Raw genomic sequence first — 114566 nt, forward strand, 5'->3', positions numbered from 1 at the left:
AGGCGACTTTTCCGTCTCTGATGGTCCCTGCTGATGCTATTTGATTAAATGAAGAGCAGAAGGTGATTAAAACCAGAGAGCTGGTCTCTTAAACAGACATGGCTATGACTAGATGCTAACATGTTTGTTAGCTGTCAGAATTCAGAGAAAAAAGTCAGAATTCTGACGTTTTTCCCATATTAAACTGAAATAATATTTAAAAATCAGTTCACTTTTTTTTTTATTGGCCCTAATCCTCTACTGTACAACTACATGAAAGGTTAAAAGAAGTAATAAAAAGAGAGCTGCAGTTCTGTGTTTTGGCCACAGGTGGCAGTATCATTAGAAAACTCTGTCATACCTCTTTAATGTAAATTCTCATAGATGCATACAAATTCAGATTAAAAACCTGTGGAAGTTTAATTCAGATTACATATTCAGTGTTCACATGAACAAACAAAATAATCTCATTCAATAAAATATATGCATGAAAAAAACAGAAAAAATAAAAATCAGTAAATGAAACCATCATCATGACTAAGGACAACTTTCATGTTACTGTTGATTCCCCATCTGTGGATCATCATGGCAAAGCAAATAGACCTCTTTCTACAGATTATAACCTCCATCTGCAGAGAGAACAGAAGAATATTTGGGTGTCAGGAAGGGATGCATGATGCAGCGGTGAATTCAGTCCTGTTCAGAATACAGAAAACTGATGGCGAGATGGAGCGGGGACTATGGAATCAGAAAGGGGTCAAAATGTTTGTAAACTTAAATCTTAGTTGAAACTGAGAAAAAAAACTGAAACTGAAAAAATAGAACTATCATGTTTACTGTCAAATATTTTAACTTAAAATGTGAGACACTAAAAAAGCAAACATAGAATAATAAGAATGCTGCAAGCTGTCAATCAAGTTTCCCCGCCCACAACCGTCTGATTGGGGTGAAAATCTGAATGTGAAAAAAAAACAGATTTGAAAGTGTAAAAATAAAATCCTGAAACAGAAAAGAGAATTTGAAACTATAAAGGAAAAAAAAAGAAACTGAAAGGGTTTTGAATGTGAAAATCTAAAATGTAAAACTACAATAAAGAAAATAAAAAGGGGAATTAAAATACTAGGAATTATGAGTTCTTTCAACCTGAGGGGAAGAATTTAGATTGTATTCTTATTAGTTTTTTTTTTTTTTTTTTAGTTTCTCAGATTATAAGGTAAAAATTTGACATTCAATATCAATTTATATTTTCTCTTTTTCAACTTTGATTTTTTTCAGTTTCAACTAAGATTTATAAGTTTACAGACATTTTGACCCCTTTCTGACTCCATAGGGACATAATATCCTTATTATATATATTGTGTGAAATAGTGTTCTATCAAACTGGTCCTATAGTCACTCTATTACAGATGGAGTAATGTAACTAAAGTAATTTCCCTCTGGGATTATTGAAGTATTTCTGATTCCTGGTTGATGGGACAGGTGTTGTGAATGAAACGGTGCCCAGCTTGAAAGAGCTCCTGTGTGTCGCTGAATGTGAGCATTGATGACTGAAAGACATCTTCTGCCTCCATTTATTTGTTTGCTACAGTGTGTTAAATTCATGTTAATGTGGATTTAAAGACATTTCAATTAGTGAAAAAAATTGCACGAGGGAATAAAAAAAAAAAAAAAGTCTGATCAAACAAGAATTTTGCGACCCCCACATGCAGTACCGCCGTGGACCCTCTAGGGGTTGTGGACACCCTGTTGAAGACTTCCGGTCTAGGGCAACATGAAAGCCTCTAAATCTCTCATTTAGCAACTCAAATTAAGGTAAATAGACTTATTTTAAGACATTTTTACTTATTTCTAGAGAATTTTTCCAGTGCAGTCTTAGATCAAATTAGATTCTGCACTGAAAAAATGAGTAAAAATGAAAATGAGTAAAAGCTGTCTTAAATTAAGTGTATTTCCCCTAAATTGAGTAGAAACATAAGATGATTTGCCAGTGGAATGAGCATTTTACCCTTAAAACAAGATAATTAGATAATATGCTCCATTCAAGAACAAATACACTTATTTTAAGAAAAAAAGGTTTAGATTTACATTTTTTGCAGTGTCTCACTTCCTCTTCAATTCAAGAACAAATGCACTTATTTTCAGAAAAAAATTACTTAAGATGAATTTTTTTTTTTTGCAGTGTGACTGTGGAACACTGTTTCTTTATATCTTTAAACTTTGATCCAGATTAATCAAGATGAGATAAGCACAACAACAACAGCAGCAACCATCTGCAAAACTAAAAAACTTCCAACTGATGGGACTGGAATATTTCTTAGTACAGCTCTGCTTAGACCTACTGGACGTAGTGAAACCATCTACTGACCTCAGAGTCTCCAGTTTGGATCCTGAACTCTTCACAAGCTTCAACAGCGGCTTCACATCTGGATCTTTTAACAAGTTCTCACTTATGTCCAATTCTGTCAGATGGGAGGGGTTGGACTTCAGAGCCGAGGCCAAAGAAGCACAGCTGACCTCGGTCAGCCCGCAGTCCTTAATGCTATTTAACCAACGGAAAATTTGTCAATGCATTTTGTTTTCAAAGTAAACCATTAGAAAAAGCTTTATTATTACTGATTATAAAACTAAAAACATTGAAACACTGCAGAAATGATCTACAAATATGTAAAAAACATCTTAAATGAAGTGTATTTATCCTTAATTTGAGTGGGTATAAAAGATGATTTGCCAACGGAATGAGTATTTTTACTATAAGATAATTAGATAAAATACACTTGAAATAAGTGCATGCAATTGTGTTTTCTTATTTTAATTGTCAAGAACAAATGAACTTATTTTAAGAAATAATTACTAGCGAAGATTTCCATTTTTTGCAGTGTAGCAATTTAGTCATAATCTAATGTTTAGATGACATTAAAAATCTAGATGAAACTGTGGCCTCTGACCTCAGAGACTCCATTTTGCAGCAGGGACTCTCTAGAAGCCCACAGAGCGCCTTCACACCGGTGTCCTTCAGTATGTAGTTCCAGCTCAGGTTCAGTTCTTTCAGGTGGGAGGGGTTGGACTTCAGCGCTGAGGCCAGAGAAGCACAGCTGACCTCTGTCAAACTGCAGCCCCATAATCTGAATAAAGAATACAGCATGTGAGCCGAAACAGGATGCTGCTTTAAAAAAGCACAGCTTATAGCACTTGAATTAACATTAATGGCAACATCTTGGTTCAATCAAGACCAGGCATGCTTTCATAATCACAAAGTAAAGAGAATAATTAGGGGGAGTATAAACTTCAGCAAAATAATCAGCATGAATCAAATGTTAAACTTTATACAGCCGTAAAAACAGGATATATTACTACACTGGAAAAACGATCTAGAAATAAGTAAAAAATTTTTGAAATTAAGTGTATTTACCCTTAATTTCAGTAGGTAAATGATATAGTTTGCCAATGGAATGAGTGTCTTTACTCTAAAAATAAGATAATTAGATAAAATGTACTTGAAATGAGACAATGCAATTGTGTTTTCTTATTTTAAATGTAAATTCTCTTGTTCCATTGGCAAAGTGTCTAATTATCTGCTCGATTTGGTTACAATGTACTTATTTTAAGCAAAAAAAGGCTTAGATTTACATTTTTTGCAGTGACTGCGCTGCAAAAACTGTCTAATAAGTAAAAATGTGTTAAATTAAGTGTATTTACCCTTAATCTGAGCAGGTAAATAAGACAATCTGCCAATAGAATTAGTATTTTTACCTTAAAATAAGATAATTAGATGAAATACACTTGAAATAAGACAATGCAATTGCTTTTTCTTATTTTAAGTGTACATTGTCTTGTTCCATTGTCAAAGTGTCTGTTTTACCTCCGCAAACCAAGAACAAATGCACTTATTTTAAGAAAAAATGACTTATCCAGATTTTGATTTTTTTCACAGTGTGATATCTTGTGTTTGAGAATATTTGTACTTTAAATCATTGCAGAGCCCTATATCACTGTTTTAGCATTAAGTGGATACACTGGAAAAATTTAAATCTAGATAAGTCATTTTTCCTTAAAATAAGTGCATTTCTTCTTGGATTGAGGAGATAAAAGAGACATTTTGCCAATGGAACAAGACAATTTACATTTAACATAAGAAAACACAAATGGATTGTCTTATTTCAAGTGCATTTTATCTAATTATCTTATTTTAAGAGTAAAAATACTAATTCCATTGGCAAACTATCCCACTTATGATTTTTCCAGTGAGAGGCTCATATTCCATTTTTTTAACTATGTTCACCCTAAACCTAATTCCCAGTCATCCTAATGCTGTCATGCACTGCGAAAAATAGATAAATAAGTAAAAATCTCATAAATTAAAAGTATTTACCCTTAATTTTAGCAGATAAATGAGATGATTTGCCAATGGAATGAGTATTTTTTGCTCTTAAAACAAGATTATTAGATAATATGAAATCAAAACAAGACAATGCATTTTTTTCCTTAAATGTCTTGCTCCATTGGCAAAATGTCTGACTTACCTCCTCAATTTAAGAAAAAAATGCACTAATTTTGAGAATTTTTTGCAGTGTGTTTTTACCTCCCATTAGGTAAAAATTAATTCACCTAGAAAACCAAAGATTGAAATAATAGCTCTAAATGTCAATCAGTATATTATACCGTATATGTAGTCTATAGTCAAATCAACCTTTCTTTTAATCTCAGCACAAACTAAAACATGGTGTCTGACCTCAGAGTCTTTATTCTGCAGCAGGGACTCTCCAGAAAACTGCAGAGCTCCTTCACTCCAGCATCTTTCAGGCTGTTCTCCCCCAGGTTCAGGTGGGTGAGGTGGGAGGGGTTGGACCTCAGGGCTGAGACCAGATATGTGCAGCTGGTCTCTGTCAAACTGCAGAGCTCCAACCTGAATGAAACATAAAGCATAAGAGACTGGAAGCGGACACCTTTCAGACTAAAACTATAATTAAAACAATGCATTGTTTAAAAAGGGTATAGACCAGCTCTATACCCTCCATTTGTGGGAGTTCTGCCAACCAGTCCACATGTGTTTTGTGGATCTGGAGAAGGCTTTCATCCATGTCCCTCATGGTGCCCTGTGGGGGGTGCTCCAGGAGTCTGGGGTCCCCTGTTAAGGCCCGTCCATTTTCTGTATGACCGCAGTACACTGCAAAAAATAGAAATCTCAATAAGTTATTTTTTCTTAAAATAAGTGTGTTTTTCCTTGATTTGAGGAGGTAAGTAAGACACTTTGCCAATGGAACAAGACAATTTCCTTTTAAAATAAGAAAAAACTATTTTATCCTCTTATTTCAAGTAAATATTATCTAACTATCTTATTTTAAGAGTAAAAATACTCATTCCATTGGCAAATCATCTTATTTATCTACTCAAATTAAGGCTAAATATACTTAATTTAAGCCATTTTTTACTTATTTCTGGATTGTTTTTGCAGTGTAGAAACTTGGTTCGCATTGCCGGCAGTAAGCAGGGTTTTGTCGTACAATGTGAGCTGTAACTGCATGCAACGATTTGAAAAAAATCGCACATTGTATGCCCGGCTTTACCGATGGATCTACTGTCCCACCCTCACCTATGGTCACCAGATCTGGGTAAAGACCGAAAGGACAAGATTGCGAATACAAGCGGGAGAAATGAGTTTCCCTTGCAGGATGGCTGGCCGCACACTTCAAGATGGGGTGAGGAGCTCAGCTACCCGGGAAGAGTTCGGAATAATCGCTGCTCCTTCACGTCGAAAGGAGCCAGCTGAGGAGGCTCGAGGATCTGTTCCGGATGCCTCCTGGTCACCTCCCTCTGGAGGTGCATGTCCCATTGAGAGGAGGCCTGGTGAAAGGCCCAGGACACGCTGGAGGGACCTGGTGTCACCTTGGGGAGCCGCTGGAGGAGGAGTGTGGGGATCGGGAAGTCTGGGCATTTCTGTTTAGACTGCTGCCTCTATGACGCGGCCCCAGATAAAGAGGAAGAAAATAGATGGATGGATGGCATTGTTTAAAAAACAAAACATTTAAAGTGTAACTTAAATTGATCTAATAACAATTTTTGAAAAATGCCACTAAAGTGGTTGTTGCTATGAAACACTGCAGAGTTGGAAGTAGCATCTGGATAAGTGGTGAGTGTAAAGGCCAGAACACAACGAATCTCATTTTCCATCCTATCAAACAGAAAATTGTGCCTTATAGGTTGTTGCATTTAACGCTGATTAAAAGTCAATGGGGATGATTTCCAGCAGGGGGCAGCGTAGCTCCGACTGAGATAGAGCCCAAGTCTATTTTAGTTGGACTACGCAGCAATTCAGCAGCTATTTCATGGGTCTGACAGGAAGAGAGAAGGGGTTACAAAGTAAAACTCATCCACTTTTCGGGAAAATATAAAATAAAATCTGTTAATCTCACAGAGAAAGAGTCAGTTGGGAGTCACTTTGCATTTATAGTAAGCAGGACAGACTGGAGCAAAAACAATGAATGAAACATTAAAATAGAAAACTTTCCCCATGATAGGAGTTCAGGAGGACAGAAAACTGATAAAGTAGTGATCCTCTTTGAGCCTCACAGAAACCAGAATAAGGAGGGTCAGACAGAGCAGGTCAGCGCAGCGTATCTCTCTTACGTCTTCATGGAAAAAGAAAGAAAAACTTGGAGAAACTACCCAGATCAAAACAATTTACATTTAAAATAAGAAAAACAAATCCAATGGCTTATTGTAGGTGCATAATATCTAATTATCTTATTCTAAGAGTAAAAACACTCATTACATTGGCAAATCATCTCATTTACCTACTCAATTTAAGGGTTAATACACTTAATTTAAGAAATTTTTTACTTATTTCTAGATTGTTTTTGCAGTGTTAGAATCACCTCTCTGCCTCAGTCAGCTTAGAAACTGTCCCATATACTGGAAATAACGATCTAGAAATAAGTAAAAATGTATTTTTATTTTTTTCCAGTGCTATAATTAAAACAGACCCAGTCATGTTACTGCACTGCAAAAACAGTCTAGAAATAAGTAAAGATTTCTTAAATGAAGAGTATTTACCCTTAATTTGAGTAAGTAAATGAGATAGTTTGCCAATGGAATGAGTATTTTTAAAAATATTTTCATCTAAAATATTTAGATGAAATGCACTTGAAATAAGACGAAATAAGATGCAATTGTGCTTTCTTAATTGAAATGTAAATTTTAAATGTCTCACTTTCCTCCTCAACTCAAGAACAATTGCACAAACTTTAAGAAAAAATGACAAATCTAGATTTCAATTGTTTTGTGTGATATCTTGTGTTTGAGAATATTTGTACTTTAAATCATTGCGTAGATTTAGACTTTTTCCAGTGCGGTGTTTCATGCTGGGTTTTTCTTTTCTTTAGATGTAGATCTCATATTGTCAGAGTCTTGGTTTGTTAGTTCCTGTTTTTCTTGGTTTTCCATTTGTTGTCCTCTGCTGCCCTCTTGTGTCCTCTTTCTCTTGTTCTGTTTCCTGTTCAGCTCTCACCTGTTTTCAATTCCCTCATTAGCCCTCTCCCTGTCTCTGTCCCCTTTAAAAGCCCTCCCTCTTCAGTTCCTGTTTGCTGGATCCTTGTTTAACATCTGCCTGTCTTCCTCGTCTCTCCCTGGCTCCTAGAGTTTTAGTTTACCCCTGATGTCTCCTTGGTTCTGGTGCATTTGTTGTTTTCTGTTGGACTTTGATTCCTGCCCCTGGACCTGTGAACCTTAATAAACCCACTTTAATTCACCTCTGCCAACTGGTCTCTGCATTTGGGTCCTCCAAACAAACACCGCCTCATGACACATATTGTTAATATATGAACATTCTCTGTCTGTTCTGGTTTAAAATGCTCCACAGACTCTATTATAGAATGCACCAGTGGTTTAAAAAAAAGAACTAAATAACTTTAACTTTTAACAAACCCTAACCATATCTTTCCAAGTCTAATGTGGGAAATTGCAGAGAGACAGGAATGAAAATAATCTTTGCAGATCCTCCACACCCTGCGTAGTCTGAGCCTCTCTATTCGCAGTCGGTGTGACATGAAAAAATTGGATCGGAGATTATAAAGTTGGATGCAGCTGCTGTGTTCGGGGGTGTAGTCAGGATGTAAAATCCTCCTTCCATTGGCAAACTATCTCATTTACCTGCTCAAATTAATGCTAAATACACTTAATTTAAGGAAATTTTAACTTATTTCAAGATTCGTTTTTTTTCAGTGTAGCAAAGTGAAGCATGGAGCAGATATGTTGGCAGTTATTATTTGAGGTGAAGGATTTCTCACCCCCCTCATCACCAGAGCTTGAGGAAGGCTTTGAGGCTCCCAGTTGATCAGAGCCTTTTCAATCCAAGCCTCTTACTTCTAGATACTCACTCAGAAACCTGAACCTGGTGGTGCTTAGGTGATGGAGGACATGATTACTCACAATGGAGGCATGTGTCTGAGTACGTTTATGCACAAAGACATGATGAAGAATAGCTGTGCCTGATGCAGGCATGTATCTACCTGTACCATTTCAAACAATAATAAATATAGCTGCAGTGGCCACCATTACACCAGACGAATCCTGCAGAACTAAACATGTTCACAAAAATGTGGGAAAAAAATACCCAGTAACATAAAAATCGTATCCCATGAACCCAGTTTACATAATTTAAATATATAAAGCTAGATTCTGGGCAGAGTAAAAATTTAACATAAGCTGAAACAAAAGAATTAAATGATGTTATCAGTATATCCCACATTGATAATAGTAAAAAAGAGGAAGAAAAGCAACAGTGCCCAGTGAACTGACCTCAACATCTCCAGTCTGCAGTTTGGACTTTCCAATCCAGAGCAAAGAATCTTTACGCCAGAATCTCTTATTTCATTCCAGCTCAGGTCCAACTCAATCAAATAAGAAGTACTGGACTTCAGAGCAGAGGCCACAACCTCACAGTGTGTCAATGAGAGCCCACAGTTAAAAAAGCTGCAATAGGAAGAAAACAAAATCAGTTAGAATCAAAGTGAGTGTGAGAGAAACAGTGAAATCATGAGACCAAAAGCTAATGCAATCAGTAAGTCCACATCTATTCATTATAAACATTCATTCATCTCTTTTTCTTTAACATTTACAAACGTATTGGGAATATGTTTGAAGCTGGAGACTCAATGAGAATGACTTCTTTTCTTTAATCAGCATACGAGAAATGCGGAAATTTTGTTAAATGTATGCTTCAATCAGAGTAATCTTATTGCAGGTAGGGACCATCTTATAAATCTCCCCATGCCTAAGACCTGAGTTTCTGAGCCTCAGAAGTAGGCATGTCCAAATTTGGTCCTCAAGGGCCGCTGTCCTGCAGGCTTCAGATGTTTCCTGCTTCAGCACAGTGGATTTTTTATTGACAGCTGATTAACTGTCATGTTCTCAACACTGATGCTTGGTCTTATCATCCATTGCAAACACACCTGCTTAGCTCCGCCCAGCTCTCATTACAACTCACCTGATCCACCTGCATAGCCTCCATATAACTAGCCTTCAGACCAGTCATCCATGCCAGATAATTTCGATCTTAGTTTCGATCTTAGCGTTCCTAGTTCTGACTTCCCGATTCTGACCTGTCTGCCTCTTGACTTCTGCGCCTGCAAGTCCCGTCTGATTCTGATTGCGATACCTGTCTTCTGGCTTCCTCCTGACATGACTACCAGTCTAATTTCTGCCTGTTGTGTATTGACAGGATTTGTTTCCTGATTACTCAGCTGCCTGCCCTTGTTCAGCCTGTGTGCTACTCTGTGTATCAAACCTGGAACTGTGACCCTACTCTGTCTGGATCGTCCTTCAGCACCTCACAAGTTCTCTGATCTCCTTCCTCAGACATTCGACCACGTCCATGACCTTGTCTTTGGCTTCACTCTACAGCTAATCCTGCTCATCTTGCTCAAATTTGCCTTGAAGGCTCTAATCTCCTGCCTGTCCTCTGATAACCTTGTGTCTGGAACCCTCTGAGCAAAAACTACCACAACTGATTGGCAGTCCACCAGCTGGGATCTACCTCTACTCCTGGACCAGAACTGGAAATTAAGAGCAGGTTAGTGTTCCACACAATTGTGTGCAAGAACTTTCAGCTAAACAAGGTCACTAACCTGTTGTCTCTTCCTGCAGAGGTCCCTGCTGTAGCCTGCTGTATTTCTGCTCTTAATAAACTGTCTGCCTCGAATACTGGGTCTAACTGTTCTGGGCCTTAACATTAAAAGGCTTTTGCTGAATTTAATCATCAGAATCAGGTGTGCTGAAGCAGGGGAACCTCTAACACCTGCAGGGCAGCAGCCCTTGAGGACCGATTTTGAGCATCCCTAAGTTAGAGGAACAGGAGATCCACACAGAAATCCTTTCCAAGCAAGAGGAAGCCCAACAACCACAGCAGAACTGTTAGTTACTTGGTGGACGGCACATTAGTTTCCGACAATAGTCTTGAACTTTTCATTTAAAGTCATAGGGAAAAGGCCGTTTCAACTGTTGCATTTCAGAATTCTCCTGTTTTGGTGCATAACTTTACACAAGTGAAAAAGTGAATGTGATTGGTCGTTTATCAAGGGGCGGGATTGTTGTGGCTTAAGGTTTGCAAGCAAGTTCGGTTGTGGCCGGTTTGTCGGAAGCATATTTCTAACCAGTTAGCATCTTAGTGATAGCAGGTTCCCAATGGGAAATTCCATTGGGACCAAGTAGCACTAAATTGGTGACTTAGAAACGACGCTGTCAAGGAACGCTATGGACAGCGGAAACATGCAAGAGGAGGAGAGTTTAGTGTCGGAGGTCGTGGATGAGTCTCCTCCGTCATCCATTTTTTATTTAGAGGAGGAAAGCGGGGACGAAGATGTTGTGGAAGAGGACGCCAGGGCGGCAGAAGCTTGGTTTGGTGTAGAAGGCTTCCAGCCGTACATGTTTGAGCCCTTGCCTCGCAACGCTGCCAGTTCTGTTAGCTCTACGCCTGCCGAAGACACAGACGTCCATCCCCGTGAACACTGGGACGCAACTCAATGGGAAAGGAAAGGATTCTGATTTCTGATTTCAACCGTTGCGTATATAAACTGCGACATATGAATCAAAATGCTATAACCGAAAAATTTGATTGACAGATGACCGTTCATATATGATTGGAGGAATTTAGGTGTTCAGGCTGACGTAGAACTAACTGGCCTGCAGAAGATAATGGAAACCCCCCCCCACAGATTTTAAGAAAGGATTTTTTTTTAAATAGAAAATTTCAAAATTTTGGGACAATATCGTCTGATAAAGAGTACATTTATTGTACATGTTTAATGCCAGAATGATTTGACATTTAAATAGCATTTCCTTATGACTTTAAATCCTATATTAAACAGGAATCTAGAATCTTCTTTTTTCATCACCAGAACATTGTAAAACTTAGACATATCTTGTCTAGTGCTGATGTTGCAAAACTTGAAAATAGTACACTCACCGAGCCTTCTTGCAGTTCCTCACAGCTGGAATCAGCCTCAATCGTCCCTTATCGGATGTGTTGTACTTCTCTAGGTCCAACTCATCCAGAACTTCCTCTGACATTTCCACCATGTAGGCAAGAGCTGAGCAGTGCACTTCTGAGAGTTTCTTTCCTGATCTGTCCCCCGACCTTTGGAACTCTTGGATCTCTAGATGAACTGATGGGTCATTCAGCTCAATCAGACAGTGGAAGATGTTGATGCTTCGGTCAGGAGGTATTTTACCCGTGTTCATCTTCTTCAGCTTGTCAATCACTTTCTGAAGTGTTTCTGGGCTGTTCTCTGTCTGCCCTAAAAGGCCTTGAAGAAGTCTTTGGTTGGACTCTACAGAGAGGCCATGAAGGAATCGAACAAACAGATCCAGATGGCCAGTTTTACTTCTACAGGCTTTCTCCATGATCATGCCCAGAAAATCCCGCAGAAAGAATTTCTTGAATTGTTTTCCCAGGAATCTCTCAATCACTCCAGAATTCCTGTTGGTGTAACAGTGGAACATGTAGACTGCAGCCAGAAACTCCTGGATGCTAAAGTGAACAAAGCAGTAGACTGGTTTCTGGAAGATACCAAACTCTTGTTTGAAGATCTCTGTACAAACTCCTGAGTAGACCAAGGCCTCTGTGGCATCAAGACCACACTGTTTCAGATCCTCTTCATAGAACATGATGTTTCCTTTCTTTAGGTGCTCAAACGCCAGTCTCCCAAGCTTCAAAAGAATCTCCCTGTTCGCCTCCATCAGCTCGTGAGGACTCGTCTCATGTCCTTCATGGTACTTGTTCCTTTTTCTCCTTATCTGAACCAGCAGGAAGTGTGAGTACATGTCAGTCATGGTCTTAGGTAGCTCATGCTGTTGCCCTTTGGTCAGCATGTTCTCCAGAACTGTAGCAGTGATCCAGCAGAAAACTGGGATATGACACATGATGTGGAGGCTCCTGGATCCCTTAATGTGGGAGATTATTTTGGTGGAAAGAGCCTCATCACTGAATCTCCTTCTGAAGTACTCCTCCTTCTGCTCATTAGTGAAGCCTCGTACTTCTGTTACCCTGTCAAAGCATGTAGAAGGGATCTGATTGGCTGCTGCAGGTCGGGAAGTTATCCAGACGAGAGCCGAGGGAAGCAGGTTCCCCTTGATGAGGTTTGTCAGCAGAACGTTGACTGATGACTTCTGTGTGACGTCAGAAATGACTTTACTGTTGCTAAAGTCCAGAGAAATTTTGCTTTCATCCAGACCATCAAATATAAAGACAAGTTTACAGCCAGTCAGCTTCTCTGCAGGGATCTTCTGGAGTGTTGGATGAAAAACATAGAGCAGTGTGAGAAGACTGTGTTCGGCATCTCTGATAAAGTTCAGCTCCCTGAATGATATCAGAACCACCGCACTGACATCTTGGTTCTCTAAACCCTCGGCCCAGTCCAGAGTGAATTTCTGCACTGAGAAGGTTTTTCCAATGCCAGCAACACCATTGGTCAGAACTACTCTGATAGGTCCACTTTGGTCAGGTAAAAGTTTGAAGATGTCTTTGCACTTGATTGGGGTATCATTGAGGATCTTTTTTCTGGAATTGGTCTCCAATTGCCGCACCTCATGTTGGGTATTCACCTCTTCATTTAGGCCCTCTGTGATGTAGAGCTCAATGTAGATTTTGTTTAAGAGGGTTCTATTTCCTGGTTCTCCAGTTCCTTCAGTCACGGTTTCACATCGTTTTCTCAGACAATCTTTATGTTCATTTAAAACATCCAGTAAACCAGTGTCTGCTGAAAAGGAAGACAAAAAATTATTTCATTTTGAAAATGTATATATATACATTCAGTTCCTTATCATTCAATTTGATCTCTGTTCCTTTTCATAAAAATCGTTTTTAGGGTCTAACGTGAACAGTGAAACAAAGCTGATAACATGGTTTTAATCCTGCCCAACTGATGTGTGTGTGTCTCAACAGTTCTATGCAATTTCCTCAGCAACATCTCTCCTCACCGTACTCCAGGAGTTTCCAAGATATATAATAGAATGAAATAGAATAGAAAATCCCTTTATTGTCCCACAATGGTAGAAACTGTGGTGTTACAGAAGCAAAAGATTACAGCAATGTGGACCTTAAAGGTGTATAGAATAACAGTGACAGTTACAAAAATACAAATACTATACTGTAGTGTTTTTACTATATAAATACTATATAGTGCTTTTACTATATAAATACTATATAGTGTTTTTACTATATATATATATATATATATATATATATATATATATATATATATATATATATATAAGTATTGTGCATCTGGAAAAATCAATAACAGCTTCGAACATTTTTACAGTAATGGATATTTGAAAAAAGTAGCAACAATTAGAGATGTGCAAAAGGAGCAAGACAGAAACTGTTTAAAATCAGCATGAATGGAACAACTGATTGAGGTTGTTGGGAACAGTGGTGGTTCTAGAGTCTTCCAGCTGCTGGGAGGAAGGATCTGTGATAACGCTCCCTGGTGCATTTAAGGTGCAGCAGTCTGTCACTGAAGGAGCTCTCCAGGTCAGCACCAGCTTCATGCATGGGGGGGGAGACATTATCCAACAGTTGCTAATTTAGTCCAGAGGGCATCCAATCACAGAGCTGGACTTCCTGATCAGCTGATCCAGCCGCTTCCTCTCAGCTACAGATAAGCCACTGCTCCAACAGACAGCTCCATAGAAGATGGCTGATGCCACACAGAGTCAGAACAGGTCTTTAGGAGCGTCCTCTGCACTCCAAAAATCCTCAGTCTCCTTAACAGTAGGCATTTGCTCTGACCTTTCTTATCGTCATTAAATCCATCTGGTCGTCGTCACTCTGTTTTGTGTTTTTACCTTAAATACAGCAGTATGCTTTAAAATAACGACGGTTGAACTTTTACCAATATAGACATGTTAGACATTAGAAAGCTTAGATTCTCTAAAATCTTTCATTTTAAGGACACAGCGACTGCGACAACTTCAATTGTTTATACTGTCTCTGTCATAGCAGAAAGATCTTCTACTGATACACTGGATATTAATTGTTTAAATTTCTTCCTCCCAACTAGATTCCTGACACAGTGACACCACAGCCAAATTACAGGTGCTGGTCATAAAATTAGAATATCATGAAAAAGTAGATTGATTTCAGTAATTCCATTTAAAAAGTGAAACTTGTATATTATATTCATACATTACATACAAACTCATACACTATATTGCCAAAAGTATTTGCTCACCCATCCAAATTATTGGAATCAGGTGTTCCAATCACTTCCATGGCCACAGGTGTATAAATTCAAGCACCTAGGCATGCAGACTGTTTTTACAAACATTTGTGAAAGAATGGGTCGCTCTCAGGAGCTCAGTGAATTCCAGCGTGGAACTGTGATAGGATGCCACCTGTGCAACAAATCCAGTCGTGAAATTTCCTCGCTCCTAAATATTCCACAGTCAACTGTCAGCTGTATTATAAGAAAATGGAAGTGTTTGGGAACGACAGCAACTCAGCCACGAAGTGGTAGGCCACGTAAACTGACGGAGCGGGGTCAGCGGATGCTGACGCGCATAGTGCGAAGAGGTCGCCAACTTTCTGCAGAGTCAATCACTACAGACCTCCAAACTTCATGTAGCTCAAGAACAGTGCGCAGAGAGCTTCATGGAATGGGTTTCCATGGGCGAGCAGCTGCATCCAAGCCATACATCACCAAGTGCAATGCAAAGCGTCGGATGCGGTGGTGTAAAGCACGCCGCCACTGGACTCTAGAGCAGTGGAGACGCGTTCTCTGGAGTGACGAATCGCGCTTCTCCATCTGGCAATCTGATGGACGGGTCTGGGTTTGGCGGTTGCCAGGAGAACGGTACTTGTCTGACTGCATTGTGCCAAGTGTAAAGTTTGGTGGAGGGGGGATTATGGTGTGAGGTTGTTTTTCAGGAGCTGGGCTTGGCCCCTTAGTTCCAGTGAAAGGAACTCTGAATGCTTCAGCATACCAAGACATTTTGGACAATTCCATGCTCCCAACTTTGTGGGAACAGTTTGGAGCTGGCCCCTTCCTCTTCCAACATGACTGTGCACCAGTGCACAAAGCAAGGTCCATAAAGACATGGATGACAGAGTCTGGTGTGGATGAACTTGACTGGCCTGCACAGAGTCCTGACCTCAACCCGATAGAACACCTTTGGGATGAATTAGAGCGGAGACTGAGAGCCAGGCCTTCTCGTCCAACATCAGTGTGCGACCTCACAAATGCGCTTCTGGAAGAATGGTCAAAAATTCCCATAAACACACTCCTAAACCTTGTGGACAGCCTTCCCAGAAGAGTTGAAGCTGTTCTAGCTGCAAAGGGTGGACCGACGTCATATTGAACCCTATGGATTAGGAACGGGATGTCACTTAAGCTCATATGTGAGTCAAGGCAGGTGAGCAAATACTTTTGGCAATATAGTGTATATTTCAGATGTTTATTTTGTTTAATTTTGATGATTACAAATGACAACAAATGAAAATCTCAAATTCATCATATCAGAAAATTAGAATATTGTGAAAAGGTTCAAAATTGATGGCCCCTGGTGCCACACTCTAATCAGCTAATTAACTCAAACCACCTGCAAAAGCCTTTAAATGGTCTTTCAGTCTAGTTCTATAGGCTACACAATCATGGGGAAGACTGCTGACTTGACAGTTGTCCAAAAGACGACCATCGACACCTTGCACAAGGAGGGCAAGACACAAAAGGTCATCGCTAAAGAGGCTGGCTGTTCACAGAGCTCAGTGTCCAAGCACATTAATAGAGAGGCGAAGGGAAGGAAAAGATGTGGTCGAAAAAAGTGTACAAGCAAGAGAGATAACCGCACCCTGGAGAGGATTGTGAAACAAAACCCCTTCAAAAATGTGGGGGAGATTCACAAAGAGTGGACTGCAGCTGGAGTGAGTGCTTCAAGAACCACCACACACAGACGTATGAAAGACATGGGTTTCTGCTGTCGCATTCCTTGTGTCAAGCCACTCTTGAACCACAGACAGCGTCAGAAGCGTCTTGCCTGGGCTAAAGAGAAACAGGACTGGACTGCTGGTGAGTGGTCCAAAGTCATGTTCTCTGATGAAAGTAAATTTTGCATTTCCTTTGGAAATCAAGGTCCCAGAGTCTGGAGGAAAAGAAGAGAGGCACTTCATCCACGTTGCTTGAAGTCCAGTGTAAAGTTTCCACAGTCAGTGATGGTTTGGGGTGCCATGTCATCTGCTGGTGTTGGTCCATTGTGTTTTCTGAGGTCCAGGGTCAACGCAGCCACATACCAGGAAGTTTTAGAGCACTTCATGCTTCCTGCAGCTGACCAACTTTTTGGAGATGCAGATTTCATTTTTCAACAGGACTTGGCACCTGCACACAGTGCCAAAGCTACCAGTACCTGGTTGAAGGACCATGGTATCCCTGTTCTTAATTGGCCAGCAAACTCTCCTGACCTTAACCCCATAGAAAATCTATGGGGTATTGTGAAGAAGAAGATGCAATACACCAGACCCAACAATTCAGAAGAGCTAAAAGCCACTATTAGAGCAACCTGGGCTATCATAACACCTGAGCAGTGCCACAGACTGATCGACTCCATGCCACGCCGCATTGCTGCAGTAATACAGGCCAAAGGAGGCCCAACTAAATACTGAGTGCTGTACATGCTCATACTTTTCATGTTCATACTTTTCAGTTGGCCAACATTTCTATAAATCCTTTGTTTTTATTGGTCTTCAGTAATATTCAAATTTTCTGATATGATGAATTTGAGATTTTCATTTGTTGTCATTTGTAATCATCAAAATTAAACAAAATAAACATCTGAAATATATGAGTTTGTATGTAATGTATGAATATAATATACAAGTTTCACTTTTTAAATGGAATTACTGAAATCAATCTACTTTTTCATGATATTCTAATTTTATGACCAGCACCTGTAGAGGTTGGGGAAGGAAGGGAAGTCTGTTGCAGAGATGGTGCCCCCCCCCCCACCCCCCCACCGAACAGACTGACTCCAAAGAGCAGAAAGCTCTGGAGAACTCAATGGCAAAGTGGATTGGGCGTTCTGCAAGGACCATTGAGGATGAAGACCTTTGTGGATATGATGAAACAAGCCGACAGAAGGTTCAATGTGTGCAGAGGGATATATATTAAAAAGAGAATCGGTGTGTGAAGTTCTATTCTGCACAGTGTTATATAAATAAAATAGAGAAAAAGAGAAGCCGTGTGTGGAGAATTTTTATTCTGTTGGCCTACAGTGTTATATATATGTTTTTAAAAAAAGCAGTGTGTGGAGAAGTTCTATTATTTTCAGCGTTGAGTAAAATGAAAAAAGTGACTAAAATGACTAAAATTTGACAAAGACTAAAATAGATTTTTGTCATTTAGACTAAGACTAAAACTAAATCGGGAAGGCAATGACTAAATATGACTAAGACTAAAATAGATTTTTCTCATTGTGACTAAGACTAAATTTTTAAAAAAGCTGACGAATTTAACACAGCGACGGAGAATCACATTGAAGGAGGCCAGGATATAGTCAGTGTTCTTCATTATTCTCTATTATCTGTCTGAATCCCTCTAACCAGAGCTGCTCCATGTTTATCGAATGGAAACAGAGTTGTTGGCGAAGATTCTCAGTCATCCAGGTCAAAGTCATTCCGACAAAAATTTAAATCAATCCACTGGACGTTGTTTCCAAGTCTGAAGACGTTTCTCTTCCATCCAGGAAGCTTTTTCAATTCAAATGTCAGAAATAGCGTTTAGTTCCAGGTTTTATCCAGTAGCCCAACAAAGCCTTGTTTTTGTTCTGAAACCATGCAAATAGAAACAGACAAACGGGTCCACCCCTCTGGAATGGGGTTAGTTTGGTTTCTTTGTTAGCCTGTAAAGTAATTTAGCTGGCGTTCCCATCGCATGCCGGTGAGAGCCGAGGTGATTTCAATGCAGGTCGCTTGACCCGGGTTCACACGCGTCAGTGAATTGTTCCCACTGCCACTAAAAGCCCGGAGCTCCCGGGTTTAAACTGGTTTTTCGGCCAGTGGGAAAAGGGGATATGACACATCTCTTTTGCCCCACTACTGAATTCCCCCCTATTTTTCTACCCTTCTTACTGCCCCAATGCTAATGCCATTTATCACTCACTAAATCCAGCTCCCTATCTAGCTTGGACCAAAAGGAACAAAGTCAGAACAGTGCTTACCAACTTCCACTATTCAGTATCATAATTTTCAAGTTGCTGGTGCACAAATTCAAGATCTGGACTTCTTGATACAGTGACCATATCTTGGGTAATTCATCAGCAGCAGGATTACAGGGATAACATGCTAAGGACAGCTGCAGACAATTCTGTTGATCAACTGGAGATATGCTGATCACCAACCCTTGATTGTCACAGGCTCTGAAGTGCACTTACAGTTTTAGGATGTAATGGCATAATTTTAATATAATACAGACAATACTGAGAGAATGTTCCCCAAACAGCAGCGCTATTGGTTTGGCTTGATTTTTTTTAGATTTAGTGTCTGTATCAAAGTAACAGGTTAGTAAAACATCTTACCTTGTACAAAGCCACTGCAAACACCAATCTTTTCCGTTGCCCTGTAAAGATGTTTCATTATTAATAAAAGGAACAGTTCAAATAAATCCTATTTCTATTTCTATTTAAATCAAAATAGAAACTCAGAATACATCAATAAAATAAGAAATGTTATGGATTGTGACAGAAACCTTTGGGGCTTATAACAAACTCCACACCCCTAAAACAACAAAACATCAGGCAGCTCACAATATGAAAGACTCACTGGAGAGAAAACAGAAAAGACATGAACAGTAATAATTATTTTTAAGGGACCATGACTCCTAGTTACAGGTTAAAATTGTTGATTGTTGTTCTCTACTTCAAAAAACAATTTAGATTTTAAAATGGAAAAATGTAAATATATATATACATATATATATTTATACACACACATATATATATTTTTTTATTTAAAAATTAAAAGTAACATGCATTAAAAACCTGCTTTTTAATTTCACTGATTGACTATTCTCGTTTTGACCTTTTTCTCATACTTTTTCCACTTAATGCTCGTAATTTTAGGGTTTTATTCTAGTAATGTTACAACTTCATTCTCGTAATGTTGCTAATTTATTCTAGTAATGTTACCACTTTATTCTTATAATGTTACGACTTTATTCTCGGAATGTTGCGACTTTATTCTCGGAATGTTACGACTTTATTCTAGTTATGTTACACTTTATTCTAATAATATTACGACTTTATTCTAGTTAAGTTACGGCTTTATTCTCGTAATGTTACAACTTTATTCTCGTATTGTTGCGAACTTTATTCTAGTAGTTTCGACTTTATTCTTGTAATGTTGAGACTTTATTCTAGTAATGTTACGACTTTATTCTTGTAATGTTACGACTTTATTCTTGTAATGTTGCGACTTTATTCTAGGAGTTAAGACTTTATTCTTGTAATGTTGAGACTTTATTCTAGTTATGTTACGACTTTATTCTAGTTATGTTACGACTTTATTCTAGTTATGTTACGCTTTATTCTAGTAATATTACGACTTTATTCTAGTTATGTTAAGGCTTTATTCTCGTAATTTTACAACTTTTTTCTCGTATTGTTTCGAACTTTATTCTAGTAGTTACGACTTTATTCTTGTAATGTTGAGACTTTATTCTAGTAATGTTACGACTTTATTCTTGTAATGTTACGACTTTATTCTAGTAGTTAAGACTTTATTCTTGTAATGTTACGACTTTATTCTTGTAATGTTGCGACTTTATTCTTGTAATGTTGCGACTTTATTCTTGTAATGTTGCGACTTTATTCTTGTAATGTTGCGACTTTATTCTTGTAATGTTGCGACTTTATTCTTGTAATGTTGCGACTTTATTTTCGTAATGTTGCGACTTTATTTTCGTAATGTTGCAACTTTATTCTAGTAATGTTACGACTTTATTCTAGTAATGTTACGACTTTATTCTTGTAATGTTACGACTTTATTCTTGTAATGTTACGACTTTATTCTCGTAATGTTACGACTTTATTCTCGTAATGTTAGAAATTTATTCTCGTAATGTTGCGACTTTATTCTAGTAATGTTACGACTTTATTCTTGTAATGTTGCGACTTTATTCTAGTAGTTAAGACTTTATTCTTGTAATGTTGAGACTTTATTTTAGTAATGTTACGACTTTATTCTCGTAAAGTTGAGACTTTATTCTAGTAATGTTACGACTTTATTCTTGTAATGTTGCCACTTTATTTTCGTAATGCTGCAACTTTATTCTAGTAATGTTACGACTTTATTCTTGTAATGTTATGACTTTATTCTCGTAATGTTAGAAATTTATTCTCGTAATGTTGCGACTTTATTCTAGTAATGTTACAACTTTATTCTCGTTATGTTGCAACTTTATTCTCTTAATGTTGCGACTTTATTCTAGTAATGTTACGACTTTATTTTTGTAATGTTACGACTTTAATCTCGTAATGTTGCAAATTTATTCAAGTAATGTTAGGATTTTATTCTTGTAATGTTATGACTTTATTCTCGTAATGTTGCGACTTTATTCTAGTAATTTACAACTTTATTCTTGTAATGTTGCAACTTTATTGTCAAGATGTTGCGACTTTATTCTAGTAATGTTACAACTTTATTCTCGTAATGTGACTTTATTCTAGTAATGTTAGGACTTTATTCTCGTAATGTTGCGACTTTATTCTAGTAATGTTACGACTTTATTCTTGTAATATTATGATTTTATTCTCATAATGTTGCGAATTTATGCTAGTAATGTTAAGACCTTATTCTAGTTATGTTGCGATTTTATTCTAGTAATGTTATGACTTTATTCTCGTATTGTTGCGATTTTAATCTAGTAATGTTACAACTTTTTTTTCGTAATGTTGCAACTTTATTCTAGTAATGTTACGACTTTATTCTTTTAATGTTATGACTTTATTCTCTTAATATTATGACTATTCTTGTGGCGACTTTATTCTCCCTAATACTCCGTCATACTCTGCAGTCTGATTCTGTCTGTTCAATAAGAAAACATATTAATTTTAACCTGTAACTGGGAGTCATGTTCCTCTGAGAAGCTTTTTTAACTAGTAAAGAAGAACATTTTTTCCCAAGCTTCTTAAATTATATTACTAACTTGTATAAACTTACGAGCTGTTGCCATTTTAGCTGAAAAAGCTCAGTTTGTCTAACAAACAGATTTTTCGGTTGCATCTCTCATTTTTTTCACCAATCTGTCTCCTAACCTTTACTTAAACATTGAAGTAGCTCCCGTTTAGAGCTGCTGTGTGTCTCTCCTCCAACCACGTAGCCACTTTGTTCACAGTGAAATGCAGAGAAGTCAAGTAACAAAGTACAAATAATTTGTTACTGTACTTAAGTACTCTTTTTAGGTATCTATACTTTACTGCATTACTTATTTTACTTCCTACTTCTACTCATTACATTTTCACACAAGTATCTGTACTTTCTACCCCTTAAATTTTTAAAACAAGCGTTACTCGTTACTCTTGGCTTCGGTTTAATACAGGGTCACGAATTAGCGGACCGCGGTCGGGTGTTACGCTGAAAAGTGCATGCCTGCCAAAATATGCATCCCCAGTCGCGGGAGCGCGCCTCGCTCTATACAACTGCGACTATCGACGAAGAAAACGGATTAACTGCGGATTATCTGCACTGCGTTCACAGACCAGTGTGATGTACTCATGAGCGTCAGATAGCTATGCTGCATTAAGGAGCATGGGACATTTCATACTTACAAGGAAAGAAACAAATGGAACAGAACTTAACTCATACAATAATGTATTTATTCAGAAACAGTGTGGGCTTTCTTACAATATTGAATGCTCTATAATTGTATTTCTGTTATTTCAACTGCTAGCTTTTTATTCTAAAAATCTATAATTTTACACCAGCAAATTGTTAAAGTTTTTCAAAAGCCTGTTTAAAAGCTCCAAATGAGGCTTCATATCAGACAGCGACAATTGCGCTGTTATTGTTTTACAGGCAGAGTTTGCATTTGCTGACCCTTGACCTTTAACTACTGATGGATATACAGGAATACAGTCATACAAGTTTCAACACCTCTGAGATAGCACGGGATGCAATTTTTGACAATTTCTATTTTTTTATTTCAAAATTCAATGTATAACATTAATGCATAAATACCTCATTTTATTTCATTGTTAATTGCTGTTTAAAGTAACAGATCATTAAAAATGTCTCCGAACCTTTATAGGTTGATGATTTTCTTTATTCAGATCCAACTGATTTGTAATTGGTTACCCCTGGTTTAATGTTTCTAAATATTTATTTCCTGTCATGTGCTCCATCCAATGCAGATCATTGGCTCCACCCACATCTAGTGAAAACTAGTGTGATTGGATGAGTCATAGAACGCAAACACTCATTGGTTAGCTAAAGGAAATCATCAGAAGCAAGCAGGTGTTCTTCAAACTGCTAACGTGAATTGTCTATGCCATGCTACAATGTGGGATTCAGGAAAAAGATGTTGAAATGTCTGAAAGGTCGGACACAGGCGAGAGCGTATCGGGAGACGGAGACCAACAAGACCTCCCTCATCCTTGGCCCTATCCCAGAGAATTTATAGAAATAGTCGAAAAATTGAGCTTTCAGTTCATATAGCGGCATGTGGCTGTTTTTTAAAGGTTACTTTATACTTTTAAACTTTAAGTAGTTTTTGGAGCACATACTTTTCACTTTTACTTGAGTAAAGAGGTCAAGTTGATTATTGGTGACTATTGGTGCCAGGGCAAAATTGGTGGGGACATGTCAACAGCAGTCCTTCAGAAAGTTAAGCCTATGAACTGTAATAGGGTCTAAATTTTCCTAAATTCTAAAATGATTTATCTCTGTTTAGTTTAGGATGTAGCAAACGAAAGTTAAAAGAAATGACCAAGTCTGCAAATAAGTTCTTACTCTGTGTTTAAGGGTTCATTACTGAAGACTTCAGGGATATCTCTGGAGTGGTCACTCCTCACGGACAGACAGCTGGATCCTGGAGACTCTGATCTCTGTCTCTGACCCCTGAAACAAATATGTGGATTTGTTCAGATCAATCAGTGAGAAACCCTCTGATGCAGGGGTGTCAAACTGGTTCCAGAAAGGGCCGTGTGGCGGCAGGTTTTCTTTCCAACCAAGCAATAACACACCAGACTCCAGTCATCTCATCAAGGGAGTCCAATCTGAACATGATGATTCAATGATATTAATGAAGTCTGTTGTGCTATTGTTTGGTTGGAAAGAAAACCTGCAGCCACACGGCCCTTTCTGGAACCAGTCCTTTCCACGAGGTTCACATCGGGTAAAAGATTTCCATAAAATCCGTTTATAAGTTTTCAATTGTTCCTGCTAACAATCCAACAACATTCCCTTTTCTTGAGTTTTTGTCTTCAGTAAATTAAACAAACAAAAAAATTGTATCAGGGAGAATTTTATTTCATTGATCTACAAATGGAGCAACAGAGAGGAGAGTGCTTTGAATAAATGTATTAAAGGCCTGCCATCCAGGCTCCACTGATGATGGCTTTTCATACTTGTTATGCACATGTTCAACTCTGAGTGGTTTTATTTGGCGTTGACTGAACTAATTCATAGCAGCCATTTTGAAACCCAAAGCTCAGAGTTCCTGACCTTAGGCTAGATCAATTTAGAGTTGGGGATTTGAGTCTGAGTTTGATAGACCTGTATTATGAAATGGGCCTCTGATGTACAAAGACAATTTCTAGGATAGAAAGTGTTTTGAAAAACCTATTTCTTGTCATTTTAATCGTGATGCCTAACAGACATTAAACAACAAAATTTTATTTTCAGTTTTCAGAATATCTGAGGGAGCGATTAAAAAGTTCTAAATGATTAAACCTTGTATTATTTTTATTTTACAGTTGTAATAAAAACAAAACAATCATTACTTGATACAGACTTACTAATTAAAGGTTTTCTTACTCTGTGTTTAAGGGTTCATTACTGAAGACTTCAGGGATATCTCTGGAGTGGTCACTCCTCACGGACAGACAGCTGGATCCTGGAGACTCTGATCTCTGTCTCTGACCCCTGAAACAGATATGTGGATTTGTTCAGATCAATCAGTGAGAAACCCTCTGATGGAAACCACTAAAATGCTGAAAAAAAACAGAAAATGACCTGAAGGTTTAATGTTTGGAATAGTTATCTGATAAAACATCCTGAAGATATGCAATTATGCATTTATAAACTAGAAAAGCACTTGGAGATTGCAGAATTTGCCACAAATTGTGACTTCCAGCTATAGCTAAAACTGGCACATTTGAGTCATTACCATATTTTAATGAATTGTTCCTTTCCATGAGGTTCACATTGTTGGGATCTGGAGCTGTACCACCTTCCTCCAGCAGAGTGCGCCGTGGGTCCTCCTGAGCTGAGCCTCCATCACACCTGTGGCACATCTCATCATCAGAGGACCCACTCCTATATAAGCTGACTTCAGACCTTGCCTCAACGCCGCAGTGTTGATCTAGTTTGGTTAGCAACCAGAGCCTAGTAAACCTGAGAATCTTTGCTATCTCCTGTCGAGATAAGATTCTAATTCTTCCTTGTTTTTGCCTCACAGGAATCCTGTCTCTTCGTGAAGCTCTGGATGAGCTTAACCTGCCTAGCCTGCCCTCGTGAGCCAAACCTGTAGACTCTTCCCTGGATTCCCTTGCAGCTCTTGGCTAAGAGCTGGAAACCCAAATCAAGGTCTGCCCTCAAAGTCAGAAGTAAGATGCTGAAGCAGTTATTGGACTCTGCTGAACAAACAGTCTCTGGATCCTACAGTAACCTCTCTCAAAGAGTAACCCGGACTCCTTCAAGGTATTTCATCAGCAAACTCAAAGACTAATAACCCTTCAGTCCATGTGCTAACTGAACTGTCATCCCTGCAGACTCCAGTGAACCTGCCCTCAGGCCCGAACCAGCTCCTGTGCAATATTCATGTGATTGTGTTTACAATAAACCTTGTTAAACTTTTCATCAGCCTCCGTGTGTGTTCTGCATATGGGCTTCTCTCTGAGAACCAATCATGACACACATCTAGTAAAAGATTTCTATAAAATCTGTTTATAAGCTTTCAATTGTTCCATAACAATCCAACAACATTCCCTTTTCTTGAGTTTTTGTCTTAAGTAAAATAAAACAAACAAAAAACAAAACAAAAAAACTGCCTTTTTTCTTGTGCCATCAATAGCCACCCTCTGGTTAAGTGGGAAACTGCTTGTTCCACCAAATATCAATCAATCAACTTTAATCAATTTGTCAACTGCAATTTACATTGTTATCAAGATTTCAGATTCAGTAAAAACCATTCATCACATACTTTGGGGTAGGGAGGACTGAGAGGGGGAATGATTTACTAAGGCCACGCGTGCCGCAGAACGCTGCCTTGGGCGCCTTCCTATGACTGCCAAGGGCCCAACCGTAAGCAGTTTCCTATATGTGTGTTTATCTCTGTGGAAAGATAGGAGCCACATTTAGGAGGGAGAGAGTGTTACAGGTGGTATAAAAGCAAAAGCTGTGAGAATTTCTTCAATGGTGTCAGTTTCCGTGGGACGTCAGGACGCCTCTTGGTTCCACGCATGTTATAGATTTGTCAAGAATGTTGGTGAGTGTTTTTAAAAAGTGGGGGTTCTATAGAATTTTTATTAGCACAAATATATATTTTAACCGTTTGTTTCCTGGTTAGGAGGCTCTGTGGGTGTTTTTAGAGCAGGCTGTGTATGCAGGTAGATGAGGGTGAGGTACAGGTATTTTTAGAGATTTTAAGGTAGTAATTAAAACTATACATTGAATTAAATTTTTTGTAATTTGGTTTTTACTGTCTGTTTACAGAGATGCTTTTTGTTGCTCCTGCTGTCCTTAGGGTTTTGTTTTTGTTAGTCTGATCCTGTGTGGTGTGTTGTTCACTTGTGAGGGCAGACTAACTGTTTTGTTTTTTTCTTATCTTTTTTTTCCATTGATTTGTTTTTTTTTTTTTCTTCGTCACTCTCCCAAGCACACTGTGAGCTGGTAGACAATATTATATCTGATGGTCTGCACTGTTTGTTTTTCACCTGATTCCTGTGAAGCCTTATAGAAGGGCGCGACTTTCTTGTTCTGGTTATGCGGGTTTGTCCACCTTCCACCAATGTCAGAGTGTAAATATATTGTCTACCTCAAGCCATGTGTGTTGTAGAAAGAGAGGAAAAGGATTTTTTTTGTTTAATAAAGAACACATTTTTTTACGACTGAGTTTGTTTAATCTTTTCTCGGGTTGTTACAAGAGGAAAAAAAGCATATTTCACACTTTTTCCTTAGCACAAGAAAAGGACATAAACACGCGGAAGCAGCTCTGTGTCCTTCCGCCATAACATCCAATGGAAGTTTGATAAGGGGGAGGCCGAATCCAAACCAACACTTATTTTTTTGAGAGCAGGCTGCGCAGGAATTTTCCATCAGCATTGAGACTTTTTCTTGCTGGCTCTATGTAGCAAATTCAATATTCCAAATTTGTTGGGCTTTTCCGCCTGCAAGCCTGCGTTCAATTGCACCCAGGATACGGCTCAGCTCCTGGTCCTGCTAATTCACAGCCTTTGTGAAGGCGTCAACGGCTGCCAGCAGCCTGATCAATACTCAAATTGCCACCAACATCCTCAGTAATTGTAGATACATCAGGTATCCTCCAAATCCAAACAGGAGAAATCTGAGTATCATAAAACCAAAAATCCATACATCTTGGATATCATCCAATGACAACATTGTACAAAACACCATCCTCCAAGCCTTCTAGGAGTCCATGGTGTATCCCATCAAATATGTCCCGTTAGGACAGGATGAGTCTCCTTTTCCCTGCCTTCCAATTTGATCAATTGCATTGAGAGACCAGCTGACCAGATCCATTGTTTGAGTTCAGATGAAATGAAGCGAGAGCTCAGAAAAGACAAGGACAAAAGCAGGGACAGGCAGGGAGGTGCAGGAGCAGTAGGAAAATGCGACCGCCTCCTTCAAGAGTCAGAACAGACCTGAAGGTGGAAGATCCCAACTCACAATGTTAGGTGCTTTATTTATTGATCTGCTTCGCCTTGAGGTTTGAGTATTTTTAACCATAGGCCTGAAGGGACCAAGGCTGTGGAGACATATGGGACAACAGAAAGGGAGAGAGACACACTGAAAAACTTTTAAGCACCTAACAGAAGAGTCAATCTGGTTGGGCATCCTCTCCCATTAAAGTTCAGAACATTCTTGTGGTTTAGTTTCAATTCAACTTCAAAAATACTTTATTAATTCAAAAGGGAAATCAAATGTTTGCAGTAACTCATAAGTTTTTTGTAAAAAGGTGTTGATGCTGTAGGCAGGAAGTATCTTCTCTAGAGGTCTGTCTTCCACCGGATCTGGAGAAACTTCTGACTGAAGACACTCTGTTGTTGTTTAGACATCTTCTGAAAAGGATGATCACTGTTGTCCATAATGTTATTAAGTTTATGAAGATTTCTTCTTTGTGAAATCATCACCAGAGGTTCTAGAGGAGTTCAAAGAACAGAGCCCTCCTTTTTAATTAGCTTGAGCTTTTTTAAGTCATAAGCTCTGATGCTCAGCAGATGATGGAAGAAGAGATCAACTCTCCACAACAGACATAGGAGATATGTAGCATCTTGTGGAAAACACCAAAGGACTAAGCTTCCATATGAAGTACAATTTTTTCCTTATTCCTCAGGTTAGATCAAACTCTTAAGCAGATTATATGGTGGAATGGTGTTCCACCCTCTCCACTCGGTGCACCAGGTGTAGCAAGAGGAAGGCTGTTAATTAGAGGGTGGGGCAAATGCTTTGTAAATGAGCAGGCCTCTGCCAGGTGCATGTGCCTTTGCTTCCCCTCCATGTCGGCTGCCTAAGTGGCTGGTGTGCATCATCTGAAATCCTAAGTGCTAAATGTTCCATGATCTGTGGCTGGGCTTTGGTGCTTTACCTGCCGTGTGTTTCTGCAGCATTGCTCTGCAGGTGTTGGCAGCTGGAGGTTGTTGCAGCGTGCGGCTTCCATCTAGTCCTTACCTGCTGGTTCACTTTCTCCCTGGTTAGGCTGTGTTTTTACCTAAGCTACCTGTTTAGATTTTAATTTACTTTACCTGAATCTACAGGTTTTTCTAATGGGTTTTCTGGTTTAGGTTTGGAGCTGCAGCACTTTGGATGCTCTGCTGTTTTGTTTTGCCGGGGGTTCTTTTGGGCCGCTCTCAACCAAACCTGTTGCTGCTTGGACAGGCTGAGTGAGCAGGCCATGACTCCTCCCCCCCTTGAAAGATGAAATTGGACGAGGACAATTTGTTCCACAGTTTGAAGTGCTTGCTTTTTTCTTTTACCACAGATACACCAACAGGTCTGAACACATTAGAAACAACTGATGGGACAGAACTTACTCTGGGTCTGAGGTTGCTGGGTCTCTCCTGCAAGCTGAAGGTTTGGTTCTCTCTCCCTGGATTTCTTCCATCTTTTTCAGTCAGTCTGAGAGGAGATTAGAGGAAGGGACTTTAGGCTTAGAACCGACTCGGCCAGACAGAAAGCAAGTACATACTTCTCTGTCTGGTGGTTTGGGTTTACGTCAGAGCAAACAGGGCTGTCAGAGGAATTGGACACCATTTTTTTTTCCGTCTAACTTTCAGTTTTAATTTGTGAGGACATAAATCAGTCCATCCAGCTGCTTAACATCGAATAATCAAGCCTAAACAGCAAATCCCAGCCTGGACATTTAAACCTGAACTGCATCTGCTAGGTCCGATAGCAGTCGTTAGATCCATTTTCAGACAGATCAAAAACCAGATGGTGTAGCTGCTCTTCCTGTTTCCTCTGACAGGCACCGCGCTCAGAGATTATGTGAGAAAAAGCAAGAATAATGTGAAAACAACTCACCCAGATTCACCTTTTTACTCTTCTTTCTTCTGTTCATTCCGTCTGAACTTGTTTTGTTTTCCTTCCTGGTCTCCTCTGTCTATTTCAGTAATATGTATGCGTCACCTTGGTGTGCTACGCCCCCAGTGTCATGATGGGTTTTAGTTGCTTAGCCCACATGCAGAACACAACGGAGGCTGGGTAAAAGGTTTAACAGAGTTCATTGAATGTGCAATAATACAAGTTAAGTACAGGATCTTGAACTGGTCCGGGCTGGTTCACTGAAGTCTGCAGAGATGATAGTTTGATTAGAAAGGCAGGCAGATGAGCACGAGTCCTTAGATAATTCAGAATTCTACCTTGACTGAATCCGGGCTTCTCTTTGAGAGAGGAGGAACCGTTGGGTTCAAAGACTGTTTGTTCAGCAGAGGATACGACCAGCTGCAGCGTCTAGCTTCACACTTTGAATGGCAGACCTTGATTAGAGTTTCAGCTCTTCACTAAGAGCAGCAGGAGAATCCACAAAGGAGTCTTCAGGTTTGGCTCACCAGGGCAGATTGGCAGGTTAAGCTCATCCAGAGCTTCAGGCTAGAGACAGGTTTCCTGAGAGACAAAAACAGAAGAGAGTTAGAATCAGATCTCTCTCTAGAGACAACTAAGATTCTTATCAGTTTTGAAGGCTCAGGTTGCTAACCAAACTAAGGTCAACACTGCGGCGTCGAAGCAAGGTCTGGCAAGCTGGTTATAAAGGGGAGGTCTCCTGATGAGTAGATACGTCTCAGGTGTGCTGGAAGACTCCAGCTCCAGGAGACCCATGGCGCACTCTGCTGGAGGAAGGTGGTACAGCTCCAGATCCCAACACCCAGCTTCAGAGGAGGGGTAAGATTCTAGCTCTGATATAACCTGCTTGACCTGTTCCATGCAGCTCCACCTCTATCCTCTTACAAGAAAGCAGGAAGTTTACCAGTACAGGACAGGCGGGCCAAGAATCTAACCTGTTCCAACATAAAGGAGACTCGGAGCTGCAGGATGTCCAGCAAATAAGTTTATTCGTCATAATGCCCAAGAGGTCAAGCTGTAGAACAGGGGTCACCGACATGGGGGCTCTCAGCGTCTTCTGAAAAAAGAAAAAATCAGTTTGAAATAAAATTTTATTCTGTTGCTCTCATTTTATATGTTCATAGAGCATTCAAGCATTCATAGAGATTTAAATATGACAATACCTGACTGAAAATTCGAAATTAACAAAAGCAGGTTTCTTCCTGTTAAAAGGGAGTATTTCCTCTCCACTGTTGCTGCAAGCATGCTTCACATAATACACCATTTTTTTCCTTATTCAGGTGGAACAATGGAGTTTCTGCCTGTTTCTGCAGCTGGAGTGTCTCTGAAAAATCTGGACATTTTTAGGGATGCAGGTTTGCTCCAGGATTACAGATCAGTTGACCATGTTTGTCTACTTTGTAAAAATCCTTCTGGATCTCAGCATGTTCAGCATCTTGGGTTATCAAGGGCTTTCATTATTGTTCAAAAACTGAAACTATTTTCTGTTTCTTCTGACTTCACCCAGATGAACAGATGAGGCTCCTATGATAACAAACACATACCTGACATAGTTTTACACCCAAAGCTCAGGCAGGTGCTCTGCAGACACTCATGTGCACATCATGTTAGAATATGGCATAATATAGGCCCCCATTACAGGTGGGGCTCTTTGGGAAGCAATGCGTCTTAGAAATGTTCTGTGTTTTGAACGTCATTGGAAATAAACCGGTTTCCTTCCCCAGAAGCCAGAGATCGATCCAAAGAGAATCATCTGAGTGTCTTTTTTTTTTTTTTCAGAGAGAATCTACCACTCACAAAAACACCAGCAGTTCCTCACTACACCAGAAGATGGCAGCAGTGACACCATTATGTAGGATATTCCTATTTTGACATTTTAAAGTTAGAATATTAAACAAAAACTGACAAACCATACAGTTGAAAATGATTAAAAACAATATTCTACAAAAAGATGACTGATACAGAATTCATTTTTTTATGAAACAGTTTTTTAGGTTTTATATGTAAGTTTGTCTTTGCAGTCGCCTCCGTCTTCTATGTAATTAAACATTTCAACCTATTTAACGTGTATATTATATAGAAACATGAATTATTCTGAAAGGCAGACACCCTGTCTACTTTTATGCTGCTATAGGCTTAGACTGCTGGAGGACATAGGGACCCCTTTTTCATCATTCTGCTTCATTCTATCTCTATTCTCCCACTCTGCAGAATCTGTTAGTTCAATCTCTAACGTTCTGCTCTCTCTGCTTTTTCTCATAGTAGCTTCATCTGGTCTGTTCCTGTTTGGCTGTGACTCCATCCTGGAGAGAAATATCAGCTGTGCTGCTGCCATCAACACCTTTGTTTCTAGATGTTGGAGATCGGCCTTTATTGAATTTTAATGCCAATTGAGGCCTCAATTTAAAAAAACAATTGAATGATTTTTAATGACGCACAGAAACCCTGTGATTCTTCTTAAGTTAATCTTCAAGTTCTTCTTGTTTAAGCAAAGTTGCCCAACAGATCGATGATGCAATAAATCTGTAATTAGATTATATCTGATCAATTAGGACCAATCTGACTCAATCAGATCCTAAAGACTTTCTTTCATTACATGTCAGAACATTTTATCAACAGTTTAAATGATAAAAACTCACTTTTGGAGCAAAGTTCATTTTGAAGTTCCTTTTTCTAAAGAGTTATATTTGTATTAATGCGGCTGTAAAAACTGTAATTAAAAAATAATCCTTGTCTGTAATTCTGGTCATTTCAAACTCTGATTGTTACGACGGAGTATTATGGCCAGGCTAGAGATTTTTTTTTCTTCTATTACAAGAATAAAGTTGTAATATTGTATGATTTAAGTCGTAACATTACGATAATAAAGTCGTAATATAGAATGAATAAAGTCCCAACTTAATGAGAATAAAGTCGTAATATAGTATAAAGTTGTAACATTACGAGACTAGTCGTACCATTACGAGAATAAAGTCGCAATATTGTCTGAATAAAGTAACATTACAAGAATAAAGTTGTAACATTACGACAATAAAGTCGTAAAATTATGAGAATAAAATAACATTATGAGAACAAAGTTGTAACATTACGATAATAAAGTCGTAATATTGTATGAATAAAGTTGTAACATTACGATAAATCGTAATATTTTATGAATAAAGTAACATTACGATAATAAAGTCATAACATTACGAGAACAAAGTCGTAACATTACAGGAATAATGTAATATTGTCTTAATAAAGTCATAACATTACGAGAATAAAGTCGTAATATTGTATGAATAAAGTCGTAACATTACGAGAATAAAGTCGTAATATAGTATAAAGTTGTAACATTATGAGAATAGTCGTAACATTACGAGAATAAAGTCGCAATATTGTCTGAATAAAGTAACATTACGAGAATAAAGTTGTAACATTACGACAATAAAGTCGTAAAATTATGAGAATAAAATAACATTATGAGAACAAAGTTGTAACATTACGATAATAAAGTCGTAATATTGTATGAATAAAGTTGTAACATTACGATAAATCGTAATATTTTATGAATAAAGTAACATTACGATAATAAAGTCATAACATTACGAGAACAAAGTCGTAACATTACAGGAATAATGTAATATTGTCTTAATAAAGTCATAACATTACGAGAATAAAGTCGTAATATTGTATGAATAAAGTTGTAACATTACGAGAATAAAGTCGTAATATAGTATAAAGTTGTAACATTATGAGAATAGTCGTAACATTACGAGAATAAAGTCGCAATATTGTCTGAATAAAGTAACATTACGAGAATAAAGTTGTAACATTACGACAATAAAGTCGTAAAATTATGAGAATAAAATAACATTACGAGAACAAAGTTGTAACATTACGATAATAAAGTCGTAATATTGTATGAATAAAGTTGTAACATTACGATAAGTAGCAATATTGTATGAATAAAGTAACATTACGATAATAAAGTCATAACATTGTATGAATAAAGTTGTAACATTATGAGAATAGTCGTAACATTACGAGAATAAAGTCGCAATATTGTCTGAATAAAGTAACATTACGAGAATAAAGTTGTAACATTACGACAATAAAGTCGTAAAATTATGAGAATAAAATAACATTACGAGAACAAAGTTGTAACATTACGATAATAAAGTCGTAATATTGTATGAATAAAGTTGTAACATTACGATAAGTAGTAATATTGTATGAATAAAGTAACATTACGATAATAAAGTCATAACATTGTATGAATAAAGTTGTAACATTATGAGAATAGTCGTAACATTACGAGAATAAAGTCGTAACATTACGAGAACGAAGTCATAACATTACGAGAACGAAGTCGTAACATTACGGGAATAAAGTCGTAATATTGTCTTAATAAAGTTGTAACATTACAATAATGAAGTTGTAACATTACGAGAATAAAGTCGTAATATTGTATGAATAAAGTCGTAACATTACGAGAATAAAGTCGTAACAATACGATAAGTCGTAAAATTATGAGAATAAAATCGTAATACTATGATAATAAAGTAACCATACAACAACCGGTTTCAGAAAGAAAGCTTGGAGCTCCGCCCAGCAGATGATGTCAGAACAGCTCCACCAATCAGCAACCAGAGTCCACTTTGACATCCTGCCCAGTTTGATGTTGCTGCTAAAAGATTTCCTGATTTGTCAAACCGATGCTAAAGTAGAACTTCACATGATGCTCCACGTTCCTCATTTTAGAGAAGAAAGGGCTTCTGGGAAGAGTTGTTATAAAATATAAGTTTATTCTCGTAATTTTTTTACTTAATTCTCTTAATAGAAGGAAAATAAAATCTCTAGCCTGGCTCTAATACTCCGTCGTAGATTGTAGCCTAAATCTGACTGACTGGATAATAAAGGTTTTTATTTTCTCCACCCTCAGGCTCCAAACATGGAGTTTTTTCTGGTTTCAGATGTTTTTCTGTAAACGGAGAGAAAACTGCAAGTTTTATTAGAATCATGGGAATTTATTACATCAGCAGTTGCAGCAAAAACAGTTTTAAAATCTTCCGTCACTCCTCCTGCTTTTCAACCGACAGCAGAACCAAAGTCAGTCCTCAGAGTCCCCGTCGCCTGCTGCTCTGGAGCCGCAGAGAAACGGTTCCTCCGCATTCAGCTCATCGACGGGGCGGGGGCGGAGCCTGCACCAGGAAGCAGCAGTAGCGGCGACACAGAGAGCGGGGGGACCGTGAAGAAGAAGAATGACGACGTTGATGCTGAAGAACAGGCACGTTGGAGTACTGAGTGTGTCTAGACTATCACTGTTTACAACAGTGGAAAAAACGCTTCGTTTCTCACAGAAAAACTCTTCTTTGCTGTTTCTGGGGTTTTATTTATTTGTTGCTCCGTCACTTCCTCCTCCTCCTCCTCCTCGGCTGGTGGAGGAAGATTCTGTCGGCTTGTATTTCGTGTTTCGGCTCCATCAAATGATCTCGAAGGTCTTCTTCAGCTCCATGATCAGCTGCCAGTCGGATTTCTGCATCTCGTCTCGGAACCAGTTCTTCAGGGCGTCGATGGACGCTCGGGTGATCTGGAACCAGAACGGACAGGTTACCTCGGCGACAGAACGCAGCGGCCTCGGCCAATCACGGGAGGGCGCGTCCTCACCTTGCTGACAATGATGTCCGTGGCTTCGAAGTGGCGGCCGTACATCTTGGGGGACTCCCCGGGGATGGGTTCGATCTTGACGCAGATCTCCTGGCCTTTCTTGGCCATGTCCACCGCCTTGTGGTTGATCTCGATGCTGGTGACTATTCCGATATCCACAAACTGGAAAACGGGCGACGTGGATTAAACGGACGGCGTTAAACAATAGAAAAACGCCGTCGGAAAAGGCCTCTCACCCCTTTGCTGGGCACACACAGCGGCGTTCCCTGCTTCAGAAGCCCCGCCTCCACCGACACGCCGATCACGATGGGGTCTCTGGAGTTAAAGATGAACTGAGGAAGAACTCGGAGCTTCGCCGGGAACACGGCTATGTGCCTGAGGAAGACATTAGAAACCTTTAGAAAGTGAAAAGGTGACGCTAACATTTAGATCTAAATAGGTTACTAACGGTGATGTTTATGTACAGGGTGGTAATTAACATGGCGGGTCCGGACTTTTTTGGGGGCTGGTGCTCAGGTTGGAAAAAGGGGAACTTTATACATCGGATGGAGCTGCCAACAGTGCCTGATGCTGACGTTTTAACAGTTTTCCACAGTCCTTTTAAGGCTAGGCTTAAAACTTTCCTTTTTGATAAAGCTTCTAGTTAGAGTGGCTCAGGTTATCCTGAGCTATCTCTATAGTTCTGCTGCTATAGGCTTAGACTGCTGGAGGACATAGGGACCCCTTTTTCATCATTCTGCTTCATCCTCTCCACTGTCGCTACAAGCATGCTTAGAGGGATTGCTGAAGAGTCAATGAGTCGATGCAATCAGCTGGTTTTCCTTAGATAGAAAACTTCTGACTGGATGATCTGGTGAACTGGAAAGTGACCTGAGATGACATGATGTGAATTGGAGCTATAGAAATAAACTGCGTGTTTTCCTACTTGAACTCTTCCTGCTTGGCCTTCTTATAGTCCTCTCTGTATTTGGTGAATGCGTCAAACAGGTGGTAGATGATCTCTGCTGAGAAGATCCGAACTCCCAGACTGTCGGCCATCTCCTGGCTCTCCCTCTCCACCTTCACGTCGAAGGCCAGGATCACCGCGTACCTGCGCACAGCACAAACCACATCAATCTCCGTGTCCGGGTTCATTCCAACAGCAAGGGGGCGCCGACTCACTGCGGATCGTGCTCCAGCATGGTGGACGCCTTCATCACGTCCCTCTTGTGAACGGGGCCGATGTTGATGCCGGCGTACTGAAAGAGACATGGAGGGTTAAAGGTCAGCTGCAGGAGAGGACGGATGGCGGACAGAGAGGGGGCGACACTCACGGGGACTTTGGACGTCCGGAGGAACTCCAGGAGGGCCTCCAGGGAGCCCAGCGTGGACGCCTGGACATAAACGCCTTTCTCCTCCAGCTTGATGGAGCTCAGGGTCTGTTTCAGCTCCTTCACCAGCTCATCCTGCCAACCAGCAGCCGTTAGTCACTCAGGGTTTAGACAGGGACGACTAATTTAATGCTTTATAATGCTCTTAGAAATTATTTTCATGCCAACAACAAGTACCAATTACTCTCAGATATATATATATATATATATATATAAAAAATCCCTCTTCACCTCTACCATCCACAGGCATGACCCGAATTCCTAATTTTTCAGCCACTTTTGTTGAAATTAGCTTTTTTTCCCCCTCATTCTCATGCTTTTTTTCCCAATATATGGCTTTATTCTCCCCCCTAGAATAAAGTCGTAACATTACGAGAATAAAGTCGTAATATTGTATGAATAAAGTCGTAATATTGTATGAATAAAGTTGTAACATTACGATAATAGTCGTAAAATTACGAGAATAAAGTTGTAACATTACGAGAATGAAGTCGTAAAATTACGAGAATTAAGTCCTAACATTACGAGAATAAAGTCGTAACATTACGAGAATAAAGCCGTAATATTGTATGAATAAAGTCGTAATATTGTATGAATAAAGTCGTAAAATTACGAGAATAAAGTCCTAACATTACGAGAATCAAGTCGTAACATTACGAGAATAAAGTCGTAACATTACGAGAAGGAAGTCGTAACATTACGAGAATGAAGTCGTAACATTACGAGAATGAAGTCGTAAAATTAGGAGAATAAATTACGAGAATAAAGTCGTAACATTTCGAGAATAAAATCATAACATGATGAGAATAAAGTTGTAAAATGACGAGAATAAAGTCGTAACATTACGAGAATAAAATCATAACATAATGAGAATAAAGTCATAAAATTAAGAGAATAAAGTCGTAATATTGTATGAATAAAGTTGTAACATTACGATAATAGTCGTAAAATTACGAGAATAAAGTTGTAACATTACGAGAATGAAGTCGTAACATTACGAGAATGAAGTCGTAAAATTACGAGAATTAAGTCCTAACATTACGAGAATAAAGTCGTAACATTACGAGAATAAAGCCGTAATATTGTATGAATAAAGTCGTAATATTGTATGAATAAAGTCGTAATATTGTATGAATAAAGTCGTAAAATTACGAGAATAAAGTCGTAACATTTCGAGAATAAAATCATAACATGATGAGAATAAAGTTGTAAAATTACGAGAATAAAGTTGTAAAATGACGAGAGTAAAGTCGTAACATTACGAGAATAAAGTCGTAACATTACGAGAATAAAATCATAACATAATGAGAATAAAGTCATAAAATTAAGAGAATAAAGTCGCAACAGTATAAGAATTAAGTCCTAATATTACGAGAAGCAAGTTGTATTTTATACCATCTCTTCCCAGAAGCCCTTTCTTCCCTCTAATGAGGAATGTGGAGCATCGTGGGAAGTTCTACTTTAGCATCGGTTTGACCAATCAGGAAATCTTTTAGCAGCAGCATCAAACTGGGCAGGATGTCAAAGTGGACTCTGGTTGCTGATTGGTGGAGCTGGTCGGCCGTCATCTGCTGGGCGGAGCTCCAAGCTTTCTTTCTGAAACCGGTTGTTGTTTGATGACTTTATTCTCGTGTTTTTACGACTTTATTCTCAAAATAAAAAAAATCTCTAGCCTGCCCTAATACTCTGTGGTAATATCCGATAGAATATATCTGCATTTTTTTTCTTTAAATAAAGCATTTTAATCACCATTTAATGCCATTAAGGCTTTAAATTAAATAATAATTTAATGATTTTAAATGAACCGTGGAAACCCCGTCACAGCAGAGCAACAAGCACAGCAGAGAGGTACCCTTAAGACGGGGATCTCGTCTTCTCTGTGGGCCACCAGCAGGGGGAGCCCTGCCAACGTCTTCTCCAAGTCCTTCCCTAAAATCTTCACCCCCTGAGACGTGGACACCTCCTTGTGCTTCTCGTACTGGCTCTGCCGGCAGACAAACGAGAGAAGAAGAGTTTCAGGGCGACTGCAGGAGCTTCGGCTACCAGACCGAGGAGGTTTACGGAAATCACTTTGACTCGCAGCTCCTTCAGCGGCGGCGGCAGCAGCAGGCCTCTGATCTGCGTCACGATGGGTCCCTCCACCCCCGGGACGATGATGGTCTCTCCTTCACGCAGACGGCCATTGATCAGGATGACGTCTATCGTGGTTCCCATCCCGGGCAGCGCTTTCACCTGCGCACAGTCAGATCATCATCACCATCGCCGTGCGCTCTGAGAGATCGTCGAATCGAGACTCACCTCCATGACCTGAGCTCTCAGCTCGTCGCAGTGGGCCAGGCGGCGGGCCAGCATGGTCTGAGTGAGCTCCACCAACAGGGCGATGAGGTTCCCCATCCCGTCGCCGCTGTGAGCCGAGGTGGGTACCAGCGACACGAACGTCCTGGGGTCCTTGTTCTCGTAGAACAAGGCGGCGTTCAGACTCTGAGGAGCGGGAGAGGCTCGTGAAACGCGTGTCCTGAGGTGGGAAAACGCTGAGCTCTGATAGGCTGCTGGTGTACCTGCTGGGCAAACTCCACGATAATGGCCTTGGTCCGCTCGTCAAACTCGTCTTTGGTGTTCTTCTTCTGCTTCTTCAGCGTGGCCACCACGTCCGTCTCCGGGCTCTTCTTCCAGTCGTAGAGTCGGTCGATCTGATCGGAGGAGAACGGCGTCAGAAAACAAGCGAAGAAGAACAGAGAGGGCGGAGAGGAGCAGGCGGGGGACCTTGTTCAGGGCGACGATGAACGGACACTTCTTCTCCTTCAGCAGGTTGATGGACTCGATGGTCTGAGGCTCCAGGCCGTGCATGATGTCCACCACCAGGATGGCGATGTCGCACAGAGAGCTGCCTCTGTTCCTAAGGTTACTGTGGAGGCAGAGGGACGTTGAGACGGCTGGCGGGGACGGACGGGGGGAGGAGGGGGAGGAGTCTTACCTGAAGGACTCGTGTCCTGGCGTGTCGATGATCAGCATGCCGGGGATCCTGACGCTTTCTTTGTCGAACTGCACAAACAGATCAAGGTCAACAAACTGCAAACAAAGACTGAAGTCCTCCGAGTGACACATCTCACATTTTTAACCATCTTGGTCTGCTCCTCGATGGTCTCCTTGGGGACGTTGGTGGCGCCGATCTGCTGCGTGATTCCTCCGGCCTCGCCGTCCTGGACGTGGGTGTGTCGCAGCTGCAGACAAACGCAAGCGGAGCAGAGTTGGACCTTTTTTTCTTTCAAAGATAAAAGGAGCGGGTGGGCGGGGAAACGGAGGAAGCATCACCTTATCCAGGATCTTGGTCTTCCCCGTGTCCACGTGTCCCAGAACGCAGACCACCGGCGCCCGCAGCCTGTCCGGGTCGATGTTCTTCAGGTTCTCCGCTCGCCGTTTCTGTTCCGAGACAGCAGCCCGTCAGCCAAAGACGTTCCCAACGACACGACCTCTCACTCCTCTCATAAACCTGAGCCCCACCTCTATCCTCTTCTTGGCGCGGTCGTACAGCCGCTCCTCCTTCGTCCTCCCGTCGTCGTCGTCACTCTCGCTGCTCTCCTCTTCGCTCGCCGCTCTCCTCTTCCCATGACCCGCCGCCGCCGGCTCTTTCTCTGCTTCTTCCTCACTCTCCTCCTCCTCCTCGTCTTCTTCCTCCTCCTCCTCATCATCGTCATCTTCCTCCTCCTCTTCCTCATCCTCCTCCTCACTGGCCGCAGGCTGATGAGGAGCAGCCGAATCCTCCTTCACCTCGATGTGGACTTTTTTCAACTCTGGCAAAAAAAAAAAAAGGCAAAAAAATGAAGAACAGTTTCGGACGGAAAAAAAAATCCTGAAATAAAAACAAGCAAATAATACGGAAGAGGATTAGGGCCACTGGAAAAAAAAAGTTTCCTGATTTGAAAATTTTATTTCAGTTTAGTGTGGGAAAAAAGTCAGAATTCTGAGAAAAAGTCAGAATTCTGACTTTTTTCCCACACTAAACTGAAATAAAATGTTAAAATCTGTTAACTTTTTTTTTTTCCAGTTACCCTAATCCTCTTCCGTAGAATAAAGTTTGCAGACTAACGTCTTCTACAGCAGGACAAGCAGCAGGAATACGAGGGAAACTCAATCTAAAGCAGCAGGCTTTTAGCTAGGAACATTTCTTAGGTGTAGATCATCTTTAGGCAGCAGCTGCCTCGTCGCCTCTAACCCCATTCTTATGACATCAACATATGGCAACTCCACTCGGACAAACTCTATTGCTCCTGTTTGTTAAGGATCGAATCTCTTTAATCTCGGAATTTTCTGACTTTAATCTCAGAATTTTCTGACTTTAATCTCGGACTTTTCTGACTTTAATCTCGGACTTTTCTGACTTTAATCTCGGACTTTTCTGACTTTAATCTCGGACTTTTCTGACTTTAATCTCAATATTTTCTGACTTTAATCTCGGACTTTTCTGACTTTAATCTCGGACTTTTCTGACTTTAATCTCGGACTTTTCTGACTTTAATCTCGGAATATTCTGACTTTAATCTCGGAATATTCTGACTTTAATCTCAATATTTTCTGACTTTAATCTCGGAATATTCTGACTTTAATCTCAGAATTTTCTGACTTTAATCTCAGAATATTCTGACTTTAATCTCAGAATATTCTGACTTTAATCTCAGAATATTCTGACTTTAATCTCAGAATATTCTGACTTTAATCTCAGAATTCTCTGACTTTAATCTCAGAATTTTCTGACTTTAATCTCAGAATTTTCTGACTTTAATTTTCTGACTTTAATCTCAGAATTTTCTGACTTTAATCTCAGAATTTTCTGACTTTAATCTCAATATTTTCTGACTTTAATCTCAGAATTTTCTGACTTTAATCTCAGAATTTTCTGACTTTAATCTCAGAATTTTCTGACTTTAATCTCAGAATTTTCTGACTTTAATCTCAGAATTTTCTGACTTTAATCTAAGAATTTTCTGACTTTAATCTCAGAATTTTCTGACTTTAATCTCAGAATTTTCTGACTTTAGTCTTCTGACTTTAATCTCAGAATTTTCTGACTTTAATCTCAATATTTTCTGACTTTAATCTCAGAATATTCTGACTTTAATCTCAGAGTATTCTGACTTTAATCTCAGAGTATTCTGACTTTAATCTCAGAATTTTCTGACTTTAATCTCAGAATTTTCTGACTTTAATCTCAGAATTTTCTGACTTTAATCAGAATTTTCTGACTTTAATCTCAGAATTTTCTGACTTTAATCTCAGAATTTTCTGACTTTAATCTCAGAATTGTGGATCTTAATGCTGATGGGCTCCATGCAGGCAGAGATGTGGAGCTCCCAGCTTCAGTTGTTTGGGAGAAACAGGAACACATTGGTGGAAAATGATGGAATTAGGCGAGTTTTTCCGTCCCTGCTGATGCTATTTGATTAATGGAAGAGCAGAAGGTGATTAAAACAAGAGAGCTCGTCTCTAAAACAGACATGGCTACGGCTTGATGCTAACATGTTTGTTAGCTGGCAGAATTCAGTCAGAATTCTCAGATTAAAGTCTAAATTCAGAATTTTTATCTCATATTAAAATGAAATAATATTTAAAAATCAGTTAACATTTTTTATTTTTTAAGTGGCCCTAATCCTCTTCTATACTTAATGAGTCAAAAACTGTGGAAATCATAAAATATAAAAAGACTGAGTCACATTAAGTAAAAAATAAATCCCCCCCCCAAAAAACCTTTGATCTGTTTGAAAAAAAAAAAAAAATCAAACTTTTTTCCAAGTAGCATAAAACTGAAAACGAATCTTAATAAAAACTAGATTAAAGAAAGGAAGTAGTTAGGAATGGATGCTGTCAGCAGTCAAACACCAGGCAGTTAAGGGACTGAACGACTCGTAGCTCTGATCCTAGACAGCAAACACTCAGAGCTCTAGTCAGGTTAAAGCTAAAAGCGCGTCGGACGCCTCGCTGTACCTGCTGCGCGTCTTCGTTTCCTCTCTGCTTAGTCATGAATAAAAAGAAAAGCATCCGTCAGGAGGAAGTTTGCTCGCACCGACTGAGGAACCCAGGAAGCCGTGACCTCTCACCTTTCTCCTCGTCGCTGGCCATGGCCTCCCAGTCGTCCAAGTCGGCCTCCGCCTTCGTTTCTGCTCCTCCCTTACCGACAGACACCCCCTCACCTGGCTCTGCGGACGGCGCCTCGGCCTCCGTCTCCATGGGAACGGGCTCCGGAGTCTCTGAGACCGGAGAAGTGACCTCTGATTTTTCTTAGAGGGAGGGAAGGAAGCGTTAGCGCTGAAGGCTTCCCATTAGAGGAGCAGCAGGAGGAGCAGCAGGAGGAGCAGACGTACCTTCGGAGGTCTGCTGATTCTGCTTCTTCTTCCTCTTGTCTCCATAAACCGGTTTCTTCTTTGGCGCGCCGTCTTTGGATGGCACCTCAACACCTGCAGATTCACCAGGTAAGAAAATAAGCTGGGACAGGCCCCGCCCACGCAGAGAGGCCCCGCCCACTCACCCTGAGCCTGCAGCAGCTTGAGCGTGGCCTCGGCCCGAGCTTTGGCCTCCCTCTGAGCCTTGGTCAGGAGCTTGCCCTCCTTCTTCAGCCGCTCCCTCCTCTCCTTCTCCTTCTGCTTCTTCTTCTCCTTCCGCTCCTGCTCCAGTCGCTCCTAAACCACAGACTGAGTGAGGAGCGCCGTAACAAACCGGAGGAGAAGCCGGCGCGGTTGGCCTCAGGTGTACCTGCTCCTGCCTCTGGTTCTCCAGCTCCTCCAGCCTCCTCAGCCTCTCCTCTTCCTCTTTCCTGGCTCGCTCCTCCTCCTGCAAACAGGCAGCGTCAGACGGGCCGCGGCGTCACCCAGCGGGACTACATTTCCCAGCATTCCTCCCACCTCCTTCATCTTGGCCAACGCCTCCTGCATGGCCTTCACCGTGGCCTTGCTGGGACCCTTGGTCTTCTTCTCCTCCTTCTCTCCCTTCTTCTTCTTCTTGTCTTTCTTCTTCTTGTCTCCTTCGTTCTCCTCTGCAGAACAAAGAAAAACTCTTTTTTTTTTTTTCCAGCAGTACGAGGATTTCACCTGATGATGTCATACCCTCTGCTGCTGGCTCCGCCCCCTCCGGTTCCTCGGCTGCAGGAGGAGGCGCCTCCTCAGACTCTGGTTTGACCTCGGCCGTGGCCTCCTTCTCCTTCAGCTTCTTCTGCTTCATCCTCTCCTCCTCCTTCTTCTTCTTCTCCCTCTCCTTCTTCTCCGCCTTCTTCTGCGCCGCCGTCTTGATCTTGAAGCCCCCCACCTCGTCGTCCTGCTCCTCCTCATGGTCGCTCTCGGCCTTGGCGGCCTTCCCTTTGCTCTTCTTCTTCTTGTCCCTCCTGAAGCTGAACTCCTCCTCGTCGCCGTCCGACTCCGCCTCCTTGCCTCCCTCTAAACCTTCCTTCTTCGTCTCCGTCTCCTGGGGCTCCTCTTCGTCGGACGCAGATTGTTTCTTCCCTCCTTTCTTTCCTCCTTTGGTCTTGGCTCGGGAGCGCGAGGAGCTGTCATCATCCGAGTCGGAGGGAGGAGCAGCTGGAGGCTCCTGCAGGAGCAGAGAGGAGTTAAAGGTAAAGGGAATCAACTTAGTGCTAGCAGGTTCCCAATGGGAAATTCCTTCGGGAACCTACTAGCACCAAGTTGCTAACCAGTTAGCATCTTAGTGCTAGCAGGTTCCCAATGCGAAATTCCTTCGGGAACCTACTAGCACCAAGTTGCTAACCAGTTAGCATCTTAGTGCTAGCAGGTTCCCAATGGGAAATTCCTTCGGGACCAAGTAGCACTAAGTTGGTGACTTAGAAACGACGCTGTCATGGTTACGGCTCTACGATAAACCGGAAGCTGTTCCATGCAAACATATCGCAATTCAATATATCTGAAAATTGTTTTAGAAACATCTTTTATTTTAAAGCATTTTAAATGCCACAAATTAAAAAAACATAATAATTTAATGACTTTTAATGATTTTTAACGTAAACCCTGTAATAACAGGAGGTGAAATGCAGCTCCAGACGAGCCGAGCGTGTGATGATGTCATCAGTTCGCTTCTGTTCCAATTAACCCAGGTTTATGCTGCGCGCTCCCGTTCTCGCCAAGTCCAGAAAGCACGCGGCGAGGACGCGAGTCTGTACTCGTGTTCTAGTGGATGAACAGCCAATCAGGAAAGAAGCAGGCTGATTTAAGCATGGCTGCTGGACATGTTTGATCAACTAGAAGCTCAAACTGACCATAAACATCCTCCACCCATCTCTACAGAGCCTGTTAGTGGTCGGTTTGGGGAATTGAACGCACAGCTTCTGACACTCTGACACATATAGAGTATAAACAGCAGAAGAAGCTGCTGGAAATCAAGTCTAACTGATGTAAACCAGGCTTTACCTCCAATAATCCCGCTGAATTAAAAACATGGCAGCTCTGCTTTACTCGCCTTGTTCTTCTCCTTCTGCTCTCCGTTCTTCTCCCCGTCAACTTGGCCTTCATCGCCTTCCTCATCCTCGGGACTGGCTCCGCCTTTCTTCCCCTTCCTGGTCTTCTTCTTCTCTGGTTTGGGAGGCTCCGGGGTTTCTACGTCTTCTTTGGTCGCCTTGCCCCCGTGCGCCTCTATGGAAAGCTCCTCCAGCTCCTTCAGGATGTCATCCTCACTGTGGAGAGAAAGTACGGGTCACGCCATGGCACCACGGCGACGCACCACAGCAAGAGAGGAGGAGGCTCTTACTCAAAGTCGTCTTTCTTGTTTCCTTTCTTCTTGCTCTTCTTTCCTTTCTGCTCTTTAGAAGCGCCGGTTCCTTCGATTTCTGCAGCCAGAGCGTCGATGTCCACGCCGTCGTCTTTGGCGCTGAAAACGGATGAGAAAAACAAACCATCAGGTGACCGGGCTGCGGCTTTGTGCTGCGGAGCTGCTGCTGACTCTTCACCTCCTTTTGTTTCCCTCTGAAACTCATGCAGCTCAACCCAGAGCGGAGCTCCGACTCCGAAACACAGAGGAGCTGCTAAATGGAGAGCTCGCTACAAAACCCGGATTCTAGATTAAGGAAATGCAAAAACACTTTTTAACTTTTAAACCCATTTATGTTGCAAATTCAGCTTCCATTTAATGACGTTAAACGTTTAACAGGAGAATCTCATGGAATCATAAACCTTTGATAAAGACAGTTGCCTTTTGTATCTATGCTTCTTTTTCTATGTCTGCTTCTGTCTCCTTGAACCCCAGTGGGCCTCAGCAGATGGCCGCTCACACTGAGCCTGGTTCTGCTGGAGGTTTCTTCATGTTCAAAGGGAGTTTTTCCTCTCCACTGTCGCTACAAGCATGCTTAGTGTGAGGGATTGCTGAAGAGTCAATGAGTCGATGTAATCAGCTGGTTTTCCTTAGATAGAAAACTTTGAATTAAGTGACCTGAGATGACCGCTATAGAAATAAACTGAATAGAATATAAAGGAGCAGATTATCTCTTGTTTTGTGAGTAACTGATGCTCTATAATAGTGTATTAATCATGATAAACTCAGTCATCTTAACTGTCAACCTGCCTGATTCATTATAATTTCAGATGGTTAGATTTAATGACCCTTCAGATTAAAAGGTTCATATAAAACTGGACTCTAATCCCAGCAGATTACATCAGCTAACAGCTCAGGTTAACACACCTGAGGCTCCATTAATGGGTCTCAGTGGTAATTAATGTGAGAAACATTCAAATCAGCTGTTATATCCGCTTTAATCCAGAATTAAAGTCAGTGTGAAGCAGCTGTTTAAAGCCAGAAGGCGACAGTGAGGGGAGCTAATGCGGCTAACGGTGCTGCATTATGACGCTAACAGCTCAGGAAGCTCCAGGCTGGGGCCCTGAAGCCCGCTACGGACTACCGCCCGGCACACCTCCGCGCCCCGCTGGGTGATAAAGCTCCTCTCCCCGCCTGGGCAGGTAGAAGCTCCCCCTGGACTCACAGCGCCTACAATGACTCGTGGTTAGCATTCGTTAGCATCTCCTAGCTGTTAGGCTAACGGCTAAACAGCGGGAGAAACGGGACCGTTTGGGGGATTTAAGACGGTGGGGAGGTTCGGTCCGAACCGGTCCGGACCTGGACCGATGTTTAACGAGAGAAGGACGCGTCCTCCTTACCTGTCCTCCCCGGATTTCTTCTGTTTCTTCCCCATAGCGCCGCTGCGTTTCTGCTGAAACCCTGGCTCTCTACTGGCCGACGAACAGCACGGCTCACATTGGACAAAGATCGTCAGCTGAAGAAGCGCTCGAAAGATACTTCACTTTGTTTTTATTTCGTACTTTTTTTTTCTAATGAGATCTAGCGGCGCGTGGTGATATGAAACGAGCAGCGTGGACTCTGGTTATATATAAAGCATCAAGTTATATATCAGTAAAATGCTAATAAAAGCAGTTAAATTCCTTTCAAATCTATAAATAAAAGTCAGCGTAACCCATCTTCGTATTACTTCCCCAACATGTACGCATGGCTCTCAGATGAGCTGCTGCCCATGCGCTGTATCGCACTGACGTATATTTTTAAAGGGCAATACTTACTCATATATTTGATGAAAAATAACGCTATAACAATAGAATTTAAACATTTTTAATAACAAAAGAAGTAGTATTTAAGTTGAACTGCCCTGTAATGTAATTTCACATAGAACATTCCAATCTGTAGTTATTATCTGTAGTTATTTGAGGAGAGGTGGCCTAGTGGTAACTGAGAAGGCTGTAAGTATCCAAGTACTCTGGGTCCCTGAGCAAGACCTTTAACCCCTGATTGCTCCCTGGGCGCTGCACAGTGGCAGCCCACTGCTCCCCAGAGGGAGGGGTTAAATGCAGAGAGTGGATTTCTCCCATAGTGGGACAATAAAGGGACTTACATACATATTTGGTTTTACTAAAATAAAAGAGTGTAATGCCTGTATGAAACACAGAAGAAGATGGGGGCCACTGGAAAAAATAAAAAAAGTTTACTGATCTTTGAATTTTATTTGAGTTTTATATGCGAAACAGGTCAGAATTTGGACTTTTTTCTAAGAGTTCTGACTTTAATCTCAGAATTTTCACTTTTTTTTCCAGAATTCAGACTTTAATCTAAAAATTCTGACTTTAATCTAAGAGGGCTGGGTTTAATCTCAAAATTCTAATTTTTTTTTTTTAGAATTCTGACTTTAATCTCATAATTCTGACTTTAATCTAAGAGGTCTAAGTTTAATTCTCACTTTTTCCGGAATTTAGACTTTAATCTCAGAATTCTGACTTTAATCTGAGAATTGTGGATCTTAATGGGCTCCATGAAGGCAGAGATGTGGAGCTCTCAGCTTCATTTTTTTGAGAGAAACAGGAACACATTGGTGGAAAATGATGAAATTAGGCGACTTTTTCCGTCCCTGGTGATGCTGTTTGATTAATGGAAGAGCAGAAGGTGATTAAAACAAGAGAGCTAGTCTCTGAAACAGACATGGCTACGGCTGGATGCTAACATATTTGTAAGCTGTCAGAATTCTGAGATTAAAGTCAGAATTCTGACTTTTTTTCCAGATTAAAATGAAATATTTAAAAATCAATTAACATGTTTTTTTCAATGGCCCTAATCCTCTTCTGTTATGTAAAGCTGGCCTTTATGATCAAACAAATCTGCACTTTACTTTTATCTTTTTCTCAATAAAATAAAGCAGCAAAGAATAAGGTCTGGTTAAGTAACGGAAAATATAAATACCCTTTAATCTTTATTGCTGTTCATTTTAATTCCTTTAAAAAACAACAAACAGACTTTAAAGTCCAGATTAAGCAGAGCCTCTTTGGATTCAGTCTTCTGTAATCCTCATGGCTTCCTGTAGGGGGCAGCATTCCCCCTGCTTTAACCCATCACAGCAAGCAGGGCCTCACAGAGGTTCCTCAGCCGTCCCTGCAGCTGTCCGCTCTCAGACCGCAGGAGCGCGGCGAGCGCCGCAGCCGCCCTGTGAGGACAGAAGCGTTCTCCCAGCAGAACCTCGCCCGTCGATCTGCTGAGCCTCACAGGAAGCCAGTCCCCCGGGACGTCCAGCCTGCAGCTCTCCACCAACCCATGTTTCACGTCCATGTGTAGCTCAGCAGAGCAGCCAGCGGCCGCCTGGCCGTCCCTCAGTTCCAGCTGTGTCTCCACCCGGAATTTCGGGGTTTTCCCGAACGTCCACTCCCAGCTGCGTAACTCTGCTTCCATTTTGCCAACACCGGGAAACAGGGACTCATCGGCTGGGTGGACGAGCCTGGATGGAGATATGAGGCCAAACTCTGAGGGGAAAGACAGAAGAACATCAATAAAATAAAGTCAGAATTCTGAGATTAAAGTCAGAATTCTGACTTTAATCTCAGAATTCTGACTTTTTTCCTCAGAATTCTGAGGAAAAAAGTCAGAATTCTGAGGAAAAAAGTCAGAATTCTGAGATTAAAGTCAGAATTCTGAGATTAAAGTCAGAATTCTGAGGAAAAAAGTCAGAATTCTGAGGAAAAAAGTCAGAAAGTCAGAATTCTGAGGAAAAAAGTCAGAATTCTGAGATAAAAGTCAGAATTCTGAGATTAAAGTCAGAGTTCTGATTTTTTTTCCTAAACTGGAAAATCAGTTCCCTTTTATAAATTTTTTCCAGTGACCCTAATCCTCTTCCGTATAACAGGAAATTGAAGCACCTGAGTTATATTGCTGCACCACAGCCTCTAGTAGCTCCTCCCACTTTAAGGAGGGCGCATGCTCAGTCAGGTTGGCAACAGGTGAGGGGACGCTGGGGGTGGCGTTGCTGTGTATCCCCGGACAGGAGGGGCGGAGCAACGAGGAGAGGGCGGAGCGATCGGCAGAGTGCAGCAGCGTACAGTGGTGGTAGGAGGACTTCCTGCTGACTCTGGATGCAGTCCCTGCAGAAAAACCCAAACAGAAACAATAATGATGTCATCCTGCAGGGGGCGGGGTCTCTGAGGGCTTCCGCCTACCTGAGATCTTGTAGCGTCCGTTCAGCAATAAATCCAATCTGTCCGTGGCCTGGACGTCCAGCTCCGGGCGGACCCTCCTCAGAGCCTCGCTGATCACCTTCAGGTTCCTCCGACGGTCGTACGCTTTCTTGGAAGTGAAGAAGGTCAGGTTAAGGTTCCCCAGGTCGTGGTAGACCGTCCCGCCGCCGCTGCGCCTCCGGGCCAGAGCGACGTTCCTCCTCCTCATGGCCGGCAGGTCGCACTCTGCCCACGGGTTCTGGTGGCGTCCGATGACGACGGCGGGCCGGTTCCTCCACAGCAGGAGGATGCTGCGCCGCTGCAGGTCAACATGGCCGTCGATCCAATCCTCCAGGGCCAGGTTCTGGTACACGTCGGTGGACTGAGACTGGAGGACGAGCCCAGGACTACGGCAGCTGGGAGGGTCCATGAAGAGGCAGCTGGAGCTGGTCCAGGCCTGCTGGACTCCGGTTCCAGCTCCAAGGAGGTGAAACCTCCTTCTGAGGTGGAACAGCATCACTCAGAGCTCCTGCTTCATTATCGTCTGGAATCAGATTACAAACACAACAGCTCAGTTTGGTCAACTTAAATGATTAGATCAAAGCAAAGGAATAATCTGTGGCAAAGAGAACAAAATCAAACCTAAAATATTCAATTTACTGTGCTTTTATAAACATAAACGTTTAATTATTCGGTTATTTCAAACGTCACAAGCTCCGCCTTCTCTGATCTCCAGCATTAAAGCTGGGTAATATTTGCATTGGCAATAAAATCACAATTTAACCAAGTTTGATTTCAGCGTAAGCAAATAAAGCATGAAACCTTCTTTCTTTGCATCACCTTAAAGGCTGCAGTGAGAAACTCTTTCTCTTCTTATGGAGATTTGAAAATTGCATTTTGTTAAACTTTTATTATATTGCAAATGCAACAAAATCTGTCTAAATAGAACACATCAATGTTCTGCTGCATTTGGCACCATATTTATTTGCACTGCACTGAACTAGAGTGGAAACAATTAATCGGATTCATTGATTATTGAAATATTCATCAACTAATATAGTTTCCTTTTTGATAAAGCTTCTAGTTAGAGTGGCTCAGGTTATCCTGATCTATCTCTATAGTTATGCTGCTATAGGCTTAGACTGCTGGAGGACATAGGGACCCCTTTTTCATCATTCTGCTTCATTCTATCTCTATTCTCTGCAGAATCTATTAGTTCAATCTCTAACGTTCTGCTCTCTCTGCTTTTTCTCATAGTAGCTTCATCTGGTTAATTGCCTTGAGATGACTTGTGTTTTTTATTGGCGCTATAGAAATAAACTGATTTAATTCATTAATAACCCAGCTCTGGTCTAATATAATCTCAATTCTTATTTTCGGCTAAATCGTTTAGCCATAATTAGCGTAAAGCTTGTTTTTTAAATTACTTTTTATTAAGAAAATTACAAATATTTTTAATACATTCACTGTATGAAAAGACAAACTGGAACAGAAGCCATAACAGTTTAATCAGACGCTGACCTGAAGCTGAGAGTCGCTGCCTGCGGACAGGTTAGCCTCCTAGCTTAGCCACTTCCGCTCCAACCCTTCAAAATAAAGGTCAACCCATGACGCGCTAAATCTTAAAGGAATAATAGGAAATGAAGGAAACATAAAGGATATTTACAGATGAAGGGAAAAAAAATCTTCAGAATACAAAATAAAAATATATATAATTTGATGGATAAAATTATGTTGCTACACACTCATGTCCAGTAGGTGGCAGTATGCAGCTTAAATCCGCCATAATAGAAAAGAAAGAAACTAATGGGAAACTAGAGATTTTTTCCCTTATATTTTGAGAATAAAGTCGTAAAATTACAAGAATAAAGTCATCATTCATATTTCATTCATATTTTTGGCAAGATCTTTTAAAGATCTTATTATTTAATTCAAGTCTGATAATGTTTTATAATCCTTATTTCAATCCTTCTTTATTCACCATACATGCGAAATAAGGAGCTGTTCGTTAATTATAATTTAATGGATAGATTTATGTTCAAAGTTTCATTTTTTACACTAAGAAAGCGTAAATTTACTGTGAATATTTGGGGATAATTTCAGCTTTTATTTTATTTTTGCCCACATACCCTACCCTTCAATTCAAGCGACCTATTACCTTAACTGACTAATAATATATTATTGAACATTTAAACTGTATTCACTTGCATATTTGCACCCAAATAACGACAGAGACGAGTTTGTGCTTTTATTCTGAAATACAAGGTCGTCTTTAAATTTGGAACTTCCGCTAAGTCCGTCGCTGTGAAGTTTCCGGGTTGGACCAACATGTGAACGGCTAGCAGTTCTGCTTGGCAAAGTCTTTTCGTTGTTGTTTTTATTATCCGTCTTTTTGTGATGTATTAATATGATTTTTATTTATTTCACAATAAAAAACCTTGTTTCTTAATTATATTTATGTAGTATAAATGATTAGGCTCTGAATAATCCCCCCCTTTAACCACACACACATCCAGACATATACATTGCCGCGCACACACAGGCCCACTTATGAGTGAACAGACTCACTGACACATGCATATATGTCAGAATGTGTCTAAATGTATATTTATTTCAATATGTTTGCATATGTATATATGGTTTATATAATCTGGATAAAGTTTTCATATTTATTTTATAGCCTCTTACATTTACTCTCTGCTTATATATACAATTTATAGTCAATACATACATAGTCTCTGTGCACAAGTATATAAATATTTATATCCTGTATAGCACTTCAGGGTAGATGCAAACTATATTTTGTTGCTTTGTACTTGTGACAGTGTGATGACAATAAAGTTGAATTCTATTCTATCCTGAGCTATCTCTATAGTTATGCTGCTATAGGCTTAGGTTGCTGGAGGACATAGGGACCCCTTTTTCATCATTCTTGTGACGATCAGTGAGCGAGGTGAGGATGGACAGAACCAGGAGGCGGATCTCTGGATCCTCCATCAGGGTGAAGGACAGCAGAGGCTCCAGGAAGGAGGAGGGCAGCGCTGTCAGCAGGTTGCTGCTCTCGTAACGTTCTGAAACCTGAGCAGAGAGGGACATCTTCGTTACATCAAAGACCTTAAAACTCGCAATATTCCTTTTTGGGATTTTTTGAAGTGTAACACCCTTCATTGTGTCACATAGCATAGATTTTCTCAAATATGATTACAGATTTGTTTTACTTTGTTAAAGAAGCCTGTCTACTTTTAGGGGAAGGCTTCAAACTTTCCTTTTTCATATAGTTTATAGTTAGAGTGGCTCAGGTTATCCTGTGCTATCTTTATATTTATGCTGCTATAGGCTTAGACTGCTGGAGGACATAGGGACCCCTTTTTCATCATTCTGCTTCATTCTATCTCTATAGTTCTGCTGCTATAGGGTTAGACTGCTGGAGGACATAGGGACCCCTTTTTCATCATTCTGCTTCATTCTATCTCTATTCTCCCACTCTGCAGAATCTGTTAGTTCAATCTCTAACGTTCTGCTCTCTCTGCTTTTTCTCATAGTAGCTTCATCTGGTCTGTTCCTGTTTGGCTGTGACTCCATCCTGGAGAGAAATATCAGCTGTGCTGCTGCCATCAACACCTTTGTTTCTAGATGTTGGAGCTTGGCCTGTTTTCCAGTGTAGTCCTGTTTCTCTGACTGTGACTAACTGGATGTGCTCTCTTCATCCTCTGACATGGGAGCTGGCTCGGAGCTCGTCTGCCTGGCTGTGTGTTTCCTGGACGGGGCCGCCTGTGGAGCTGGTTGACAGTTGCCTTTTGTATCTATGCTTCTTTTTCTATGTCTGCTTCTGTCTCCTTGAACCCCAGTGGGCCTCAGCAGATGGCCGCTCACACTGAGCCTGGTTCTGCTGGAGGTTTCTTCCTGTTCAAAGGGAGTTTTTCCTCTCCACTGTCGCTACAAGCATGCTTAGTGTGAGGGATTGCTGAAGAGTCAATGAGTCGATGCAATCAGCTGGTTTTCCTCAGATAGAAAACTTTGAATCAATCTGACTGGATGATCTGGTTGAACTGGAAAGTGACCTGAGATGACTTGATGTGAATTGGAGCTATAGAAATACACTGAATAGAATTATTCTGTTCTATTGTTACATTCAATAGATAAATAGAGTCAATAATCAAAGTGAGCTTGATTTTTTTTTCCTCTTTTAACGTCGCTTGTATTGAAGTTTCTATTTATAAGCCGGCCGATCTTTAAAGTCATCATAATGAGGAAGAAGCTCGGAGTCTAATGAGTCGACCAGAGAGAGGAAGAACATGTGACCACTTCCTGACAACACGCAAACACTCAAAACCAGACTCACACACAATGAGTCGAAGTCAGTCAGTCGAAGTCGGGGATGTTTCAGGTGAGACATTTTCACTTTAAATTTAAACTCTGTGTCTGTTCCAAGTGTTATCATTTACTCTTAGCTTATTAGATCTTTTTATATATGTGGAGTTATTTATAAATATATGTATTTAAAGGGCTGTTTAGTCAACATGTTTTATGGTTTAATTGAATGTTTATAAAATGTAACCAAAAAAAGACACAAAAAGTTGATTTAAAACCTCATAAGTATATTTTCCTTTACACATTTCTTACTTGCAGAAGTTTTTAATTGTTCAAAACAAGTCAAAAGAAATCCTAAACATGTTAAAAACAAAATAAATTTTTTTTACAGGTTTTTAATTGAATTGTAGTTTCTGGTTTTTAAGAAAAACCTTCAAATTGTTGCAGAGAAGGAAGCAGAGTTGATCATTTAGGGTGTGAATACTTAGTGCTGTCCTGTTATCACACATTCAAACTTAGTCATTCAGACACATGCAGCTCTGTGTGGTCCGCACATCAGTTCTAATATAGATCTGCTCTGATAAAGCCTGCTTACTGTAGCTAGATGTTAGAAACATGGACTGGAACGGGTTTTTACTTTATTAGATGCTTTCCTTCACTGCATGGCGCCCTCTGGGATTCAGAAAAGCTGTAATATTTAATCCTTTGGCGGCGAATTTTTTAATTTATTTACCCTATTTTAAAAATTGCAGGTTAAATGTGTTTTCTTTTCTGATAAAACTCATTACCTTCCGTTGATTAAATCAGATTACAACTAATTATTGACACGTATCTGTTCTTAGAGAAATGAAACGAGCGTCAGACGTCCTTATCTGAAGCCTCTTTATGTTTCCATATGAGCACTGGAAAAAATCTAAACCTAGATAAGTCATTTTTACTTAAGATAAGTGCATTTGTTCTTGAATTGAGGAGATAAAAGAGACATTTTGCCAATGGAACAAGATAATTTACACTAAAAATAAGAAAACACAATTGCGTTGTCTTTTTTCAAATGCATCAAGTTGCCAGTGGAATCAATATTTTTCAGATCATCCAGTCAGATTGATTCAAAGTTTTCTTTCTAAGGAAAACCAGCTGATTGCATCGACTCATTGACTCTTCAGCAATCCCTCACACTAAGCATGCTTGTAGCGACAGTGGAGAGGAAAAACTCCCTTTGAACAGGAAGAAACCTCCAGCAGAACCAGGCTCAGTGTGAGCGGCCATCTGCTGAGGCCCACTGGGGTTCAAGGAGACAGAAGCAGACTGCAAAAGCGATCTGGAAATAAAGAAAAAATCCTTAAATTGAGGGTATTTACCCTTAATTTGAGTAGATAAATGAGATAGTTTGCCAGTGAAATGAGTATTTTTACTCTTAAAATAAGATTATTAGATAAAATGCACTTGAAAGAAGACAATGCAATTATTTTTTTCTTGTTTAAATGTAAATTGTTGTGTTCCATTTGTAAAATGTCTGCCCAATTCTAGAAAAAATGCACTTATTTTAGGAAAAAAAAGGCTTAGTATTATTTATTTATTTTTGCAGTGCAAATGTGGACCTTATAAAAAATGTTTGGCTCAGGTTATCCTGATCTATCTCTATAGTTCTGCTGCTATAGGCTTAGACTGCTGGAGGACATAGGGACCCCTTTTTCATCATTCTGCTTCATTCTATCTCTATTCTCCCACTCTGCAGAATCTGTTAGTTCAATCTCTAACGTTCTGCTCTCTCTGCTTTTTCTCATAGTAGCTTCATCTGGTCTGTTCACTGGAAAAACGATCTAAAAAAAGAGTCAACATTTCTCAAATTAAGTTTATTTACCCTTAATTTGAGTAAAAGAGGTAAATTGCCAATGGAATTCGTGTTTTTACTTTTAATTTGATAAAATGCAATTGAAATAATAACACATATACTTATTTTAAGAAAAAAATGACTAATCTAGCAGGTTAGATGGACTGAGTGGAGGTTAGGCTGCGTGGCTGAAGAGGCAGAGTGAAACCCTGTGGTGAAGCTGCTGGGGGGTGGGGGGGTCTACTCTTCAGGTGGGTGTAGAGGAAGAGCCAAACGTAGGCTGAGGTTTGCCGAAGGCGTCAAGGATGAGCTGGCAGTGGAAGATGGGCTGGAGCTTCTCGGGCGTAGAGCTTAGTCAGCCTGGCGGCGGCGGCTTTGGTCGCACAGACGTCTCATTAAAGCACATTTAGAAGCAATAACTGATCAATCTGACGTTATCAGTCTAGTACATCGTTGAGGAGACGTGTTGTTTTCTCTGACGTTGCTTCATTGCTTGTATGACCCAGTTAAGGCTTTAGATCCAATTCTATTCAGTTTATTTCTATAGCTCCAATTCACATCATGTCATCTCAGGTCACTTTCCAGTTCACCAGATCATCCAGTCAGATTGATTCAAAGTTTTCTATCTAAGGAAAACCAGCTGATTGCATCGACTCATTGACTCTTCAGCAATCCCTCACACTAAGCATGCTTGTAGCGACAGTGGAGAGGAAAAACTCCCTTTGAACAGGAAGAAACCTCCAGCAGAACCAGGCTCAGTGTGAGCGGCCATCTGCTGAGGCCCACTGGGGTTCAAGGAGACAGAAGCAGACATAGAAAAAGGAAAAAGGGGTCCCTATGTCCTCCAGCAGTCTAAGCCTATAGCAGCAGAACTATAGAGATAGATCAGGAATGAAAAAAATCCAAATCTAGATTAGTTATAAGTCAATAAGACATTTTTATTTTATATCTAATTATCCTATTTTAGTAAAGTAAAAATACTAATTTCATTTGCAAACTACCTCATTTACCTGCTGAAATTAAGGATAACTATGCTTAATTTAAGCAATGTTTACTTATTTCTAGATGGTTTTTCCAGTGCGGACAGTTTTGCCTAAAATGTCTTTTTTTCCTCCTTAGATTCTGAGGATGCCGTCTCTCCTGCTGCACTTATAACCATGTTTCTATCCAGACGTATCCTCGGGACACGCAGCTCTGTGTGCGCATGAAAACATGTCCGACCTGTGGACGTTCCCGGCAGCGTCCCCTCCTTCCATCGTCCAGCAGTCCTCTCGCTCCCACTCGCTCCCCCCCTTCTCCACCTCCTTGTTCAGGAGCCATGGGAGCCCCTCTCCAGCCAAGGTTTCTATTTCTACTGCATCATATTAATATTTACCACAGATTTGACTCTTTTAACCAGTTTTTAAATGTGTTTCTTTACTAGGTGACCTCCCCTATATACTCCCCTCAGAATACCCCTCCTGTCATGTGCCAGGTTAGCTCCCCGAACCTCGGACTTCGGACCCAGGCCTCCTCCTTTCAGTTTCCTCAATCCCAGATTACCTCCACGCATCAGATTACATCCCCCCACCTTTCACCGCATATGGAGGTGTCCCCCTCCCAGCTGTTCTATCCGTCCCAGATAACCTCCCCTCACCTCCCCTCAGCCCCCGTCAGCTCCTCCTATCACCTTGGCTCTCCTCAGGTCGCCTCCCCTCACCTCCACCCCCAACCGCAGCACTTCCTCTACAACCAGAACCCCGATCCGGAGTTGGATTATGTCGACTGGGACAAATGCGAGGAGTCCTCGGATCTTTCCTGCTATCTCAACGGAAGCGGCTTCTCCTACCAGGTAAGAGTCACCGCCGCCCTGATCCAGCAGAGCCGGCGCTGTTCCCTGACGGTTTGTTTCTTTTCTGATGGAAAACAGAACGGGTCGCCCTCCCCGCTGGATATCCACCTCCAGAACCAGTACAGCACCAGCGACCCCCCCTGCACGGATGAGGTGGAAAGAACAGCCAAAGCCTATAACACTCACAGCGTTCACGCCGGCGGCGTGTTTGAGCACAGCGACCCGGCAGGTCAAGCTCAGCACGCGTGGGACTCCATGTCACCAACCCTGTCCCAGGTGCAATGCCCCCCTTTGGGTTCCGGGAATCCCATGGGGAGATGGAGCTCGTCCCCTGCGGAGGACTTCCCCACCAACCAGTTCTACCATGAAAGTTACCATGGAAACATCCCCCAGCAGCCGTTCTGTAGCCCAACCACACCAGGTCCGAGTCCCCATTACCCGCAAACGCCAACCGTCTCCAGTCCCAGTCCTCAGATGCATCCCAGGACGGACCGGACGGGTTGTCCCAAGCAAGCGTCCAAACAGCTGAGCAGAGACGCGTCCTCGGCTCTTTCTCTGAACGACCACGGCGCCTACTTCCCGTCGTCAGAGAAAACTCCTCACCAGAGAACCCAACGCCACCTGCAGAGTCAAAGCCCGGCGGCTGAGGAGGCCACCGCCTGCCAACATGAAACCAGCTTCTCTGCTCAGGAAAGGGGGCCCCCCAGCAGCGGTTCTACCGGGCGGGGCTGCAAGGAGGAGGGAAGAGGAGGAAGAAGAGGGCCGAGGAAAGCGGCTGAGAGGCAAACGGACTGGAACTGGGTGGGCTACCGTTCTGTTTAATGTCATCCTGGAGGTAAAGGAGGGAAAATGGAGCAGATGCATTAAAATATATTTTATCCTGTTTTTTTAGGTGAAACAGCTGCAGCCTTTAAGAACCAGTGGAGTCCTGGACTCAAGGTACCCTGAATGTTTTCTGATGCACCATTCATGCCATGAACGTTCCAGTAGGCCATAACTTCCTCCTGTGTGTCTTAAAGCAGGTGCCGGCTGCTGTGCACCGTGTGTAACCGCGACTTTAAGAGCCTTCCAGCTTTAAATGGTCACATGCGTTCCCACAGTGGCTTCAGATCCCCGACACGGATTAAAAAGGTCCCCCAGTTTTTCTTTTTTCCAACACAAGGGGTTGTAATTACAAGATTCGAACATATTTTAAGTACTAAAATAGGCTTCTATAGTTCTAACATAGATTCCAAAAGGTAATTGGTAAAAATGCAATTAACTTTAAGGAAAGCTCGCCCTCTAGTGGTGAAAATAAAGTACTGCAGTTTTAAAAGTTTTAGTTTCTCTGTCCCTGCTGTCTTCAGGATACGTCCCCTCCCACTCAAAGCCCCATGTCCCTCGTGATGCCCGTCTCTGTGCCTGTCCAAACCAGAGGACAGAAGAAAGGCTGCGTCTCCACTCCAGCCAGCGGGGGCGCTGTGCTCTACCGCAGCCTGATGCATGAGGAGGACGCTGCCCCCGCAGGCCATAAGGCGGGGGACAACGTTACCATGGCTAATTTACATCACTACACCCCCCCTCCGATGCTATGCCCTGAGAGGGCGGGGTCAGGGCTGTACTGCTCCCTCACCACTGGGAGGCAGCAGAGAGCAGAGACGATTCAGCTGCACAGTGAGTCCTGAGGAAAGACTGTGTTTTTTTTATTTTATTTTAATATTTATTTATTTATTTTATTTGATTATTTAACTTTTTAAAAAGACTGAACATTAATTATATTTCATTTTATTTATTTTTCTATTTATTTTATTATTATTATTCTTTTGTTTTATTAATTTATTTTTTATAAAAAAAACTTTTATTTTTCATTTTATTTTTTATTTATATATATATTTTTTAATATTTTTGTATTATTATTATTTTTCATTATTTTTTAAATTTTAATAAAAAAAGACTGAAAGTTTATTTGTTTATTTTATTTTTAAAAAAGACTGAACATTAATTATTCATTTTATTTATTTTTCTATTTATTTTATTATTATTATTCTTTTGTTTTATTAATTTATTTTTTATTTTAAAAAACGTTTATTTTTTATTTATATACTTTTTAAATATTTTTGTATTATTATTATTTTTTTTATTTTAATAAAAAAAAGAGTGAAAGTTTATTTGTTTTTTTTTATTATTTTTTATTGTATTATTTAATTTTTCTATTTTAATAAAAAACACTGAACGTTTATTTATTTATTTGTTTTTTTATAAAAAATTTGATCTATATATTTTTAAAATATTTTTGTATTATTATTATTATTATTTTTTATTTTATAATTTTTTTTTATTTTAATAAAAAAGGCTGAAAGTTTATTTTTTATTTTTATTTTTTCATTATTTGTTACTGTATTATTTAACTTTTTTATATAAAAGAACAATGAACGTTTATTTATTTTTTTGTTTTTTTGTTTTATTATTACATTTTTTATTTTAATAAAAAAAAAGACTAAACGTTTAGACTGAGCCGGCGACATCTGAGGTTAACATGTGTCTCTGATTCTCAGATGAGTTAGCTGACCCTGTTTCCATGGTAACAGCCGATCCTCCACCTGAATTGCTAGCATCGGGAAACTTCAAACCGTACGTGTTCAAATACTAAAACATTTTATTCCGCGTGTCTCGTACCAACTGTCAGCTGTCAATCACAGGCGGATCAATTTTGGGAAGAACTTCCAGGCAGAGATCCCTCCGTTACGGGACAGTAAGCATGCCCAAGGTGACTCCCACAATGCACTGTTGCTGTGGACGCCGTACGAAGAGCTGGAGCATCCCGTCAATCAGCAGAGAGGTAAATAAAAACTAAAAACTCTGACAGAAGCTGCATTTTTTTTGGCTTATGATTGAACAGTTTGGATATTCTGCCGTTTCAGTGGAGGCCCTGCTACTGCTGGCGCGCTCCAGTGTGGTGCCAGGAGCCCAGGCTAGTCCAGAGTACGCCCTCCAGCTGCTGTCAGAGTGCAAGGGAGACTTCCTGGTAAAAACTCAAGTTTGTTAAAAGGGTTAAAAAACCTTATTTAATAAGAGTTTTATCCAAATAAGACATGCAATGTAGAAGATCATTATGCAATAAAGGAGAGATCAGCTGTAAGGGCCCTGCAGGGCCCCGTAGAGATGGAACAGTCTAAACTTCTGTTAAATAGCAGAAAACAAGGAGCAACCAATAAAATAAGTTAAACTGGAGAAAGGAGGATAGAGACACAAAAACAGACAATGAAATCCACAAAAAGATGCAAAAACAACCACAAAGAGATTAAAAAGAGACCTAAACAATAAGAGATGTTTGCACACAAAACTCTGCAGAAAGTAAAACAACACAAAGAGACCCAAACTGTCCAAAAATAAAGAGAAAATAAAAATAAAATGCTGTATCTCATCAAGAAGACAAAAAAAGACCCAAACAGACATAAAGGGAAATAAAACAATGACAAAAGCACCGCAAAGGAACCACAAATAACCACAAACACATCAGAAAGTCCCAAAGAGAAGAAAAAAGAAAACCTTCACCAAGAGATAAAAAAACAGCAGCAATATGTATATTTCTGTTTATTTTAACACCTAGTTGATGATTTTGATTTTTAAAATGAAAGTGAACTGAATAAAACCTCAGAGAGGAAAAGGGAGGGTAATGTTTTCTATTTAACCGCCACGTTTCACCAGTAAATGACAATAATTAGAGTGTGTTTGACTTCTGCTTTAATGGCGTCATTGTTTGATGTTCAAACATGGCCGACTGTTAAAAATCATCTGTTCTTCCTCTCAGCTGACGTTGGAGAAGCTGATGAATCCTGAAACCTCATCCAACCACACGGGTCAGTCTCTACCTGTTCATCACACTCACTCTCTCTGTAACGCATGAATGAGCTCAGAAATACGGCAAACAGATGTGTCACTAACATTAGTCGCGTGTTGAAGGTGTCTGGTGGAGCGCGGCCGAGAAGAAGCTGCTGGTTAAATCCCTGCAGATCCATCGCAAAGACTTCAGCAGCATCCAGAAGTCTGTAAGTGTGATGCTTCACCCGTCTGAGGACGCTGACCTTGAACTGATGCTCCAGGTGGGAGACGTGGAGTCACCAAGTCATCTCCATGCCATGTGCTCTGAAACTAATTTCTGTTCTCAAGGAAATGTGGGTCCCTAGGCAAAGGCTAGGCAAGGTTTATTCATCAAATGTTACTGTTTAACCAAAGTGTCTGTAATTTGTTTTGACTCTGACTACTTTCCATTACTGTAAGTAAGAAGGAACGAACGCTGCTCAGGCAGAACAGGGCTGATTACCGGGCAATAAGGGCCGGATGATGAACTGTTCTCTCTTTGCAAAGATAAAAATAAAGTGTCGACTGAGTGAAATTCATCGATCTCCTTTGATTTAATGGGAGTAAATTGTTTAATAAGTTTTTCCCACGACACAAGCCATGATCTGCTTCTCTGTTCTCCATTTTTCATTTGGATGAAATAATAGCTGCATGAATCATGACAGCAGACAAGATAGAGGAGAGCAGGAGGCGGGGTTACCAATCTACTCGCTCTGGAGAGCAGAGTTCGCTGCTTTTAGATGTTGTCTCCAAAGTCTCCAGTAGCAAAAAAAAGTCTCTAGATTTGGCGCTAGAAGCTTTTTAGAAATCAAAGTGCTAGAGGGGTCTGAAAAGTGGCTAAATATAGCGACTAAAGCGCTAAGTTGGCAACACTGCTCTTTGCATTTTTTTTTTCAGATGGTTTGCTGCTGTCTGTTTTACGGCGCCCCTAAAGGGACATGGAGGGGAAAAAAAGAACTTTTGCGGGATCTCGCAATACTTTTGCGAGATCCCGCAATACTTTTGCGAGATCCCGCAATACTTTTGCAGGAACTCACAATAGTTTTGCGAGATCCCACAATACTTTTGCAGGATCTCACAATACTTTTGCGGGATCTCGCAAAAGTTTATTTTTTGCGAGATCTCGTAATACTTTTGCGAGATCCCGCAATACTTTTGTGAGATCCCACAATACTTTTGCAGGATCTCACAATACTTTTGCGAGTTCTCGCAAAAAATAAACTTTTGCGTGATCCCGCAATACTTTTGCAGGAACTCACAATAGTTTTGCGAGATCCCGCAATACTTTTGCAATATCTCACAAAAGTTTATTTTCTGCGAGATCTCGCAATTTTTTTGCGAGATCCCACAATACTTTTGCGAGATCTCGTAAAAGTTTATTTTTTGCGAGATCTCGCAAAAGTTTATTTTTTCCCTCCATGTCCCTTTAGGGGCTCCGTACTGTTTGGACCTTTCTGAACATGTGCAGCAAATGGACTGATCCAATATGGTGGACACTGAAGGGGGGGGGCTGAGACACACTTATTATAAACATTTTGATGGCATTTTAGCGAAAGGATCTTTATCAAAAACATATTTAATGTGCACAAATAAGTAATAGTTGTATTAACCGTACATGTAAACAGAGTTTTATGGTATAGGCAACTGCCTATTACTGCCTAATGGTAAATCCCCCCCGCATGGAAAAGAGATGACTTTTCCACATCTTCCACCTCGGATAAATAACATCCTGGAGTTCAACTGATTTTCACTTTAGGTGTTTGACCTGTTTGTCTGTTCAGGTTCGGTCCAAGTCCCTCTCCGAGTGTGTGGAATATTATTACCTATGGAAGAAGAAGCTGAGTCTGGGTGTAAAGACCCCGACTGACCTGACCGTCAGTCTACCTGGAGCAAATGTAAGAAACAGGACTTTTTTCTGGTTTACAGTCATTTAAAGGAATTGTTACTACATAAATATTCAAAGAATAAGCAATGTCAGCTGTATGGGTGGACATGGCTAAGCTAACACAGTCCTGTTATAGACAATGGCTGCATACCAGTCAGTGTTTTGTTGAACCAACACCAGCGTTGGTTCCTTGGTTCATCCCGCAACAATCCTGTGGGTTTGGTCTTTCTTTTTAAAAGAGCTCAATCATATATCTAGTCTTAGCATCTGACTTGGATGGTCTTGAGTTTGTCTCAGCTCAATACTCTTAGCGTTTTATGAAGACTTGGCTCAAGGACTTGGAACCAGGTTCAATACTGATTATGAACTTGTTCATCTGTTCTTAGAACGTATCCCTGTTGGTCCGGTCTTGGCACCCCACTTGTGACTTGGTAACCTTTTGTTGAAGCTGTGGATGGGCTAATTTTTGCCAAAAAGTAAAAAAAAACAACAATTCACTGGACTTTGTTTTCAAGTTTGAAGATGTTTCTCTTCCATCCAGGAAGCTTTTTCAGTTCAAAATGTCAGAAATAGCGTTTAGTTCCAGGTTTTATCCAGCAGCCCAACAAAGCCTGGTTTTAGTTTAGAAAACATGCAAATAGAAACGGATGAACGGGTCCCCCCCTTTGGAATGGGGGTCGTTTGGCTTCTCTGTTAGCCTGCAATGCCCCATACCTGTCTATGTCTCTGAAAGGGGGGTAGTTAAAGGGAATAGTTGTCCTGGCTGAATAGGCGAGGTCTTCTGTTCTCCTGTAAAGGGGTTGGAGCTGCAATGATAGCGGGAAGGAATCAACTCTATCGCTGCATTGTAGGTTTTTGAAAGCTGAAATCTGAGTCCACCCCCTCTGTTTAAAGTTGGTTTTTAGGGGCAACAGAGGCGTCCGGTGTAGGAGTAGCCCTAAAATTCAAGGGGTTATGGTTCAAGCCCCGGCTTGTTGTTGTGTCCTTGGGCAAGACACTTCACCTGCATTGTCCAAACGACACTGTCAAGGAACGCTATGGACAGCGGAAACATGCAAGAGGAGGAGAGTTTAGTGTCGGAGGTCGTGGTCTCCTCCGTCATCCATTTTTTATTTAGAGGAGGAAAGCGGGGACGAAGACGTTGTGGAAGAGGACGCCAGGGCGGCAGAAGCTTGGTTTGGTGTAGAAGGCTTCCAGCCGTACATGTTTGAGCCCTTGCCTCGCAACGCTGCCAGTTCTGTTAGCTCTACGCCTGCCGAAGACACAGACGTCCATCCCCGTGAACACTGGGACGCAACTCAATGGGAAAGGAAAGGATTCTGATAACAACCGCTGCGTATATTAGCTGCGACATATGAATCAAGATGCTATGACCGAAAACATTTGATTGACAGATGACCGTTGATATATGATTGGTCGAATTTAGGTGTTCAGGCTGACGTAGAACTCCTTATGCCAACAAGGAAACATTAACCCTTTAGTATTGAAGAGTTTCAACCGTGTCCTGAAATTGGATGGACTTGTTTTGGACCTGTCTGCGTTTGGAACCTGGTTGCTTCTCTGTTGACCCGATGGTGACGTTTCCATTGGTCTTGTCTCCAGCTTTGGGGACCAAGCATGACCTCAACCTGGAGCGTGCTGACTTCCATTTTATTACACTGTCCTGCTGACCTAACTCTGAACCTGGTGGCTTCTCACAAGTCCCAACTTTGGTTAGTAAGACTTGTGTGGGAAATGTTACACCTCAGAGGTTCTTCAGGAAATGTCTCGGGACGTTCCTCAGTTCTCTGTTTCCGAAAATTAAAAAGATCTTTAAAAAACCGACGTCCAGTCGAACATTTGGAAGAACGTAGTCAGGCTGTTGCGTCGGTAAAACCGAGAAGTTTGAGTTCCCATAAAGTTGATTGGTGCAGCGTTTCAGGTCAGCGAACATAAATGAAACTCGAGGCTGAGCAAATGAAAACCACTGAAACCAAATTCCTGTTATCACTCCACATAGACTAGAGAGAGAAAAGACACACAGCCGAACACACACAGGATGCCCACTTCCTGTCAGAGCTGTCAGGCTTTTCAACAAACTGTTACATGACATTTCAAGTAGCCAGCAACTTTCTGTATGTGTGGTCACACCTCAGTTAACTTTATTTCCATTACGCTCATTTAGGTTTCTCCAACAGCTGCTATCATCTGTTTCCATAAATGTTGAATTTATTTTTTTATTGTAGTTTAGGTTAACAAAGTAAAGAAAAATGTGTCAGAAAAATCTACAGAGGGGCCAAAAAGTATTAAGTCAGCCACTGATTGTGCAAATAATGAGACGGGTCTAATTTTTATCATAAGTACGCGTCAACTATGCCTGGCGCAGGTCTACAGTTTTCTTCCTGGTGTCATTCGACTTCTCTTTGGTCTTGGCCATGGTTGAGTTTGAAGTTTGAGGCTGTGGAAAGGTGTCTTTTATACAGATAACTGGTTTAAACAGGTGCCAGTAACACAGGTAACCAGTGGAGCAGGTTCAGATAGATAGTATGTACTCATTTGATAGTATGTACAAAATTTAATACATCACAAAAGAAAAAATGTCCAGCATTTGGTTGTTTGTAGCATAAAATAAATCATTTAGATAGCAGACGACGCTAAATTCCTCATTCGGTCGCAGTTATTTAGTCAGGAAGGTGTCATTTTAGTTGTCATAGCAAGTCTTAGTGGTTTTATCAATGCTCGCTGGTTTAATGTTAGATGTTATTGGATCTGATGCAGAGCCGCTGGAAGTTCATTATCTTTCAGAACGTTTTCTGTGGTTGAATTAGTTTAAACCAGAGTCTAACCTTTTGTTTGAAGAGGGGATGACAGGATTGGGAGTGTTTGCTGGCGGTCAGTGTTGGAGTCCTGTGTGCGGTAATGGCGGTTCTGGATAGCAGGCTGTGCGGCGTTGCTGAGGCTGGAAAGGGAAGGCGGTACATCTGAGGTCCAGGCACCGGGTCCTTTCTGCTTTCCAGGTGGGAAACGTTGCCCCCCCCAGATGTGGTTTTTACCTGGTTTGGCTCACGGCTCCGGGGCCGATGGGGTTCCAGCTGTGGGGGGGTCTGCCAGCGGTACTGACTGATATCCATCAAGGTTCTTGTTGTTCTGGAGCTCGGACCATAATGATATGGAAATCCATTCTGGAGCTGCAGCTATACTGACCTGTGCAGCTAGTTAGAGATCATTGTTTTATGGAATGAAATATTTAATAAAAAATAATAAATCTTTTATTAAAGGTGTACAACCGAGAAACGAAGACGTTGATGCTTTGGTATATTGAATCCAACTGATGCACTGGAAAAAATCGAAATCTAGATGAGCCATTTTTTCTTGAAATAAGTGCATTTGTTTTTGGATTGAGGAAGTAAAAGAGACACTTTGCCAATGGAACAAGACTATTTACGCTTAAAATAAGAAATCACAATTGCATTGTCTTATTTCAAGAGTATATTATGTAAACATATTATTTTAAGAGTAAAAATACTCATTCCATTGGCAAACTATCCCATTTACATACTTCAATTAAGGGTAAATACACTTGATTTAAGGAATTTTGACTTATTTCTAGATGGTTTTTCCAGTGTGCTGTGAGAGAACGTTTGACTACACTGATGTTACCGTTGGGGATCGCTAGAGGCGCCGTGCATGCTGGGAAAATTCTCTTGATTTTCATTACTTAGAGCATTTTAGACCAGCCACAGAGAGAAAAGACAGGAGAATATTTTTTTCCCCCCTTTTTTCCTTTATTGTCTAATCTTTTTTTCTTTTTTTTTTCCTGTTTTTTCTTTTTTCTTTTGGTTTTCTTTTTTTTTTCCTTTTTTTCTTTTATTCTTTTTTCTTTTCTTTTTTTGTCCCCCCTTTATCTTCTTTTTCTGTATTTTTTGTCTTTTTGCTTTTCTTTTGTTTCTCTTTTTTATTTTCTTTTTCCCTCTTTTATCTTCTTTTGCTGTCTTTTTTTCCCCTTTTTTCTGTTGTCAAAAAAGCAAATGATCTAGAAATAAGTCAACATTTCTTAAATTAAATGTATTTACCCTTAATTTGAGTAGATAAATAAGATGATTTGCCAATGAAATGAGTATTTATATTCTTAAAATTAGATAATTAGATAATATACTCTTGAAATACGACAAAGCAAGTATTTCTTATTTTAAATGTAAATTGTCTTGTTCCATTGGCAAAGTGTCTCACTTATCTCCACAATTCAAGAAAAAAATGCACTTATTTTAAGAAAAAAGAACTTATTGAGATTTCAATTTTTTCCAGTGCATAAAACTGCTGTAGGAAACTCTCCTTTCTGCACTGCAAAAACAATCCAGAAATAAGTAAAAAATGGCTTAAATTAAGTATATTTAGCCTTAATTTGAGCAGGTAAATAAGATGATTTGCCAATGGAATGAGTATTTTCACTCTTAAAATAAGATAGTTAGATAATATTTACTTGAAATAAGACGATAAAATAGTTTTTTCTTATTTTAAAAGGAAATTGTCTTGTTCCATTGGCAAAGTGTCTTACTTACCTCCTCAAATCAAGGAAAAACACACTTATTTTAAGAAAAAATAACTTATTGAGATTTATATTTTTTGCAGTGTGTTTGACCTTTAGTTCCAGGTCTGTTAGACCCAGAACTGTTGCTGGTTTCTTAGTGAACAAATACTTATTTTCCACCATAATTTACAAATAAATACTTTTAAAATCCTACAATGTGATTTCCTGGATTTTTTTTTCTAATTTTGTCTCTTATAGTTGAAGTGCACCTATGATGGAAGTTACATTATCCTAAGTAGGATAATTTACACAATCAGTGGCTGACTGAATACTTTTAGGCTCCACTGTAAACATCAGTAGCAGGTTCTGAGTTCTTCTAACAGACATGAGTCCAACTTAATGAATGTTTTTATTTAGGGATAAGTTGGTATATTTACTCACCTGCTTTCTTGATCTTTTTCTTCCTTCAGGGTCAAAAAGTATTGAAATCCCAGAAAGCCTCATGAAGCCAGAGACCGTAAAGCTCTTGGGATACACACTACTTAACGACAAAGACCCACACATGGACCTAAACGGAAAACTGCGGAAAAAAACTTTCCTTCCGGGTTTGTTGGTTAAATGTAGTTAGCTTAGCTGATTGAAAACGTTTTAAAATCACCACATCTGTATTTATTCCCAGCTGTCCCCCAGAACCTCAGATGATCTGCTGTGTTTATAAACTGTTCAAATATGCAGTTATTTTGGTATGGTTTTATTTCTATAGACTGTAAAAGCTCATATTGGTGATATATTCCTACATTGTCCATTTTCTCTCATGAGGATTAAATAAAAAAGCCACATGTGGACAAGCAGGACTCTTGTTTCAGACTTTGTTCAGAGACTTAAAGTCAGGTTGGGTTCATATTTTCCTCCCTAATCTTCTCAGCCTGTCCTTGGATTATTCTACAGGGGCCTGAGGGTAAGAATAGCGGTTCTCCTTCCTGCCTGAGTAAAAAGTTGGTCCGAAGGTCAGCGTGCGAGGGCCGGCCCTCCTTAAATCATAGGGGCCCCAACATTTCCTCTCCAGCCGAAACTCCTACCTGTGACAGTAAATACCTGAAGGAGCTGAAGCACTAATCCAACGTTAACTACCTAAATGATGCATCTGTGTGATGGTTGGCATATGGTGTCATTTTATATTTCTTTAAACTGTAAAATCCAAACAAAATTATAATAAAACTAAAATGCTTTCTTTAAACCAAACTACGAAGTTTCTCTTATATTCAGTGAATTTATGTTAGAATATTTTGCTAAAAGATGTTGCGGGAAATGTTAGCCTTTAGCTAAGATTTCCCGTCTTACATGCATTGTTGCCAGGTTGGGATGTTTCCCAACCTGGCAGTTTAAGATGACCGTCTATGGGTAAAAAATGTTGTTCTTTAGATTTATGGCCTGAGAGATCAATAGACGTTTTGGTGTAAAATGTACGACTCAACCTGAGAAGAAAAGCCAAGAAGCTTGAGAGAATGTCTGTCATGTTGGGCTTCAGGTGCCTAACCCACATGCAGAAAGAAACACTCAGAGACTGGGAAAAAGTTCAAAGATTTATTGAAGTAAGAGCGCAATCAATAAACAGATCCAGGGGTTATCAGATCCAGGACTGGTCACGAGTGGGTTCACTGCAGAGGGGGACAGAGGAGTTAGTGGATGTCCAGGTAATTTGCAGGATGAAAGTATGCAGGTCTGTACCTGTTCAGGAGTTTGAGCAGAGCGGCAGAAGGGGGGAACCAGGAGGGTCCAGAGGCTGTTGGTAGGCAGAGGGCTTGGCGGAGGCAGAGCTTGGTTTGAGTGTTAGCAGGTTCTGATTTGAATTTCCCTTCCAGTTTCTTCAGAGAGCGGACAGGCAGGTCTTAGACAGGGATTAATCTCCAGGGTTCTTCAGAGAACAGACAGAGAAACTCTTCTGGGTTTCTGGTTTCAGGCAGGTTCATTCTAGGAAGCAGAGAAGAGAAAACAGATCAGGTTCAGGTTTTCAGGTAGTCAGAGATTCAGACAGGCAGGTTGGCTCAGGCTTGCTAACCAGAACTGGCAAACACTCTGGCACTGGAGAGACGTCCTCTGCCTCCTTATATACAGATCCCCTGATGAGCAGATGAGCGACAGGTGGTAGCAGGTGAGCACAAGCCCTCAGGAAGGGATCCTTGGCGCCCTCTGGTGGGCAAACCTCCGGATCCCAACAATGTCAGCATCCACAGATTACAGTTTACAGATTAAAGGGGGGCCGGCGGGGCTGGGGGGAGGGTGGGGTCGTCTCTATTCCCAATGAATGTTCATTAAAGTCACCATAAGAACCACGTTTGGAGGAAAAGGGAGAAGCCTGTTAGCCCTGCAGCATCCTGGTGTTCTATCATACCCAAAGTCTATACCTGTTGCTGATGCTTTAGTCATGTACATAGAAAGTATTTAATTACTTACTTTTTGGTGTTTTCTGAAGCGTATCTTAAGTTATTTCTCTGCGTATCGACTATAGGTATGCTGGTCTGACAGAACAGCGGCTGTAAAAAAGCTTTACGAAAAGCTTTACGAAAAGGAGATAAAACTTGATCACAGACGGGTTTCTAGATGGAGAGAGAGAATCAACCATACATGTAAAAGTCTGATGTTGGAAAGGTTAAAAACAACAACAACAAAAAACCTAAAGAAGGTCTCAGATCAGGTCGATATTTCATTGGTTAAAACCATGAATATCTAGTTAAACAGGGTGAGAATATGTTCCACAACATTTACAAAGAGTTTCTTATCTCCCATAAAACTGTTTTTTCAAATGATGCACCAGAAATAAACATGCCATGGCATCAAGACAGTGGACAGGGTGAAGGTCCAGACCAGCAGGTCCCCAAAGGTCCAACCCAGATTTTAGTCCTGGCCAAAAGTAATAAACCAATAAGTTTCAGGTAGATGTTTAAAGGAAAAGTCAGCAAGGAATAATCAATGGATCATTATTTATACCTTAAACTAATACGTTAGAAAGAATCATTTTCATTGCGATCGCTGAGTCTGGGAGCGGCCATTTTGGCCCAAATATAGTAGCCCCTCCCTCCTGCCATCTTCCAGCAGTGACGTCACGGTGCGGTAAGCCTAGCGCCATTCTCCCCGCTTTACAAGCTAAATCAATGGGAACTACTAGACACATCTGCAATCAACAACAACTATTGAAGATTTCCAGAGGACTTCACCATTGAAATTCACCAGAGCTATAGTGAAACTGACAATGCCCACGTGCATGGCAGCTGGATGCTAGAATACATCGGGTAAAAGTGAAAAAAAGAGTTATTCCACCTTTCTGATTCCTGATCCTCCACGGACGGGTTGGTCGTTGGATCGCCAACTTGAAGAGGGAGGATTTGCCATCGAACTTCTGGCCAGAGAAAAAACCCGTAATATGTAGCCAACATTTGGAAGAAGAATGTTTTCAAGATGACTTGGATAATAGGGCGTTGTGACAAACACCAGATACAGCACTGGGACTTGATCAACAGCCGATACCGCACCGTGACGTCACTAACCAGTAGGGGGCAGTAGTGTTCTTTGACAAACATGGATGCCTCCAGTAAAGCACATTGACATGGAAATGACTCTGAATTAAAAACACTGATCATTTATTGAACAGGATGGAATCATTTCAGATTTAAAGAACTTTCTGAAGTTTGAATTCTGACCAGCAGCTCAAGTCTGAGGAAAGGTTGATGAAGACAGAAAGGGTTTTAATTTTAATCTCCTGAAATGAAAACCTCGACCGTTAAGCACGGTTTCCATTTCACTTCTCCTTTAAAGTAAAGTTTCAGATCAGATGAAGTTTCTATCTCAGTGGTTTGTTTTAATGGAAGTTTATTAAAAGCTGCACAGAGAGGAGCCCCAGACTCCCCACATTCCTCCATAATCTGATGCTCCCCTCTGCCTTCAGTCAAAGCTCCGCTTCCTGTGTGCGCAGGGAGATCAAGGCTGCTAATAAAGTCTGACTCCTCCTCGTTTCAAAGGTCCTCCAGCCTGAAAGCAGGAGCAACATAAACAAGAGGAGTAAGGCATGGGAGCAGAAGAGCAGGGAGATGCTGGAGCTCCCCTGGAAGGGAAGAAAGCTCAGAAAACCTCCAAAGAAGTTTACTTCTGCGTCCTCCCTGATAAATACGAACCCCTGATAGAGGAGTCAGAGGAGGCGGAGGACGAGAGGAGGAGGAGGAAGGAGGAGAAGAAGGTAAAGAGGAAGAAGAGGTGCAAGAAGTGTAGGAAGGTGAGTCCTAAACTCTTCTGTCCTCCTTCTGTTTCTTTATGTTGGACGTAATATAAAGATAAAGGATTATAAAAGGCTGAGATCTAAAACATTTAGATCAAAAACCTTCAGTAGATTCATCCAATCTATGCTGTGAATTCAGCAGAGATTCCAGCTGTTAAAGATTGACTCAGCGATCCGGTCCTGACCTTTGACCCCGTCCCTCTGAGCAGATATGGTGGCAGTAACGGCGTTCCAACACAGAGATAGACTCAGATAAAAACTGGCTCCACCAATCAGAGGAGATAATGAACACTATGAGAATGTTCAGATCTAGAGGTTAAAGTCTAGATGGAGTCGGTCTCAGTGGGACAGAAAGATGATTCTAGAACGGCTCCTCAGGTCCACTGGAATCCCCGCAGCGAGTGGTCGATGCTTCCTCATTTTACCTCCACGTCAACTTGTCCTCCTTCCTCTTTCCAGAGGATATATTAAAATATCATCAGTATCTGATGTGATGGCAGGATCAGATGATGTCATTGCTAGTCTCTGGTTTCCATGGAGCTCTCCTTTGAATGTTCTCTCTGTGGTAAAGCCTGTTAATGTTTTGTAAAGGAACCATCTCCCACTAACCCCTTTCTTCCTGCTGTGTGATGCAGAACATCTGCAAAGCGCTGCGTTTCAGCTGGCGCTGCCTGCTGGCCGGCCTGCAGAGCATGGCGTCCTCCTACTCCACGCCGCTGTCCGCCGTGCCCACCGTGATGATGGAGATGAGGCGACCCGACAGCACCGTGGTCTGATGGACACGGAGCCGGAGACAGAGGGACACCTGGACCTCCTCCCTGATGGTTCCTATGGACTGTAGACACCTGGACCTCCTCCCTGATGGTTCCTATAGACTGTAGACACCTGGACCTCCTCCCTGATGGTTTCTATAGACTGTAGACACCTGGACCTCCTCCCTGATGGTTCCTATAGACTGTAAACACCTGGACCTCCTCCCTGATGGTTCCTATAGACTGTAGACACCTGGACCTCCTCCCTGATGGTTCCTATAGACTGTAAACACCTGGACCTCCTCCCTGATGGTTCCTATAGACTGTAAACACCTGGACCTCCTCCCTGATGGTTCCTATAGACTGTAAACACCTGGACCTCCTCCCTGATGGTTCCTATAGACTGTAGACACCTGGACCTCCTCCCTGATGGTTCCTATAGACTGTAGACACCTGGACCTCCTCCCTGATGGTTCCTATAGACTGTAGACACCTGGACCTCCTCCTGGTTCCTATGGACTGTAGACACCTGGACCTCCTCCCTGATGGTTTCTATAGACTGTAGACACCTGGACCTCCTCCTGGTTCCTATAGACTGTAGACACCTGGACCTCCTCCCTGATGGTTCCTATAGACTGTAAACACCTGGACCTCCTCCCTGATGGTTCCTATAGACTGTAGACACCTGGACCTCCTCCCTGATGGTTCCTATAGACTGTAAACACCTGGACCTCCTCCCTGATGGTTCCTATAGACTGTAAACACCTGGACCTCCTCCCTGATGGTTCCTATAGACTGTAGACACCTGGACCTCCTCCCTGATGGTTCCTATAGACTGTAGACACCTGGACCTCCTCCCGGATGGTTTCTATAGACTGTAGACACCTGGACCTCCTCCCTGATGGTTCCTATAGACTGTAGACACCTGGACCTCCTCCCTGATGGTTCCTATAGACTGTAAACACCTGGACCTCCTCCCTGATGGTTCCTATAGACTGTAAACACCTGGACCTCCTCCCTGATGGTTCCTATAGACTGTAGACACCTGGACCTCCTCCCTGATGGTTTCTATAGACTGTAGACACCTGGACCTCCTCCCTGATGGTTTCTATAGACTGTAGACACCTGGACCTCCTCCCTGATGGTTCCTATAGACTGTAAACACCTGGACCTCCTCCCTGATGGTTCCTATAGACTGTAGACACCTGGACCTCCTCCCTGATGGTTCCTATAGACTGTAGACACCTGGACCTCCTCCCTGATGGTTCCTATAGACTGTAGACACCTGGACCTCCTCCTGGTTCCTATGGACTGTAGACACCTGGACCTCCTCCCTGATGGTTTCTATAGACTGTAGACACCTGGACCTCCTCCTGGTTCCTATGGACTGTAGACACCTGGACCTCCTCCCTGATGGTTCCTATGGACTGTAGACACCTGGACCTCCTCCCTGATGGTTTCTATAGACTGTAGACACCTGGACCTCCTCCCTGATGGTTCCTATAGACTGTAAACACCTGGACCTCCTCCCTGATGGTTCCTATAGACTGTAGACACCTGGACCTCCTCCTGGTTCCTATGGACTGTAGACACCTGGACCTCCTCCCTGATGGTTCCTATGGACTGTAGACACCTGGACCTCCTCCCTGATGGTTCCTATAGACTGTAAACACCTGGACCTCCTCCCTGATGGTTCCTATAGACTGTAGACACCTGGACCTCCTCCTGGTTCCTATGGACTGTAGACACCTGGACCTCCTCCCTGATGGTTCCTATAGACTGTAAACACCTGGACCTCCTCCCTGATGGTTCCTATAGACTGTAGACACCTGGACCTCCTCCTGGTTCCTATGGACTGTAGACACCTGGACCTCCTCCCTGATGGTTCCTATAGACTGTAAACACCTGGACCTCCTCCCTGATGGTTCCTATAGACTGTAGACACCTGGACCTCCTCCTGGTTCCTATGGACTGTAGACACCTGGACCTCCTCCCTGATGGTTTCTATAGACTGTAGACACCTGGACCTCCTCCCTGATGGTTTCTATAGACTGTAGACACCTGGACCTCCTCCTGGTTCCTATGGACTGTAGACACCTGGACCTCCTCCCTGATGGTTCCTATGGACTGTAGACACCTGGACCTCCTCCCTGATGGTTCCTATAGACTGTAAACACCTGGACCTCCTCCCTGATGGTTCCTATAGACTGTAGACACCTGGACCTCCTCCTGGTTCCTATGGACTGTAGACACCTGGACCTCCTCCCTGATGGTTTCTATAGACTGTAGACACCTGGACCTCCTCCCTGATGGTTTCTATAGACTGTAGACACCTGGACCTCCTCCCTGATGGTTCCTATAGACTGTAAACACCTGGACCTCCTCCCTGATGGTTCCTATAGACTGTAGACACCTGGACCTCCTCCTGGTTCCTATGGACTGTAGACACCTGGACCTCCTCCCTGATGGTTTCTATAGACTGTAGACACCTGGACCTCCTCCCTGATGGTTTCTATAGACTGTAGACACCTGGACCTCCTCCCTGATGGTTCCTATAGACTGTAAACACCTGGACCTCCTCCCTGATGGTTCCTATAGACTGTAGACACCTGGACCTCCTCCTGGTTCCTATGGACTGTAGACAACTGGACCTCCTCCCTGATGGTTTCTATAGACTGTAGACACCTGGACCTCCTCCCTGATGGTTCCTATAGACTGTAGACACCTGGACCTCCTCCCTGATGGTTCCTATAGACTGTAGACACCTGGACCTCCTCCCTGATGGTTTCTATAGACTGTAGACACCTGGACCTCCTCCTGGTTCCTATGGACTGTAGACACCTGGACCTCCTCCTGGTTCCTATGGACTGTAGACACCTGGACCTCCTCCCTGATGGTTCCTATAGACTGTAGACACCTGGACCTCCTCCCTTTAAATAAAGTCAGGAAGTAGAAACTGGCTGTTTGTTTTTCTCACCCTCCTAATCATGTTCTTCATTTCCACCAACCTGTCATCCCTCGTTCTTTATCTTCACCTTTCTGTCTTAATTGATCCTTCATCCTCTACATTTCCTTCCTAAATGCTTCCTTTCCTCACCTTTTTTTAACGTCTAATCTCTTATCAACCCATCATCAGAACGACATGTTTTCTTTTTCCCTCATCCATCCATCCATCCATCCATCCATCCATCCATCCATCCATCCATCCATCCATCCATCCATCCATCCATCCATCCATCCATCCATCCATCCATCCATCCATCCATCCATCCATCCATCCATCCATCCATCCATCCTTTAATCTTCCAGACTCTCTTTTATCTATCTTCCCATTCCTTTCTTTCTTCCTTTCGTTTTTCTTTCTCGTTTTCCTCCTTCTTTGCATCTTTCATTCATGCTGTTTAGTTCTTTTTTTTATCTCTGGTTTCCTCCCCTCAAAGGGGAACTTTATTACCACTTCTCTTTTCTTCCGTCTTTATTTATAGATGTTGTTTCCTCTGTTTTTCTCCTCCATTTGAGCTTGATAAAGTTTGCCTTCTTCCTGCTTCCAACCCTGCTTTGCAAACTTTTTTTAGACAGTTTGCTCCCCCCCCCCACCTTCACTAATCCTTGGTGACCCCGACCTTTGAATTATTATTAGAAAAATGTTGATTTATATGTAGATCAGTTTAACAAGGAGCTGGTGTTTTAATCAGGTTAGTTTCTGAAACCATCAGGCAGAACAGTATGGGGTCAAATTAGGAGCAATATTTATGGTTATTTTGCTTATTTACAGATAAATATAAGGGTCCCCCCCCCCCCCCCCCCCCAAGTCATTTTTTCACTATGTCATTCATTTATTTATAAAAATCTTACTTTGTTAAATAAACATTTGTGTGATGCTAAGAATTTAGTTCCCAAATAAAACATCTATCTAGCTGTATAGAGATTCCAAGGCTTTTATTTTGGTAGCCATCTATGGGGTAACATTTGTAAAGTTAATCAGTCAAAATTTAGGAGAAACATGGTTATTTATTTTAGTTTAGCTTGTATAAATATGGAGTTTTTTTATTTCCAAGTCATTTTTTTTTTACTATTTCATTTATTCATTTATAAAAATCTGATGTAACTTTGTTAAATTAATATTTATTTTGGAGCTAAATATTACATTTGCAAATTAAACATTTAGTTTTTTAAATAAATGTTTAGCTCCAAACTTATGGGGTGTCCAAATTTAGAAGAAATATTTAAGGCTATTTATGTTGGGATCTGGAGGCTTGTCCACTTTCTCCACCAGAGGGCGCCTGAGATCTTCTCCTGAGGGCATGAGCTCACCTACACACCTGTTTCCTGTCTCCTCATCAGAGGACCTACTTAAGGAGGAGGAGACTGACACTTCCCTGCCAGAGTGTTTGCCAGTAATGGCTAGCAAAACCAGTGGTGTTCCTCCCGTGACCAGTACGAAGAACCCACAAACAGTGCAACATTTTGTCTGTGAAACCTTGTAAATAAATCATTTGACTTTTTCCCTGTTTCCGAGTGCGTTTCTGCATGTGGGTTAGACGCCTTGAACCCAACATGACAATCTAGCCTGTTTTAAGAGGTAAAATAAGTTTATTCTTTTCCCCAAAGGTATTTTTTCACTATGCCATTCATTCATTAAAAATATCTTACTTTGTTAAATAAATATTTAGTCAGGAAAGAAATATTTAGTTTGCAAATAACATTTAGTTTTCTAAATAAATATTTATTTAGCTGTATAGATATTCCCAGGCTTTTATTTTGGTAGTTCACCTGTATGGGGTGCCATTTGTAAAGTGAATCAGTCAAAAATGAGGAGCGACATTTATGGTTATTTAGGGTATTTTAAGAGAAAATAAGGGATTGTCCCCCCCCCTTCCCCCAAGTAATTTTTTCACTGACTGTCTTCCAGCAGTCTAAGGTTATAGCAGCATAACTTTAGAGTCATTTAGTCATTTTATGTACATTATGGACAATTTCTCTGTTACCTTTGATCTTTTTAGTGTGTTTAAAGTTCATTACCACCCTGTGGTTGAACTGCTGGAACCAGCGGGTCTCAACAGTCAGATCTGGATATTGTTGCATGAGATTTGGACTTGGACAGCCTTTGTCCTCTGAACACCGGAGGACGTTTTCAGTCCCCTGGACCAGATGATGTTCAGTTCAGACATTTCTGTTTGGGTTCTATACTAATTCTGCTGGTTAGAGTTGTTTAATTCATCAGGAGTCACCTGGTCTTAGATTGTTTTTCATTTGCAACCATTGTTGAATTGTTCTAATTAACCTGGAGCATTAAAACGATCCTTGCAGAAATGATTCAATCCCTTAAATCAGCTTTAATTACAGAAAGAAGATGCGTTTCTCCATGAACAGGCCTCAGTTAACAGGCTGCAGGTCCTCTTTTCAGCCACTAGGGGGCAATCTTAAACCTTTAGAGACTTGAAGTTTTTCTCTAATTGTTTATTTTGTTGGGTTATGAGCAGATTTTACAGCATTTGAAACTTTGTGCTACATTTTTAACGTTTAACAAACTTAATGATGTCCACCTTTATACCTTTAAAATCTTAAGAAAAGAAATTAATGAGTGATTCAAACATTTTTAAGGTTTTAAGGTCAGCTATAGTCACATGACAAATGCTTTTTCATTCTTCATGTCTAAACTACTTCCAATGATTTAAGGAGAGCCATAGATATAAACAGATAGATGTTGTGCAGCTCTTCTGATTATTCCAAACAGATAGAAGAGGTTTGAAAAGTGTTTTTGGCTTTTAGGGGTTCCTGGATTAGCTCCAATGGGTCAGAGATTCTTATGATAAGTTTAAGGGTCCGGAGATGGTAGGAAGCATCATGAATGCTGAGTTTCCAGCCAGCTGGCTTCAGTCAAAGATCTATGGATTATCTATTTCTTCATGAACCATAGAGAAACCCATATTTTAATGAGAAGAACCCTGAGACACACTGAGCCTGGTTCTGCTGGAGGTTTCTTCCTGTTCAAAGGGAGTTTTTCCTCTCCACTGTCGCTACAAGCATGCTTAGTGTGAGGGATTGCTGAAGAGTCAATGAGTCGATGCAATCAGCTGGTTTTCCTTAGATAGAAAACTTTGAATCAATCTGACTGGATGATCTGGTGAACTGGAAAGTGACCTGAGATGACATGATGGGAATTAGAGCTATAGAAATAAACTGAATAGAATTGAATGTGTTGAACTGTGAGGCCTCGTTACCAAAGTGTTTAATTTGTCCTTTTAAGACCTCCGAACCTCAACCCTGACCCCGGAGTCCTTCCATTGTCCCCAACTGTGCAGGAAAAACATCTGAGCTGCTGATCTCCTGCAGCAGGAAGATCAGATATTTATCTGCAGAACAAGCGAGGGGCTTTGTCTGCTTCACCGCCAGCGGCCGTCGGCTCTGATCCTGAAGGAGGTCAGATTCAGTAAAACACAAATCTGTGTATTGATAGCATGAAGGTTTTAGCAGCGTGGTCTGATCTGGCAGGGGAATAAAAACAGGAAAGGTTTAATTTTAGCCTCCAGATAAAGCTCAGAGACAGGAGAATGTATTGATCCATTTTTAGAGGCCTGGCCTGCAAGCGGGACGTGTTCGGCTCGTGACCGATGGAGCTCTGCAGCTCTCTGGGGGAATAAATAAGGCGTGGAGTCAATCACTGGGAGGCCTGGGATGGATTTATGGAGCTGTGATGGTTTAAACTGGACATGTCTGGGCGTCTGTGGAGCCTGAATCTTTGTAAACACATAGTTTACCACGGCCTGGGGTCACCGCTGCGCTGAATGTGTTTAACGCCTGTTATTATAAAGGCTCAGAGGTTTATGATCGTCTGCATGCGGAGCCAAAAACATCAGCCGCTTTGTTTCTGCTTCATCCTTACGCAAATATTAACCCTTTATTGGAGTCCCCCGCCGTCCCTCAGTGAGGTCTAGAAGCACAAGATCTATCCATCCATTCAGCATAGATGCTGCACTGGAAAAAATCGAAATATAGATAAGTCATTTTTTCTTAAATAAAGTGCATTTGTTGCTAGATTGAGGAGATAAAAGAGACATTTTGCAAATAGAATAAGACAATTTACACTTAAAATAAGAAAATACAATTGCATTGTCTTATTTCAAGTGAATTTTATCTAATTATCTTATTTTAAGAGTAAAAATACTCTTTCCATTGGCAAACTATCTCATTTATCTACTCAAATTAAAGGTAAATACACTTAATTTAAGAACATTTTTACTTATTTCTTGATCGTTTTTTCAGTATTGGCATTTGACCAATTAGATGAGCCCTTAATTAAGTTGAAAAAAAAAAAATTAGACTGGAAAAAAATCCAAATCTAGACTAATGTAGATTTAGACTTTTTGCAGTGTCTCCTTGAACCCAACTCTGGAAAAAATCTAAATCTAAATAAGTCTTGTTTTTTTTTTTTTTTTTAAATAAGTGCATTTTTTCTTAGATTGAGGAAGTACACTGGAAAAAATGATCTAGAAATAGAGACATTTTGCAAATAGAATAAGAGAATTTACACTTAAAATAAGAAAACACAATTGCATTGTCTTATTTCAAGTGCATTTTATCTAAGTATCTCATTTTAAGAGTAAAAACACTCATTCCATTGGCAAACTATCTAATTAATCTACTCAAATTAAGGTTAAATACACTTAATTCAAGACATTTCTACCTATTTATAGATCATTTTTTCCGTGTAGGTCAAAAAAATCTAATTAAAAAGTAAAGTTTAAAAGTGAATACGCCTAGTTAACAGTTATCTTTAGGTTTATAAACTAAGAAATCTAAGTGTCAGTATTAATGCCTCTAAGGTTATTCGAACCAAAATAAAATGTGTTTTTTTCTCTCAGAGTGTTTTTCATGAATTTATTATAGAAGCACTTTTGTTATTTTTCTTTATATATTCGGCCAAGTTCTTGTTATTACATTGATATTCATTTTTGCCATCAAAATATCCATATTTTTTTTATGTTATAAAGGTAATAAGATCTTGTCCTGGATTCCAATAACACTATTGGCTGATATTTGGATTTTCAGAGTATTTGGCTGAGCTCCCTATAAAGGGTTAATTAAGTCAACACCTAAAATCCCCTTCCAGAGAGTCAAAGCCAGAGATGTATGGAGGCGAATGAGGCTGCTGTCACGTTAGCGGTGGAGAAGTCTGGCTGCGATGATTGAGATGAGCGAGAGCGTTCCGTTCTGCCAGCTTCCCTGCAAACATTCCCGCCGTCAACAAAACATTCCTATGACAACAGGAACAACACACAGACGCACTCACGGAAGAAGATTACTCTCCATGTTCAATGGAGAGCTGAGATTCATAGCAGGTGGTGTGGATCAGGAGGCTGCAGGTGTGGACCAGAACCTCCCCAATCAGCCCACCCATGACTGAACAAGAGCTTAACCCTAACACAAGACTTTAACTTTTTAACTTTTCAAACTAATTTACAGAACACTGGAAAAAATCCAAATCTACATCAGTCATTTTTTCTTAAAATTAGTGCATTTGGTCTTGCATTATGAAGGTAAAAGACATATTTTACCAAAGGAACAAGACAATTTACATTTAAAATAAGAAAACCTAATTTCATTGTCTTTTTTCAGTTTTTAAGAGTAAAAATACTCATTCTATTGGCAAACTATCTCGTTTATTTACTCAAATTAAGGGTCATTTTTACCTGTTTCTAGATAATTTGTCCAGTGAACAGACCAGATGAAGCTACTATGAGGAAAAGCAGAGAGAGCAGAATGTTAGAGATTGAACTAACAGATTCTGCAGAGTGGGAGAATAGAGATAGAATGAAGCAGAATGATGAAAAAGGGGTCCCTATGTCCTCCAGCAGTCTAAGCCTATAGCAGCAGAACTATACAATGGAAAAAAATCGAAATCTAGATAATCTTTTCCTAAAATTAATGCATTTGTTCTTGGATTGAGGCGATAAATAGACATTTTGCAAATGGAACAAGACAATTTAAACTTAAATTAAGAAAAAATATCTATTATCTTATTTTAAGTGTAAAAATATTAATTCCATTGGCTCATTTACCTACTAAAATTAAGGGTAAATACTTTTTACTTTACTTTACTTTAAAGTTTTACTTATTTCTAGATAGTTTTTCCAGTGTATAATTGGTTAAATGAGACATCATTCAAACTTTCTCTTCCTACACCGCAAAAACAATCTAGAAAGAAAAAAATGTCTTAAATAAAGTGTATTAACCCTCAATTTGAGCAGGTAAATAAGTATTTTTACTCTTACAATAAGATATTTAGATAAAATTCACTTGAAATAAGACAATGCAGTTGTTTTTTTCTTATTTTAAATGTAAATTGTCTTGTTCCATTGGCAAAATGTCTCTTTAACGTCCTCATTCCAAGAACAAATGCGCTTATTTTAAGAGAAAATAACTTATCTAGATTTAGATTTTTTTCCAGTGTAGAGAAAAAGTTAATTCAGGGATTTTTTTTGTCTCAGCATTCAGGGTTTTTCTGGTTGCATGCAAACCATCTCAGCAGGTGGAGGGCTTTGCATGCATCTGGCTCTCTACAATGAGCTGTAATTAGCAGAGAAGGGAAGGTTGTCTTGTTTTATCTGATAGCAGCCTCCAGGGCGCATTTTAATCGGACTGAAACGCAACATAATCACTGAAATGCTTGAATGTCTTTCATGCATTTCTTGGAAAAAAACGTGGAAAGCATGAAAAAGAAACAGAATGTGATGTCCAGATGGAACCTCCTCCCAGGTTTGAGCCCACCCACTCCACAGGGAATCCGTTTCTCACTGCAAACCGAACGTCATGGCTAAAAGATGCAAACAGAACATCATCCAAACAAAACAGAAACAGGATCCTGATGTTCCAGAAACCAGACGCTCTCCACAGACGGGATCAGGTTCCAGTTTGGACCAAACAGCCTGATGATGCAACAGACACTAGACTCCCTGGGATCCTGCTAAACGTAGAAAGTTTGTTTCCAAGGAGAATTCCCAGCCAGCTAATCCATCTGAATTTATATGGCTGGATCCCGGCAGCCTGCTGACCCAGCCTTCTTTCTCCGTCTTCGTAACGTTACAAGAATAAAGACGTATTTTAACTCTTCCCAGAAGCCCTTTCTTCCCTAAAATGAGGAATGTGGAGCATCATGTGAAGTTCTACTTTAGCATCGGTTTGACAAACCAGGAAATCTTTTAGCAGCAGCATCAAACTGGGCAGGATGTCAAAGTGGACTCTGGTTGCTGATTGGTGGAGCCGGTCGACTGTCATCTGCTGGGCGGAGCTCCAAGCTTTCTTTCTGAAACCGGTTGATGTTTGATGACTTTATTCTCATAATAGACTAAAAAAAAAAATCTCTAGCCTGGCCCTAATACTCCGTCATACTATATGAATCATGACAGCAGACAAGATAGAGGAGAGCAGGAGGCGGGGTTACCAATCTACTCGCTCTGGAGAGCAGAGTTCGCTGCTTTTAGATGTTGTCTCCAAAGTCTCCAGTAGCAGAAAAAAGTCTCTAGATTTGGCGCTAGGAGCTTTTTAGAAACCAAAGTGCTAGAGGGGTCTGAAAAGTGGCTAAATATAGCGACTAAAGCGCTAAGTTCGCATTCTTTGTTTTCTAATGGTTTGCAATAAAAGTTGTGTGTTTAGATTTCTAGTTGTCGATTTTCTTCCACAGCATTGGCAGATTATCTTATATACCTGCTCAAATTAATGGTAAATGCATTTAATCTAAGACATTTTAGATAATTTCTGCAGTGTGCTGGGCTTCCCTTTCAGGATTCGGTTGTGTTGTGAGGACCCAAATGCAGAGGCAGGGAGGCAGAGGTGGGTTTCTTGATGATTTAATGAAGAGTTTTCAAACAACTGAGGCAGGAATCCGAAAATCCAAAAATAAATCCAAAAGAAAAAAGTTAAACCAACCAGAAAAACAGGGAGACATCAGGGGGGAAGACTATAACGGGGAGGAAGACTCAAAGAGACGGAGTCGGAGGAAGTTTGATGAGGAACCAGCACTGATAAACTGCATAAGGACTGTATTTATGGGAGACTGAAACAAAGAGAGGACTAAGGAGCAGATAGGGAGCAGGTGTGAAACAAAGCAGAACGGGAAAGGAGCTAGGGAAAAAGGAGAACACTAGAGGGCAGCAGAGGGCAACAAATAAAAACCTGAAAACTGAAAAATAACCAGAGAAGACAACAAAAACAAGAATTAAACCACTAACACTAGAAAACATGGAACAACGTTAAACTGAAATCTCAAAAGAAAACATAACAGAACCAGAACTCTGACACCCTGCACTACTATTTCAAGAAACCATCAGTTTGATCTCAAATCTGGGATTTGTGGGGGAATATTGGCTCCTACACTGGAAAAAATTAAAATCAAGATAAGTCATTTGTTCTTGAATTGAGGAGATAAAAGAGACATTTTGCCCATGAGGCAAAACAATTTACATTTAAAATAAGAAAAAAACAATTGTATTGTCTTATTTCAAGTGCATATCTAATTATCTTATTCTAAGAGTAAAAATACTATTTCATTTACCTACTCAAGAGTAAATTCCCTTAATTTAAGACATTTTTTGCTTATTTCTAGATCATTTTTCCAGTGTAAGGAAGTTTTAAAGATTACTGCACTGCAAAAAAACATCGAGAAATTAGTAAAATGTTTCTTAAATCAAGAGTATTTACCCTTAATTTTAGCAGGTAATAAGATGATCTGCCAATGGAATTAATATTATTACACTTAAAATACAATAATTAAATAATATGCACTTAAAATAAGACAATCCAATTATTTTTTTCTTATATTAAATGCAATTTGTCTTGTTCCACTGGCAAAATGTTTCTTTCCTCCTCAGTTCAAGAAAAAATGCAATTAATTTAAGCAAAAATGACTCATTTAGATTCCATTTTTTCCAGCGTGAGACGTTTGCTAATCCTAAGAACCCTTCCCCTCAATTTATTGCCATTTCTGATTTTAATCCCACGACGCCGCTCTAAAGTCATCAATCTTCTTCTGTGAGGAGGAACACCTCCCATCTACTCTGGAGAGTTGACCGTTATTTAAAAAATGTCCATAATGGCATGAAATGAGCCCCACTGGGAGGCCGTCCAGGGCTGGGAGTGCAGTTCGCTGCTGCAGGTCTGGATATGAACAAAGCGGCTGTGAGAAAAGTCTACTGTAGTGACCTGCATGAATAAACAACATCCAGCCTCAGATGCAGGCATCACTCCTCTGCAAACCCTCCCTGTATAAATAACATTAATATTCCTGCGTGACCCTGTGGCGTCCCCCACTCGCATTCCTGCTGTATCCGGATCACCTTTCTCCTGCGGAACCTGCCGATGTGTTTACATGGAAAGTCTGACAGCGACGCATCAAGCCGAGCTGACTGAGGTCAGATCTGATAGAGCAGATGAACAAATAAGGGTGGAACAAGCCGCTATTCACCACGGCAGGATGTGCTGAGCGCTTTCTAAGCTTCGACTGCTCCTAATGACTGTTTAATGGACTGTCTTTGTGCTAACCTGTTGTGTCATGGTGGTGCTTAAAGTGGTTTCCTGCAGAACCGCGAGGCGGTTCGAACACATTGTTTTAACCATCCGTTCATTTGAACAGATACCAACGGATCTGGAGGATGCATCGGCGTTTACCAAGCACTCCATCAGGGCTTTGAATGCAACGTTACTGGAAAGTAAAACATTGATAATGGTACCTTTAGATACAGACGGTGTAAATATTCACGCCCCTGAATCCTGTTAGAAACACAAACTATCTCAGATGGATTTATGTCAACAGAAGATATTCAATTCAGTTTATTTATATATAGTTTTCTATCTAAGGAAAAGCAGCTGATTGCATCGACTCATTGACTCTTCAGCAATCCCTCACACTAAGCATGCTTGTAGCGACAGTGGAGAGGAAAAACTCCCTTTGAACAGGAAGAAACCTCCAGCAGAACCAGGCTCAGTGTGAGCGGCCATCTGCTGAGGCCCACTGGGGTTCAAGGAGACAGAAGCAGACATAGAAAAAGGGGTCCCTATGTCCTCCAGCAGTCTAAGCCTATAGCAGCAGAACTATAAGGTTTATCAAAAAGGTTTTAATCATTTGTATTTTATTTATTTACTCAGTATCTGTCCTACAGATGTTATTATTTGCAAAGTTGTTTTCTTTGTATCCTCTTTTAAAGTCTAACTTTCTATAATCCTGCTAATTGTGCCGTTTACTCATCATCCTGTAAACTGACTGTGTCCTCTTCTGCTTAAACATTTATCCTTTTATATATCTGAGTAAAATGTCCCCATTATGGAACAATAAAGTAGTTTTCTATTCTATGTCTTATCTCTCCACTGACTGCAGAACTGTTTTTATTCTCTCCTCTGCTGTCGGCACTAACTTCTAATACTGAGCTCTTTTTATATGAATCTGATTCCTGTGTCTTCTGTCCATTTGTCTTTGCTGATGTCACACCCAGATTTCCACACTGTGGGACAATAAAGAGATTCTTGTCTTATCTTATCTTAGACTAATATATGTAGAGGGCTAAAAAAATGCTTAAAGATATAAAGCAGCATGTATAATGATGAATAGTTATAGGAAAATATTACACAGTCGTCTGTTAGATTTGAATAATTGGTCCATTGTTAACAATAACTGCCCTGAGTAGGTCTCTGTTTCGAAATGAAGACTATAGGTCATCAGTTGAGCTACGGGACAGAAACAGCAGAATAATGAATCCTGTGTTCTCAGCTGGGTTTAGAACAACATTCATCTATTCTGAACTAAATATTTTTTCTTAAATAAATATTTAGCTCCAAATTATCTTAATCTTTTAATCTTTATTTAACAACGTAAATATTTGGCTAGCACCAAGCTATTTAGCCAATATGCTAATTCCCTTGCCAAAAAGCGGAAATGAGCTAACAAAATAAAAGCCTGGGACTCTCTATACTCTTTATACTAAATATTTAGTTTGTTAAATAAATATTTTGTTTGGAGATAAATATTTATCTTACAAACTTAATATTTAATCCACAAACTAAATATTTAGTTTTTTAAATAAATATTTAGCTCCAAATTAAATCTTTATTTTACAAACTAAATATTTAGCTAGCACCAAGCTATTTAGCAAATATGTAAATTCCCTTGCCATAAAGCGGAAATGAGCTAACAAAATAAAAGCCTGGGACTCTCTATACTCTTTATACTAAATATTTTGTTTGTTAAATAAATATTTAGTTTGGAGCTAAATATTTACCTTACAAACTTAATATTTAATCCACAAACAAAATATTTAGTTTCTTATATTTAGATCCAAATTAAATCTTTATTTAACAAAGTGAATATTTAGCTAGCACCAAGCTAATTAGCAAATATGTAAATTCCCTTGCCATAAAGCGGAAATGAGCTAACAAAATAAAAGCCTGGGACTCTCTATACTCTTTATGCTAAATATTTAGTTTGTTAAATAAATATTTAGTTTGGAGATAAATATTTATCTTACAAACTTAATATTTAATCCACAAACTAAATATTTTGTTTTTTAAATAAATATTTAGCTCCAAATTAAATCTTTATTTTACAAACTAAATATTTAGCTAGCACCAAGCTATTTAGCCAATAAATATTTTATTTGGAGCTAAATATTTAATTTTAGGGATTTACTTTTAATACTCGGCTCTTTTTATGTACATAGATAATTTATCCAGTGAGAACACAGGATAATAAATCCTTTCTTCTCCTTTAGTTTAGAACAATATTAATCTATTTTATTTGACATTTTACAGCATAGTATGATGGTAAAGACAGGGGGAAAAAAGTATGAAAATGTTGTTTTTGTGTTTCTTTTTTCATGAATAAATGTAATGGTCCCCCCCATCCCCCCTCATGAATGCCTCCTTAGACCCGACCCTGATCCGGTCTCCATATCAGTTTACTCCTTTGTGTTTAGTTCCTTGAATTTATTCATGTTCTCTGCTTTTTCTGTCTTTGTTTTTTTTCCTCTTGATTTTTTCTCCTGGTTAGTGATTTCTTTGTTTAGTTTATTGATCGCTAGTCTCCCTCCTTCAGCTTCCTTTCTCCATCAGCTGTTCCACATCTCCTATAATTAGCTTATCTTATGATCTGCCCGGTCTTCTAATTATCACTCATCTCATCCAGCTGCATCTGTTCCTTTTTATTTGGTTCAGCCCAGCTATCAGGGCCAGATTATTGTTTGCTGTCTGTTTTTTTATGCCTGTTAGTTTGTCTGTTCAGTTAGTTTATTCCATGGTTAGCGTCCTGGTTCCTGGCAGCCAGCGGATTCAGAGGGCTTTTGTGTTCATCTTGTCTCCTGATCGTTTCCTGGTCCTTCTCCGCGAAGCCCTCAGGGGTTTGGCTCAGAAAGCAGAGAAGGTCAGTTTCTATTCCCGCAATCCTGGCTGATAGGAGGAGACCAGTTTAAAGTTCTGCAGTTGTCCTGGTACCATGTCTCGTCTATGTTCCTTTCTACTACTGGATTCTGCCTGTCTGCATCTGTACGTGTCCGTCTGGGCAAGCTTCTGGACTCGTCTGACTCTGAATCTGCCGGAACGCTCTGAGGGTGTTTGCTCTGTTCCTGTTTGGGTCGGAACCTCGGATCAAGCGGAGGTTTTCTGAATTCCTGAACTGTTCCAGCCTGCTCTGTCTTCCCCAGACCTGGATCAGCTTCCTGCAAGTTCTCCGGTGCTGCAGCATCAGGGACGCTCCGAGTGATGCACGCCGTGTCTGGCTGTCAGCCCATCGGCTGGATGGCACCTTTCTAAGGAGATGGACTAAACTGTGAAACCAGGTAATTGACTCCCTGAGATTGTATCTCCTGTCAGATGATCGTGGTCACTTACCTGTGTTTCTTCCCCAGAGAGTCAGTGATTAGGCGGGGATCCCCCCCCCCTCCTGCAGTCGCAGTTCCACAGTTCTTTCTGTCCCGCCTCCTGACAGGTTCCTTTGTCATTTTTCACTCCTGCCTCGTTCTTAAGCTCCTGATTTTTCCATTGTTAGTTGCACCTTCTTGTGTTACACTGTCAGATTATCTGTCTGATCTCCATTCCCTGTTTATCCCATTTAAGACTTGCTGGATTTCTGTTTTGCTGTTAGAAATCCTTCATTGTTCTCATCTCTAGTTCATGTCTGCATCTTGGTCAGAACTCAGAACCATTTCAGAAGCTAAAGATTAGCGGAGCTAACTCGTAGAAAAACCAGAGATGACCTGAAACCGGTGTGGAGGTTCACCTTCCAGCAGAACCATCATACAGCAAGAGGTCCAATAAGGAGGCTAATTAAGTGTTAGAATGGCCTAGTCAAAGTTCCGACCTTAATCTGGACCCTAAATAGAAGTTTTAAAAGTTTCAGTCTGTAATTTTACAAAGGGGACAGGGGTACATTTACCATTAGGCAATACTAGGCAGGTGCTTAGGGCCCCAAGTTCCTGGGGGCCCCATAAAACTCTGTTTCCATGTATGGTTAATAAAAACATTCCTTATTTGTGTACATTAATTATGTTTTTGCTAAAATGCCATCAGAACGCTGATAATATTAAGTGTGTCTCAGCCCCCCCCTTCAGTGTCCACCATATTGGATCAGTCCATTTGCTGCACATGTTCAGAAAGGTCCAAACAGACAGCAGCAAACCATTTGAAAACAAACCATGCAAAGAGCAGTGTTGCCAACTTAGCGCTTTAGTCGCTATATTTAGCCACTTTTCAGACCCCTCTAGCACTTTGATTTCTAAAAAGCTCCTAGCGCCAAATCTAGAGACTTTTTTCTGCTACTGAGACTTTGGAGACAATATCTAAAAGCAGCGAACTCTGCTCTCCAGAGCGAGTAGATTGGTAAAGGCCGGCAAACACTGTATGATTATTATTTTTTACGCCTCTTTGGACCAATTCTCCAGTCTTGTGAGAATTTTTCAATCAGGCCGACTTTCAGCCTGATGGTGCATGGTGTAGTGTACAGCGGGTAACGAGGGGGGATCAGCCTCTAAGGACCACCCCCCCATCAGGAATAGTAAAGTCAGGAGAAAAGCAAACATATTTGAAATTCAGTCGGCGGTTGTAAGGTGGTCGTGTGCAAACAAGGATTCTTCTTCTTCCTCTCAGAGGAAAACGCAGATTCATGGCGGGGGGCAATGAGTGAAATGGAGTTCCTTTCTGTCAAACTGACAGACCGTAGTAGCCACGTTTGCTCAGCCATGTCTTTGTCCAAATACGTCTTTATTCTCATAATTTTACCACTTTATTCTAATAATGTTAGGCATTTATTCTCGTAGTGTTTTATGTGTTGTCTTCTCAATTCAGAGGGCCCCCTGTCTGTCTTTGCCTAGGGCCCCACATTTCCTAAATCCGCCCCTGAGATCAAAGCCTAATTAAGTGTTAGAATGGCCTAGTCAAAGTTTGGACCTTTAAGGTTTCAGTCTGTAGATGTGCATAAAGTAAGCATCATTTTTCTCCCTCTCCACTGAGAGGGAGTGCTGCACCGCTTCATAACAACCTCTGCTGTCACTCCAGGTCGCCTACCCTGCACAATTATTTTAATGCTCCCGCCTCCTCCTCTTCCTCATTTCCGTGATCTGTTGGAGTGGAGTTGCGCGTGGAGAGCAGATCAAACGCAGGAGTATTTCCACAGAGGGGGGGTTGATTCGGAACCTTCTGATCAATAACTGATCAGCAGCAGCTAGGGGCCCATCAGGGCAGGTCAGGAGGTCAGAGGCATGAGCCGGACCGGATATTTACCAGCTGCAGCGTGCACAACCGGCTCATGATGATGATGATAAATCTGTCTGATCCATTTCATGCGCTCCGACAGCCCCACGCTGCTCGAAGATGACGCGGGGACTGGATGCACGGCACGCGGGCTGGATCCAGACTAACCTGGGATAAAAAGTTCAACTGACCCGACAGTTCTTAAAGTTTGGGTCCCAAGAGACGGCAGAGAGTCCGGGATTCAGAGAGAGGAGCGCCGGGGAGAGGAGGCGCACCGAGCCGCGCAAAGAGCTTCAGAGGAGAGGTAACAGATCAGGACGCAGAGATTCATCAAGTCTGTAGATTCTGCAAGGTTGGAAACTTTTTGCTACAGAAGTTAGAGAGGAACTTCAGACAGAAGGAGAATTAGGGCCACTGGAAACATAAAATAAACTGATTTATGAATATTATTTCACTTTCTTATGGGAAAAAAAGTTGGAATTCTGATTTTAATTTCAGAATTCTGACTTTTAAACTCAGAAATCTGACTTTTTTAAAAAAAAGAGAATTCTGACTTTAATCTCTGAATTCTGACTTTTAATCTCAGAAATCGAACTTTTTTTTTTTTTAAAGAATTATGACTTTAATCTCTGAATTCTGACATTTAATCTAAAAAAATCTAATTTTTTTCAAAGAATTTTGACTTTAATCTCAGAAATCTGACTTTTTCAAAGAATTCTGACTTTTAATCTCAGAAATCGAACTTTTTTTTTTAAAAAAGAATTATGACTTTAATCTCTGAATTCTGACATTTAATCTAAAAAAATCTAATTTTTTTCAAAGAATTTTGACTTTAATCTCAGAAATCTGACTTTTTCAAAGAATTCTGACTTTTAATCTCAGAAATCTAACTTTTTTTTTTAAAGAATTCTGACTTTAATCTCAGAAATCTGACCTTAATCTCAGAATTCTGACTTTTAATCTCAAAAATCTAACTTTTTTTTCTCAGAATTCAGACTTTAAATTCAGAATTCTGACTTTTTTCTCAGAATTCAGACTTTAAACCCAAAATTCCGACTTTTTCTCAAAATTCTGACAGAATTCTGACAGCTAACAAACATGTTAGCATCCAGCCGTAGCCATGTCTGTTTTAGAGACTAGCTCTCTTGTTTTAATCACCTTCTGCTCTTCCATTAATGAAATAGCATCAGCAGGGACCCTCAGGGACGGAAAAATTTGCCTAATTGGGTCATTTTCCACCAATGTGTTCCTGTTTCTCCCAAACATCTGTCAGTGAAGCTGAGGGCTCCACATCTGCCTTCATGGGGCCCATCTACATTAAGATCCACAATTCTGAGATTAAAGTCAGACTTCTGATAATTATTTCCCATATTAAACTGAAATAAAATAAAAAAAAACAGCTAACTTTTATTTGTTCAGTAGCTCTAATCCTTTTCCCTGATTCCATGTTTTCCTGAGCAGCCAGATGTCAGACATAACTTTTAAAAAAGGAGTTTTCTCCTGGGTCCCTGCAGGTCCTCAGTGATGCTGCTGCCGCGGCCCTCTGTCCTGTCCGCGCTCCTCCTCCTCTTCATCCTCCTGCATACCCCGGGAAGCTGCCAAGCTGCATCCCGGCACAGAGGCCCCGGGCCCCGGGCGGAGGGGCGCAGGAACCGCCACAGTTTGGCGCAGCTGATCGGTCGGTCCCAGAGGGGCCCGGTGGGGCCGAGCGGGCGCGAACCAACCAGTCCGAAAAGACCGAACCGGTCCAACCACGGTGAGGGCCGACACCATGACCCCCCCTGAGTATTACTGGGTGTTTGGTTTCCCCCATTAGAGATCCGCTAATGAATGAGTGCTGCTATAAACCGACTCTAATCTAAATTCATTCAGCTGTTTCCCCCAGAAGGCTTCTCAGATTTAACAACCTTTTTAGAGCCTTGACCTTTAAAGCTGCAAATAGTCTTTGGTTTCATCTTCTAATATTAGTTGATTAAAACTTTAAAAATGAAGTGTTAAAAAGCCAGTTTGGAACTTTATATCAGTCCTAAACAGAAAATAATCTCTTCATCATGGATAAGGAGTTATATGTATGTTTTAAAATGATTTATTTGAACCAGTTTGGCATTTCATTAGAAAAGTTACAGTAGCAGCCGTTCAAAATGGCTCTTCCCTGCTGAACGGCAGCCGGATGGCAGCGCCACTTCCCTGCAACTCCCAGCAAAATCCCCTCTAACTTTCAGCCACTGAACTGACCCCCTTTTGCACCATTTCACTGAATTACAGGGTCTGACCAGGAGATGGCGCTTCTCTTTAGATCTTAATGTCCACAAATCATGACTGAGAGAATATTTTAGTACAAAGATTGATGTTTAAAAAGGAATTCAAAGTAGACCAGCCAAGGACCATCCAATGACTACCAAGGACTAACCAAGGACTAACCAAGGACCAGCCAATGACTACCAATGACTAACCAAGGACCAGCCAAGGACCAGCCAATGACCAGCCAATGACTAACCAAGGACCAGCCAAGGACCATCCAATGACTACCAAGGACTAACCAAGGACCAGCCAATGACTACCAATGACTAACCAAGGACCAGCCAAGGACCAGCCAATGATCAGCCAATGACTAACCAAGGACCAGCCAATGACTACCAATGACCAGCCAAGGACCATCCAATGACTACCAAGGACCAGCCAAGGACCATCCAATGACTACTAAGGACCAGCCAATGACTACCAAGGACCAGCCAAGGACTAACCAAGGACTGACCAATGACCAGCCAAGGACCAGCCAATGACTAACCAAGGACCAGCCAAGGACCAGCCAATGACTAACCAAGGACCAGCCAAGGACCAGCCAATGACCAGCCAATGATCAGCCAATGACTAACCAAGGACCAGCCAAGGACCAGCCAATGATCAGCCAAAGACTGACCAATGACCAGCCAAGGACCAGCCAATGACTAACCAAGGACCAGCCAAGGACTAACCAAGGACTGACCAATGACCAGCCAAGGACCAGCCAATGACTAACCAAGGACCAGCCAAGGACCAGCCAATGACCAGCCAATGATCAGCCAATGACTAACCAAGGACAAGCCAAGGACCAGCCAAGGACCAGCCAAGGACTAACCAAGGACCAGCCAATGACCAGCCAATGACTAACCAAGGACCAGCCAAGGACCAGCCAATGACCAGCCAATGATCAGCCAATGACTAACCAAGGACCAGCCAAGGACCAGCCAAGGACTAACCAAGGACCAGCCAATGACCAGCCAATGACTAACCAAGGACCAGCCAATGACCAGCCAATGATCAGCCAATGACTAACCAAGGACCAGCCAAGGACCAGCCAAGGACCAGCTAATGTCTAACCAATGACTAGCCAAGGACTAACCAATGACCAGCCAATGACCAGCCAATGACCAGCCAAGGACCAGCTAATTACCAGCTAATTACCAGCCAATGACCAGCCAATGACCAGCCAATGACTAACCAAGGACCAGCCAATGACCAGCCAATGACCAGCCAATGACTAACCAAGGACCAGCCAAGGACCAGCTAATGACCAGCCAATGACCAGCCAATGACCAGCCAATGACCAGCCAATGACCAGCCAATGACTAACCAAGGACCAGCTAATGACCAGCCAATGACTAACCAATGACCAGCCAATGACTAACCAAGGACCAGTCAATGACTAACCAATGACCAGCCAATGACTAACCAAGGACCAGCTAATGACCAGCCAATGACTAACCAAGGACCAGCCAATGACCAGCCAATGACTAACCAAGGACCAGCTAATGACTAACCAAGGACCAGCCAAGGACCAGCCAATGATCAGCCAAAGACTGACCAATGACCAGCCAAGGACCAGCCAATGACTAACCAAGGACCAGCCAAGGACTAACCAAGGACTGACCAATGACCAGCCAAGGACCAGCCAATGACTAACCAAGGACCAGCCAAGGACCAGCCAATGACCAGCCAATGATCAGCCAATGACTAACCAAGGACCAGCCAAGGACCAGCCAAGGACCAGCCAAGGACTAACCAAGGACCAGCCAATGACCAGCCAATGACTAACCAAGGACCAGCCAATGACCAGCCAATGATCAGCCAAGGACTAACCAAGGACCAGCCAAGGACCAGCCAAGGACTAACCAAGGACCAGCCAATGGCTAACCAAGGACCAGCCAAGGACCAGCTAATGTCTAACCAATGACTAGCCAAGGACTAACCAATGACCAGCCAATTACCAGCCAATGACCAGCCAATGACCAGCCAATGACTAACCAAGGACCAGCCAATGACCAGCCAATGACCAGCCAATGACTAACCAAGGACCAGCCAAGGACCAGCTAATGACCAGCCAATGACCAGCCAATGACCAGCCAATGACCAGCCAATGACCAGCCAATGACTAACCAAGGACCAGCTAATGACCAGCCAATGACTAACCAATGACCAGCCAATGACTAACCAAGGACCAGCCAATGACTAACCAATGACCAGCCAATGACTAACCAAGGACCAGCTAATGACCAGCCAATGACTAACCAAGGACCAGCCAATGACCAGCCAATGACTAACCAAGGACCAGCTAATGACCAGCCAATGACTAACCAAGGACCAGCTAATGACCAGCCAATGACTAACCAAGGACCAGCCAATGACCAGCCAATGACTAACCAAGGACCAGCTAATGACCAGCCAATGACTAACCAATGACCAGCCAATGACTAACCAAGGACCAGCCAATGACCAGCCAATGACTAACCAATGACCAGCCAAGGACCAGCTAATGACCAGCCAATGACTAACCAATGACCAGCCAATGACTAACCAAGGACCAGCTAATGACCAGCCAATGACTAACCAATGACCAGCCAATGACTAACCAAGGACCAGCCAATGTCTAACCAAGGACCAGCTAATGACTAACCAATGACCAGCCAATGACTAACCAAGGACCAGCCAATGACTAACCAAGGACCAGCCAATGACCAGCCAATGACTAACCAAGGACCAGCTAATGACCAGCCAATGATCAGCCAAGGACTAACCAAGGACCAGCCAAGGACCAGCAAAGGACTAACCAAGGACCAGCCAATGACTAACCAAGGACCAGCCAAGGACCAGCCAAGGACCAGCTAATGTCTAACCAATGACTAGCCAAGGACTAACCAATGACCAGCCAATGACCAGCCAATGACCAGCCAAGGACCAGCTAATTACCAGCTAATTACCAGCCAATGACCAGCCAATGACCAGCCAATGACTAACCAAGGACCAGCCAATGACCAGCCAATGACCAGCCAATGACTAACCAAGGACCAGCCAAGGACCAGCTAATGACCAGCCAATGACCAGCCAATGACCAGCCAATGACCAGCCAATGACCAGCCAATGACTAACCAAGGACCAGCTAATGACCAGCCAATGACTAACCAATGACCAGCCAATGACTAACCAAGGACCAGCCAATGACTAACCAATGACCAGCCAATGACTAACCAAGGACCAGCTAATGACCAGCCAATGACTAACCAAGGACCAGCCAATGACCAGCCAATGACTAACCAAGGACCAGCTAATGACTAACCAAGGACCAGCCAAGGACCAGCCAATGATCAGCCAAAGACTGACCAATGACCAGCCAAGGACCAGCCAATGACTAACCAAGGACCAGCCAAGGACTAACCAAGGACTGACCAATGACCAGCCAAGGACCAGCCAATGACTAACCAAGGACCAGCCAAGGACCAGCCAATGACCAGCCAATGATCAGCCAATGACTAACCAAGGACCAGCCAAGGACCAGCCAAGGACCAGCCAAGGACTAACCAAGGACCAGCCAATGACCAGCCAATGACTAACCAAGGACCAGCCAATGACCAGCCAATGATCAGCCAAGGACTAACCAAGGACCAGCCAAGGACTAACCAAGGACCAGCCAATGGCTAACCAAGGACCAGCCAAGGACCAGCTAATGTCTAACCAATGACTAGCCAAGGACTAACCAATGACCAGCCAATTACCAGCCAATGACCAGCCAATGACCAGCCAATGACTAACCAAGGACCAGCCAATGACCAGCCAATGACCAGCCAATGACTAACCAAGGACCAGCCAAGGACCAGCTAATGACCAGCCAATGACCAGCCAATGACCAGCCAATGACCAGCCAATGACCAGCCAATGACTAACCAAGGACCAGCTAATGACCAGCCAATGACTAACCAATGACCAGCCAATGACTAACCAAGGACCAGCCAATGACTAACCAATGACCAGCCAATGACTAACCAAGGACCAGCTAATGACCAGCCAATGACTAACCAAGGACCAGCCAATGACCAGCCAATGACTAACCAAGGACCAGCTAATGACCAGCCAATGACTAACCAAGGACCAGCTAATGACCAGCCAATGACTAACCAAGGACCAGCCAATGACCAGCCAATGACTAACCAAGGACCAGCTAATGACCAGCCAATGACTAACCAATGACCAGCCAATGACTAACCAAGGACCAGCCAATGACCAGCCAATGACTAACCAATGACCAGCCAAGGACCAGCTAATGACCAGCCAATGACTAACCAATGACCAGCCAATGACTAACCAAGGACCAGCTAATGACCAGCCAATGACTAACCAATGACCAGCCAATGACTAACCAAGGACCAGCCAATGTCTAACCAAGGACCAGCTAATGACTAACCAATGACCAGCCAATGACTAACCAAGGACCAGCCAATGACTAACCAAGGACCAGCCAATGACCAGCCAATGACTAACCAAGGACCAGCTAATGACCAGCCAATGACTAACCAAGGACCAGCCAATGACCAGCCAATGACTAACCAAGGACCAGCCAATGACTAACCAATGACTAACCAATGACCAGCCAATGACTAACCAAGGACCAGCTAATGACCAGCCAATGACTAACCAATGACCAGCCAATGACTAACCAAGGACCAGCCAATGACCAGCCAATGACTAACCAAGGACCAGCTAATGACCAGCCAATGACTAACCAATGACCAGCCAATGACTAACCAAGGACCAGCTAATGACCAGCCAATGACTAACCAATGACCAGCCAGTGACTAACCAAGGACCAGCTAATGACCAGCCAATGACTAACCAATGACCAGCCAATGACTAACCAAGGACCAGCTAATGACCAGCCAATGACTAACCAATGACCAGCCAATGACTAACCAAGGACCAGCCAATGACTAACCAAGGACCAGCTAATGACTAACCAATGACCAGCCAATGACTAACCAAGGACCAGCTAATGACTAACCAATGACCAGCCAATGACTAACCAATGACCAGCCAATGACTAACCAATGACCAGCCAATGACTAACCAATGACCAGCCAATGACTAACCAAGGACCAGCCAATGACTAACCAAGGACCAGCTAATGACCAGCCAATGACTAACCAATGACCAGCCAATGACTAACCAAGGACCAGCTAATGACCAGCCAATGACTAACCAAGGACCAGCTAATGACCAGCCAATGACTAACCAATGACCAGCCAATGACTAACCAATGACCAGCCAATGACTAACCAAGGGCCCATCAAGGAAAGTGGGGAAATTTTGAATGGCTACTACTGTAAATGCATGAGTTGAAATAGTTTTTGATTCCTTTCTTTAAAGGAACATTGATGTAAATTGTGCAGCAGCTTATGTAAGTGGTGTCATTTCTGAGGCTGGAAGCAGCTCTTAAAAAAGACATTTAAAAAAAATAAAATACCAGCAGTAGCCACATTTCTGACATGTAGCACATTTTATACAAATGAGGCTAATTCTTTGCAGAATTTCTTAAATCTAAAAATATACAGAAGTAGTTTTTTCCTCTGATAAAGTAGATTTAAATGATTTTAGTGAAGCACTGATTTATATCCTTTTATTAAAAATATAAAGTTGAACAGAATACCAAATGATGTATATGGGGATACTTAGACCACCTTGGATGAATGTATGATCCTGATGATGTTCCGGCATGTGATGGCTGCTGTCTCTGTCCAGGGTGCTGAACGTTAGTCACTCCTCGGTTTCCCCTGTTAACCTTTCTGTCTCATGGGTTGTATGATCGCCTCATGATGATGTTTGTCTTGGAGTCCTGAATGTGGAGACCGCAGCCTGACCCCCGGACTCCTGAGACCTTTGGGTTTAACAATGCCTCACAGGGCAACCAGTGATGCCGCCTCGTCTGTAGACAGCCGTTCTGTTGTACCACCAGCCTCCTGCGCCGCCAGCATGGCTGCATCACGAGGTTGATCCTCTGGAAGTTTTCTTTCAGTTTGAATGTTTTCTTCCCCATCACATTTTCCTTAAACTTTAAAAAATGAGCCTGGTGTTGATCTGGAACATCTCTGTGGGGCTCCTACTCTATGCTACAATGGGGGGCTTAGATGTCTTTCTACAGTTTTTAGGCCACTAAGCCATCAGCTAAAACTTCTAGCATCCAAGATAATGAACTCTAACTTCAGTGTGAATACAATTTCCTGCTACTACCTAAATAATTTAGCGCAGAGGTCTTTAATCGGGGGGTCTGCAGTGTCTGTACTGCTATTAATACCATCGATACTAACCTCCCAGATCTCCAAAGGGGACATTGAAGAGGGGCTTCCTGCTCCATCTCCTCACCAATGTTCAGTTCCTGGATTTAAAGCAAGGCAGACCCCTAGTTTAGTAGAACCCTGAACAGAAAGTCCAGATTAGATCTGGACAGATTCAGGAGGGTCCGGTTTATCTAAGCTTCAGGTGGATCTTACATTAACAAAGAAGGTCATTTCATTTTCTCCACATAACGACCATACATGCCGTTTGTGCTCAGTGCTGTTGCAGCTTCATCTCTCCTTCTGGATCTGCTAAACTTAGCTCTCCACAGCGGAAGCAGCATCAAATCTTATCTTTGATCTCTGTCTGTTTTCAGAAGCTCACCTCATTGATCCGAAGCACAAGGAAAAGTTCATCATACATTTAACAGGTATGAACCTCATCACAGCTCGGTTACACGTTACGGCCTTTGACATTATGTGCTAAAACAGCACACTTCAATCCATCCATCAATTAATTTCTTTATTTACAACTTACAATTTTTTCTTCTGTGCCCTTCCGCCATAACATCCAGGGGAGACCGAATCCAAAATAACACTTATTGTTTTGAGAGCAGGCTGCACAGGAATTTTCCGACAGCCATCGAGTATTTTCTTGCTGGCTCTATTTGGCGAATGCAATATTCCAAATTTGTTGAGCTGTTCCGCCATATTTAATGTACGCCGTCTCATCTTTGAGTTCAACCACTGCAGCCAGCCTGTGTTCAATCAAACCCAGAATACGACTCAGCTCACCGTCCTGCCCGTTCACAGCCTTTGTGAGCTCATCAACCAATGCCAGCAGCCTGATCATCGCCCCAATTCCCGCCGACATCCTCTGTATTTGTAGATACATCAGGTATCCTCCAAATCCAAACAGGAGAAATCTGAGTATCATAAATCCAAACATCTTCCACATCCTCTTCTGACAACATTTTAAAAACACACCATCCTCCAAGCCTTCCAGGACTCCATGGTGTATCCCACCAAGTATGTCCCGGTAGGACGGGACGGGTCCCCTTTTCCCTGCCTTCCAGTTGAGAAAAGTTGATCAATTGCATTGAGAGACCAGCTGACCAGATCCATGGTTGGAATTCTGGGTGATATGAAGAGAGAGCTCAGAAAAGACAAGACACAGCAAAGCAGGGACAGATCAGGGAGTTGCAGAGCAGCAGGAAAATGGAACCGCCTCGTTCAAAAGTCAGAACAGAAGGATCAGACAAGATAAACATTGTCGCCACATTTAAAGCTGAATCATTTTCTTTTTAATAGCTGAATGTAAACCACATTCTATTTGTCAGTTAGTGGTCAGCTGACCCCTGTTGTCCAATCAGACGTTTGTGTCTTCAGTCCATTTCTATCACTGACGCCTTTTTCAGTTACTAGAGCAGGAAGTTCTTTACTGTTAATGTGGGAAACCTATAACCAATATAACCAACTGCAACATATTCTCGTCATCAGTTCGTATGAAATCGTACGAAAAGTTATTCACAGTATTTCGTACGTTTTGGATATTTTTCCTCGAAAAAACATATCAGTTCGCATGCGCAGGCAGACGAAAAAAGCAGATCCGCGGAGGGACGTAAAACTGGGACGGACAGTCCAATATTTACTTCTTCATGTCTCTAAATACGTTTCTTGCTGTTTTTTATCTTAGGGTCAGGGTTAATTGTATGTTAAATTCTATGTTATTGAATGGTGCGTAAGATAATAAGACGAAAAAAACGTCTAAAGCGTACGAAATTACGGTGCATAACTTTTCGTATGATTTCAAACGAACTCATAATGAGAATACACTGACCAGTGATAATCCTCAGTGAGGTTGGTTCAATATTCTAACATAACTTTCTTCTTAGTTTTTTTTTTGTATCTAAATACAATAATTTACTTTTAATGTCCAAACTTTGGTGTTTTAGTCCATTAAATAATAAATCATCACTTGAGTCTAATGCCAACGATTATTAATAATAATCCTGACCAAAAATTATTTCCTAACCAAGTGGAATATTTCTTATACCTTCTTTAAACAACCAAAAGTATCAATTACCAGATAATCTATGTTTTTCTATTGCTCAGCCTAATGTTCAACACTTTGCAGCAGATTTGGCTGAATATAAGCTGAAACTTGTCAATGAACTAACTTTCAAACAGGTCCTAAAGTTAGTTTTTTAATGCTGAAAAACCAACAGGTAAATATTAAAAGCAATTAAAATCCATTAAAGGCCTTAATGACTAAAAAAAAAAAATAAACCATAGAAATTTCCTTTAGAATCATTTTAATCAGTCGCCTAAAGTCTGAAAGGTTTAGTCCGTGAGGCAGACACCCTGTCTACTTTTAAGGCTAGGCTTAAAACTTTCCTTTTTGATAAAGCTTCTAGTTAGAGTGGCTCAGGTTATCCTGATCTATCTCTATAGTTCTGCTGCTATAGGCTTAGACTGCTGGAGGACATAGGGACCCCTTTTTCCTTTTTCTATGTCTGCCTCTGTCTGTTTGAATCAATCTGACTAGATGATCTGGTGAACTGGAAAGTGACCAGAGATGACATGATGTGAATTGGCGTTATAGAAATAAACTAAATAGAAATGTGTAGCAGGATTGTAGAAAACCAGATTGTTGTGGTTTACAGTCACAGTGTTTAAAGGATTTATGGCTTCCGCAGGAAGCAAAGCTTGACTGATGGGAGCCTTTTCATGCCCTCAGGTCCTCTCTACTTCAAGCCACAGTGCCGGAAGCTGTTCCACCGCCTGTACAACACCACCAGGGACTGCACTGTACCCGCCTGTGAGTAACAACACTGCCCCGAGTTAAAAGTTCACTCCTTCTGTCCTAATAATGACGTCTAAAGCTGCAGGATATTCAATCCATCTGCGTTTGTTTAACAAAGATATCCAGATTTTTCTAAGACAGCTGCGTCTCAATTTAGGTAGAAATCCAACTTATTTTAAGCCCCATACTAAGGTTAGGCAGTGTTAATAGTTTAGGCCTGGAATGTTAGAAAATCACAGCAGATAACCTGATCTCTCCTTTCCAGAAACCCTGAACCATTAAACCACTTATGTTTCAAGCACCATTCATAATGTCCCCGTTCTGCAAAAGATTACATCTACCATTCAGACTAAATCTTGGCTGCTTGCTAAGTATTTGCTAGTGAGTAATGCAACTGCAGGATTTGAAGATAAGGAACAAGATAAGGCATGCTCTAACAAACAGTCACACCGTGGTACACAGCCGCCATTCTTATGGTTTCAAATCATGCATGGAGTTTGATGTTTGTCTTGGACCGGGAGGCGGGCAGATGAAGATATGCGTTCAACGTTTGCTCTCAGATGTGCACATCTCCCGGAGAGGACGGCATTAGCATTTACTCTTCACATCCTGCTGATAGGCTGCAGTTTAAATGCTTGTTTTAAAACTATGTTTCCAGAAATGCTTCACCTGTTAAATGAGCAGGTATTTCCATCTGGAAATGCAGAAACTAGATGCTTTACTGAGGGTTCCATAGTTCCTCCTGCAACTCCTTCATCTGCTTTGGTCCCACTTTACAATGACTGTCCCATTGGCTAATAAATAGTTTATACGTTGATATAAATCATTTTTTCAAATAGTTTATAGTAACTTTTTACTATGCATGAATTAAAGGGCGACAACAGACTAAAAATAGACCTATTTCTATGCAAATACTGACCCTGATCTGTTCAGGTGCATATTTAATGCACAATAAACTCCTATAATTGAGTTTTTAAGTGTTTATAGATTCAATAATAACATATTTATATATGCTATTATTTATTAATGTTAATAATTATAAGATTATATATATATATAAAGTAATCAACAATTATAATAATAATAATAATGTTTTATTTATTAATATAAATAATAATGCATTTAATAATTCATATATAATAAATGATAAAAAATATTTTTATAAGTATAATAAAATAGATAAATATTATGTAATTTATATACATAAATATAATAATAAATAATTATTATTATTGATTTATTATAATTATTTATATATTTTATTTCATGAATAATAATTAAATATAATATCATATAATTATTTATTAGTATTATTTTATATTATATTAATTATTAAAGCAGTGCTAAGATTTTTATATTTTGGCCTTTAATCCAAACATGGAGTCCTAAATATGGCGACGATTAAATACATATATTCTAAATTTTTCCAAATTAGTTAAACGTTACATGAAAAAGAAAACAATCTACATCTAAACTTTGAGACATATATTCAATAGAAACTGAAATCACCATGTTTCCCATTATAAGTAAAAAAAAACAACATAAATGAGGCTCAGTTAAAAACACAACAAATTGCATCTATTGACTGAAATTTGCAGAGCAAATTTTTATTCTGTACATGTCTGGATTTTTCTGCATCATTGAAAAGATGATTCTAACTCTGATCAGCAGATGGCCGCTCACACTGAGCCTGGTTCTGCTGGAGGTTTCTTCCTGTTCAAAGGGAGTTTTTCCTCTCCACTGTCGCTACAAGCATGCTTAGTGTGAGGGATTGCTGAAGAGTCAATGAGTCGATGCAATCAGCTGGTTTTCCTTAGATAGAAAACTTTGAATCAATCTGACTGGATGATCTGGTGAACTGGAAAGTGACGTGTTTTGAAATGGCGCTATAGAAATAAACTGAATAGAATTAAATAAATGATCTAAGGCGCTAAACCACATGCGATGCTCGTCGTGTCTTTGGAATGCATTAAATATTTGACCAAACCTAAAATTGCACAACTGTGCAGCTAAACTGGTCTCTCTCTAAGGTGAAAGTTACAGGAGCTGGGAAGGTTCAAACTTGTCCAGCTGTTGTTTACACAACGGCGGCGGTTTATTGGCTGATGCCTGTCAGACAACAGCAGCGGGAAACTGTTTACCTAACTCCAGCTTTCTTAACCTCACCACAAGCTGCTGTTGTCATTGTGCATCAGCCGATGGGACTTAATGTGGCGTGCAGATAATGTCTAAACAGAAGAGAGCTGACAGTGCGGCCTGATTTACAGCCCAACCAGGGATTTACGCTCCTTTCATTCAGTCATGTGGATCCCGCATATCGTCTATGTGCTGCTGAGGCCACTTCTTTTTCTAAAGTTGTGATTTTTGCACAAGAAAATATTTCTAAAGAATATTTTCTTGTTTGTTTTGAGGAATTTGCACAGACACATATAATCCGTGCAATATTTACTCTTCTGGAATACAATGCATACCCTAACTTTTTAGCATGTAATTAATCATCTAAAAATATAAAACTTTGGCACACCTGCAGACCCAATGTAGGCAAGGATGGTAACCCTGGAGGAACTGCTGAGATCCACAGCTCAGATGCCAGAACCTGACCTCAGGATCTGTCTCCATAAATCCCACCTTTAGAAGAGAGAAAAGAAGCAGCCATTGTTGACTAAAGCTAGTTAGAGTTGGTGAGAAGTCAGAGAGCTCAGACTGAGGTGGAAGTTCTCCTTCAGACTGATTTCTTGGAACGGCCTAGTCAAAGTCCAGACCTCAATCCACCTCAGCTCTGCAGCAATCTGACTTGGATTGAGAATTTACTGCAGCAAAAGCAGGATTTATAAAGCATTGACTGAATGCATGCCACACTGTTTAGATTCTCTTTCTGCAGGTGTGTGCAGGTTAACTAAATCAAATTATTTCCGACTTTTAATGTTTAACGTTAAATGTAAAAACGGTCTCATTGAAATTGCCGCTTTTTGAACACTGAATCTTTAGGGAATCTTTATTTGCCTGCAAAAAAGTTAACTGATTTTTACATTTTATTTCAGTTTAACATGAGATTAAAGTCAGAATTCTGACTTTAATCTCAGAATTCAGTGAGAATTCTGACTTTTTTCCCATGTTAAACTGAAATAAAATTTAAAAATCAGTTAACTTTTTTTTTTTTTTTTCAGCGGCCCTAATCCGAATTTGAAACACAGATTTCTTTTAGCACCGAATTGTAAACACTGAATTTCTTTACACATCGAATTCCTTACTAGGGTTGTCACGATACTAAACTTTTCAACTCGATACTGATACTAAGTAAAAAATTCGATACTCGATATCCTTTTCCATACCACAAGAATAAAAACAAAGACTCTTAAATTCAACAGAAATATTTTCATTACTGAAAAAATACAATAAATAAATAAAAAAACAATAAGAATAATATTTTGAGGTTGTATGCTGAGCACAATATTAAGCAACCCGGATAAAAAAACTTACAAAATTAAAATGAAGTGTTCCTTCCTTGGCTATGCTTTGCAGATATTACAATGACGCTAGCCAAACCGTTAAACAAAAACAATTCTCAGCAGCTGCACCTGAAACAAAAAAGAGTCTGAAACTGAAAAATGCACAGAATTATTCAATCACACAGTGTTCAGAAAGTGCATTTTCCACTATTCTGCACTTTAGATGGCTGAATCGATACTTTTGCCAATGAGTATTGTATCCGGATACAACTTTTCAGTATCGATACTTTTTTGAGTATCGATACTTTTGACAACACTATTCCTTACACTGTATTTTTATTTGGTAAAAATTTGCCTGCAAAAAATTCAGCTGCAAAAAATATAACTGCAAAAAATTTGGCTGCAAAAAAAAATCACCAGCAAAAAAATCACCTGCACTGGAAAAACCATCTAGAAATAAGTCAAAATTCCTTAAATCAAGTGCATTTACCCTTAATTTGAGTATTTAAATGAGATAGTCTGCCAATGGAATGAGTATTTTTACTCTTAAAATAATGTTTACATAAAATGCACTTGAAATAAGTCAATGCAATTGTGATTTCTTATTTTAAGCGTAAATCATCTTGTTCCGTTGGCAAAGTGTCTCTTTTACCTCCTCAATTCAAGAAAAAAATGAACTTATTTCAAGAAACTTATTTTATCTAGATTTCGATTTTGTGCAAAAAAATCAGCAGCAAAAGATTTGACTGCAAATGTGTTGTTCTTTTGTTGAACTTAAGCCTTCGCAATCTGCACTTGAGCTAATTTCATTGGCTGGAAACTTCTCGACTGCATGGAGTGTAGATTGCTAAGGCTTGACTTCACCAAAAGATCAACACATTTGCAGCAGATTTTTTTTTGCAAGTGAATTTTTTGCTTGTGATTTTTTTGCTGGTGAATTTTCTTCCTGGTGATTTATTTTATTTTTTTTAATGCATTTTCATGAGTTAAACGGACAAGACAAAAAAGAGAGAAAATAAATAAATAGATAAATTAAAATACAGCAAAACAGTAAACAAGTACAACAAAAACAAAAAAAACAAGACAAAACAGTGTCAGCAAACTGAAGAACTGATAAGAGAATAATTATATTATTATTATATTAATAAAGCATATTAAAGCACGAGGCAGAGTCAGAGGACAACAAATCATTCTGCAGACATTGTATCAAGCGGATCAACGTAAAACATGGGATATCAATAAAAAGAAGAGAGCAATAAATGATGATAGTATTGAGATAATAATAAATGATTAAAAAAAGAAAAGAGTAATTTTAACCAATTATTTTGAATATGTCTATTAAAAGGACGCCACACATCTAGGTATTTATCATGATTGTCTGACAAAGAGTATCGAATTTCTTCGAGATAGATACAGGACGCCATATCATTGAGCCATTTTTTAAAGCATGGAGGTGTAGAGGATTTCCATTCCCTCAGAATAACCAGTTTTGCAAACACCAAACCAAACATTAGAGCCTGCTGCAGAGACATGGGAAGAGTAACGGAGAATTTAGAGCAACCCAGAATTATCCCAGGTGATTTGTTTTGCAGGCAAATTTATTTGCAGTTCACTTCTCTTGCAGTTCAAGTTTTTTGAGTTCAATTTTTTGCAGCTGAATTTTTTGCAGGCAAATTTTTACCAAATGAAAATACAGTTTAAGGAATTCGATGTGTAAAGAAATTCAGTATTTACAATTTGGTGCTAAAAGAATCCATGTTTCAAATCCGGGGTACAAAAACGGGCCGATTCCAATGCGGCTATTTTTCGTCCATATAAATGCCTTTATGAAAGACTAAACAAAAGTAATAACTGGGGCTTTGTCGTCAGGTTGTTTATCAAGTGAGCGCATCGCTCCAGGCGGACTGCATTGTCTCTGGCTACGTTAGGCTAGGTACACCGAGGTCCTCATGATGCTGATGCTGCAGGTCCTGTCTCCTTTTAGAAACTGCTTTTTAGCCACAATTAAAAGCACGCCTTGTTGTGTTCCTTCTGTTGCAGTCTATAAAAGATGTGCTCATCTGCTGACTCGACTGGCCAAAAGCCCTCGCTGTGCCGAGAGATAAACAGAAACGATACGGTAAGACTGAGCCGCGTCCCTCATGTTCACGCAGTCCAGAATACATCCAGAAGTTCTCCAGGCTCCCAGAGGAGGAGCTCTACTGTAGATTATCTCACTGCCAGATGCAGAGGTTAGATCTCAGAGAGGGCGGAGCCAGAATTGCATCAGTTTAATGCATAAAGGAGGAAATTAATCTGAATGGTGGAGCTTTGGGAATAAGGCTTCCTCTTTACCTTAAGGTGAAGAAAAGTATTCTTTTTTTTTACACCTGTAAAGTTTGGTTTGTGTCCAGCGTTGCCAACCACACACCAACCCAAACACAGGATTAAAAATCCTTATCTGACCTGTCTGCCGTGCTGCAGGCAAACCTCCAATTGAGAGGAGACCACAAGACCACAGAGGAAGAAGATCTTCTGCACAATGTCGACTTTGTCAGGCATGCAGAAAAACGCCCGGGAGACTGACTGTTGGAGGTCAGCCAAAAACCTACTCTGCAGCAAAATCTGCAAACAGCAAGAACATTGAGTTTGTTCCAAAACAAAGCGGACCCAAACACTTCAACCGAACCAAATCTCATCCTCCAGCACAGCAACATTAGTCACAAGAGAATATCAGAAGATTGTTGCTTTGATAGCAGGAGGAAACTCTGCTTTAAACTTCATCAGCATCTAGTTTGGCTGATCGGATGTCTCTCCTTAACCTATTTATTCATTAAGATTTAAGCAAAGTAAAACAAACATTCTAGAGATATTTATCAGTCAGGCTCTAATGTAATTACTGATTTTCTTTATGTCATTCAGTCGATAATTGACGGGGAAAAACGTATCAGTTTATCTTAATTTGCTGTAAACATGTCATGCTGTAGTCATGGTTACTCCTGAAATGCAAATTTTAATAGAACTTCGTTAGTATTGTTTGTTAGGATAAAGCTGACAATAGTCAGTAAAGTTCCAGTTGAGATGTTGATCCTTTTATTGAGCTAAAAACAGACTTTAAAACCCATCAGAGGGGGAAGGGACTCCACTTTAGACCAAACCTGAGGAAAGAATAATCTCTGACCTCTGACCTCATGCATGTGTCATCAGGTCTCTAGTTATTGGACACCAGACTTAAATTAGTAAAGATGTAGATCTATGGATGAATAGACAGTTGTCCTATTTCTGGAATCTGTCTTTACTGAAGTCACGGCCTATTGCTGATTGGTTGAGGGTTTAATTGGTTCTCTTCATCTTCTCTGTGTTTCCTCTACAGCCTTTGGACATGAAGTGGGAGCAGAGAACCCGCTTCACGCCCTCTAATGACCAGCAGAAGATGACAGAAGCTTGATTTCACTCTTCAACCAAAGACCAAAGAACTGTTCAGCCCTTTGGAAACTTCTAGCTATGTTTGGACGAACTCTGACTGATGCAAGGACCTCCCTCAGAGACTGCTGTGGTGTCCCACAGCTGTGCCCTAAGCCAGGCCTGCAGAGTCCTGCAGGTTTTAGGGGTTTTAGGGTCTATAAGACTTGATTCAGATGATCTCAGCTGAGCGAAGGCTGTTAATCAAGCATTGGGGGTTTAAGCTGTGCTAAAGCAGGAGAACATCTAAAATATGCAGGACGAGCAGGAGGACCAGCTTTGGACGTCTCTGGTCCTTTTTTCTTCGCTCACTTGGACCCGCTAAGACTACCTGATTCTGGCAGTGTTTATGTCCACATACCTTAATGACTCTGAATGACTGTTGACTCTTCTACAGCGCCTCTGCTCTCTATGGCAACAAGGAAGCCGTTCTTCAATTGATCCACTAATGGTTTTAGTGGTTTCTGTTTGCATTGTCTGTTCTGGAAGCAAACCTGGGACATTTTGATCAGTGTTTGATTCCTTCAGGATGTTTGAGCAGAGTTTCTGCTCCCGTCCAGAGCTGCAGGACAGACGGATCCTGAATGTCTTCAATGGTCCATTAGCCGGTAACTGTAAAGCTGTTCCCCTTTATATTTATATTGTTAAAACTGCCTCCCTCTGTGCAATATGTAGATACTGAACGAGGAATAAAGGCCCACATTTGATACATATTTGCTTTGAAGTCTGATTGATAACGAGCTAGAAAAAATCGGACAGGTTTTGCGTCATCCTGAGGGCCGGTTTAACCGGCGAATCACCGTAATGGTATTTTTCTGGTGGAGCAGCTCGTTATAGGATTCTCCTTCTGTGGCGTCAAAGAGATTCCTTCCAGTTTAATGTGGATAGACAAACTGGTTTGAGATGGAATTATAATTTAGCTGCTGGAATCTTATTTTTCAAGTTTGGTGGAGGAGTCGGTTGATTTTTAATTCTGGATTATTTTGAAATCAGATATGTCAGTTTAAAGTATGTTTTTAGGTGAAAATCTTCAAACCTGACGCAGTTTTGGTTTCTACAAAATGAATTGGCTTGAAAATGCAGAGCGATGATGAGATAAAGTATTCAGGTTGCAGACTCTTATTGGTTTCTAAATGTGTCTGATCACATGATTACAGACAGATTTAGGAACAAAAACTGATTTATGAATAAAAAAAAATCACCTGGAAATCAACCAGTAGGAGCTGCTGCTAAATTTAGTAAATATGAAAATTGAGATCGGACTAATTTATAATGTGTTTTTTTTTAGGTCGGGTCTCATATGACAGTGAAAATGATCAACTTTTGGTGTTTTTTATTGTTTCATCCTTTAAGCAGCTGGGCTTTACGTTGCCATGGTGCCTCACTTCCCTTATAACTCATGACATTCATGTTTATTTGCTGTGCAGTGAAGTTATTTAAGGTCATTTTTAATAGTTCAAAGGCAGTAAGCCTCTGTGGTCAGTTCATGGTTATTATAGGGTTTTCCATTCTTCACTGTAATTCTCTGGTTGTTTTATTTAGAGGGTTAGACACTCTCTCGATGACCCCCCCCCCCCACCCAGTCCAACGACCAGAGCAGTTGGATGGAGGATCAAAGGCACGTTTGTTGGTATCTCTCAGATCCATAGCCAAACCAGTTTGTAGAACTTGGAGAATTAGGGTTAGCTTTTAGAGTAATGGCTGGGTTTTAGGGTTAGGGCAAGGCTTAAAATTAGGTTTAGGGTAAGTGTCAGGGTTTTGGATCGGCTAAGTGTAATTTAGGGCAAAGGTCAGGTGTTATATAATATTAGGGTCAGTAGCTAATTGATCTGGTAAGTTGATAAACATGAGAATCAGGTTGATATGTGGGTTACATAGGTTAGGGTTAGTAGCTAATTGTCCTGGTAAGGTGATATGTGCTATAAGTGTAGTATAAGGGTGGAGGTTATGATTAACTGTAGATAAATATATTAATTTTTGGCTGAATGGAGGAAGCAGAGTCAGGGCTAAGTTGACCCCCGCCGGTCTGGCATGTAAACTCTGCCTCCTCCACTTCCTGCAGTTCTAAACTGAGGGAAGGGAGGTAGGTAGAGGGAAATGTTTAATAAATATATATTTTTTTAGGTCTAATATTGGTAGGAGTTAGTATATTATTTAAGGATAAGGTTTTGATAACTTTAGTGTAAGGGATTTTATAGAAATTAGTGGAGAGTAGTCATATTATGGTATTAAGGGTAAGGGTTAGGGGCAGTTCTAGTGTTAGGATGACTCCAGAACTTTTTAGGGAGTCAAAGGCAAGGCAAAGGCCGACACATGTCACTCAAGAGCTCATCTCTTTACGTTAAGCCCCTTTTTTGAAAAACATCATCAGTAGTGAACCTCAGGATCATCGGGTGTTTCAGCCATTAGTATTAGACACCCTTAGCCAAGGAAGGCCCAGACAGGGATGATCAGTCCCTGCTGTGTCCAATAGCCAATTAGGTTAGGGTTTAGGGTTAGAGCTAGGCTTTAGGTTTAAAGGAATAGTACACCCAAAACATGATTAGCCTTCATTTTCTACTCACCCCCATGCTGAACAACACTCTGGAGTACTTTTTTAATATCTCAAATGCATCTGGAGATCTGGGAGGCTTCTTGCTGTCTGCTGACATTCAAATAATGGAGGTCTATGGCGCCCGAGGCAGAAAGGTCCATAAAAGTCCACAAAAAAAGTGTCAATATTCCTCCATACTGCTCGTCCAATGTATTTCAAGTGTCCTGAGTGGGTAGCGTCCATAATTTTCTCGAAACGAAGTCATTTAGAATGTTTTTAGAGCATAAACAGTAGTGTATAGGATTTCCTGAAAGCACGCGCCTGCGAGTTCACGACGCTACGGAAGCCGGCAGACCAAACCAGATGAAAGTGCGCATTCAGCGTCTGCTCTGCCGATAATGCAAGCGTAGAAGAAGAAATGTGCTGTTTACCTGTGCAAAGAAAGAAACAACGAAAGAAAAATGTCTGAAGACTTCAGTGTTGAGGAAGAGCATGAGTTCTTTGCCGAGCTGAATGCGCACTTTTGTCTGGTTTGGTCTGCCGCGGTTTCCGTAGACTCGTGAACGCGCTTTTAGGAAATCCTATACACTACTGTTTATGCTCTAAAAACATTCTAAATGACTTCGTTTCGAGTAAATTATGGACGCTACCCACTCAGGACACTTGGAATACATTGGACGAGCAGTATGGAGGAATATTGACACGTTTTTTGTGGACTTTTATGGACCTTTCTGCCTCGGGCGCCATAGACCTCCATTATTTAAATGTCAGCAGACAGCAAGAAGCCTCCCAGATCTCCAGATGCATTTGAGATATCAAAAAAGTACTCCAGAGTGTTGTTCAGCATGGGGGGGAGTAGAAAATGAAGGCTAATCATGTTTTGGGTGTACTATTCCTTTAAGGTTAGAGGTTAGGGTTAGGTGAAGGAGTAGTGCCACAATGACATCCCCCTAAATCAGTCCAGTGACTGAAAAAGTTTGGTTTAGGGAGTCAAAGGCGAGGCAAGGGCCGACGCACGTCACTCAAGACCTCATCTTCTTGTGTTTAGCCCAGGTAGGAGGTACACAGTAAACACATTCTATAGGAAATAGTTGAACCCAAAGGCTTAAAGTCGGGATCAATAGTGAACCTCAGGATCATCGGGTGTTTCAGACATTACCACTAGACACCCTGAGCCAAGGAAGGCCCAGACAGGGATGATCAGTCCCTGCTGTGTCCATTAGCCCATTAGGTTCTTAAATAAAACTAAATTAACTGTAGTTAAAGAGAAGGAGTATACCATAAATTAAATGCTCCCCTCTAAGAACTCTCATTAGTACAAATGGTCAAGGTCCGGCAAAGACGAAACCATTAAAATTATGTAGAACCCAGATAATTAGAGTAAGAGAAGTTAATCAGAAAAGGTTCGCTCAAATAGACATTATAGAAAACTATTAAATAAGACCATGAAGATCAACACCCGATTGGGTATCCTCCAGAAACCTACGTCCCAATGCATCCACGGCCTAGTCACCTAAGCTGGACCAGGGGAGGTGAGGCTGTTTTGGGGAAAGTTGACAGTTTGAAGGAGTCCATTTGTAGTTTAATGGGGTAAAAAACAAATTAGACGTTGTGGTGGGTGTTGGCTGTGTATTGAAGACTGGGCCATGATTAAGGTCCTGAGTCCTGGACCACCACACCTTGGGTTCATTGTTCCAGTAGGGGAACTTACCCAGTACCCTTTGGTGAACAGGTAGGTTGTTGACCTCTGACCTGCCCAGGTAAGGGTTAGGAGTTAGGGTGATTTGATAGTAACTTTATAGATGATGTTTCTTCTTATCATCTTATCTATTTGCATATTTCTAACCCTTTTTACAGCAACATTAACCCCCCCCTCTCTGCAGAGGGAATGCCCTCACCTGCCGGCTGCCATCTGCAATGCGCCCGTGCCTGTGGGTGAGGCGGAGTTGAGTCACAGCGGGAGCTGCTGGCGTTCGTCTCAGACAGGGTGAACCACATTGCATGTTTGTTGACTTTGGCTCCTGGACAGTTTCAGGTTTCCTCTCAGAGTGAACCTTTACCCTCCTTACGCATGCCAGCGCTCCTCTTCACCTCTGCTTTGGTTAACCCGTAAATAACGAGGGAATCAGATCTATCATGTTTTATGGAAACAATGCAGAGAAACGTAAACAGCTGCATATATTTGGTGAGAGAGTCGCCACATTAAGTGGTTAGATAAAAGCTCCCATCTGGACTAATAACAGCTATAATGTTATTATTCTGTCAGGCGATGCTTGGCGTGTCTGTGTGCTGAATGTGCTGTGATTGCTCACAGTCATTTCCTTGTAATTAGGTAAACTATCAGAGGTGTGTGCTTGCATGTGCATCCTTGCTGTCCGACCAGCTCTGCTGCAGTTTTGGCAGCAGCTCATATTTATCTCATCACGGTGCAGCAGTTAGAGTGTCAGCAGCCATCTGTTGTGGCAAGTTCTCCTGCGGGCTTTTCATTTGGCCTCGTTTGGGATTTGATCCGAAACCTCCCAGAGGGAAGCGTCTGGATCGGTTCTCGATGGGTCTGAGAGGAAAGGAAAGGAGCTGGTTGGTCAGGATTTAAGTCCCTAACATGGTTCATGGTATAGCTAGGGTTAGATTAAAGGTGTCTGTTGAAGACCGCAGTGATGGCCTCAGGGGTTTGGGGTCCTACTGAGCCCCGATCTGGTGGTGATTCAATGTTTCTATCATTATCAGATTCATTAAAGGCTCTCAGGTCAGGCTCTGTTCCAGAACTCAACACAACTTTATCTGATTTATTACTTTCCATCTAATTACACTCTGCAGCTTAGAGAGGAAAAAACACAACATCTGGGAGAATCAAGCAGAAACATCACTGGATCCAACATGATCAATATGTTCCACCATACAGAAACATCATCCATCCATCCAACCATCCATCCATCCATCCATCCATCCATCCATCATCCATCCATCCATCCATCCATCCATCCATCCAACCATCCATCCATCCATCCAACCATCCAACCATCCAACCATCCATCCATCCATCCATCCATCCAACCATCCATCCATCCATCCATCCAACCATCCATCCATCCATCCATCCATCCATCCATCCAACCATCCATCCAACCATCCATCCATCCATCCATCCATCCAACCATCCATCCATCCATCCATCCATCCAACCATCCATCCATCCATCCATCCATCCATCCATCCATCCATCATCCATCCATCCATCCATCCATCCAACCATCCATCCATCATCCATCCATCCACCATCCATCCAACCATCCATCCATCCATCCAACCATCCAACCATCCAACCATCCCCATCC

The 114566-nt window shown here is 41.0% G+C and overlaps 5 protein-coding genes across 9 annotated transcripts; 2 read left to right on the forward strand and 3 right to left on the reverse strand.

Moving 5' to 3' along the window:
• Window positions 1–216: 216 nt before the first annotated feature.
• On the reverse strand, window positions 217–29021 carry LOC119771607 (protein NLRC3-like). Its single transcript, XM_038267697.1, has 10 exons — window positions 28951–29021; window positions 24494–24601; window positions 23468–23575; window positions 19039–19079; window positions 11438–13229; window positions 8773–8946; window positions 4709–4882; window positions 2925–3101; window positions 2345–2518; window positions 217–608 (listed from the first exon to the last, which is right to left on the reverse strand). Exons 1-10 carry the CDS (start codon window positions 29019–29021, stop codon window positions 596–598), a joined length of 2832 nt encoding a protein of 943 aa, XP_038123625.1. The 3' UTR covers window positions 217–595.
• A 5446-nt stretch (window positions 29022–34467) lies between these two features.
• On the reverse strand, window positions 34468–46798 carry eif5b (eukaryotic translation initiation factor 5B). Of its 2 annotated transcripts, XM_038267705.1 has the most exons (25): window positions 46641–46798; window positions 45241–45360; window positions 44953–45166; window positions 43593–44070; window positions 43392–43522; window positions 43243–43320; window positions 43019–43169; window positions 42855–42947; window positions 42591–42770; window positions 42478–42501; window positions 40000–40289; window positions 39811–39918; window positions 39609–39719; window positions 39473–39540; window positions 39262–39403; window positions 39057–39188; window positions 38797–38979; window positions 38569–38730; window positions 38351–38482; window positions 36442–36573; window positions 36290–36366; window positions 36054–36218; window positions 35365–35503; window positions 35129–35290; window positions 34468–35051 (listed from the first exon to the last, which is right to left on the reverse strand). In XM_038267705.1, exons 1-25 carry the CDS (start codon window positions 46673–46675, stop codon window positions 34944–34946), a joined length of 3615 nt encoding a protein of 1204 aa, XP_038123633.1. In that variant the 5' UTR covers window positions 46676–46798; the 3' UTR covers window positions 34468–34943. The 2 variants fall into 2 exon arrangements, with proteins under 2 accessions (XP_038123633.1, XP_038123634.1); XM_038267706.1 differs by lacking the exon at window positions 42478–42501.
• A 1408-nt stretch (window positions 46799–48206) lies between these two features.
• Window positions 48207–51077, reverse strand: lipt1 (lipoyltransferase 1). Its single transcript, XM_038267717.1, has 4 exons — window positions 50988–51077; window positions 49470–50010; window positions 49173–49394; window positions 48207–48779 (listed from the first exon to the last, which is right to left on the reverse strand). The coding sequence occupies exons 2-4, from the start codon at window positions 49981–49983 to the stop codon at window positions 48367–48369; spliced, it is 1149 nt and encodes a 382-aa protein (XP_038123645.1). The 5' UTR covers window positions 49984–50010; window positions 50988–51077; the 3' UTR covers window positions 48207–48366.
• A 2643-nt stretch (window positions 51078–53720) lies between these two features.
• Window positions 53721–68511, forward strand: LOC119771604 (transcriptional-regulating factor 1-like). Of its 3 annotated transcripts, none has more exons than XM_038267695.1 (14): window positions 53721–53853; window positions 56728–56949; window positions 57032–57439; window positions 57518–58240; window positions 58332–58378; window positions 58459–58570; window positions 58786–59092; window positions 59974–60049; window positions 60118–60257; window positions 60340–60443; window positions 61230–61278; window positions 61382–61467; window positions 63061–63174; window positions 68142–68511. In XM_038267695.1, exons 2-14 carry the CDS (start codon window positions 56821–56823, stop codon window positions 68175–68177), a joined length of 2331 nt encoding a protein of 776 aa, XP_038123623.1. In that variant the 5' UTR covers window positions 53721–53853; window positions 56728–56820; the 3' UTR covers window positions 68178–68511. The 3 variants fall into 3 exon arrangements, with proteins under 3 accessions (XP_038123623.1, XP_038123621.1, XP_038123622.1); XM_038267693.1 differs by having other exon boundaries at window positions 53735–53853; window positions 56780–56949; XM_038267694.1 differs by having other exon boundaries at window positions 53735–53853; window positions 56780–56949; window positions 58462–58570.
• A 19712-nt stretch (window positions 68512–88223) lies between these two features.
• LOC119771621 (ALK and LTK ligand 2-like) lies at window positions 88224–107376 on the forward strand. 2 transcript variants are annotated; one of them, XM_038267716.1, is made up of 6 exons: window positions 88224–88514; window positions 90527–90727; window positions 91938–92179; window positions 99380–99433; window positions 101743–101823; window positions 107298–107376. In XM_038267716.1, exons 3-6 carry the CDS (start codon window positions 91948–91950, stop codon window positions 107360–107362), a joined length of 432 nt encoding a protein of 143 aa, XP_038123644.1. In that variant the 5' UTR covers window positions 88224–88514; window positions 90527–90727; window positions 91938–91947; the 3' UTR covers window positions 107363–107376. The 2 variants fall into 2 exon arrangements, with proteins under 2 accessions (XP_038123644.1, XP_038123643.1); XM_038267715.1 differs by lacking the exon at window positions 88224–88514 and having other exon boundaries at window positions 90288–90727.
• The last annotated feature ends 7190 nt before the right edge of the window (window positions 107377–114566 follow it).

The sequence above is a fragment of the Cyprinodon tularosa genome, unplaced genomic scaffold, assembly GCF_016077235.1.
Source record: "Cyprinodon tularosa strain WSP-4 unplaced genomic scaffold, ASM1607723v1 ctg681, whole genome shotgun sequence".
NCBI lineage: Eukaryota > Metazoa > Chordata > Actinopteri > Cyprinodontiformes > Cyprinodontidae > Cyprinodon > Cyprinodon tularosa.

Bases quoted from the DNA above. Each gene is read 5' to 3' on its own strand.
- LOC119771607 (XM_038267697.1), bottom strand. From the start codon at position 29,021: ATGGAAGAAATCCAGGGAGAGAGAACCAAACCTTCAGCTTGCAGGAGA. The intron at 23,576-24,493 runs GTAAGAAAACCT...TATTTGTTTCAG, and splicing joins AATGAACCCTTAAACACAGA to GGGTCAGAGACAGAGATCAG. The intron at 4,883-8,772 runs GTCAGTTCACTG...TGTTTCATTCAG, and splicing joins TGCAGACTGGAGATGTTGAG to GTTGGAGCTCTGCAGTTTGA.
- eif5b (XM_038267705.1), bottom strand. From the start codon at position 46,675: ATGGGGAAGAAACAGAAGAAATCCGGGGAGGACAG. The intron at 42,948-43,018 runs GTGAGTGGGCGG...GTGAATCTGCAG, and splicing joins CAAGCTGCTGCAGGCTCAGG to GTGTTGAGGTGCCATCCAAA. The intron at 38,731-38,796 runs GTGAGTCTCGAT...GACTGTGCGCAG, and splicing joins TGAGAGCTCAGGTCATGGAG to GTGAAAGCGCTGCCCGGGAT.
- lipt1 (XM_038267717.1), bottom strand. From the start codon at position 49,983: ATGCTGTTCCACCTCAGAAGGAGGTTTCACCTCCTTGGAGCTGGAACC. The intron at 49,395-49,469 runs GTAGGCGGAAGC...GTTTTTCTGCAG, and splicing joins CGGACGCTACAAGATCTCAG to GGACTGCATCCAGAGTCAGC. The intron at 48,780-49,172 runs GTGCTTCAATTT...CTTTCCCCTCAG, and splicing joins GGTGCAGCAATATAACTCAG to AGTTTGGCCTCATATCTCCA.
- LOC119771604 (XM_038267693.1), top strand. From the start codon at position 53,736: ATGAGTCGACCAGAGAGAGGAAGAACATGTGACCACTTCCTGACAACA. The intron at 58,571-58,785 runs GTCCCCCAGTTT...TGCTGTCTTCAG, and splicing joins CCCCGACACGGATTAAAAAG to GATACGTCCCCTCCCACTCA. The intron at 59,093-59,973 runs GTGAGTCCTGAG...TCTGATTCTCAG, and splicing joins AGAGACGATTCAGCTGCACA to ATGAGTTAGCTGACCCTGTT.
- LOC119771621 (XM_038267716.1), top strand. From the start codon at position 91,948: ATGCTGCTGCCGCGGCCCTCTGTCCTGTCCGCGCTCCTCCTCCTCTTC. The intron at 92,180-99,379 runs GTGAGGGCCGAC...GTCTGTTTTCAG, and splicing joins ACCGAACCGGTCCAACCACG to AAGCTCACCTCATTGATCCG. The intron at 101,824-107,297 runs GTGAGTAACAAC...CTTCTGTTGCAG, and splicing joins GGACTGCACTGTACCCGCCT to TCTATAAAAGATGTGCTCAT.